At 48.2% G+C, this 138,850-nt stretch overlaps 4 protein-coding genes and 2 long non-coding RNA genes across 38 annotated transcripts; 3 read left to right on the top strand and 3 right to left on the bottom strand.

The window, feature by feature from the left end:
• The first annotated feature begins 4,951 nt into the window (after nucleotides 1-4,951).
• Nucleotides 4,952-49,368, top strand: LOC110358998 (uncharacterized). Of its 2 annotated transcripts, XR_010466505.1 has the most exons (10): nucleotides 4,952-5,228; nucleotides 28,192-28,279; nucleotides 29,524-29,614; nucleotides 29,812-29,993; nucleotides 30,092-31,054; nucleotides 31,213-31,295; nucleotides 31,579-32,058; nucleotides 33,038-33,159; nucleotides 38,021-38,107; nucleotides 47,381-49,368. It is a non-coding gene; the product is annotated as an uncharacterized LOC110358998 (long non-coding RNA). The 2 variants fall into 2 exon arrangements; XR_010466504.1 differs by lacking the exons at nucleotides 29,812-29,993; nucleotides 31,579-32,058 and having other exon boundaries at nucleotides 30,422-31,295.
• SLC2A10 (solute carrier family 2 member 10) lies at nucleotides 32,318-45,247 on the bottom strand. Of its 3 annotated transcripts, none has more exons than XM_065031696.1 (5): nucleotides 44,900-45,247; nucleotides 41,817-43,193; nucleotides 40,687-40,809; nucleotides 39,959-40,094; nucleotides 32,318-32,769 (listed from the first exon to the last, which is right to left on the bottom strand). In XM_065031696.1, exons 1-5 carry the CDS (start codon nucleotides 44,901-44,903, stop codon nucleotides 32,697-32,699), a joined length of 1,713 nt encoding a protein of 570 aa, XP_064887768.1. In that variant the 5' UTR covers nucleotides 44,904-45,247; the 3' UTR covers nucleotides 32,318-32,696. The 3 variants fall into 3 exon arrangements, with proteins under 3 accessions (XP_064887768.1, XP_064887766.1, XP_064887767.1); XM_065031694.1 differs by lacking the exon at nucleotides 32,318-32,769 and adding an exon at nucleotides 38,962-39,344; XM_065031695.1 differs by lacking the exon at nucleotides 32,318-32,769 and adding an exon at nucleotides 38,962-39,341.
• Nucleotides 49,369-50,411: 1,043 nt separating the features above from the next.
• TP53RK (TP53 regulating kinase) lies at nucleotides 50,412-51,940 on the top strand. Of its 2 annotated transcripts, XM_065031698.1 has the most exons (3): nucleotides 50,412-50,547; nucleotides 50,578-50,815; nucleotides 51,321-51,940. In XM_065031698.1, the coding sequence occupies exons 1-3, from the start codon at nucleotides 50,473-50,475 to the stop codon at nucleotides 51,797-51,799; spliced, it is 792 nt and encodes a 263-aa protein (XP_064887770.1). In that variant the 5' UTR covers nucleotides 50,412-50,472; the 3' UTR covers nucleotides 51,800-51,940. The 2 variants fall into 2 exon arrangements, with proteins under 2 accessions (XP_064887770.1, XP_064887769.1); XM_065031697.1 differs by having other exon boundaries at nucleotides 50,438-50,815.
• A 6,673-nt stretch (nucleotides 51,941-58,613) lies between these two features.
• On the top strand, nucleotides 58,614-118,251 carry SLC13A3 (solute carrier family 13 member 3). 21 transcript variants are annotated; one of them, XM_065031680.1, is made up of 20 exons: nucleotides 58,614-58,771; nucleotides 68,063-68,328; nucleotides 68,695-68,858; nucleotides 74,853-74,919; nucleotides 75,632-75,817; nucleotides 76,702-76,827; nucleotides 79,153-79,248; nucleotides 81,037-81,141; nucleotides 82,105-82,202; nucleotides 83,427-83,539; nucleotides 83,899-84,060; nucleotides 84,408-84,545; nucleotides 85,135-87,520; nucleotides 87,996-88,063; nucleotides 94,238-94,377; nucleotides 94,889-94,916; nucleotides 104,984-105,108; nucleotides 109,124-109,466; nucleotides 112,005-112,125; nucleotides 114,131-118,251. In XM_065031680.1, exons 1-13 carry the CDS (start codon nucleotides 58,661-58,663, stop codon nucleotides 85,318-85,320), a joined length of 1,818 nt encoding a protein of 605 aa, XP_064887752.1. In that variant the 5' UTR covers nucleotides 58,614-58,660; the 3' UTR covers nucleotides 85,321-87,520; nucleotides 87,996-88,063; nucleotides 94,238-94,377; nucleotides 94,889-94,916; nucleotides 104,984-105,108; nucleotides 109,124-109,466; nucleotides 112,005-112,125; nucleotides 114,131-118,251. The 21 variants fall into 21 exon arrangements, with proteins under 21 accessions (XP_064887752.1, XP_064887756.1, XP_064887753.1 ...); XM_065031684.1 differs by lacking the exon at nucleotides 94,889-94,916 and having other exon boundaries at nucleotides 109,168-109,466; XM_065031681.1 differs by lacking the exons at nucleotides 94,889-94,916; nucleotides 112,005-112,125 and adding an exon at nucleotides 98,097-98,259 and having other exon boundaries at nucleotides 109,168-109,466.
• On the bottom strand, nucleotides 71,670-91,722 carry LOC110358994 (uncharacterized). 8 transcript variants are annotated; one of them, XR_010466501.1, is made up of 6 exons: nucleotides 91,195-91,722; nucleotides 90,364-90,408; nucleotides 90,091-90,205; nucleotides 80,944-84,221; nucleotides 80,129-80,238; nucleotides 71,670-75,851 (listed from the first exon to the last, which is right to left on the bottom strand). It is a non-coding gene; the product is annotated as an uncharacterized LOC110358994 (long non-coding RNA). The 8 variants fall into 8 exon arrangements; XR_010466499.1 differs by lacking the exon at nucleotides 71,670-75,851 and having other exon boundaries at nucleotides 77,516-80,238; nucleotides 80,944-82,461; nucleotides 82,649-84,221; XR_010466496.1 differs by lacking the exon at nucleotides 71,670-75,851 and having other exon boundaries at nucleotides 77,516-80,238.
• On the bottom strand, nucleotides 93,371-111,257 carry LOC102085082 (protein-glutamine gamma-glutamyltransferase E). Of its 2 annotated transcripts, none has more exons than XM_065031667.1 (13): nucleotides 111,107-111,257; nucleotides 104,845-105,012; nucleotides 104,292-104,534; nucleotides 103,621-103,739; nucleotides 102,984-103,112; nucleotides 101,337-101,514; nucleotides 101,037-101,172; nucleotides 100,057-100,160; nucleotides 99,353-99,598; nucleotides 97,794-98,099; nucleotides 95,992-96,149; nucleotides 95,649-95,782; nucleotides 93,371-93,758 (listed from the first exon to the last, which is right to left on the bottom strand). In XM_065031667.1, exons 1-13 carry the CDS (start codon nucleotides 111,111-111,113, stop codon nucleotides 93,611-93,613), a joined length of 2,076 nt encoding a protein of 691 aa, XP_064887739.1. In that variant the 5' UTR covers nucleotides 111,114-111,257; the 3' UTR covers nucleotides 93,371-93,610. The 2 variants fall into 2 exon arrangements, with proteins under 2 accessions (XP_064887739.1, XP_005502726.1); XM_005502669.4 differs by lacking the exon at nucleotides 111,107-111,257 and adding an exon at nucleotides 106,813-109,124.
• Nucleotides 118,252-138,850: the final 20,599 nt, after the last annotated feature.

Genomic DNA, 138,850 nt, shown 5'->3' with positions numbered 1-138,850 from the left:
GCTGCCGGAGCCGCACCGGTGCCAGCTGCCGGAGCAGGGCGGGGGCGAGCTGCCGGAGCCGCACCGGTGCCAGCTGCCGGAGCAGGGCGGGGGCGAGCTGCCGGAGCCGCACCGGTGCCAGCTGCCGGAGCAGCACCGAGTTTGTCACCTGTGTTGGAACAAAAATATCCCTTTTGTCTTTGCAATCAATGTTGCTCCATTTGAATGTGCTCATTCTGCTGTTCATCTTCTGGGGTAGAACAGGGGAGCCCCACACCAAGCTGGGGGAGCCTCCTGACCCTCACGTCTTCTCCAATCCTCAGGCTCATTTCTTTCCACATACTCTTAGATTCTACATAAGTAGCAAGATAGCACTGCTGGACGAGACTGCCAAACATTCAGTTTACAAGAAGTGAAAGATTCAGTAAGCCACTTGGGCCATCCTCTGAGGACGGAATGGAGCTGTTCCCTGGGTACGTTCCCTGGGTGCATTCCCTGGGTTGGTCCGTGTGCATACATACACACACATACATGGACACAAGCAGCAAGAAAAGAGAAAATGTAAGGACTGGGTCACATTTTCCACTCTTCATGAAAACCGTGTTCAGCTGGAGAAGAGGATCCAGCACTAATGTAAGTGTGCGAGTGTTACAGAATGGAGTTATTCTTCCCAGAAGAAAGATTGCAAACCTGGAGAAGTCAATACTGAAGTCAAAAAGCTTCTAAAAGTGCCTACACAGGGAACAGTACCACAATGCCAGCAAAACCACCTCTGGTTTGAAGTGATGCCATTCAAGGATTATGAATGTAGAGTCAGCTCAAAATAATATTTTTACCCAGATTAAATGGCACTGATCCCACAAGCGCATGGGGGGCTCCTGACACTGATGTCCCTGTGTCCTGAGGCTGTACAGCACGAAGCAGGATCACATGGGCCCGTCTTCCTCTGGTTCTTGTGCACAGCCTGTGCAGCTTTGCTGGGGGAGGTTGTCCGACTGTCTGGCCACACGCAGCTCTACATCAGTCGTGGTTTTGCAGTGAGGACCAGCACAAATTGTACATCAAAAGAATCAGGAAAAATGAAGAGCGGCAATAGGCCAGAGGAACACTTCCCTTCCTAAAGCCTTCCCTGTCAGAATTTCATGGGCCTTCCCACCTGGGTTAGCAACATGCAGGGACCTTGCAGAGGGGTTTATAGGGGTTTTCTCTCTCCATCTCCAGTTTCAGCGTCTTGGGGATATCGCCAGCCTCCAGCACTGGCCTCTCGCGGCAGAAACGTGAACTCCAGATCCGCTACAGGTCTCAGATAGGTAAGTCGAGTACTCGAGTCAACACTTGAAATTTATTGATGTCTTGCACAAATATTTATGGGGCCATTTCCTCCCCCAGGAAGGAGAGAGCAGGCAGAGAGCCAGCAAGCCTGCTAATTTATGGCATTGTAGTTATTGACAAATATGTACAATTATTTCACGTTCAAGGAGAAAACTGGGTGTTGTGGCATGGGGAAGGGATGTGTGAGCTCAGTGAGAGAGGGGCAGCCTGAGGGGCTTTTGCAGCAGCTTCCTAACACAGCAGAGCAGGGCACTGCGTGACGTGCCAGCGCTGGGACTTCTGGAAGCACGCAGGTGCCTGGACACGGGGCTCTGCTGTCCTTCCTCGTCGTCCTTCCTCTAGCAAACCTCATGGACTTTGAGGAGACCAAGGAACTATTTCAGGATCCAGTGGCGACCCTGTGAAACTCCGGCCCACGTGGCGTGGACGTATGCCACATGTCCTGCACCTATTGTCCAGGTTATCAGACAGATGCACCAATGTGTCCTGACAGTTGCTGTGTACTGAATTTCTCAGATTTTGTATTCCCAGCCAACATCTCTCTACATTGAAAACTGATGGCTCTCAGCTCTGGAAATACTTATTTAAAAAACAGAGGGGCTGCATACTTGTAGGCTCCAGCTCCGCAGTGATGCCAGGGGGTGGTTGTCTCCTGTTCCAGCCCACATGGCTGCCACCGGGCTCCTTCCCAGCTCAACCCAGCACAGACTCAGCATTAACTGGAGTCCCACAGACCGTCCTTGGCCTCCCCGTGGCTACATGACTGAACGAGCGAAAAATTACTGCTAGAACATTTCAGACTCTGGATATATAAACCAGAGGAAGCAAGAAGACTTCTCCAGATGGACGACACAAGCACACTGAGGTTTTCTCCCCGCTTCGGCCCCAGGGTGAGAGGGTGAACATGTGGCTGTGTTTGCTTGGCAAAGCTTCCTCAGAGCCACATCACGGGCACAGCCTGGGGAGCGGAGCAGGGCAGCGGGTGAGCCAGGAGCCTGGCTCGCTCTGCAGGGCTCCAGGAACGCAGATTTGCACCAGGAAGGCGCCAGCCCAGCATCAAGACACGGACAGAAGGATGCAAAGGTGACCAAAAGCCGCTTTAACCCGTCCCACCCTTTCCCCTTCAATGACTGCTCTCCACGAAACCTGGCACAGAGTCCAATTAAAGCGTTGCTCTTTCTCGTGTGCCTAATCACATGGAAGTGGAAAGTCACCAAAACTCTACGTCCCATAATTCTATTATAAAAAACGCAATAAAGTGAAAGCATCCTTACAATGCCACAGTTGAAGTGGATTTTTTAACTAGTTTTGTCACTGGCATGTAAAAAATAAAATAAAGCAGCACAGGCATTAATTTAAACAGAAACGATATTACAGTAACTGTGTATAGTGAGAGTTTCAATTTTAATTTTAGTTCATTATCTTTTTCCTTATTAAGAAAGGTAAATCTGTTTTGAGTTTTCATTATTTCATTAGCTCAAGAAACCTCATCAGTAACCAGGAAAGCCATCAGCGTAAATAGCATAATTTTCATATGTAAGATGGAATAATTTCCTTAACCACCTATTCAGCAGAGGCTGGAGCTAACAATTAGAGAAAGCAGCGTGATTCGAAAATAAGTTACAATTGATTGTGTTTCAGTGGAAATGAAGTTTGGAATGTGCTAATTGGATTTCACACACACATCTGAGCCACAGTAAGTTGACATGAGACTTGGAAAACCTCATGAAAGAAGACTCTTCTTAGGAAATGTACAAAAAATTGTTTAATATAATATTTAAAACCCAATTAAAGCAACATGCTAATGACACCCTCACTTTCTCAGAACTGACTGATGACTTCTTCTTCTAGGATTTACTCCCAGAAGGAAAATTTAAGAAATGCTCTGCAGGATGAGACGTCATGTGCCCTGCAAGTGTTTATGAACTGATTCACTTCAGAGTGTCTTAGGACATTAATGCTTTCAGTACTCTTTTGGCCAAAATGTCCCATCCCAGCAATGATCCTTGTGGCCTAATTAAGGATTAAAGCCAAGAGAGACAGAGTAATCTCTGATAGTCCATACAGTGAACTATACACTAGAATCAGTTAAGTCTGATTCTTGAAAGAGCCATGGAGAAAGGAAAGAAAGTTTCAAGAGGCCAGCTGGTCATTTCAGCTGCATTTTTGAGAGCCTTGAGAAAGGCAACATTTCTTTGTGGAAATGCAGAACAACGCTCCTTGGTGTTTCATTTCCCTGTCTTTTCATCACTAGTGATCCGTGTCCACAGATAGAAAAGCCTGGGCTGTATCCAGGTGTGGAGTGGATTTGGGGATGCTGAGTCCACTTGTTGGCCATGTAGCTGGGGGCACGTGAGGCTCAAGTCCTTCTCCCTAACTCCTCGTCCGCAGCTCTCCGCAGCAGGTGTGAACCTTCACGGGCAGGCAGCTCCACTTCCTCCAGAAGCCTGTCATCTGCTTGATTTTTTAAGCTTTTGCAATGTACGTTTCATTACGTTCTCTTTAATGTGTAATTATGGTCATAAAAGTGATATGGCACAGCCAGGTCCTGGATCTGGGGATGATCGTCTCTTTATGAGTCAGCCGGAGGTGACCTGTTCAAGCCATCACACTATTAGGTAGGAGCTATTAAGCAGCAGTGCTTCCCCGGGGGATTAGCAGAGCTTCAGCGCCAAACCCTTGCACTGTCTAGTGATTTTTCACGGTATACAGGTGTCCATGCTGCAGTGACATCAGAGCTGGCCTTGTAATCAAGCAGTTAACCCTGCAGATGCTGCCAGCGGTGTAGCTGGCACAACAGAGAGCTCAGCGGAGGTGAATTTACCCTGGGTGTCAGCTTACCCATCTGCCCCTGCTGAGGGCAGTGCTGGCGGCTGCCAGCCTGCTGCTGAAACTGGAGCTCGCTCGACGGGAACGGGTGTCCCTGCGCCGCCCGGCCGTCTGCTGCATAGACACGGCCTACACGTGCCCCAGACCACGTCAGCTAATCTCTCCTAGGAGTACACCTTTACATCTCCATTGCTCGCCGCCCCTTCCCTGCTCCCAGCCAGAGGAATCAAGGGCAAAAAAGTAATTGATGGTTACTGTGCTCCCAGTCATGGTGCTGGTTGTGCATCTAGCTCGCCCTGGCCAGCTGTGCGTTCCCTCAGCCTTTACTGCCTTGCTACCTCTTTTTTTCCCCTTTTTGAAGGGTGCGGTTTGGCTTTTCCCACGCATGGAGCAGGCTCTGGACTCAGGACCCCAAATTTTCATGTTCTTCTGTGACTACTGTTGCTGCTGGTGGGTCTTTCCTCTCAGAGCCTGGGACCGAGAGTCACTTAATAGCTTCTTTAAAACTGGTGCTCTCCTGTGGCTGCAGGTCTTTCCTTCCCCTGGCCTTGTCACTTAAGAGCTCCCAAATGTTTGCCAAGAGTGGCATATCCTGGGCCATACTGCTGTTTACTTTTTAGTTTCTTCAAAAATCTGTATTAAACTTAATGTAGACATATGTCACTACTCATCCCAACAGTCAGTCAGTATATGGTGTTCTTAAATTACTGGTCTGAACCTGATAGTCGTAATCATGTGAGAAGGCTTTGAGTTAGCACTTTGATTAACAAGGTGGGGAAGTCAAACTTCAGATTCCCTGCAGGTGTGGGAAACCAAGGGAACACGGTGACCCACAGTGTGTGGTTCCATGATGAAACTTCTGCAGGTGCAAATCTGCTTTAAAAGGTTTCTGACCTTCCAGACAGCTTTTTTCTCTCCCTGGTGCTTCTCTCTATCTTGTGCTTCATGCAGCTGTTCCTTGGGATACATTCCAAACCAGAAGAGCAATGTTGTTCAGGTGAAACTGCGGCTGGGAAGTTCATGTGGCGGCCTTTTTGAAAGAAACCTTAGACTGAAGAGGCTCTGCCCCGTGCCTGCCCTCAAAGCTGGTAAGTCAAGCAGGCAACATTCTACTGGCTGTGTGGGTGTCTCCATGCATCCAAGGAGAAGGGGTTTTAGCTACCTTTTCCACCCTACCCTGTTCTGGTTTGGCTTCACCTGGAAGACTTAATGCCATGAGAGAGCAGAAGGTGGATCAGTTTCTGTTTGTGATGTTATGCTGATGAATGTCTACAAGTAGCTCCATTTTGAGTGAAAATGTTGTTTGACCTCTCAGACCTGCCTAGCTAGCATTGCGCGTTCTACGCTGCAAAGATATACGAATTTCTGATCTGTAGGCAGTGACTCCCCTGTGCACTAGTTCTTCTTCATATGCGGAGGCCACTGAGACAAAAACAAGGAGGTGTTTGCTACTAATAGCTATATGTGCACTGTAGAAACCCATCTGCTTACCAGAGGACCTCCCACAGATCATTGTTTTGGACACTTAAACTGTAATTTTCTTTTATACATGTCCTTCAATACAGACTCCACCAGGATTCTGGTCTCTGGCACATACATATGCATTGCGCACACTGACAGAAACCTGATGACTTAAATGGCTCAGCCATTAAGGAAACATTTCAGAGGTTTTTAAAGGAGAAGTCCTGAATTGTTTATGGAAACCTCTTTGGATCTCCTTTCCAGGAATGCATTCTTTATTGTGCTGGTACCACAAAGGGGTAGGGAAGGCAAATACCATGAACAGGAGAGGTTAAACACTCTGTTGCGTTTGCTGTTGTAACAAAGCGCAAGGCGCTGGTCCTGGTTTTGTTCATGCTGTTATACATCATGAGCAATATGTGCCATGGACACACGTTCTCCTCTTGCTTAAGTGGTGCCGGCACAGAAGCTGGCTGCTCTTTGCTGTCTTCTTGCTGCAATTTCCCACCTTGCCAGCCCCCCACCTGTCCCAGTGCCCCACTCCTGGCAATAAGATGACCTGGTTGGGTGCTTGGGCTGCTGTTTCTTTTTGCAGCCCCCCAGTGCCTACTTTTCTCAAGATGTGCGCAGAGAAGGAAGCCAGGAGCAAGTACATGTCAAACAGGTCTATATTTTGCCAAGCCAGGAGTGGAGGTTCAATTTAAATAGGAGATGTGGGGTTCAGGCTTCCAAAACAGCTTTGGAAATCATTCTAATTTCAAAAACATGCATACAATAGGGACGTATTTGATGTGCCCACCAGTGCATGATTCTGTTGATGATCCCATCTGCGCATGCAACGACTCCAGCCAGCTTTTCCCCTTGCTCTGTCTCTGCTGTCTCGTTTCCCTGTCTTTGGTTGCAGGCAGATGAGTTTTGAATCACCGTGGTGCAGGGAGCCTGCCCTTTTTAGCCCTGTCTGCGTGTGTTCACCTCCTGGGAGGGGCAACTTGGCCTCAGGAAGGGCACGTAGTTGTAGCAGAACTGGCTTGAAGGAGGCGAGTCTTCTCAAGTCCATCCTGGATTTGCTGTGTGACCTGAGAAATGTCTCTTCACCTTTTTCTCAGAGGTGATGGCAAGATATTAGTGTTGGGCTGGTCTGTGATTATAGGTCTCTACTGCAAGCAGGGGTGTGATTTAACACATTTTTAGTCTCGTTTATTCTTTCTAAAGTTTCAGTGCAAGGTGTTTGAGTGGTGTCAAGCGCAAAGAGGGGCATTGGCAGTCTGGATGTGAAATAATGCAGTGTAATAGGAATGTTAATAGTAAATACATGAGAGAAGGACAATTCTCAGCTTTATTCTGTTTTATCTGAAATCAGTAGTGTTGTAGTATTATGTGCAATAAGACAAGGTGGGCATTTAATCCTTATTGGTAAAGGGTTCTTTAGGAGAGAGGTGGCCATTTCAGTCATAAGCTCTTTAGTATCACTGGTCTGTTAAACTGTATGTTCAGAGCAGGAACGTGCGCAAGGTGGTATCGCTCTCTCCAAACCACCCTCTGGGGGCAGAAATTGAATTTCAGCCTCAGAAACACCGTTGAGGCTATAAACTGGCCTCTTGCTTCATTTCACTGCCTTCTGGCTGCCTGGGTTATATATTGCCATTATTTCTGCATGAGATTTATATTAAGGGAACTGCAAGGAATTTCGGTAGAGGGGTTTAGGTTGTTTCTTCTGCATTTCTCATCCAGGGACAGGATTTTAGCAGAACGGACAGAAACATCGGCAATGCCTCGCGGTTTATGGGGTTGAGCTTGTAGGAAATCCTGCCGTCACTCCAGCACGCGCATTCATTAGAACTAAGGTCAGTTTTACAGATGTTGGGATGGAGGAGGTCACCTCGTAACATCTATCACAGGGCATCCTTTTTCAGTGGGTGTAGGTCTAACTTGGCAGAAGGCTGAGATTTAATTAGACTGTGACACTAGAGAGTCATGGAGATTAAAGGGCATTTGGCTTCATTTTTTTTCACATGGTGTTTTGTTTTTAAAATGTCATTACTGAGTACTTTAGGGCCTTGTTTTGTCACTACATTATTTTTATTCTATGCCAGTGTCACCTCATTGATTTCTGGATGTAAGGCTGGAGGGTTCAGCGCACCATGGAAATTCTGAGGTTGGCTTTGAAATGAAATCTGGGATTCAGCTCATTTGTCATCCTGGGCAGTTTCCAGGCTGTGGTCACACTGTGTGTGTTCGCGTATGCAGAGAATGAGAATTCTGCCAGTTCGAGGTTTCTTCCTGGACTAATGACAAATATCACTGCTGAGCCGAGGGTCCCGTGGCTCGTCTAATGTCAGGTGCCTCCAGGATTAGCCAGGCCAGATGTGGGTTGTTAGGAGAAATGACTATTTTCATTAATATTACTTTTTAAATTGTTTAGTGAAAAGAACTGCTTTTGGCAGAAAACACATCAAAATAAGAAAAATGGTTTTGAAATTATGGGTTTTGTTCTGGTTTTGGTTGGGGTTGTATCTGTTCTTTCCTGCCATCTTGTTCCTCTGCTTTCTCATGGTTTTGTACTGTGGAGGAGAGGGAAGGGTAGAGCACTCAATCATGCTCAGAGTTAAAACTATACATTGCAATTTTTAAACAAGGTTGGTTTGTTTGTTGGCTGTTTACTTGTTTGTTTTTAATTAAGGTTATCTAAAAATATTAGGAAAATGGGTTTCATAGCAAGAACAGTTTAGAAAACTTCCAGCCAGCTCAGCTTGAAATAAATGCTTGGAAAGTTGACAATACAGCATCACCAGAGTATGCTGGATTGGTGTTTCCAGTTTATCACCGAGCATGTAGAGAACCACCAGAAAGTGGAGACGGGTGCTGTGCAGAAGCTTGGGCAGGTGGGGACCATCCCCACATCATGAACAAGGCTGGGGGCGTCTCGGTTCCGTTCGGCTGCCTCCAGCCGCGGGATGGGGCAGGTTCTGTGCCCTGGGTGCGCTTTCAGGGCTGGCCCGGTCTGGCGCTGCTCGCGCTGCGCTGCCTCGCCTCCAGCCGCACCGCAAGGCATTGCGTTCTTGTTGTCCTTATGTGCCACAAAGACCTCCAGCAGCTGGAAGAGGTAGGAAAGTAAAGACAGACTTCATTATTACTATCTGCTTCGTGATGTGCACGAGAGCAGACCATGACAGCCTCCCATTTAAATCTGGATGGTGTTACTCAGTGGCTGAAATGCCTTACAGCTCAGGGTGAGGGACACTACAACCGCTGCTGGGACACTGGAAGTTCCAAGGCCAGGACCAATAAAGAGAAAAGGAAAATAAACCTGTTAGTTTCAAAGACATGTTTTGGGGGATATGAACCACGTGCCTGCCATATGTCCATGTGCTCTAAGTGAGTGTACTTATGTGCAACCCGTGTGCTTGTATTTAGCAGACGCCTGAGCACTTTTGCACAGGCTGTGAGTGCACAGGTGTTGTACACGTGCTGCTGTCCTGGGTTGGTGCAGTTGTTCATGAGGTTGTGGCGGTGTGCACTGTAACTACATGGTGTGAGTACATGGCTCTCTGTGGCTGCGGTGGGTAGATGGGAATGGCCGATCCTTATGGCTAGGAGGACATAAAAATATTTACAAAGAATTCTAATAATTCCTCACTTCAGTCTTCATTCTGGCCTCAACCTCTGAATTTGGTTTGGGAGGTTAATCTTCTTAGCGTGTAAGGAAGGAAAAGATGTAGTAGCTAATCCATATATACCCGCAGATCTTAAGCAAAGACAAAACGTTACTCCTCTTCAGTTCTCCCTGTTATTCATAGGGCATCATTCTAAAGTAGCAGAAGACCTGACATTTTTGTAAGTGATACTCTGAACTATTCCTGCGTTTCCTCTGGAAAGCCCCTGAGGAGACCCCTGCTACAGGGACACTAGTGACAGACGGTCCTATTTGTAGCTTCTACCTGTTCAAACTGCTTTTCGCATCTTTAAAGCACAGGAAGGGTTTTACACGTCTTCTGAAAATGTCTTGTTGAAAAAAAGTGCAAGCCGATGAACTGCTTCCCCCGCCCCAGATAGCGAGAACCGCTGTGCGAAGCTTTCTAATAAGCTGATTAAAGGTAAAGGTTCCAAATTCAATTTGAAGTGTCAGTATGAAACTTTGTAACAAATGAAACATTTTTCAATTACTGGTAATATGAAACAAAATAGTGGGAAATAGAAATGGCAATCTTTTTAGGTAACCTGAGGGCCATTTCCAAGAGGCACTGCGCATTAACTAAGCAGTGAAATTTTACATCACTATTTTCCCCTGTGCCCATAATAGCATAAAATAAAAAGATTTTAGATAAGATTTCATTCAGTGAATCAATTGCAAAACCACACAGAGCCTTAGTGGGCATTCAGTCCTCAATCTAATGGAAATTTTTACAAGAATATCAATGCTAAGTTGATTCCTATAGCGGAAAGCACATACAAAGGATCCAATTACAGATTGAAACCTTTTGCTTTCTAAGAGACTTTTAACCCCTAAGGCACTGAGTGTGCAAAGGGTTAGTGAAAAGTTTGTTGATGAACTGGGTGATGGTCTGATTGCTGCTCTCCTATAGCTGCTTTTTCCTTCTGTGAATAGAAAATAACACTCTGCAGTTATGGCAATTAACAGTAGCACTGAAGCATGCAGTGAATATATTGGATCCTAGAGGAAAGTCACAAGCTGGTTACATTAACCATAGGCAGCATATTCCAAACAGATTTTAATCCTAAAAAGAGATCATGCCATGAAAATGGTAAGCAAGGAAAAAGGCCTTATTAAATCTTCTGCCAGGGAGTCCTCAATGGTCAGGGAATTTGTAATGCAGGAACAGAATCAGCAGCAGCAAAAAGTCAGGGGGAGAGAGAAGGGTCGTAGCATCACCTCCCCAAACCATTGCCGAAACAGCATCGGGCTCTCGGGGTCCCCGCGACCCAGCGGCCGGTGCACTGGCGCTCCGCTCAGCATTTCCCAGCGGCTCAGCGCCAGGCTGGGAGCACCTCCCGTTCAGGTTCTCCCCTCCGTGGTACCTGAGCAGCAGAAAAGCTTTACAGTAGTTTTTAAAGCAATATGCGCGGAGTTGGAGTGTGCAGGTTTGGAGTTCTGCTATTACAAGGCCATAGGCAGCTTTTCTTACTTTATGTTAAAGTGTTTATTATTTCATTGTTGAGACAGGGGTGTTTCGTCTGGTGAAGCCTCAGATGTGGCTCTTGTCTGCTCTGAGTGATGAGCTGGTTTTTCAGTGAGCAGCTCATGAGCAAGGACATTTTGAGGTGGATGTGTGTAGGCTCGTAGCAGCGGGGTCTGCAGTGCGTGCTGCTCTGGTGCTGCTGCTGATCATTTGGCGGAAGAGGCAGATGAATTTCTACATCCACTTTTGAGCACTTTTGTTGAGACTTGGGTCTTCGTCCTGCTTAATTTCACCTCCCCTACCATTGTGCTGCCATGCTTTATTACAGGACTGTGTGCACCATGTACACATATATGAGCCACTGTCCCTAACTGTGTATTTTAACCCAGAAATGAAAAAGTGAAAAGGTATGGCTGGCTATGTGAGTAAAATTTGTTCTATTCCCACTTATGATCCTATCTAACTTAATAGCAGTAACTCCTGATTCACGGTGGAGTAAGGCAGAAAAAGCCCGTGGCAGAAGTGTTTATGAGCTGAACTCTGAACTGAAACCCTGGAGATGGAAGTCCAACCACAAGCTTCAGATCTGAATCCAGATTTCAAATGCCCCAAAATTTCAGTGGGTTGGGATCCAGGCTTTTGTTCTGGGCCCGTAAGAGTCCAGTGAAAAGTCAAGCGTGGCGTTTGTTCAACACCCGACAGCACTCTTTCTGTTCTTCTGAGACTGCAGAGATGAAGAGAAGCGCGACATGCCCTGGACAGCCCGGCCGGGCTCCAGGAGGGAGTTTCCTTCCCCTGGAAAGGATGAAAAGGGGGCCTGAGCCAGGGTGCTGGGCGAGCGTGTGTGCCCGCGGGCATGCGTGGGGCCTTCTGGCTTCTTTTCTTGAAATGAAAGGCAAGAAGAAAATAGGGTCAAAGTTCTTTTAGTCTCCACTGGTTGTGTTTAGGCTGTGCACATCTGAGACTTGTGGGAATGCCAAAAATGCCTTGTGCGAACCAAGCTTTCTCACTTATCCCTGGTGTATTTTGAAAGACTTTCATCAATGTCCCCCAAGTCCAAACTGGGTCTCAGATGATGGGTAGTGAAATCAGTTAGTGTTTATTCTTGCAGGGTAAGCTCTGTGGATAACTGTTGGTACTAAGGGATCCCTGTAGTTGCTGGACAAAGATAGACATCCTCTAGGGACAGAAGCTTTAGGTATCTACGTCACTATAGCAGGAAAGGAAGGAAGAGAGGCTACTGGAAAGGAGCACGTTGCTCAGACCCTGGTTGCCCCAGGCAATGGGATGCTGGCACAAGACACTGGGTTTTCCCTGGAGGAAGATGGATCAGTCTCCCACTGTGTTGTGACTTCCCAAACGAATAGACATCCTGAGATTTTCTCATGAATACTCTGGGGTTGACTTTGTCCCCACCACCCACTGCTCTGGGGAGGAAGGGAGGCTCTCGGGAGCTGATTCGCTTCCACGGGGAATTGTCTAGATCCTGTTTCCCACTTGTGCATCTCTTTGCCTTGTCCATCTGGACATTTCAGGCCAGCTTACGCTCCTGTGATTGAAATGTAAAACAACCTTCAGTGTAGCATGTATCTATGAATCTAGTTTTTCTCTTCAAAATGACTTGATGAGATGTTATATCAAGCTGCTTGTCCAACTTTATTTGGGCCAACTAATATGGCCCAACTTTGCTGTTTTAAGCTTAAACAGTTTAAACAGTGCTGTCTTTACTTGGGTGTACCAGCAGCATCAAAGTCTCTGTCAACACTCAATAAATAAGGCAGCACACAGGCTGTAACTTCTAATGATAAATACTGCCAGTATCCTGTGATGTGCTTTTTTTGGGGGAGTGATGAAGCATATTGCCATTGAATACAAAAAGAGAATATTCTGCAACTAAAAGCAGCTATATTTAGAAGAGGAACAACTGCAGCAGGCAATGGGGAGTGCTGAGGTGGCTGTAACTGATATCCCAAAATGGAGGTCAGTAACGTGACCTTTCTCCTTGGCAGCCAAGCAGCTGAGCCTTGTTGTTTGTCTTTTTGGACAAATTACAAGAGCAGGAGAGCTGCTGCTTGTTCACAAAAGTTCTAATCAAATTGCTATAAATTACAAAAGAACAAACAAACAAAAATGTATTTACGACAAATGTGGTAAGTTCTCACATGCTAGGCTGGCTTCGGAGCTCGTGCTGAAGGGGCAGGCACAGCCGTGGTTTTCCCTGCAACATGAAAAGGAGCACAAACATTGAAAACTTTATTGTGGGAAAACAGTAAAACTAGACATTGCTTAGCAAATCTTGTCTTTTGAATGTTCTTCAAATATTCTTTGTAATACCATGAAACAATCCATTTTAATCAGAATGTGTTTTCCGAAGTTAAACTGCTTTTGAATTTTCTGCCCAGCTTTAAATTGAGAGATTGGACGTGTTTGTTAGAATTAGCTTTCCACTTGAAACAACAGTAGTTTTGGGGGTAACACTAATAATTAGTACTAGAAAACATCCTTGTAATATGGCCCAGTCCCAAAAGTTCTCTGAGTGATCGGAAGAGTCATCAGGCCCACAGCAGGCGCAAAGGGTGGCTGAGTGTCCTTAGCGGGCACCTGGCTGGGGGTACCTGCGGCTGAGCAGTGCGGGGGCGCCGGAGCCGGGCTGTGCCGGCGGAGCGAGACGGGACGACGGGCACCCAGTGCTCGCGCCCAGTATGGGTCATCGTTCATTGCGGCAGCATGGTCGTTCATTCAGGGTTCTTGCAACAGAGAGGCAGGGATATATCTGAAATAATATTATTTAGCTTTTGTATGTGTCCAGATAACTATCGTTGTGGTTTGTGCCATATAATTTTGAAAGTATTGCTGGAGACCTGTTTTTGAGGACGAGAGGTCCTTATACTCAGCTGTTCCACCTTGCACCATCCCCAGCCTTTAACTCACGTGGTTCAGATATATGGAGACAGGGAAGAAATCACTGCTTAGCCAAACATTTGAAAAATAGAGGTGACAGGTGTGCAAAACTCACACATAGATTCTCAGAAGAAACATCTTCTCTGCTTCTGTTGCATGCCTAATATGTTGACTTTTCACATAAACGCTGCTGCTGGATTTCTATCATTTGCCTTGTCTCTCCTGTGCTTTGAATGACCTTCAGCTCTAATTTCTTACAGTTCTCCTAGCGCTGCAGTTAATGCCACTTCCCTGTCATTAACTGGCTCGTTCATGAGCCCTACATGAGTGTCACTTTGTTGAGCTGCCAAGGCATGTAGGATATAACGCATCTAGCTTGTTTTCTTTTCCTACCCTCCTGGCCCTGAGCCAAAGAAATGCCATCACCTCATCACCTGCAGCTCTCCCTTCTAATATCTCTCATTTTAAATGAGCTCTCACACTTTATTCCTCAGGCATGGCAGGAATTTTACGGTGCTGGCACTTTAAAGAGGTGGCTGTGAGCACGCCAGGCCAGGACACGGCTCTCCCGATGTCAGTGGTCTCTTTTCTTCCTTTCCGCTGGCTGTGCGGGGGCAACAAGCTGACTCACCCTGGCTCATGCGGGGGCGAGTGCCGGGCTGGGACACACCGATGGGCAGCAGGGGCACACCGCTGGGCTGGGGCACACCGCGGGCAGCAGGCACACACCGCTGGGCTGGGACACACCGATGGGCAGCAGGGGCACACCGTGGGCAGCAGGGGCACACCGTGGGCAGCAGGGGCACACCGTGGGCAGCGGGGGCGAGTGCTGGGCTGGGGCACACCGATGGGCAGCAGGGGCACACCGTGGGCAGCAGGGGCACACCGTGGGCAGCGGGGGTGAGTGCTGGGCTGGGGCACACCGATGGGCAGCAGGGGCACACCGTGGGCAGCAGGGGCACACCGTGGGCAGCGGGGGCGAGTGCTGGGCTGGGACACACCGCTGGGCAGCAGGGACACACCGCTGGGCTGGGGCACACCGCGGGCTGCAGGCTGAACTGCAGCGTTTCCAGCGTGATCTGACAAGCGCTGTTTAAGGAGAACCTCAGGGCATTTTTCTGTGATTCAAGGACTGCTGTAAACCTGGGGTGGGCGGAGCAAGTGCCAGGGCTCGGCATTTCTCTCGTATGTACATGCTGGCTACTCTCTGGGCATTTTACCTTCCCTATTGAAAATCCAAAGAAAAGATCTGTGGTGGACTGAAGAGCAGACTGTTGGGGGCTGAGTCGAGTTGTTAACATTTCAATGCTGAGATCCAGGACTGGGATAGATTGAACTTGGATTTGGAAAGCTTTTCTGTACCATGCTGGGCAGATATATGTTTGGATTCTCTTCTTGTTTATGTATTTTTCTTGGCCCCCGCAACTGCGTCTGCATTGTGATTAAAAAGTATTTAATTAACATACAAAAATAAAATTAAAAAGTGTAATAGTTATTGTAAAAATAAAACTGTACCAAACCACTCAGGCAAACAGCACCCTGGGGAGCTGGTAAGCTTGGAAAATCTGGAAAAATACAACTACAACTGTAACAACTTCTCCCAAGAGCGGTACAACAGGCTAGGAAAATAAAACCCACCATCTAATGCAGCCAACAGCCTCCCCAAGGGCACCAAGGCAAGGAGAATAAAATGCACACCCAAAGCTGGAGCAAGAAAAGTACCTTTCCCCATGCTTGCTGGGTTTGTGACCAGCAAAGCCAACTGGGCTTTCCCTGGGATTGCAGCGCTGGGAGACGCAGAGGTGAGTCAGGGCCCTTTGAGCTGTGACACACCAGCCCTTTGGAGCCAGCTGCTTCTGTCAATGCTGGGCTGTCCCTGACTTGGTGTCTTGGCAGCAGCTGTTTTTTCTCAGTTCTTCTTGTTTTCAGGTCTAATGCTGCAGCAGCGAGGAGCACTTGGTGGTGACAGCCCTTTTCCCTCCAAGCAGCAAAAACATAATGCCCCAAATTCTTGCAATCTGCCAGCAAATTGTCAGCAGTGTCTGATGATATCGTAAGAGGTGTATGACACTGTGGAAGGCAGCTTAAACTGTTATGGTGTTGACCACATGCTGCAGAGAGGGGTAACATCTCCCCCAAGTACCTGAGGGCAACATGTGGAGTCAAAGTCTCGGGCTCTGGGGCCCTCTAAAGTCAGAGCTCACAGCTCTTGCAACCACCAGCTCTTTCCTTCCTGTGTTCTTGTATTTTCCCTAGATTTATTTCTAAATAGTAAATTCTTTTCTGTCCCCTTAGTAGGTAGGATTAAAATGTTTGGACAGAATTATCACGTGAATATGGGAAACAGAGAAGGGCTTAGAGTGGGAAACCCACGTCAGGGACATGGGCTTTGCAATTAGTCTTGCATGCTGTGGGGCTGGGGACTGTCATTATCTCTCAAAGACCCTGCCTTTTCTTGAGCCCTTTGAAAGCACTTTCCTTCCTCAGCTTCCCCATCCTGGGTGTTTCTGTCTGCCAAAAGCTCTTGCTTGTCCCAGGGGACCAGAACTGCACCGGGCAAGGGGCCTCTCTGATGCTGGGGGGTGGGTGGGGCAAGGGGCTGCTCAAGGGGAGCTGAGGGATCCGAGGTATCTGAGCCTCGCCACGAGGGGCCCCGAACGGTGGCACGAGGGGTGGAAGGGACGTGGTTAGATGCTTAGACAAGGATGCTTTGAACGTGGGAGATGATGAGCTGGAGTCCACCATGCAGCCGAGTCAGAGACCACTCTTGTGGGCAGGGCGAGATTCAAGGCACTCTCTGCCCAGGAACACTTCTGGCATGTCATTTCTTCTGGCTCTTTAGGCTGCCTGAGGGCTCACTAATGCACCAATGCATCTGTCTTAACTGAGGGATTTAAACCTCTCAAAGGCCTGAATACATAAACTCTTCTAAATTACTGTAGCCACATTTTTACTCCCTTTAAAAAACAAGTGTAAATTCCTCATGGCCAGCCAGTTTTTATGGATCCCTTCAGTGCTTTTGTGAATTGCAAGGTCCTTGGGCCCTAGCCATGAATATCAGGTTTGAAGCAACTGAATTATTTTCATGATTAAAGATAGTAAAGGGTTTACAGGCTGCTTTTTTTCGTAGAAATCTCTCTTGGTTACAGTTGTCCTGAGCTCTGTTGTATTTCACAGCAAATGAGATGGGAATTCACGCCAAAGCAAAAAGTTCACTTCAAAACCACAGCAGAATGGTTAATATAATGGCATAAGATTAGGCTTTGTTTTCCTGCTGGTACCTGTGGAAGCAGAGTACTTATCTTCTGCACTCAGGCTCACCTTAACACGAACAATGAGAAGACACCTCTCCTTTCTGCTGCCAAGGGAATTAAAATTAACGTGCCTTTCCACTACAAAAAGAGATGTCACCTGTCTGTGTCCAGCCTTCCTCCATCCACCATGTGTGCTGGAAATTGTGATAGTTTATAGTTTGCGTGTTCTTTCCCCACAGCCTCTGGACAGACCTAGTGTATTTTACAAACTCTTCTGCAGGATGGGATGGTATTACTGAAAGGCTCAAGGAGGCGGCTGCATGATGGCCGAGGACGCAGCAAGTGGGTGGATGAGCCTTGATGATATGAGAACCATCCTGAACTACTGACCAAGACAAGAATCAGTTGTTTGATGTGACTAAGCCATTTGGGGGTTTATGTTGTCCCTGACATTATTTATTCCTGCAGCCTCAGGCATTACCTGGTGCTGGTCCAGGCTGGAAACTGATGTACCAGGTGCTGGAAAGCTTGTCTAGAAATGGCCACATTCCTGTTGGCTCTGGGGCTTGACATCACCCTGTGGGGACAGCGCTGGTTCTGGGAAGCTCTTGAAAACCATCCTTCAGACCACCCCGCATCCTTTCCAGACAGGTGCTATATTTGGCTTTCCTACTATATGCTACTAGAAAGCAGAGATTTATGAGCCAGCTCCATGATATATAGCACTCGATCCTGGTCCTGATGGCTTGCAGGATTATGGACCTTGAATTGTTTCTGATCCCTTGGCCCAGCAATGCTGCGCTGGCCTGGCTCCAGGACGGAATTTAGCAAGTTCTGCAGCTCAGGCCAGTAAAACTTTCTAACTACTGACAAACGTGATCTTCCTTTGCTCTTTACCCTTGATTTTTCTCCATTTATTTTCCTGTCACTGAAATCCCTCATTACTCCCAGTTCAAGCTGTTCACAAACCTTGTTGAATTTCTGCAGCCATTTTTTTTTCTTCAGGCTGGAACTTTGGCCTGGCCTTATAATTACAGTATTATTAATGTATTTTTATCATTGTTAATTATTTTTACATGCTGAAATTGATTCAATATGCCTGGAGCTGCCATGCAGGAACATGCCTTGATTCTCTTCCAAGCTGGAGCCTTGTGCACCAAACGTGGAGAGTTCCAATGGTTTTAAATCACTATAAACCTCATTGAGTGATTTAAGTTATTGGAGCAGATTCAAGTTTTTATAAGCCCTTGAACGTGAACCCTGCTTGGATTCTGGGTATGTACAGTGCAGCAGGATCTAAAATTATTTGAGTGCTCAACATATTTTCTAAGCCCCCAGCTGGCTGGGGAATAATCAGCCTTGTCGGGCAGTGCACTGTGCAGGGACTTTGTATGATGGGAACCATTGCATTTTAAAGATGCTTCTAATTCCTTTAAATTGAAACATTCCTCCTTCATTTAAGGGACTTTGAGCAGAGTTTTCTGTGTGGCTTGAAGGATCAGCAGTATGGTGAAGTGAATTTCTTCCTGGGGTTGATGGATTGACTCCTGCTCAAGGTCAGGCTCGAGCGAAGCCATCACCACCCCGTCTCTGGTGACAGCCCACGGGAGCTGTAATCTGTGCCAGGACTGCAGGTGTTGGGTGGGCAAAGGGCTGAACCCTCCTTGCTGGACCTGGGATGTGATCCAGAGATCCAATGTCCATCCTGTTCCCTGTTTGGCTGCGTCCATGCACCAGCAGTCCCTTGGGCAGATTTTCTAGTCAGGAGGGCAGCAGGGGTATCAGGGGCCAGCAACGGGATGTGCCGAAATGTTTCAGCTCCCTTTTATTTCAAAAGGTCCCAGGTCAGCAAAGAGCTGTAAGAATGTAGGCCAGAGGAGGGTGGGAGGAGACGGCCAGCGGGAGAGCGAGCGCGGCAGAATTGCCCCGTCCCGCTCTGGCTCTCCTCAGTATTGCTCAGCAGTATCTATGCACCACATTAAACCTTCTCGATACCCCATAATGTGGATCAGCAAGTGCAGAGTCCGGAGACACCTGATGGACCTGGAATACCTGCCCGAACTCCGCAGGCAGCAGCTGCAGCCGCCAGCTGTGCCCAGCGCGTTTTGTGATGTCCCCGTTCGCTCGGGGACACTTGGCTGCAGTTCCAGCAGGCACAAAAGCAAGTGAGAATGTAGAAATCTTCTGAAAGCTAAAAAATGGCTTTGGAGTAGAAGTATTGCAGTACAACCGATAGCTTCGAGGTGCCGACTGCAAGGCCGGGTGGATTGCGGGCAGCAGAGAATCCCCAGTCCTGCAAAATACTTATTAATACTTGTTTCAGATCTCAGTTTTTATGGACAACTGCATAACATCTCCACTTTAATTCCTTGATCTTGAAATCAAATAGAAAGCTCTTTTTACACTCACAGGTGCAGCTGCTGAACGCGTTGCTGTAGTCTGGATTTTTGCCCTGATGAATTGTTTGGTTTGATATCATTAGGTACGTAGGTGTGTATGTGAACCTGTGCAGTAAAACATCTGAGGTTTGTGCCCAGCAGACTAATTCCTGCTGCTCCTACTCAGTAAATAACGGCAGCCTGGAGACCCGTGAGTGGTGAGGACCTTAGAAAATTCAGATGCTTTTAGTTATGTGCCTATATGGATTTAATAGTCTCAGTTTATTAAAAAGGTAGTTTTTTAATCCTAATGAACTAAATTCTGTCTTGAGTTACTACAATGTAAACCCAAAGTACCTGAATAAAGCAGAGAAAGCCTGAGGTTTTCCCACCTATCAGTGAGGGCAGAATTAGGCCCGTTATACTGCTCAAGTCACATTTTAATTGCAAGAGATAGTTTTATTAGTCATCTTAATACTAATGACAGTGCAAACCCCAGGCTACTGTACATTTAAGGAACAGGTTCTTATATTTTAAACAACATATAATTCTCCTTAAAACCTCTTTTATTAAAAAGTTTTAAGAATAACATTAAATACATAAACAGCCATGTTAATTAGATTATATAGTTAATGTACATTGGAACTATGACTTACTGCAGAGTTACCGACCCTGAAAGCACATTTTGATCGTTCCAGGCTGTAATCCCTGCTTAATCCATCCCCAGTCCGTCAGTCAGGGGAATACAATCAGGATATTCATGATCACATCAGACCAGAGATCTGGAAGAATTTAGAACTTTGCAGAGCTGGATCCAGAAAATAAGAAAGAAAAGCGGGGGGAATGTTTCCACTGGCAAAAGGAGCTGCTGCCAGGAAAAACACGATTGTTGACTTGGCCCATGTAATTGAATTTTCTACTCAGAAGTAACTTACAAACCAGCAACTAGGAGAAATTATCAATATTGGGAACTCTCATAATAACAAAGCAGAGGAGTTTTACCTGGCACAGCACTCTTAAACATAGTTTTTCTCTTTTTTTAACATAGTGCTGTGTTTTTTTCCTCTCCAAGTTTTTGCTATCATGAAATAATTCAAATTGCGAAAGCAGCAGGAAAAAACACCCCTTTCTTGGGCCCCCTGCCTCCCAACATCCACCACGGCCCCGTGACGGTGCCCGCACAAGCGGTGTCCCCGCGGACGGGGAGACCCGCGCGGGGAGGGCAGCCGGGCCCCTGCCAGCTTAGGGAAGGCTTACGGGTCTGCGCTGCCTTTAAACGCCTGATTCGTGTCCCGGTATTTCTGTAAGGATGTGCAATTTAAAGTAAAGGCACATGTCAGTAGTGAAGGTGCCGTGTATGTAAGTGACACCTCTTGTAACCAAAGAGATGTGGGGATGTTTGTCTTTTGGGGACTGCAGTGATTGTCTTACGAGTTATTTCAATACCTTCCAGACTTGAAAGTATTTTCCGTGGAAAGATATAGAGAAACAGAGACCATTAGGAAGAAAGATGTATCAGATAGAGGGGAGGAGACCCTGGGAAACTGGGTGATTAAACCAACACTGATCAGCTTGGGGTGGACGAAACCAAAAGGGCTCTACAGATAGGGTGTATGCGCACTTGCCATGCTTACTGTGAAACGCAGGGTAATCCTCCTGTATCTAGCTGTGATCCTGCCTCTCGGTGACAAGATGTAGTAAATAACTTCTGTCAATGGTGTGTTATTCTCTCACTTTCAAATGGCGAGAGAAACTGAGGAAGGAGACCATGCTATCACCTTTGTTGCAGTCTTTAATAGCTAAACATGTGGTGTGATTTTTTTCCTGTCTATTTAGACATCCAAATCTGGTATTTGGTTACTCAAATGAGCGTGTAACAGCTTGATCTGGCCATTTCTGCCTTAAGCGATGTGAGGCAGTATTATGAAGACTTTTGCCTACTGTCTGATGCACAGCTCCTGTGATTAAGCTCAATCAGCAAGTGATGTTTTCCTCTCAAGCCTGAATGAATATAAGCATGTTTCACACTTTATTGTCTGGTTGCATTTTGGTCCTTTGCCTGGATGGCAAAGGGTTCGATTCCAAAAGAAATGTTTCTTCGGTGAGCTCCAGCGCCTGGAGCTCTGCTGAGCTTGGACCAGCAGTGCTCTGGGCTTCCTGGGCTCTGGCTGACCTGTCAGAAACTCCCTCTTTTTAGGCTGGAAGGGCTGTTGGAGATCGTGCTCAAAGAATGAGCTTGCTGGGCTCTTGATGCTGGCTCCTCCAAGGCATGTTTTTCTCAGTTGCTGCATTATTGCCTCTGTCTTAGAACAATATCAATAACATTCTCAACATGAGAAGTGGACAGATATTTCTTAGGGTTTTTATTATTATTATTAAAGAGATAAAAACAAAATAGCTAACAGCAGGATAATCAATAGTCCCTGGGGTTCACTGGGATCTATCTGATACAGGCTCAATCAACACCCTTTTCCTGCTCTGATAGCAATAAAGTCCTTGGAATAGAGCATTGTCACAGCATCAGCCTTCTGCTTGTAAAAGAAATGCCTTGGCAGTTAGCAGCATGATGCCGTGATCTTGTTGACAGTGCTCTGTGTCATTGATACTGTCTCTGCAGCTTCTGTTCAACCACGATTTGTTTTCATTACGCTTTCATCCAAGCTCTCCCTTTTATAAGATATTTTCCTTCATTTTCTTACAGGTGCTACAGTGTCTCTTGATAACAGTGTAAATTAAACCTGCACTGAGGGTGTTTAATTTTATGTGGGCATTAAAAAGAAAAAAAGTAACCAGCAGCTCTGGGACCCATTGCCCGCAGTGCAACACGTCTGCTTGCTTGAGAACTTGAAATATGTCAGTGGTAGTTTGTTTCTATCAGAGTAATATGGTAGTTGTATATATGCCACTTTTCCAGGAATGTAAATGCTTCGTTAGTTCTGTCCCTGTCCTGAAAAATCTAATATGGCACAAATAAAGTGCGGTAAATGGTTTCATGGAAAGCAGATGTGAGTGCAAGCCTAGGCTCCTAGTGAAGCTTTAGGGGACTTCAAAGACTGAAAGAAAGAGCTGAACAAAATATTCAACTGTGCCAAATTTTTGCTGTTCTTGATGAAAGAGCAGAAGTGGGGGGGGGGAGGCAGAATCTGGTTCCTTGTTTTAATTTTCTACTAGCCTAGGGCAAGACTTTTAGAAGGAATAAATTACAAGCAAACAAGGAGCGAGACTGAATGGAGCAACTGCTGAATAAAGGGCATTCTTGGAAGGGTCTGGTTTTAGAGAACCTAGAAGCTGTCAGCTCGGTTATCAGGAGCTGTCCCTGCGCGGCCGTGGGGAGCAGCACCATGGGCTGTCCCTGCGCGGCCGTGGGGGGCGGCGCCGCGGGCTGTCCCTGCGCGGCCGTGGGGAGCGGCGCCGCGGGCTGTCCCTGCGCGGCCGTGGGGAGCAGCGCCGCGGGCTGTCCCTGCGCGGCCGTGGGGAGCAGCGCCGCGGGCTGTCCCTGCGCGGCCGTGGGGAGCAGCGCCGCGGGCTGTCCCTGCGCGGCCGTGGGGAGCAGCACCATGGGCTGTCCCTGCGCGGCCGTGGGGAGCAGCGCCGCGGGCTGTCCCGGCGCGGCCGTGGGGAGCGGCGCCGCGGGCTGTCCCGGCGCGGCCGTGGGGAGCGGCGCCGCGGGCTGTCCCTGCGCGGCCGTGGGGGGCGCCCTCTGCGCAGAGCTTGCGGGGCGGCCAAATGGAGGATGCTTTGAAAGTTTGGTGGCAGATGTGAGAGTGACATAAACGATTGCAACCTTTACAGTCCTTTTCCATTTGGGCTGGACTTGGAAATGATGCAGAATATAGATGGTGGTATTCAAGAGGCTAAAATATGCCAACTCTACAAACGAGGATAATTCATTCCTGTTGTTTTGGGTATCATGTACTACATAAGGATACAAAAAAAAAAGTTGCATAGAACAATCAGATTTTTTTCTTTCTTCCTCGGATACTGTGTGGGATTAAAGGTTGGGACTTAATGAGAGCTGGTTGGAAAATGGAGGAGAAATGTAAGAAAGCAACTAAGCCGTGTCACTTACGGCAGTTTCACAAAACGGTGCTTCATCTGTTCAAGATCTCTCTCGTCTCTCGCCTCTTCCCAGCTCCCTGCAGGCTGCAGCCCTGGGGGAGCTGTGGCTGGCCCGGCCTCGCTGGGGCAGCGGTGAAACCTTGGCCGTCCTCTCCGCCTGCAGACGTCTCTGTTGTGGGTGTAACTCCTGTCGGTCAGCTCTGCGTCGGCCTTGCTCCTTGTGGGAATGGGCTGATGAAGGGTCTTTATTGCCATGGCCAGGGAGGTATGGTTTGAGCTATGCTATCCGAGACAAATAAAATTCTCCACGTTTTTCCTGCTGCCTTGTACTTCCTTCTCCAGCTCCTGAAAGGGAGCTGCCTTTTAAGTAATATCAATCTACTTAGTTGCACGATTTAAAGCTTAATTCATATGTTTATTGTGACTGCACATGACAATGAGCTAATGGTTTGCAGAAATCATCCTGTAGATGGACACGTAGCTGCAAATTAGTTGTGAGACCTCAAGGCACGTTTACCAAATACAATTGTGTTGCTACATCTGAAAATAATTACACTTGCCTGAGTTTGGGCCAGTCTGCGTAAAGATTCTCCACACTGGGAAGAGCTGTTGGTGACTTGGCCTGTGGTTTAGGTGTAACTGTGGGGAGTTTTTAATTTTGATGGCATTTTTTTGTCGTGGTCACGTAGCACAGGAAAATAAAACAAAGAAAGGATTAAAAAAAATAAAATAGGTCAGCTGAAGTGGATGGGCAGCGATAAAGCTGAAGAAAAACCTGGTACTTACCACTCATTTTTCTGCAGTAGCCTGAACACCAGGCTGCATTCGCCAGTCGCTGCCTGCTGAAGCCTTCGACCTCTGCCTGCCCTTCGCTCCCTCGGTGCTGACAGCAAGTGAAGAAATGCTAAATTCATTCATCTGCCCGAGACCCCTTTGAAGTTCACCACTAAAAGCTCTATTGTTTTATTAGCTGTTAATGTGGCACGGGGGAATTCAGCTGCGCACAGCAGAGCTGGGGTGCGGGGGGAGCCCTTCCTGGTGATTTGTCACTCTTCAGCAGTATGACACACTCTGCTCTGCAAACACACTGGCAAGTCGGAGTGCTTGGGGCTGAGGCTGGAGCTGCTTGGAGCAGGGAGCTCCCACCACCATCAGCGCGAGTCCTGCGGATGGAGTGGCTGAGGGGTTAGGACAGGCTGAGGTCACATACCTTGATCTTCTCTGCTGGACGTTATGCAGGCCAAGGTCAATGCTAAATTAAAGATTGTGGGCTTTTGCAAATAGCCAACTATGCTGGCTACGCCTGGATATGGACTGTGAGGAGCTTGCTTGGCAGAGCAGGCGAAGTGGGGGCAGGTTCTCAGAGCCATGGCTGCAGATGCTCAGATCAGGGGTATGTTGCCTCTTCTCTTCCCTGGATTAAGACGGTTTGGGAACAAATGCTTAACCGCAGTTAATCTAAATCCCTTTTCTGCTCTTTCTGTGACACATGGCTTTTGTAGTGTTACCGGCCTCCTGGAGACTCTTCCAGCGCCAGCAGTGCTCAGTGCTGGCATTGTGGGACAGGGAGAGTGACGCAGTGTCTGAACATCACTACCGCTTCCTAATGAAACGCAAGCACATGCTGGGAATGCTGCTAAGCTGCAAAACGAGGCTTTTCTTTCTTCACATGCACCCTGCACAGACAAACGGTCAGTGACCCACAGCACCCATTGCTTCCTCCTTTTGGCTTTCAGCTCTTTGTACCTCACCTGCCTCCCGAGATGGAGAGAGCTGCAGGAACGTGCTGGACACAGGCACACTGGGCAGCTGCAGGCTGGCTCCTGTGCGTGATCTGAAAGCCGGGCACAGCACGCTTATGTGTTAGGGAAATGAAGCGGGTGTTGCCTCAGGCTGTTCATTGCTCGGCCCTGTTGGCAGGTACAAAAGAGGTCTCCCCAGAAACCACCCATCACTGCAGCTGCTGCTCCCTGCAAGCACAATGCAGCTGATGGCAGGAGCCGTGCCCTGGTGAACACGAACAGGAAGGCAAGCGCAGCCCAGCTCTGTCTGCCGGCACGCAGCTGCCTCGTTTGCTTTGCTCTGATTGCTTCTCACTGACTCAGCTTGGTCAGTCTATCACCAGAGCCCTTCCTCCCCTTCGTTCTTCCCAGTGCCTTCTGTGGCACTAAAGCTAACTCAATAGAAATGCAAAACTTCTGTCTCGCTTCTTCAGTCTGATGAATCTTGAGAACTTTGCTGAGGTGGCTTGGTGGTTTGCATAACTGCTTGGCTACACTCAAAGTGTAGCTTCTGTGACGAAGCATGCTCATTAAGAGAAAGTTTTCTTGTGATGCAGCATGCTCATTAATGTAACATTTTCCTGCGATGTAAACCCACTGCTGTTTGTTCCTGCAAACAGGGAGAAATGAGCCTCCCAACGTTTTCCCACGGCAGAAAGCGGAGGGGTCAGGAGGAGCTTGTTCACTAACATCCACAGCATGGGAGCGTGCAATCGATTTGATCTGCTCTGCCCTCCCCTCTGGGCTCGGGTGCAGGCAGGCAGGGCAGAACCAGAGCAGAGGGGCCAGGAGCTCGCCAGTGGCGGGATCGGCGTTCATTTTGGGTAGGGTCATCTAAAATTCCTGCATGTGTTCTGCATAAAACACATCCCTTGCTGCCCAGGAGCCATTAGGTTTGAAATGTATATCTGTGCTGAAGACTTTTTAAGGTTCATCATTACTGATCACAGTTTTGTTGAGAGGTAACCTTGCAAGGTGGTTATTATAGAACTAAACTCAATGCACAGCACACATTAAGCTGCTTTTAAGTAGTTTAAAAAACAGTGGCCTTTACAGGCTTTCTCCTAATATTGCTAGCGGATTTACATTCTTAGCAAAACCTTTGCAAGCACTTTGGTCCAATGTAAGTACTTGTAGACAGCAAAAACTACAATAATAGTGAAACAGCTATTCAGCTCTTTATAATGCTATAGAGGTTGGTGGGTTTTTTCTCTTGTATAAAATGGTGGTACCAATTAATCAATGAGGTACATGTGTAACTGCGTTACCAACTTTTGCATGTGGTCGCAGCTGCTGCGTGTGCAGCCTGGGCAGCTGGCGCAGGCAGGGAAAGCGCCGACGCGCAGCTGCAGCTGCTGCGGCCCCTGCTGCAAACCCAGCCCCTCTGGAGCAGGTAACCACACGCTGACCGTGAGGGAGACTCATCACTGTTGCTCATTTAGTAATTAATGGCTTCTGAGCTGCTGTGGGGCACCACACGCTGTTTCAGTGCACTTCTGGGTTTGTAAAGCAAGCCTGGGATATGCTGTTTTACACCAGGAGGAAAGTGTGCCCTCTGCCGATCAAATCTGCTGTACTCTCAAACACCACTCCTTGGCCTGATGGTTAGATGGGAATTGGGGGTGCAGCATGCTCCCATGATCCACAATTGCTGAATTAGGGAAGCTTTAGGATGACAACTTCCCCCTTGGAGGCAAGAGGTGTGGGTCAGCTTTGGGAAGACGTTATTCCGGGACAAACCCGTATGCAGCGTGGGACACTGTCCGGGTGGCCACACTGCGCTTCAGGGCTCCGCTGCAGCAGGGCAATGGATTGCTTCCTCGGCAACCGCTTTCCAGAAGCTTGAGAGAGATTTGAACCTTATCCCAAATTTCTCAGCTATAGCACTTGGAAAACACATTCAGAGGAGGCATTTACTCAAAATGCTGCTCTATAGAAATGGTTCTTTCATCGTGTTCCCATTAACCTTTGAATGCTTTTAAGAACTTTCTGCTCCGTGGGAATGAAACTGGGGAATATTTCCAGCTACTCAACTTTTTATTTCAACTCATGGAAATTGTTCAAACCCAAGTTATCAAACATTGTCCAAACCTGACTGGCTTTTTGTCTTCTGAAAACGCCCTCTGCCCCATTGTTGTGTCTCTGCTGTTGGAGCACTATTTCTGAATGTAAAGTAGGGGTTTGTGAAGCTCACCAGCACTCCCAGCGCCATTGCGGTGCACAGTGTCTCCCTGCTGCTTTGCAAAGGTAAGCTTGTGCTTACCACATTACTTCAAAACATGATAAGACAGACATTCTTAGCAAGTGGTTTGATACTTCATGGATCTGGCTTCCAGTGGAAAAATGATGTAAAGTCCTGGGTGATTTTTATGCCTCCATAGCCAGGTAAATGCCACGTAAGGTCCTGGCTTTCTCTTAGAAAACAACCAGTGTGTGTGCTGGGTTTTTCTCTTTCTCTCTCTCTATTTTTTTTCTTTCCCCTCCTCTATCTGTCTTTAATCTCGCAGGTACCGTTTAGGGGTTCTGAAGTGAGTTGAAGGTGGGACCGAAGGGAAGGTTGGGTGTTTTCTGTGTGTAGCTCAAGCTGTAATCGCATCAGAAAGTTCCCTGTCCAGTTTCTCTGCAGACCTCAGCGTCAGTCTGCATGTTAAAGCAGAAGGTGGAGGCTGGAACCGATTCCAGAGTCCCTGTTTTCTTGCAAAGAATTTGCAGCAAATCAAAGCGTAATGTCAAAAGTGGCATGTGGCTGTATGGGATATGAAGAGGCAGATTTTTGAGAGGTAAAAGCCCGATGCACAAGGCTGGTATTTACACATGCTTCTCCTAAGTTAATGGAGATAAGCAGCAAGGAAGTTCATGTTATCAAGTGCTGGCATCCAGCTGCACTGCCTGGTGAAGGGCCCACGCTGCCCCTGTTGTCACCCACGAGAGCAGCTCCTTGCACCGGCGCTTCGCTGTGCTGCTGGGAGCCACCTGGCTCCATAGGGGACGGACGGCCAGGACCCGTGAGCAGCCTGTCAGGGTCGAGTCCCAGGGCTTTGCCAGGGGATTGTACCCACAAAATTCTTCTCTGTTTCAGTGGGAGGTTTGATAAATTCAAGTCGAGTGGAGACTTTTCCATCCTTCAGCCGTGAAGCTGTCGCAGATGCAGCCAGATGTATTTCCAGGTGGGTAAAATTCCAGAGAAACGATGATGGATTTGACACATCTCACATGATGACAGCAGAGGTGCTGACTCCCCCTTCAATTCCTTCCCTTAACAGACAAGGTCTCTGGACCTAGCCCACTTCACCAACATGTACAGCATTTGTTTCTCTTTCTCTGCATGTCTGGTTGGCTTTACCTTCCTCCTGACTCGCAACTCCCAGCTCCTTTCCTGCGGGAAAGATTAGGAAGGATAGGAAGTCGTCTGTGCAAAAAGCATCCCTGGCCAAAGTAAATACGGGTCACAGGATTAGGCTTCATCAGAACTTTAAGTCTGGCCCAAGCTAAACAAATGAGCTGTCATGCTTTGGTAAAAGCTTCAGGATGAGTGAACTGGCATGACTGCAAAAACGGTAAAGCAGCTAATAGGTTTTGCAATATGGAAGCGCTCCTGACAGTCAAGGCTTGCACGGAACTTCAAATGCAGTTAGTTTTGTGTGCTGGCCTCGCTTGCTACCACGCAAACACGCCTCCCAAAGCACAGATAGCAGCACGGCTGCCCGCGGGCTGGTCTGCCCCAGGGCCCCTCGGCGCAGGGGAACAGCGCGGGATGTGAGGAACACCCTGTCTCTGTTGAACCCCACGTTTCCAGGCTGTTGGCACTCGGAATCTTTGAGCGAATTACAGATCTGCTTTGGAAAAAACCTCTGGCTGTTCAAAGATCTGATTTTTTTAATGTCCAAATATTTCCATAAATGATGTACACCATAGTGTGTGGTGATCGGGTAGTTGTTCACAAAAAAGTTTAATTGAAGTAGTAAATGGGTGTAATCTCGCAAGTTTCCCTTTAAAAGTACGAAGGTAATTTGTACTGAGAAGCCCGGAGGTGGGGATCACAGCAATGGAGCCGCCACGGTGCTGGGACAGCGGTGACGCTGCAAAGCACACAGAGCTGCGGAGATCTGCAGCGCTCTGTGCTCAGTAATTACTGGTCATAATGGTTATAAGGAGAGGAAAAAAAGAGGGCATTAAAATTCTTTCTGGAACAAAAGCCTGGCTTTTAATATTGTTTTAATGTACTTCACAAAGCTTTAGTTTAGAGCTAAGGCCAGCCTCTAAGTGTGCAAGGGCTGAGACCATTTAAAAAACAAAGTATTTCTCCCAGTAGAGACCTTGCAGCTTATCAAGTAACTGCAGGCTGCATTTTGGCCATTTTTAACTGGGCATTAAAAGTCTCTTTGACACTTGCTTTATTCCCCTACAATAGACCCTAACAGCCCCTCCGAGGCCTTCTTCAGCCTGACGTGTAAAATGTAATGGGGATTGGTTTGAAGAGTGGAATTTGACCTGAGAGAGATGTGAGTATTAGGGGACTACTTAGTCCTCAGTAGCACTTGGGGGCTTTTTGTTTTGTGGGGCACTTTATTACTCATTAGTGCTTGGGGATGCTGTGCTGTACTCATTAGTGTGCTGTCCGACGACTTTCTCTGTTTAAGCACTGCTGTGTTGTGGCAAAGCACATTACTCTTCCTCCTACTCTTGGTCTTCCTGCCAGGTCTGGGGCTGCTCAGGAAGATCAGGGTGTCCCCAAGGGTGTTTGTCAGTAGAAAAGGGCTGGGGAGTCCTGTTGGCCACAAATGCGACACCCGTGAGTGTGGGGGAGATGCTTGTGTTAACATGACCATAAATATACGGACGAGAGACCAAAGCAGACTCACAGGAAAGCTGTTCATGCTGGTGAGTCTTGCATAATTCCAGTTCAAAGACACTTAACAATGCAAGCAAGAGAGGAATTAATTTCAGCCTTGTCCTTCTGCTTCTCCTCATTTTTGCAGGAAAACCAGGAGCCAAGAGCAAGGTGGCCACCCAAGCCAAGCTCCTCTGCTGCCAAGAAACCCCAGCCCTGCAGCAGGCACCCCAAGAGCAGGAGGGGGTGCTGTGGGACTGGCAGGCTCTGTCACTTTCTGTTTCTGTGGAACAGCCGAGAATCCTGCCCTGCCCTGCCCTGCGCTGCCGTCTGCCTGCTTTGCGGTGTTGGCTGGTGGAGATGTGGCTGTTCATCGTGCTTGACCTCGGCCAGCCTCCCGGGCAGGGCCACGTGCTGAAGGGAACGAGGTGGACTCAGGGATGGTGCCGGTCTTTCACACTTTTGTTTTTCCCTTTAGCTTAAATTATTCCCAGACGTGTGAACTCAGCAAACAAGGATGAAGTTTTCTCCGCAAGGCGAGGTTTACTGCAGGCCTGGAATAGTGCCTGAGCTTCCCAGCGGTCAGGAAAAAGCTTGCAGGGAGCAGATAAGTGATTCCTTTTGTATTTTCCATCCATCAGAAAAAGCTGCATCTGAAAAAATAATAGCTGAACTGGAAAATAAAATTAGACAAGTCTGAACAAATATGGAAACCATCCCTGACCTGGTATTGGAAAAGAGTCTCAAATGTTAGAAAGGAGAGAAGCAGTGAGAGGGAATGGATGAGTTTTGGCCTCTGTTGAGTATACGGAAGGAATTATTTCATTCTCTATTTGTTCTCTATATGGCACTCTGTCTTTGTCATAAATATACGTAATAGAAAGAAGTTTTTTCAGAGGTCCCAACCAAACCATCTGTGTTGCATCTGTGGCTTTGAATATGTAAATATTGTTATTAGTAGTAGCAAAAGCAATCATAATGGCAGCAGGAATAGAAACACTATTACCAGTTGCAGGACTGACGTTTTTATTTGTATTGCTGCAGGAGGTCGCAACACGCACTGAGAGTTTGAGTAAGAAGGAAAGGGTGGCTGTTACCCCCGGGGCAGTCGGTGAGTGCAGGCACTGCCGTGGCTATGGAGCTGGGATGGCTGCGCTGGGACCGTGCTGCCCAGCACCATGGTGTCCTCAGGCCCTCGCAGAGGACCTTTCCAAGGGGAAGCAGCTCCTGGCAGCTGCCGGCTCCTTGCAGCTCCTGGCATCACAACAGGGAGAAAATTATTCCCAGTGGGGTGACCTCAGCTCAGTGGCCCGAAAGCACCTGGAGACAGCTGGAAAAACTCCCCAGAAAAGGTAATGATGCAATTCCTCCTTATCCAGAGGCTGAATTTGTCCCAGTAGGCCCAGGGACAGAGCGGTGTTTTCTGCATTGCCCAGTGCTGCACCTGAGGTCTCACTCCCAGCCCATCCCAAAGTATCTTGTCTCCATGCAGCCTTTTCTAGGGGAATGACCTGTCAGGGCAACTCATTGTGCCAGCCATCAGTGTCCTGGTATTTGGGGGACCTAACTTTTCTGTCCCTGCTTTACTCCTATGATTAAAAGTGACAGCAACTCTCCTCCTGCTACTTTATTAAGCAGAGGGAAGACCTCGGGGCTGGGAGAGCAGAGGCCAGAAGCAGTCGCAAGAAGACCAGGTAGAACAGGAAGAAACATAGAATAATTTTCGTTGGAAAAGACCTTTAAGATCATCAAGTCCAACTGCTAACCTAACACAGCCAAGTCCACCCCTAATCCATGTCCCTGAGAAGCTCATCTACGTGTCTTTCAAACCCCTACGGGGATGGTGATCCACCACTTCCCTGGGCAGCCTGTTCTGATGCTTGACAATCGTTCCAGTGAAGAAATTCTTCCCAATATCCAATCTAAACCTCCCAGGTCAGACACCACGTGTGGGGATTTGGAGGTGCCCATGCGGGAAGCAGCACTTCAGAGAGGACAGGAGACATGCAGTGAGAGGGAACTCTCCACCACACAATGGTCTTGGATCTGATCCACGCGATGTCTGGAGACACACAGGCTAGCGAAACACATCTCAACACATCCTTCTCACTCCAGGTTCTCTCCGGGTCAAGATGGAATTTTTGTTCCTATACGAGGACTGTTTTTTTGTTTGGTTTTGGTTGTTTTGCTGGATCTGTACTGCGTGTCGAGGGTTAAGATTGCGGGGTGACAATAAAACCCTGGCAGATGTATTGTTAACCCCCTCTCCCCCCACCACTTCCCCCTCCCTCTCCCCCCTTTTCACTAAGGAGAGGCGATTGGGAGGAAAAGAAGCACAGAGTGAAGAGAGCTGGAAAAAATTAAAGATGTTTTACTAATGCTACTAATAAGAATAGAGAAAATAATACAAAATATACAAAACCAATCTTGAAAGTCTCAGCAACTGCAGAGCCGGCACCCGAAGTCCTGGATTAGACTCTGCAGCCAACCGGAGCTGGATTCAGTCTCTCAGTAGGCCTCAGTTCGCAGGGACGACTAGCAAGGTCCTCTCCTAATGTCGGCCATAAGCAGAAGGGAAAAGGGAAAAGCAAAAAGCACACGAGATCCTCGTGATCTCCCACTTTTATATGAAGTATTCACGTGAATGGAATGTTATACACAGTTGGTCAGTTTCTTGGTCTCTTGTTTCTCGTCGCCCCTCTTGCGAGATGTCCATCTGTGCTTATCAATAAGTTTGCATTCCATTGCTAGGTTTACCAAAACATGTGTCTGGTTCTCCAGGAAAATGCAGTTAATATGAAGGCTTTAGCTGACAGGAAAAAATCACTGAAAGAGAAACTTGTTTTTAGCAAAACCAGGACATAAATAGCCCATCTTCTGGTTTGTGTTTCTTCCAGTTATCGTATTTCGTGTATCCTGTCTTCTTTCATCCAGCCCTATATCCCCCCGAGCAGAGACTAAGTAGGATCAGCCCTTGAGCTTGCTGCCTTCACGTACACAGGGACAGTGTGGACCCCCTGTCCCCTTGTTTCACTGCTGAGTTGTGGGGGCATTTGCAGCAGGGACTGATGCTTCCTTTCTGTCTGTCACCTAGATCACGTTACCACGGCTGGAGCTTGAGGACTCATTGATAGTACATGGTGCCCCTCAAACTTCACACTGCCTGTGTACAAGTTGGTTTCTGAAGCCAGTCTGGACAAGCAACAACAAGCCAAGGTTTGTACATTTTTCTTACATCATTCAGATTTTGACTGCGGCTCACTACAGGAACACATGTAAGTGTTGAGGGGTGCTTGTTGGTGTTTTTTAAGAGTCTGCTCTTTGTCGGTGCTCCATAACTTCACTTAACAACTCCTGCAATCTGGTGCTACAGCAGTGTGAGTGCCCCGACCCTGCCACCTCCCAGCCTGTCCCAGGGAGGGTCTGCAGGCCCTGGGAGATAAAAGTGCCTCTCTTAGAAATCTAAGTAGACAGATATTTAAAATAAAAGAAAAAATATAATAATGTATGTTATATCATATCTTAAATATAATCCTATAACGCCCCCAATATCCTCCCTGCCCTCTGACCAAAAGAAGAATTGGAAAGGAGAGATAACAGGACAAGGATCATCTATGTAATTGAGTTGTGCATTGCCCCACTTGCTAGATCGCAGTTTTCGTGCCAGTGGCAAAGTCTTCCCTGGGCACGAAGGAGGAAATGCAAGCTTTGAACCCCTCCAGGATTAGCATTTTGATGCATCCCAGGCGCCTTCAGGTCTGGCAGCTGCTCAAAAATGTCATTCTTCCTCTGTTGACAATGCCCGAAGAGCAGGTTTCCATTTGAGCAGGTTGATTTACATGGTCCCCAGCCCCAAGGCCTGTTGCACGATTTCATGCGAGTCACCAAAAGCAATGGTCTTCACACCCACCGTACGACCCTGGCTGCGTGTGCCGAGGCAGGAGGCGCAGCCCGGAACAGCTCTGCTCAACCCCGAGCGATCCACCCTGTCCTGCCCATGCCCCTCCTACCCACAACCTCCCCTGGGACAGCGGGCTTTGCAGTGTCCTTGTGCTCAGCCCAAACCCTCCTGAAGACTCTTCCCCTCCATTCCCCAGAGGTGCTGCGCTGACCCTGCCCACTTAGGGGAGCCAGTGGTGTCTGCCGGTGGGCTGGGGCTGGCAGAGCTCTCCCAGCCGGCAGCGATTATCCAGCAGCAACCCGAGGAGGGGCAGGGAAGCCACTGCCCGGTCCAGCCCCGGGCTGGAGGGGTGCCCGCAACACTTCGGCGTGGCTCGGCGCGCTCGCACAACACGCCCGCGCTGCAGCACAGCCCGTCTGCTCAGACAGCTCGTGGTGCAGGCATCGGCCACCGAAACCCGCCTGCTTGAAGGGCTGTCTGCACAACTGAGGGGAAAAAGGCATGACAGCACAATTAGTGAGAGCAAATGAAAGACTGTTTGAAGAGGAGGAGGGAGGAAAGGGGAGAGCTGCATAAATCCCTGGTCGGGTTTTGGGCTTGACATCAAAACCCCTTAACAGTGTATTACTTCAGCCCCCAATGTGGACAGATGTTGAGCTGTGGCTCAAAGGAAGTCAGAAATCTTTCCTTAGAAAAAAAATTGGCTAGGAAACTAAAGAAAATATTGTGAAAGAAAAGGAAATAAAAGCCCACTAAAGAAGATTTATCACTGCCTCAAGCATTTCTGTATCCTCTAGTCTTATGAGGTCTCAGCCTCAGGGGAGAGAAAAAGAGAAACAGCCTGTTGCTATGTTAATGGCTCACAAATTCGGAGCAGGGACACGATAGTCCAGTTAGACGATGATGGAGGGAGCAAGTTCATCTGGCCAAGGGCTCCTCCAGTCCTTGCTAACCCCGATGGCTTTCAGAGCCCTCTGGCACCAGCCGGCGGCTTTCCCTGGCACATCCATCTCAGCTGCCCTTTTTGTCCTCTCACTTGTGCAAGGTTCTTCTGGAGCCCTTTGTCAGTGGTAAAACATCTTCTTTCCCCAAAGAGCTGAGCATCATCCACAAACCTGGAGATTTTTCCCTTCCCAAAGCCACAAATGAAGGTGTCGAATAAAACCAGATCCAGTAGAGATTCTTGGGCAACCCCACTGCTGAATTCCACTTGTCCTCAAGAACTGTTAAACCCTGCTCTTTGCTCCCTGCAAGACAGGACTATCTCTGAACTAGGTTTCAATCCATAAAAGGACCTTTGGTTCAACCTCATGGCAATGTAAATTTTTAAAAATAATTTTGCCAAAATCTTTTTGAAAATGTCCATCTGCTCTGCCTGTTGGGTTCTGCGGTTCTCCCTATCCACGCGCACGCCGATGCTCTTCTAGGTGCGCCGCACACGGGCAAGGCGGGCTTTCCCGTCGGCAGCCGAGCCTGCTGTCTCTTCCCACCTCCCTGTCTGTGTGCTCACTGCTGGTGCAGACCCCGCCACCCCAGCGGGATGGAGCTGACGCTGTCCTCTAGCTCCCACCATCCCCTTCTGGAGTTTGTTTTGTAGGTGGTAGCTACTTCAGCAACCTGCCAGTCTTCTGGAAGAGCAGCTGCTCATGAAGTTACGTTGATCTGATTCCTCTAACTTACGAGCTACAACCTGGGTATGAGGATCTCCCAAATACCTGCAGTAATGAAGATACAGAGTCATGCCTTACCCTCCCTGGTGCCCTGTAACACCTTTGTATTGAGAAATGGCTACCTAGCCAGCTGCTTAATTCTGGTATATTTAAAGAAACTTTAGGAAAAAAAAAAATCTTTGCAAGGAATCTTTCAAATAAAGCTTCGTGCTCTTTTCTACCTCTTCTAATTTTCTGTCTACACTTTACTCGCTAAGTTTTATGGGTTTTCCTTTTCTCCTCATGTGGGAAACCTTTCTACTTTCAAAGTGCTGACCTTCTCCCTGTGATACCTCCTTAAGTTTAGCAGTGAGTCAGGCAGGGTGTTTTTTAGGACCTCTTAGTTCTTTTTTGAGTTGTGGCACATGTTTTACTTGGGCTTTAATAGAGCATTTTTTAATCACCTCCAGACTGCTTGCAGGCTCCTTTCTTTGTCTGTTCCTTTTCATTTTGTTGTTATTGACTAATCACCTTATTTTTTCATAGTTCCCTTTCTTGAAATTGCAGAGCCACACGCTGGATTTATTTGGTGTGCTCTCTCCCACTACACATTAAATTGGTTGTTCTGCGGTCGCTGGCAGAGAGCGGCTCTGCCACCAGCACCGTGTGAAGCAGGTCCTGTGCGCCGCTCCCACCGGCGCCGAGCAGCCGCCCCCTCGCTGCTGCCAGTGCTGCCTGGCCCGGGACACTCGCTGTTCTCTCCAGGCTGTTTTCCTCTCTCCCTGGTGGCTCACTGCACCGACCAGCTTCTCTAATCTCACTTTAGATTTGCTGACAGTTACCTTTATTGTGATGGGGTCAAGCAACATAGTCCCGACTCCGTTTTTCCTCTTGGAATCTGGAATCTCCCATCCAAGAAATCTCTGCTGGTACTGGGGTTGTCATACGGAGAGATCAGTGTTATCTTACTTTTTTTTAAGCTTCTGGTATAGGGATAGCACCTTTAAGTTTTGCCCTAGTTTGGTTGTTCCTGTGGGTCTGTTAGTACTCTACACAATCAAACTCACCTTATTTATTGCAGCTGTGCCATTTATTTCCCTGCTGCTCCTTCATTGTGTACTGGCCACATCCTCCTCACAAGGGGTGCAGGTCTGAATTTCTATACCCTCTGACTTTCTTCCAGCTTCTAATTTGAACAATTCTCTATGGCCTTTCACTTTTTTGGTCCCACCAGCCCAGCTCTGCTGCGATGGGGGTGCAGGACCCTGTGCTATCAGCTGGCAGGTTCAGAGGGGTATCCCCAGCAGGAAGCGCTTCCCTGGTGCGTACACCCCCTCATCGCCAGGGCTGCAAGAGTGGAGGTGGGACTCTGCTCTGCAGCACCCCCAGCCTCCTCCAGCACCTCCTCTTGTTCCCAGGCACTCTGTGCAAACCCAGACACCCAAACACGCCACGCTCAGTGTGATGAACCGCACAGCCCCTTGCAAACTCCCCCTGCTTCAGGGGCTGAAGCTGTTTGGTTTGGAAAGTTGCATCATGCTTTCCTGAAGAGAATACAGACAGCCCACTTACCTGGGCTTGTTAAGCCCCTTACCACAAGCTAACAGCTTTGTTTTGTCACCCACAGACCCTGGCAATGTCAGTGGCCCTGCTCACTGCCCCCACAGCTAACCTGCCCCCATCAACCCCACCAGCCCTGTTTGCTGCCACAGCAGCCAGTCCCTGACCTGCACCCATCCAGCCTCTCATGAGGCCTGAGGGTCCCCATTCCTTCCCCTTGTCCCCCAGAGCAGCCTCAGCTGCCTGCTCACTCCTATGCGCGGGTGCCCCTAAATTCCCATTCCTTTTTCCCCCCTTTCTGGGGTCCATCAGGGCCGGGGGCACAGCACGGGGGGGCAACGGCGTCGGGGGTCCCTCTGGCTCAGACGCTGTTTCAGAGGGGTGAGGTGGGCTGAGACTTTGGTCCCGGGGGGTGTGTCTGTCCGTGTGTCCTCACGGTGGCACACGGGTGTCACCGCGGCGCAGCCCGGGCCGAGCTCCCCGCCGCGGGCCGGGGAAGCGCCGCTGCCGCGGTACCGGAGTGTCCCCTCGCGGCAGAGCCGCCGCGCTGCGCCCTCGGCCGGGCCCGATCCCGGGGGCCGGATCCCGCAGCGCCGCTGGGGCAGGCGGTGAATGGTCACAGCCCGGCAAGACAAACTGCTCTTGAGCTCTTCGGCCCCTTCGCCCTACCCCCTCCAACCACATATATATATATATGTATACACACACGTGTACTTATATATATATATGCACACACAGGAGTGCAGGCATCCTGTTGTCCCCATCCCTCGTGGCCGGGAATCCCCTGGTGAACACACAATCCTGTTCCTAATAGTCATAGTCTGTAGCCATAAGGTGGATGATGACTTTAACTCCTAAGACAGCACTAGTAGTTTTTTATCCCCAGAAAATCAGAGTTACCCCAATACACAGGGTATTCACAGGGGTTTTTCTGGCAGGAAGAAAACAGCTGTTTTTTGCTTTGCAGGTGTGCTTGTGTGCCTTGAGGTGACAGTGTCAGCAGAGCATGAGTGCCAAATTCCAGCTGCAGCAGAGGTGGAGCGGGGAGGCTGAGGTAGGTGAAGAAGGTCATGGGTGACCCCTATTGCTCAGTAGGAGGAGAAAAGCACTTTCATGGCAGACACCTGACAGCCATGGGCTGAATTACACTTTCCTGTTTTTCTTGCTTCTCTTTGCCATAGAGTTTGAGTGATGTGGCCCCATCTTTTGTGTTTGTCCCTATGGTGCCAACCAGGTGGTTCAGTTTAGCGGTCACTGGTGACCAAGGAGCTGCATTTTCAGTGGAAAACCCCAAGCTTTGGGGCTTATTTCCTTCAGAGGTTCAAAGGAGGCAAGGCTGGCTGTTCAGCAGGACACCAGCTCCCTCTCTCTCACAAGGTTTGGGGGGGTGAGCGTGGTGTTTGTCAGGTGGGTTTTTGTAACTCATATGTGTCAGCAGGAGGGGTGAATTAATCAAAGAACGTACAACTGTAAGAGGTGGAAAACATGTAGAAGGTACCAGAATATAGCATGCATTTTTGTACATGCAGACCCTGTTTATGCATGCAAAGCAGCCCTGGCGTGCAAAAGAAGGCAGCCAAACGCACACATGAGATGTAGTTCTACAGGTGTTTAGCACGGGCCTTGGGTGAGGTAGGTGAGATATTGGGTCTTGACACAGAGAAATAGCAGCCTGTGAGCCAGCACTCCCTCTGTCTCCTCTGACACAGGGTGTTTATCTGCATGAGCTTCCACCTCAGACTTCAGGCTCCTACGTAGACACTACAAAGGGTGGCAATATTAATGTATGTTGCTGAGTGCTTGACACATTTCTCCTGTACTACTGTCCCCTCTGTAAAACATCAAGTATTTCAAAGAACTAGAAAACCATACACTTTGCTGATAAATGAAGTGCACAGATGGAAAGCATTGTCAGCAAAAGTTGTGCTTTAATTCCTGTGCACAAAACCATTAATCTCTTTAAATGATAGGAGATACAAACTGTGAAAAATATCAAAGGACACGTTCCCTGCCTGGGACCTACAATCCTCCGAGGACCCAAATGACAGCTACTGGTGTGTCCCACGATCAAAGGCACTGGTGAGAACAGTCTCTGAACAGGGGGCACCAGTTAAAGGCCACAGAAAGGCACCGTTCCCATGGCACAGCCTGCTCCTCTTCTCAGGGTGATGCTGCAGGCACGTCACCGGTTTCATGCGCTGCCTGTGCGCCCCACTCTCTGGTACTGGGTATGCGTGCAGCTCATTTCTCTTCCACGTCTCTGCTTAAACGTGTTTCTTTCCCACAGCCTGCTGGGCAGTCGGGAAGGTCAGCTGCCGCGGGGGTTTACAGCCGCTACCCTTCCCGGCCCCCCATGGGGCGCGTGCTCTGGCGCTTGTCTTGTGCGGCTGCACAACCTCTCTCTGCTGCAGCAATGCTTGCCCTGCCACCCCCTCCACAATCGGAACCGGACAAACCTCCTGATCTTCCCTTGCCCAGCCAGAATTACCGGCCTTGCATGGAAATCACCAGGTGAGAGCCCATGGCCTGTGCTACTCCAGGAGATGTCTCTGCCCCAGAGGAGAAGGATCAGCCCAGGATTACTCTAAGGACCTCACGCCTGCTCCGTGCTCTTGTCCTGCTCTCCTCTTCTCAACGACGAGCCCTGCTTTTCAGCTTCGTTCTTTGCAAACGTCACTCGTGCCCTCCAGCAGCACGTCCGCAAGGCTCAGCGCAGTGACCGGCTGCTGAACCGCACCGCAGCTCTCACACCCCACCCCACAGCCCTGCTGCAAGCTTGAGGTTTTCTCACCAACACTGACCAGACTTTGCAACAGCCCTGAGCTGCCCAATGTCACAGACCTCGGGGACTGCTGGTGGGAAGCACCCAAAGCCAGCACTCACGCTGGTACGACAGCATACGTACCTTTTCCTGGAGAACTGCTGGTCTATCTCCTCTAAGGATTGTCCTTTTGTTTCTGGCACAAAAATGTAAATGAATATAACAGCCAACACTCCCATCAGTCCATAGAGAAGAAACATCCAGGAGAAACCAATGGCATCTGCAGAGAGATTCAAGTATGTGAAGGGTCTGTTGGAGGCAGGTCACATCATGGGTTACAAAGGCAGATGGTTGCTTACTGCAAGGTGGTCATTGGTGCCTGCCTGGGGCATCTGAGTTCAAGAAGAAGCCCTAAAAATGGCAGGGCAGCTCCTTATCTGCAAGGCCTGGACTGGGAATCCACACGAGAAGAAGGATGGTTCACATCAGGCTTTGCCAGCAGCACCACAGGGAAGGAGAAGGCAGCTGAGCTCCAGGGCCCCGGGACCTGCTGAGAGCCTCAGCCCAGAGCCCTGCTAGGAATACATGTCCTAAAGCTCCTGGCATGCAAGCTGCCAGCTCCATGGTTTCCTGATACTGCAGCACTACGGTACAGCCCAGTGGGCAATGGATCATTTTTACAAAACAGGTGCTGGAGGGGCTCAGACCAGTGTTGCTGGTGCCTGCTTTTCTGTTTTCAGAGGCACCAAGGTCACACCTATTCTGGTGTAAAGTCCCCAGGGTTCAAAATGTCACCTTGTCTCCAAAGTGCTTGTGGTAGCCACATTCTCTAACCAGCTGTGGGAGATGGAGGAATGGGGACGGCCACTTACCAAGGAGGTCCAGGAAGGAGAGGCTCATCAGTAAATTAGCAGCCCAGTTAAAGCTGTTACAGAAGGCAAAGGCTCTTCCTCTGATCCCAGCAGGATAGATCTCGCTGAGGACCAGCCAGGTCACTGCATGGATTAGAGAGATCAGAAAGACAGTTGTAGGAGTTCAGCAATTTGTTTGAGAAATGGGCACGGAAGATTTCAGCAGGGGTTTTAAACTCTGGCTTCACCAGCACCCACTGCTGGTGGCGTCAAACATTCATCCAGCTCAGAGTCCGATCACAGCAGCACACTTCCAAACTACAATGTTCAGTGCTCCACAAAGGAATGAAATACCAGTGAACAAGCCCGGGGAGCAAAGGAGAAAGCAGGGGGTTGGTCATTCCGTTCACAGGAGATGGAAAAGATCTGGCACATCTGCTATCAGGACATGCTCTTTGTAAAGAAATGAGAAAGGGGTAGGATTAGGGAGACGATGCTGTGTTTGGGCTAAAGCAATACGTATCTTAAAGCCATCTTTCCTATCCCAGGGTTATTTTACTTGAAATAATTTACAGGGTCACTGTCAAACCCATCATATTTGCTTTGCACTTCTGTTTTCCTTAAGTTAGGTGGAGTTTTCTCCCATCAGAGCATTTAAAGCAATAAATACCAGAAATCAGCAGAGCTCACATGGAAGCACAAACTAATCTCTGTTCTCATCTGATGAATAAATAGCAATTTCAGAAAAAGACCAGTTGATATTGAGAAACTTTGAAGGAGTTTCCACGTCTGCCTCTAGTTTTCTTCATCGCGCAGCAGAAGCCCCTCAGCCGTCAGCCCCCTATCTTCCTCCTCACCAGGGTGCTATGGAGATTAGGTAGAGCTTGTGTGATGCTCTGATTTTGCAATGAGTGTGACATAAAAGAAAAACGCTACAAGGGTAGTGATAGCATGGAAGAGGAATTATTCTAACGCTGTACCAGCCTTACAGCTGATAGAGCTGCAATGCTAAAAAACTATTCGGTGGGCTGAAAATGATATATTTCCAGTTTGCAGACACTGAGCTGCTTGGTAAAGCAGATACATGATGAACATTTCAAGCAGGCTAGTTTCATTCTCGTAGTGCAAGGGTATATAAACACCATACTTACTTGGTCCAAATCCAATTGAGAAGGCACTCACGAAAGTCATCATGCTCAGTAGCGTAATCCAATTTAAACCCATATGTTCCGTCCAGGGAGCACCACTGAAAGGAGGGCCGGTGCTTCTCGCTGTCTCTTTTTTGGACTGACCTACCAAGTCTCTTTTCTGAGTGAGAGAAGAATCGGAAACAATCTCTCTGCTTTGACTAATGGCAAAAACTTTTGTAAGGCTCCTCACGGCAACAAAACCAGGGCCTGCCTGACTTTTTACAGCATCTAATGCTGGGGGGATGGGTGACACAACAGGCTGGGAGGATAGGGGTGTCAGGGGGTGCTGGATGAGGCTGTGGGACGCATTGGGGATCGTGGCTGCCCTGCAGTCCCTGGACACGGCCAGCGGAGCAATGCGGCTGGTGAGGCCAATGGTGGTGACAGAGATGGCCATCACCACACAGCCAGCCATGAGGAGCACCCTCCTGCCAGCCTTGTCTGCAAAGGCCATCGCGACAAGTGTGGCCACCACCTTTATTGCCCCCAGCCCAACAGAGGCCAGGATTGCTGAGGAGTTGCTCTGGAACCCCACCGAGTGGAAGATTTTGGAAGCATAGCCCAACACGTTGGGCTGCCCAGTGAACTGCTGGAAGAGCACCAGTCCCAGGCCCACCAGAGTCCGCCTTCTCATGCTGTCTTTGGCCCTGAAAAGGTCAAGAAATGAGTAATGCTTCTCTTTATAGGGCTCCTGCTTTGCCTTCTCTCTGTCCTCAGTGTTCTGCAATTGAATGAGGCCCTTCTGGCAGTCAGAGTCCCACGAGCCTAATTTAACAGGGTTCACAGGGAGAAAGAGGATGCTGAGGAACTGCATGGCCGCGGGCACAATGGCCAGTCCAAACATGTACCTCCATCCCTCATCGGCGTCCGCAAAGGTGTAATTCAGCGCATAGGACAGGAGGATGCCTACGGTGATGCCCGCTTCGTAGAGAGACACCAGCAACCCTCGCCGATGAGCAGCCACCATTTCCGAGACATAGATGCAGCAGGCCATGGATGAGACAGAGATGGCAAAGCCCACGGTCATGCGCCCAATGACCAGCCCAATAAATGACCTTGCCAATGTGAGAATAAGGTTGCCAACCAACAGGACCAAGTTGCTGACCAGTATTGCTCTCCTCCGTCCATAGAGGTCAATGAGGATCCCCCCAACCAGAGAGGCGAGGAGAGCTCCGATAAGGAGGGCGCTCACGAGAATTTCTTGCTTGAAGCAGCTGAGGTGAAAGTCTGTCTGTAACTGCAGCAGTGCACCAGAGATAATCCCTAGCTCGTATCCAAATATCAGCCCACCTAGGAGAGAGACTGTTGCAGACAAGAGGAGGACTAGCAATGCTCGACCTGCAAAACAAGCAAGCAATGCTAGGTTCAAGCTTCTGATACTAGCAGGCAATCTATCAGCATGCACGAGCTGGAAAAAGCTCTCCCAGGATACCCAAAGTTTTCCATCTATAAAGCCGTGATGCTGAATTTCCCCACAGGTCCCTAGGTCATGTGTAGAGAGGCACATGCAGGCAGTCCCACAACCCACTAGGCCTGCGCACGCTTCCACTAGCGGCAGTGCCGTTCACTGGTGGGGCAGAACTGTGAAAACAGGACTTTGTTTGAAAAGTTAAAACTCGTACTTCAGTGATTAAATGCAACAGTGATTTGTACTGCCTGGAGTTGTACGGGGGATCCTCTGTGGTCTATTCTCAATTCAAATTACAAAACCTGTTCTGGGCAGCAAATGCAGCTGCTGCTTTCTGGATCTGCATTGTTCGGCATTATCATCCTCATGTTTCAGTGCATGTGGCATCCATAAGTGCATTAGTTTAGAGGTCTGTGCTGGTTTCTCACATTGGCTTTGTTTAACTAGAAATACTCACGGTTTCAGTAGACTATATGTGGAAAGAATGTGGACACAACCACCAGACCATGGAAAGCTTTCCTCACCTTGCCTATGGGCTTTTTTCCCCTCACAAGTTGTCTTTAATAGGAAGTGTCTCTATTCAGCCTTTAATCATAGCTAGGAATAAAGGTTATTTCTCAGTGATGGCTATATTTATATTTATTCTGTAACCTCTGTGCTTCATTTGTGTTACTTATGCCATCCCAGTTACAGGCCAGTCCCTCCCGCCATGCTCTGTGACTACCTGCACTGCTTTTATTGCTCCTTGTACACGTTATGCAAATAATTAAAAAAAATATTTGCTCACTGAGAACAAAAGGCTTTGCATAAAGTGGACATGACATTAGTTTCAAGCCACAAACTCAATTAGACACAGCCAACTGTGCTGTAAATACCACAGCTGATTCCATCAGATTTTGCTGTATTTCTTGTTAACTTGATGAGGTGTAATAGTTTAAGAACTTTGATTGAAATCCAGCTTTGTGTATAGTCTGTTCTGATTTAGTTGGGGAACTTGAAGGCTCTTCAGATCCTTACATGAATACAGAAAGTCTGGTGAGTCTCGCGAGGAACTGCGCCAGGCGATTCCCTGCCGCGGCAAAACCCGGTCTGCCTGCCAGGACTGAGCAGTGACCAGTGCTGCTGACCTGGCCGAGGCTGGGCTGACTTTTGGACTGCTGAGGTCCCTGCTTGTCTACACCCATGCGAACAGGCAGTGCAACAGGCGCTGCTGCCGGCGGCACAGCTGTCGCTCCCCGGGGCTCTGCTCCCCGGGGCTCTGCTCCCCGGGGCTCTGCTCCCCGGGGCTCTGCTCCCCGGGGCTCTGCTCCCCGGGGCTCTGCTCCCCGGGGCTCTGCTCCCCGGGGCAGCCCCTTCCCCGCCGGTGCTCCTGGGACGGCCCCAGGGGCTCTGCCGCAGGAAACTACTTCTCTCTGTTTGCTGTGTTTGCTGCTGGGAGTGCTAAAAAAAACAGACAGGGGGCTGGTGAGGGTGGAGAATTGCAGTCCCAGCCTTTAGGAAAAGTTAAAAACTTTTTTTTTTTGGAAACTTTTTCCTGGGGCAGGACGCGCCCCTTCCTAACCCGGCTGTCCCGTCCCGAAAGGGGCTCGCTGCCCCCCTTCCGCCATCCCCGCCCCCCCGCCCGGCCGGCACTCACCCATGCTGGGGCTGAGCCTCGGCGCTCCGCGGCGGCGGGCGCGGGTGCGGGCGGAGCGGGGTCCGGCGGCGGGAGCGGGGCCGCGCAGCGCCACGTCGCTCTCGCCCTGCCTCCCGGCCGGGCTGCCTGGGGCGTGTAGTCGCCCTGCCCGCCCGTGCGGGAGCCGGGGGTGTCCCGGCAGGGTCGCCCTCGCCGGGCTGTGCTGCTCGGGCGGGCACCGCCCCGGGGAGCTGATGCAAAGGGCCGGGAAGACGGAGCGGAAGACCCGGGTGATGAGTGAGTCTGGCTCCGCCGCACCGTGACCCGGGGCTGGGCGTGTGAGCGCTCCGTGCAGTCCGGGTTTGGCCGCGCAGAGTGGCTGGGGACATTTTAGCAGGGGTATGTTGCTAATTGGTCTGGAAACGAGGACATGGCAGGATATGGCTTTGGTTGCTGGAATGACAGCTCTGTCCCCAGTGTCTAGCTCAGGGAAGGAATCTCTGCTCACTGACTGCAGACCCTCTCCCATGCAGAGCTTCACTCCTCTACACGAGAAAGCTTCTAGAAAGCCCCCAAGAGACTGACAGTTTGTTATAGTTCAGGTAGCTCGGCTGGAAAGCCACGGAAGCCAGCTGGGAAAGCAGTGGCCATTTCAAAGCTAAAAGAAAGAAAAAAGCAGCCTGAGTTTGCATTCTTAACTTTCTCTTGTGTGGAAAAGAAAGGATCAGTCTCTGGAGCTCATCCCCTTCCCCCAACATAGCGCTCTGCTAGGCAGAGCATTTCAGCATCCAGCTTCCCTTGCAATTCACATTCTTTTTCTGCTCAGTGGAACAGAATCCTTCCTGCTGCCTACTGCACAAAAGACACTGGGACTTGCACTTGGATGCAAGATATGTTTCCGAGTTTGAAACTAAACTCATGTATCTCAAAGTCCAGTTTGTAAAACAAAGATTTTACAAAGCTTGATATGCCTAGAAGTGCTTTCAAAACTCTTTAACACAATGCAAACATTCTGCCTCCGTTCTGTTCATGCAAACTGCAGTTACTGGGTGGGTTGCAGTGTGGTGAAGTACATGCGCTGTCCCGAAGCCTGCTGTATCACAGCTGGTATGCAGACAGGCGTAGGGAAGATGTGCTGCACCAGGCCTGGGGCTGAGCTTGCACGGCCTTCCCAGGGCCATGCCACAGGCTCTGCCACAGAAGGGCAGGTGCAAATGACCATAAACCTGCATTGTGAGCTGGTGCAAGACTGCAGGTAATGTTTTATCTAACCGCACAGTTATATCCATACAAGCTCCAGACCAGTGCCCTGTGGAGCCCATGCCGGTAGAGCATCTTGCTGCAGTACAGGACCAGGTTGGGGAAGGCATGCACCAGTGACCATCGTGCCTGTGGTGCGGGCACAGCCCTCTGACACAGGCAAAAGTAAACAGGTTGGATGAAGAATGAGGAACACTTGATATTTCTCTGAAAGAGCTTTTTCAGTCATTAATTCAATGGGACATTGAAATATTTAAAGAATCATGATTCTTCTATGCAGGGGAATATCCATCACATCTCTGCTCTGGAGAGAAGTGGTGCCAACTCTTTTTTTTGATGGAACTCATAGTCTTAGGATGCTTGAGATGGACAATACCGGATCATGCATATAATTTCAGCCTTAGTCTGTTGGATACCTGGCCTGCAACACAGGCAGCAGTTGATAAAAGGTTTTGCTTTTGTTTCTTCTCAAAGACATAGTGAATATTAAAAGTGTTTCAATAATCTGCCTGGTTTATAGATTAAATTAATGCCTCCTATTCATATGCCCTAGTTTCAGTGGAAATACAGTATTTGAAAATAACTTTTCTAAACCCTTGTGTCTGATATCAACACAGCTGTATAGGGATCACCCGCTCAGCGAAGAACAGCTTCAAACACAAACACCAGCCAACAGAAATGGATGGTGTTCATGGAAGGAACTTTTCAATATGATTTGTAATTAATGTTTAAGTAGTTTAAACAGCTCCGAAATCACAACTAGCTGCCATGACACTCCCAGGGAGAAGATGTGACCCACGCGTGGTTCCCCACCAGCCCAGCCGCAGAGCCAGAGGGGACCTACCATGCTGGGCAAATCCACTCCCGTTTACGTGATCTGCCGTTTGCCTGAGCAATTCTGCCTTCTCAAGTGATTTCAGAGGGAGAAGGAAGAAATTGTATTTTTCTCCATAGTCACTCAGCATTCATTTATCTGCCATCCTGACATTTTCTGGAGGTTTCCTGTTCTCTGGCAGGGTAATAAACATTATTAGCACAGACGGCGAGGTCCTGGGGAGTATAGGCAGAGCTTTATGGTATGTTTACGAAAGGTGGCCAAAAAGATTACATCAGTACACATAGAAACGCAGCTGCTTGTGCCTGGGGGTTATGGTCCTCTGAAAATAATGCAAAAACCTGCTATGATGCACAGCAGAGATAATGCTTCCTTTGTGTGTTTTGGGTTCTTTTTTTCCTTTGCAGGAAAACATCTTCATTGCAGTTTTTAAAGTACATCTCTCTTATCATGCCATTTGTAATTAACGGACATTCTGGGCCTGCTGAAGTCAGTAGCTTTGGTCCTTAAACTCCACATGAGAAGGTCTGGAGGGGTTGGATCCACCAGGATGTGGTTGGCTGTGTGTTCCCAGCCTCGCTCTCTCCTGCGATGCTTTCCTCCTCCCGTTGAGACTGTGTGTCTTGGCAGTGCCGTTTCCCCATCTGATCCTTATCTCGGTTTTGGCTGCTGGACACGCAGGGCGCCGGGGCACGTTCCTGTTTGCAGCTGAACAGCACATCTCCAGGGCTGAGCCGCAGGAATGCGCTTCCTGAGGAGCTCGGCATCTGAAACGGCAGCCTGCCTTTGGCAACGCAGCCCAGCTGGGACTACAGAAAATGTTCCTGGGTACCTCAGGGCTGGGGGAAGCTAAAAGAGGCTCTCAAAATCACAAAGGGAGAGAGAAGTCCGCCCTGGAAAAAGGAAGACATGGTGTTCAGCAACGCTCACCACACACTCCAGGACATTTTCTCTAATTACAGTTGACACTTAGGAGGAGATTCAGGGGACCAAACTGACCAACCTCAATTCAGTTATTGATTAAAATTCTAATCCAAGAGCAGGCACCAGTGTTACCGCTGGCTGGGATGGAGCCAGCTCGCCAGGCACCTGCACTTGTTTTGTGTTTGTTTACAGCCCAGAGAGCTTTCTCCTTGTGACGCCAGGCTGCACCCATTTTCTTTTGTGTTACCCTAATCCCGGGGAGTTTATATGCAATGCTGGCAGCACTGGTGGTCACCCTGTGGCTCCAGTTTTCTGCACGTTTTAGGGTGACCTGGGGCTCCTGCAGCCCTCCTCCCACTGCCCGCCCTGCCCGTAGCATCCTCTCGATGGGGGGGTTGGCCAAGATCTGTAATTCTGAGCTGTGACAGGTGTCAGCACTGTGAATTCACACACAGGAGGGTTTATCCCTGTGCCCACACTTTGCAGGTGGAGGACACAACCCCAGAACCAACAAGCACCTTATCTGGGCACGAGGAGCCACCTGAGCCCTGATGTAACCCAAATTTGACCCTTTTCTAGTCTGTTGGGCTCAGAGGACAGCAGCCTCCATCCTTAAATAAGCCAGGGTGAGGCAGCTTGCCCAGTGCCAGGGGATCAGGAGGACAGCAGGGAGGAGCCCTTGGGATTGGCCTTGGTTTCCATTAGCTTGGTTTGCTGCCCTGCGATTTTTAACTCATTTACATTGTCTGTGAAAGGAGAGTTTATAAATGCTTGTCACCAGGAGAACAAAGTTACATAATTAAACAATTAACCAGAGAGTCTGCGGCTTCAGTGCAATTCTCTGGGGTGATTCGATATTCCGGTAAAAATACTGGCTGATACCATAAATATTGTAAATGGCTCTAGATGGTTTCCAAGGGCTGTGTAAACTGTTTATTGCTTTCAAAGAGAAATGAATAAGTGAAATCACAGGGGAGACAAATTTAAATAAATAAAATAATGGGGAAAATAAAGCAAAAATATTTTCTTTTGTATTTTGAAAACTCTGGAGGATGTTTTTGGCCAGCATGAAAGAAGGCCGTCATATTTACCAGAATAACAAACCAAGGTAATCTGTGTGCACTTGCTTATAGGTTATATATATATATGTGTGTGTGAGGGCTGTGCATGGGTGCTTAGATAAAATCTGCCCTCAACACGGGGAAAACCTCTTTCTTTATCTGATTGATTGTGGTATTTGCAAATTCCAGCCATGGAGCCCAAGAATGCATCTCTTTCCCTGGCCAAGCCGTGGGGCTTTGGCAGCCCCGCTGCGGCAAGGGCGGCTGAAGGAGGATGCCGCGAGTGGGCAGAATTGTGGGATGGATTACTCGTGCCATTGAAAACTTGGGAAGGTTGTTTAAAAGTTGTTACTGAAGCAAGATAAATATTTGCCAGGCATGATCCCACCATGCAACAACAAGTAAGCTGTATGGAATGTGTTAATAAAACATAAATATTCTGAAAAGGAAACAAATGTTGTGGATGAGAAAACAAGGACAAAATGAACTAGTGGCACCTCCAAAGGCAACAATTGAAAACGTATTTACATGGACTGGCCTGAGTCCCTTGTATCTTCTGAGGAATGTAAATTGCAGGATGTGCAGATCACTCAGTAGAGTAGTGGGTTTTTCAGTGCGCCATGAAAACCCAGATACTGCTCCCAAGATAATGAGGTTTCTCCATCTCTTACTAAGGTGATGTGGGGCTTGGCTGCTGGAGGAACTGGGGACACCTGAATCACCACATGAGCAGCCTATGGGCAGGGGCAGAAGCTGTAGTGCTGTCCAGCTTGGGGATCTGGTGTGACAACAGGCCCTGTTGCAGCCTGATGATCCCCTGCAAACCCCTTCTGCTCCCCAACCATGAACGGGACAGCTGCAGAGGATCTGCTCAGGCTCCAGCCAAGGCTTTTGGCACACAGAGCACCAAGAGCCGGCGCTGAAGCATCTTAGTGGTGATGTCCTGGTGGTGGAGTCCCCATGGTGACGCCCCAGTGCTGGAGCATCCTGGTGGTGCTGTCCCAGGGGTGGTGTCCCAGCGGTGGTGTCCCAGCGGTGGTGCCCTGGCAGGCAGCTCCGAGGTGGTGCTGGGAGCACCTCGGGGGGACCACAAGATCCCTCGGGAAGGTGCACATCCAACACCCTGCTTGCAGGCCCTGGGGCGGCTGCGGGTTTCACTTTTGCACTGGCAGAACATGGGAAAGCACCCTGGCTGCCCAAGGCTCAGGCACAAGTCCCACCATCCTGCAGCTACCCAGTGTCCCCTAGCACGCCAGAGAGAGTCAGTGGGCAGCAGAAGTTATGAGGGGGACGCACAAAAAGGATTTTTAGCAGAAGCGGCAGCAGGAAGACCGAGGCGATGTGAGGACAGGACACACCGCAGCGAGGTCCCGACGAGCGGCACAGGCGGGGAAGGGGCGGGGCTTGGGGAGTTCGGCCGTTTCCGGCGAGGGCTGCCGAAGATCGACGAAAATTACCGCAGATTGCCGAGCGGGGCATGACGCGCATGCGCTCTGTGGCGGCGGGCTCCTGTGATGGCGGCGGCCAAAGCTGACGCGGGCAGCGTGCGCTCTGGCATGGCGGGGACTGTGTGCCCTGCGGTGGACGAGGCGGGGGCCGCGGGCCCTGCGATGGAAGAGGCGGGGGCCGCGGGCCCTGTGGAGCCCGAGCCCGAGGTGCCGCCGCCGCCGCTGCCGGGGCTGCAGCTGGTGCGGCAGGGCGCCGAGGCCCACGTGTACCGGGGGCTGTTCCTCGGGCGGGCGGCGGTGGCCAAGCTCCGCGTTCCGAAGCGGTACCGCCACCCGGCGCTGGAGGAGCGGCTGAGCCGGCGGCGGACGGCGCAGGAGGCCCGGTCGCTGCTGCGGTGCCGGAGGGCAGGTGGGCGCGGGGGTGGCGGGCCGGGCCGGGGACAGGCGCGCTGCTCTGACAGGACGGACAGCCCCGCGTGCTGCTGTCTCCCTGCTCACCCGCACCCGCCTGCCCCTCAGAGGGCCGCTCGGAGCAAGTAACGGATGCTCTCCCCGTTATCCTGAAGGGTGCAGGTGGTTTCTCCTCATCCCAGGGAGACCTGCGCTGCCTGTAAAACGCAGCCTGCCCTGAGCCAGAAAGCCCCAGTGCGTGTTCTGCTGGGGAGTCTCACCCTGGGAGGGGCCGATCCTGTTACTAAGCTTGAGCTGCCTACTGGTTTTAGGGCAGGAGGCTAGTGCAGCATGGGTTTGGAACCAAGGGTTGGGGGTGGCATTCCTAAATGTGGGTTATCATGGCTGGGCATGATGTCAAACGGCATTTGTGCTTGAGGCTTGTGTCAGTTGTGTTTTGTTGTTAAAGTTTCAAAATCCTCTAAAGTAACTGCTAGCATTTCATTTTTTCTTCTTTTAAATAGGGATTTCGGCTCCAGCGGTCTACTTCGTGGATTCTGTCACCAACTCCATATATCTTGAAGATATTGTAGACTCAGTTACTGTTCAGGATCATATCAATTCTGTACAACGGAGTGGTAATTGTACCAGTAGCCTCGTTCCCTTAGCAGAGAAGATGGGTGAGCTGCTGGCAAGAATGCACGATGAAGATCTTATACACGGGGACCTTACAACTTGCAATATACTTCTCCGGCCCCCCACAGAGAAGCTGGACTTGGTGCTGATAGACTTTGGACTCAGTTTTATTTCAGGTCTTCCAGAGGATAAAGGGGTTGATCTGTATGTTCTGGAAAAAGCCTTCCTTAGCACTCATCCAGATACTGAAGCTCTGTTTCAAGCTCTGCTAAAGACCTATGCAGCTGCATCTAAAAAATCTGGCCCTGTGATCAAAAGGCTGGATGAAGTACGACTAAGGGGAAGGAAGCGATCCATGATTGGGTAGAAGAGAGAGGACTTAGGGATGGAGAAATAGCACTACTTACGTCCTGCAAATGTGGTTGTTTATGCTTCCTGTTGGTTTTATTTAACAGATCACTATTTCCATAACTTTGTCTCCAAATAAATAAATTTGAGTTAGTTTTAAGTGTCATAAAGTAACCAAAGTAATTGTAGATGAGAGCACAGAAACAAAAGAAACAACCAAAGGTCACCTCTTTCCTAAATGTTAAATAGTTATTCAAAAAAGTAGTTTACAGTGTCATTCCACTCGTTTACTTCTTTGTGTGGTTGGAATCATACCCAGTGTTCTTTCTGAACCTGTAGACCGTGGATTTGTGGGTGGTAAGAGGGACGTGAGGATACCAGAGCGTCTACAAAAGGTAATTGAGAAAAGCAAATGTGTTACTTTTCTCAGATGATTTACTACAAAACATTTAAATTCATTATAAGTGACTCTACACATCCTGAACATTTTTGGGAGGACTGAATTCCAGGACATGGGCAATGTTGAATAGACCGCTAACCATAAGGCAAGTTCATTTTCTTCCAAAAGTCGTTTTGGCTCCTTTGAACTTTCAGTTGATAGTATTTCCTTCAGCAAATATACAAATGGTTAATCAAGAATGGTTTTCTGTTGAGAAACTTCCACTTCAAGCAAGACATCTGAACACTTTCATTTTTGGAGCTTAATAAGAGGGCCTGCTTGTATTGTGATTGGCAGAGGTAGGCAGTAACACTGCTTTTTTTGGTAACATTTTCTCTCTGTTACTAGATTTTCTGGATTGCTGTGTCTGATAGTGTCAATGTCAGGTGGCCCAGAGGAAAAACTTTTAAAACCCCACAGCAGATGAGTGGGAAATAACCAGTCCTCTGTGTTGTAAGCAGAATGGGATGTGATTTGTGTGTTGAGTGAGCATCTGAACTTTGTCGTTACTTCAGATAATGATTTAAAGAAACGAGGAGCTTCTCCCTGAGCGATTTGCTGTGTTGTGCAGCCTCTGTCTGTTGGGGAAGATCCTGTGTTCTGTCACTGGTGCTCCCTCTGAACATGCTTGTGCAAAAGAGGGAGCAAATGCCGCAGGACCCCCCCGCCCTGTGCACGGCTGCGTTCTGCACCACAGCCACGGATGTGTCCTTTCCAGACAGCTCTTTCCATCCAGAGGGGAAAAACAGCAGTGGAAAGCAGCGTGGGGGTGCAGCTGCCCTCAGCCTGGCAGGGGAGATAATCGAATCGTTTTGGTTGGAAAAGACCTCAAAACCAACAAGTCCAGTCGTTAACCTTGACACAGCCAAGTCCAATTAATGAACTGGAAACTACCTACCAACTGCAACCGTTGGAAAGTTTTCAAAGGTAAAACATTTGCATACTGAGACCTCCAGGGACGACTCTTGTCACAGCCATCTTTTGCTCCCCCTCAGTGACAACAGCGTAGCAGTATTACTCAGGTTTTGATGGAGTGTATTTGATGGAGATGGGGAGGAGCGTGCCTTCCTCCTGGCTTGAAGCAAAGCAACCTGGGCAAAGCTCTGCCTGGGGAGGGGCAGGCGGGAGACCCCCCCGCGGGGCAGCGGGGCCCCTGCCAGCGGTGGGCACCGGCAGCGCCGCGCAGGGCCGGGAGCTCCGCACCGGGCTGCGGCTGCGTGGGTGCGGCGGCGCCGCGAACCGCCGGGCGCTGCGGCTGCCGGTGTCTCGCTCTGTGCGGTGGCGCCGCTGCAGCGCCCCCGCTTTCCGTGAGGAAGGTCCCCGGTTCGAGGGCTGCGCAAGTGTCCTAGCGCGGCGGGCTGCCCGTGCCTGGCGCGCATTCACCTCTTGCCAGAGGAGCCGCCTGGGCGAGTGCCCGGACCCGACGTGGGCCCCGGGTTCCACCGTCCAGCCACAGCTTTGGCTTGCGGTCCCCAAGGAACCTGCCTTTTGCTGAACCGGTGCCCCTTATGGAGGCATGCTCTTTATTGCTTGGGGGTCCCAGCCGTGCCCACACTGCGTCAAGAATGCTGCAGCCCAGGCTGGGGGCGAGAAGAAAGAGCCGTGTGTCCATGCCCGGAGCAGCAGGGTTTTAGGAGCTGCTGCTGTGTGCAAATGCAACAGCCTATGCAGCACACGGTCACTTCATACGGTGCTGGAGCAAGGCCTCTTGGCATGGTGGGAGCAGGTGGATATGAGCTAATGAGTCCCCACATGAGGCCTCATCTGGGCCCCAAATCTCAGACCTGCTGAGGGGAGGCAGCACGCCTGACACCCCTGCCTGCCATCCCCCATCTGTCTCCTACTGACACCAGCATTGAGTTATGTTTGTAAGGCCCTTCAAAGACGTCTGTTCCTAACTATCATTATGTTTCTTAAAATACAGCTCTCTCTGCGGGACCGTGGAGTAGAAATAAAGCTGATCAACTGCAAGTTTTCAAGGCCAGCGTGGGGCTCTGAGATGAAGCCCCACAGCAGAGCTGGGGTCAGCAGCCTGTGGCCAGCAAAGCTCTCCCAGGGTGCTGGTGCCTGGGACTACCTTCCAGCAGAGACTCCTGAATTGGCCTCTGCTGCAATCTGCTCTGTGATGGTGCATCAGAACAAAGCAGAACACTACTGGGGATGAAAAACAAAATGTTTTGCTTTTTCACTGCATGATAAAACTCCTCGTTATTTAAGTGTTATTTTTTGCACATCTGTGTTCCAGCTTGTTGATATTTCCTCTTGATCACCCCCATGTGTCTCTGGATTGTTATGGTGAATGCTGAGCTGTTGCTGTTTGAGGGTGGGCAAGTCACAGCAGGTGCATGTCCAGCAGAGGGGACACCTTGAACATGCACGGTATCCACCCTGCATCGTCCTGCAGCCTCAGCTGTATTGCTGGAGTTTAAAAGGACAATCAATTAAAAAAAAGTACTCTCTTAAGTGAAATCAAAACCATTATCTTTGGGAAGAGGTAAATAATCTCTTTGGCTAAAAACCCAAACTTCTTTTAAACTCGGAGTGATTGTCTTTCTTGTTTTGTATTTCCAGTGCTGGCCAAAGCACCAAGCGGGCAGTCCAGCCCTCTTCAGAACGCAGGGTTGAGCACAGTCACAGGTCCCTGTGACACTGGCACCAGCAGTGATGTCCTGCCCTGTCTTACCCAGAGGGGCTGTTCTCACCAGCCCCAAAGCCTGTGTTGGCCTTTAGCCCACAAAACCCTCCCATGGGGCACTGAGAGGTGGTGGGGACGTCCAGAGGCATCACTGCTGTTGCACACAGCCACTGGAGGTCTCTCTGCCACCATCGCTAGCACCAGAAAAATCTTTGCGTTTGGGAAAAATGTTATTTCAATAGAAAACATTTATAACTGTGTGCCGTTGATCACTCTGCGTCTTTCTACGGCTCATATCTTCCTGCTTTTAAGAAGGAAATTTTGTGTTAAGGGACCAACTCCAAGCCTGCCAGGAACAGCCTCATTTCCAGGGGCTTTCCGACACCTGCTCATTCTTGCAACACACCTGGGTATCACCCAAAGTGCCACGGACACAGGGAATGTGCAAATCAGTGGTGGAAAGAGGGAACAACTAATGAAACGGGAAGAGAGGAGTTTCATCAGCAGAATTTGCAGCATTAGGGTTTCAGAGGGAATCTCTAGTTATTGGTGGAGTTGCCTTTTTTGTTTATTTCAGTGTCTGACCAGCCTCAGTGTTTTCTCGTGGGGAAGTTGGGCACCAGGTTGTGAGCTCAGGGTTACCAGCCTGACTTTAGTTCACAGTAATAACAATACGTTCTGTTTTGTCCACTGATGCCATAAGTGCAGAACTGAAATAAGGTTTTTGGAGATAGATGTGAGTTGTAGAGCTAAAGGAGCACTAAGAGTTAAAACAGACGTGAAAGAAAACACATACTAGTATGGCAAGGAACAGGAATGAAAATGCAGTTGTATAATCTGAGTGTGCTGTTACTGTGACTTTTGGACAGTGGCTGCTCTGTGCTGGCAGTTACTGTGTGCATATGTAAAAACTGTGCACACAAGCTATATAGTGTAGCTTTTTCAAGTGAACTTTCCTTAGTCTAGGCCTTGATGTCTGCAGGAAATTGATCTTCTCCAGTTTTGCAAGATGCAAAACACCGATAACCTTTTGCAACCCTCCTCTCCCATCAGTGCTGATAGGAAACCATGTTAGTGCAATAAAAGCATAAAAGCTCACTTGTAACCCAGAGTTCACTCTGTGAGGGTCACTATGGATGAATAAAGCCTCTGCCTGGCCCAGGCACAAGCTGTGTCCCACAGCGGTTCCTCCGGGCACTACAGCACCTCTTTCTTTTGCACTAAGCTAAACTTACTCTGCAAGTAACGGAGAGTGACGGCGCAGGAGCAGAGCGAGGTCTGATCCCAGGGATGGCCATGGAGCACAGGGAGGGCACAGCCAGGGCAGCCGCAGCGGCTGCTGCCACTGCGAGTGGGGCTGCTAGTGATGGAGTTTACAAGGAAACAAGTTAGTTACATGTTAATTCCCAGCTGAAGTCCTGGAAGGCCCTGTGAACCAGTATGTAGCCCCTGCACAATAAGCACTGAAGGCTGAGCCCAGCATCCACCCAAGCCAAGCTGGATGGGATCAGAGAAGGGGCTGCCCAGTCGGGGACGTGACTCAGAGGAGGAACATGCTCCCGTTCCCCTTGCCCTCCTTGGTGGCAGAAGTCTGTATCTTCACAGGAGAAAGAACAGACTGTGGTATTGATGGCTTATTATTCTTTTGAAGCTTTTTTTAACTCACAAGGTTGACTTAGAGAGAAAAAGCTTTGTGGAGCTCCTTTGGTCCAGCACATGGCACAGACTGATACACATGCACCCGTTCTCTGCCTGATGGGTCTGTTGGGCAAGCTGGACCTGTTTGAAACAGTTGTGTTGTTTTGATGTCCTGAATTTTGCTTTCAGGTCCTCAGCCGTCCATCTACCCATCCTCTTCATCATGCACCACTACACCAGTGATAAAAACAGCTTATGCTACTATAGCGCACCATGGTGGCATTAATGTGGCACAGGAATCTCCTACTTGTTTGGTTGTTTTGGTATTTTTATCATGATAACTTTTTGTTCATGTTGTCTAGCAGGTATAAATCCCAGTGTCTTCCTCCCATCCAGCTCTGTGCTTTCCTCGGGGCCGCAGGACACGGTCACTTGCCGGGGGGCTGGGCAGCCGTGGGGCCGGGCCCAGGCGGCGCCGCACCGTCGCTTTGCCAGCAGCCCCCGGCCGCGCCTGCAAAAGCCTTTGTGTCCTTTCTGCTATTTGAAGAGACGCAGTGGTGATGCCATCACCCTGTTGCCCGAGATGGTGTGGGGATTAACTGATTAGTTACTATTTGAGCAAAATTATACATATGCTATTAAGGAGAGAAGTTGGACCTGGAACTCGAGCAGAGTCCATTCAGAAGGGGTACAGTCTTGTCCCCAATGCTGATTCTGTCACCACACTCCTCCTCTCTAATTTCTTGTTTCCTCTGTGCCACTGATTCATGTTTTTTATAAGTTGGAGAGAGCTTTATTCAGTGGGCTCTGCTTTTTTATCTGATGTATTTGGGTCCAAATTTGTTGATGCTCTAGCAGTGACCTGCCTGAGTGTAGCAATTATCCAGGGAGCTGACTAATTGCAAAAAGGAAGGGTTTATCTGTTGAACATGACTTTTACACATCTTTCAAATATATGAGGCCAGCTCACCCAGGTTTTGAATGTGTTTTAAAGCACTTGAAAGATGCAGGTGAAGTACTAAGGTGGTTATTTTGCTTCCCCTTTTTTCTGCTTGCTACTCAGCTTCATTTAGCTTCCGATTCTGAGAATCCAGGCGATGCAAAAAGCAGAGAGAAAATCCAGCTCCCTTGACTTTGATCTCTTGCTCATCCTGACAGCGCCTCAGCTCGGTCTCCTGTGATGTGTACCTCTCCCTTGGGCTTCCTGCACTCAGAGACCGGCAACCTCTGCAGCAGTCGCTGAGCTTTACCCTGGTCCAGGGGAGGGGATCCCGTCCTGCCCCGTGTGCCCCTATTTTCTTTATGATGTTCCTGGTGCGGGACAGAGCTGGCAGGGAAATCTGCCTTCAGAATTAGAACTGCTTTTCTGTTTTCTTTTTGCCTCGTGACAGAAGCAACCGTAACTCTATGGCTCTGGCGTGATGATGTTGAGGGCAGCCAGGGCACAGTCATATGCTGCTCCCTCACACTTGTGTGAGCCAAGACTTCGCCTCCTGCTTCTCCGGTATTTCCTGAGGCTCCATCCTGCCCCACACCACTGGCCTTTTGTTTGATTGTGTTCACTTGTTTTTGACAACAACAACAAAGAAGTGTTTCACATGGCATTGCAAACAACTTGTCAAACCTCTGAATCACTGGTTAAATTGAATTGTCAAATGAAACCACAGCTCCCTGTTTCTCTTGTGCTTTTGAGTTTTTAGTGATGTGCATTTACAGACTGTTTTTGTCCATGGAGGGGAAATGTTTAAGAACTAAACCACATATTTAAACTGTTACACTTGTGTGTGGTTTTTTTTTCCTAGCAATTACTTGTACTATTTCTTTATATTTAGCCAGTGTTATTAGCCCAACCAGACACTATTTTACAGCCTGTGCTATGCAGATCAAACCAACCGAGCTCCAGTGCTGCCAGAGTTTTTCAACCAGTTTCCAAACATTGCCGCCAACGAACCCCTCCGAGTGGGACAGGTGCGCGGCCGGCGGGAAGACGGTGAGATGGGGAGGGACGTACATGGTACCAGGGGCCGGTACAGGGGTCAGGGCGGTGTACAGCGGGCGGGATGGAGGGGCGGGGCGGCCGGGCCCCTCCCCGCGGGCGGGGCGGCCGCTCTCCGCTCCCGCGGGATAAAGGGGGTCGCGGCGGCGGGCGCGGCGGTGCGGGGCGCGGGATGGCGGCGCTGGGGGCGCTGGTGAAGAAGCTGTGGAGCGTCCGGCGGTTCGTGGTGCTGCTGGGCGCGCCGCTGGCGCTGGTGCCGGTGCTGCTCAGCCTGCCCCCCAAGGTACCCGCACCTGGTGGGGGGACGCTGGTGGAGGGCACGGAACAGACGTGTGAACGGAGCCCAGAGGCCGTGGAGTGTGGGCAGGTGCAGCAGCTGGGGCTGCTGCCCAGGGCTGCAGACTGGGGACACCTGTGCGGGGGCACTGAGCAGGGGCGCGTGTAGAGGGGCTGCGGCCAGGGATGCAGATTGGGGTGTGCCAACTAGGGCACGCTAACTGGGTGACGCCAACTGGGGCTGTTGACCAGGAAGCACGAACTGGGGACGCTGACTCGGGGTGTGGACCAAGTGTATGGATCAGTGTCTGGGGACTGGCTGGACTGGGAGCAGAGCCTTGGTGCCGTATCCCACTTTGCTCTTCATCTCTTGCCTCACCCCTGGCAGTATTTGGCCCTTATTAGGGTCACCCTGCTACCTGCCAGGGTTTCCCCATGGAGGGAGGGGATCGTTGAAGCCTGTAGTCTGCCACAGCTTCTCACCCTTCTGCAGCCACCTCAGAGTGCAAATGGAGAGGGCATCCTGGGTTATCTTAAATCTTTAGGAGGAAGAAGAGACAGACAGCATGAAATATATTTCTGCTGTTTGTACAGACATTGGGAGGCACAAAGAATGGTTCAAAATCAGCTCGAAGTAAGTAGCACTAACTAGTACTTCTTGCCAATATTGTAGCTTTTGCTGATCGTTGCCTTACTGTAGTTTTTATCAGTAGCTCTCAAAGGAGAGCCAGAGAAACTGAGGCAAAGCAGGTCCGCGGCCAGCATCACACAGCAAGCTGTTGGTAGAGCTGGGATGGAAGGCAAATGCCCGGGGCTCTGAGGCTGCCTGGCATTGCTGTCCCATCCTGCTATGGGAATGACACCGGGCAGCGGTGTGGGATGCTGCACAGCTGGACGCGGCCGTGCAGCGGGGCTTGTGGTGCAGGGCTAGAAAGTGCGGGGGAGCCATGAGTGCTACCTGCATTGCTGCAGGTGATTCTTATGGGAAACCTTTGGTGCTTTGTGTTAAAAGGCTTTGTGAGCAAGATATTTATGTTGTTCTGCAGATGCGGAAAACTAGTCTTCTGGTAAGGTTTGGGTTTGGCACATGTGGTAGGCTGTACATTAAGCAATGTGTGGCAAAGTTTTGGAGGCTGGAGGATTTTTGCAGCTGTCCCATGTGTGCAGGTCCAAGCCTCTGGTGGAAGTCCATGGGACAGTGAAGTCACTGGGAAATCTGGTGCCATTGACTTCAGTGTGGGCAGGATTTCACTCTTACATTCTGACTCAGATCCATTTGAGAATGACTCTGTTTACATCAGAAGATAAGTGATGCTCATACTTGGTGATTAGAGAATGATTCAGATACTCTAAGGACATGAAGGTGCCATTTACTGTATAGCCTGTATAATGCTTTTCAGGTGAAACCTTTATGTTCAAGATAGCAAATAAATCTCCTAAATAATAATGATAATAATAAAATAGAATGACAATTGCTTTATTTAATGGCACAATATGTGAAAATTATTTGGATTTAATATCCTTTTTTTCTGTTTTGTGTTATTGCTCAAGTTCTTAATAAGAAGATACTAAATGTCTGCCTCAAAGAGTAGAAAGCATACTGCACAACAGTCAATTTATTTGCAGATTCATAATTAGATAATTATGTTTGTACATTAATTTATGGTAGTGGAACAAGTGACTTCAATTATATGTAACAGTATCTTGTTTGGCACTTGTAAAATCTTTGTATGGTTAGAGGGTGAGATGTACTGTATGCTCAGCGCGAGTTTGTGCCTGAACTGCACAGCGGTTAAACGTGACAATAAATCAGAGGAACGCGGCGCTGCGCGGCAGGAGAGTCCTCGCTCCGGGTGCGCTGTGTACTGGTGGAAGTGTACAGCGTTACGCAGGCCGTGTAAAGGTTTGGGCATTCAGGAAAGGGATTTTTCCATATGCACAGAAAACAAAGTCTCTGCTGGTGTAACGGTGCTGTTCACACCTGCTCCGTTCTTGTGGAGTGGTGTGCTGTGCTCCCGGGTGCAGCTCACAGAGCACCTCATGCACAGTCCACTGTGATCAACGCTGTCTTATTAATGGAAAACTAGTGATGGCAAAGTGGAAGCATTTGCTGCTGAGAGGGTGGAGGCAGGGGGGAGAGAGAGCCTGGGAGCACTGGCTGGCGTGCTCATGTTAGCGATTTGTTCTTCATCTTCCATGGGTGCTAAACGCATTACGGTTGGTAGCAGGGAGACTGACTGGTACCTGCACTGGTCACTGTCAAAGCTCTGCTCGTGGGGCTGTCAATCAGTGCAGCATTGCAAGCAAGCCTAGCTGCAACTGCACCAAGTTCTCCCCAGTTTGGCATGGGGTGAACCCGGAACTGTGAGCTACCATAGAAAATCGTATCCGTTCATGTTCATGGGTCAGTGGTTCATCTGCTGTTTCAAAACAAAGTTGTCTGAGTCTCACTTCTTCAGCAAGAAAGGAAATTTGCTGTTGCATCAACAAGGGATTAAGTTCTGACGTCTGGAGCTTGCTTGAACTGCCCTCACAGCCTGAGCCACGGGGTTGCAGGAGCTGGAGGGAGAAGGTTAGGGTTTTAACCATGGTGTAAAAACACCAAGGGGGGAACAGACAAGGGCTCAGTGGGTGAGGGATCTGGTGTCGGCGTGATGGAAAACGTGTGTGCTCAGCAGCACTGCTCGGGTCAGATGGTTTCTCCTAGCATGGGACTCGAGTCCAGCCTCGTGCTCTCCTGTGCAACCAGGTCACAAGAGCTGCCTCGAGTGTTCAGCAAGCTCCATCTCAGAGGGAATTCAACTGATTGGGATGCTGCTAGAGTTACTGGGAGGCTGTCCCAGGCACGGCACCCATGGAAAGCAGTCTGGGGCAGGAGAAGCTACTGGGTGTATTGCTGTCTTTGTGGCAACGTTGATGCTACTAAGTACTCATACATCTGGAGCATGGAAGAGTTAGATGGGCTGGAGAACCCCACGTTCCTGCTGGAATGGTTGGTATGCTGCCGCACAGGGTATTCTGTTATAGAAACTGGTAGATGAGCAGCAGCGAGGCTCAGCCCTTGCTAGTCTCAGGATGAGGTTTCCCTTGTGAGAAGGTGTCTTACAGGCACCTCTGCAGTGCTTTCCTGCTCTTGGGGTTGCTAAAGTCTGTCCACGCATTATGTCACCATTTACTTTGGCTGCACTGGGATGCTCAGCAACTTTAATCTCCCAAGGGACTGGAGCCATAAGAAGTCACCTGAGCTTTGGCTTGAAGGGAAGCATTTTGCTTGGGTCTGGAGACCAAGAAATAATGACCTGCAGTTGATATAACAGAGAAGCACAAATAAGATGTGGCTTCTTGGATTGGTGTGTATTTCTGAGTGACACCCTGTGGTCTGGGTGTAATGGTGAAAGCTGAACCTTGGTGACATCTCCCTGGAGAGAGAATCCTTTGAGAAAAATCATCCATCAAGTCTGGCCTTGCTTCTTGCTGCTCAACCCCAGCGTCTGTCCCTGAAAGCTGCTATTAAGGCTCTCGTCAGCTCTCACCCTGTGGCTGTTGTTCTCCAGAGCTCTGTCTTAAGTCCCACCATAGAGGAAGAATGTCAGGGCTGGCACTGGCGCTCACATTACATTGATAACCCTTGGTTTTATTTGATGCCCTTTGTAGATTGCAGTCATGGAGAGGGAGACTTGAATAAGTGGTTATGTCTGCAATCCCATTTCTCTTAAAAAGAGAAATTAAATTTCTGCTTTGTGGGTGGGTTTGCTGAAACCTCAGAGTGTGGTCCCCAAGCTGGAGCTGAAATGGTGACTTGTGTGCATCGCATAACACAGCAGGAGGAGATGCTCAGTGTGGAACCAATTCCCAGGAACCAGTTCTCTGCACAAGGGTCTCTGTGTCACCTCCCGCTCCGGCTGCTGCTGAAACGGCTGAATATTTGCCCCGTGAGCAGATGGGCCTGTGACACCCTGCTCAGGGGGCTGTGAATGATTGCAAAGGGCTCAGGCAGGGCAGGAGGGGCTGGAGGAACTGTTCTGCTAGAAGGGGCATGGGGGGTACTTTTAATGAGCTGTGCAAAGAGCTTGTTCCAACAGCTGCTAATGAACTCAACATGTACAGTTCCTTGGCTTGGTAACAGCTGAGGCAGCCAAATCTGCTAAAAGGAGCTCTGAGCAGGCAAATAGGGCCCAGTGCCTTCAGAAAATAGACTTGACTTCTTCAGTGGCCATAGAGCAATTTAAAATTAACTTGGATGTAATGAGCCCTCCCGATTAGAACAAGGAGACTTTAAAAACCTCCAGAAGGAGAATGACATTGCTTGCACCTGAAAGCAAAGAAGAACAGTCTCCAAACAAAGGTGTTGTGGGGGAAAGGTGCGATGCCAGCGCCGGGGAGCGGGGCGCTGGGCTGGGAGCTTGGCAGTTCAGCAAAGAGGTGCCGGTCAGGGGAGCAGCCGGCAGGTGAAGTGCGTGATTGTAGCCTGATGATATATTTCGTGCACAAAGTCCATCTCTACTATGTTTATGCTTGGTGATTTAGAAAGTCCAGTTCCACAAGGCTAGAAGCAATGGTCAGTTAAAAGAGATGAAAGAACTTCAGTGAGGAAGGAGGGGTGATAACTGGAAACAGGGTGACCATATTTTATCACGTGCACTGTGAGCTTCAGCCTGGAGAAAGGGCAAGCCTGGTGAAGACAAGACTGGCACAGAGACGAAGCTAAAGCAGCAATACTTGGGGAAAAGGGAAGTTGACAAGAGTCAACTGGAAGCTAAGAAGCACAGAACACATGAAAAGGTATGTGAAAGAACTGAGGGAGAAATCCCTGGGCAGGGTGTTGAGACCAAGGAGCGGTGTTTCAAGTGCGTGGCACAAAAGGAATCTGACCCATGGTATTCTGTTGCCAGATGGACAATGCAGAAAAAGCCATATTTAATGAAACATTTTTGTTCTGTACTCAGGAAAGTGCTCATTGTGTAAAGTCAGGTTGATCTGCTGTCCCTCCTAGGAAGCAGATTCTAAAAAAAAGGGTTTGAGATGTCAGTTAGTTGAACAAGGCTACCAAACTGACTGCCCTTCGCCAAGAGGGTTAATGTGATATCTGTGCATATGGGAGATGTCTCAGAATGAGTAAAGGACTGGAAAACAGGCCATGTGATGAAAGGCTGTGGGAGCTTGGTATTTTTTTCAAAGAATAAAAAGGCAAGGAATAGCCTGGTTGCTACTTTGAAGGCACATCCATCGTGAGCAGAGTTTGGATAAGGGTGGCCCAGGCTAAGAGGAGCGCATAGGAAGATGCAGAGGATTGAGGCTGGCAGATTCAGATATCACAACATAATTTTAACAGTGAGATTAATTAATCATACGAACTGCTTACTAAACTTGTGGGGGGTTCACCATCACAGAAGATGTTTCTTCTAATCAAATGTGTTGGATCTATCTTAACAACAAAACTAAACTGTGATGCTGGAATGCGCACTCAAAAGGGGAGCCCTGTTACCTGGCACAGGGCGTCACATTGTCACGCTCTGCTGTTTTTGTTTCATAGTCCATGAACGTTTGAAGCTGTAGGAGGTATCACTGCTCTGAGAGAAGGCGTGAGCCTCGGCCACTGGCCCAGGGAAGATTTTCTCTAAGATGCTCATTTCTTTTTTGTAATTAGTTTCCTACATGGTTTGGGTCAATTTGCCCATGTTCTCTGAGCTTCAGCTGTCCTGTTTGTAAAATAGAGAAAACGATTCTGTTTTTCTGCCAACAACTAAACAGTTCAAGAAGTTTCAATAAAAGTGTTTGATAAGCTTTATGTCTTTTTAACATAGCTCCAGAGCAAAATATCTTCCCTGTGGCTCTTTCATCTTGTGCCTCTGTGTTACTGGCCCTTCTCTCACCACTCTGCAAATACCCAGAGGGAGCAAAACAACTCTGGTAAACAGGGCTTGGTTTACATCCAGATTACATAATGTTTGCAGGAGCTGGGTTTAGTAGAAATCAGATTCACACATCCATCCCGTTGGTGAGCAGGCAGTGGGAGTGAGACGGCCAGTAGCACAGTGACGGCTGCAGTGTGAAGACAGTTTGTGAGCAAGATGGTAAAAGCCACTGGTACTTCTTGTACTGAGTAGTTCCGAATATCGCAGGTAGGATGTTCTTTTGATGACAGTGTGATAAAAGGGCTTGGAAAGCTCCAGTTCCAGCCAAAGTGTCTTGGTATTGGGACTGAGTCCTGGAGGAGCCCTGTCAGCTCCCTGGCACTTGTTTGCCTGGTCATAGGGTGGAGAGGTGATGGGGGATGAGCAGCTGCCAGCACCTCCTTTCTCTGGGCGCCTCATCCGCCCTTCCAGGAGACCTCGTGCTCCCTCAGGCTCCCCTGCCCGCGGGGACCGTCCCGTGGCTTGGCGTGCTCTGCTCTAGCTCAGCAGGTTCCCTGGCGTGGAAAATCCCCGGTGCTGTCAGTGCAGCAGAGGCAGGATCTGCGTCTGGAGGGGCAGAGGTTGTTCCCAAGGCTCTTGAGCAACAGACAGGAGAGCTGCTGCAGTTCAGAGCCACTGATTCCCTGGAAATCGTTAAATGGGTATAAAATTAACCCAATCACAAGACCCATTCTGAAGTTCGTATGTGCCACCATTTCCCCCCCTGAACTTTGATAGACTTTTTTTGAAAAAAAATAAAAACAAAGCTGCAGGGAGGCGAGAGGAGTAGGAGGGAGTGAGTCTGATGGCGAGAGGAGTCTGATGGCGACAGAGCAGAGGGGTGGAAGGATAAAGCTCGTGTGAGGGTGATGGTGCTGCACACAATGGTGTGGGCGGTGGTGACCATCTCCCTGAAAAGCCATTCTTCTGCCATTTGTTAGCAGTTGCTGTTGGCATACTAGTCAAACTTGCTGGGTACTGGGAGCATTAATTAATTCACGTGTGCAAGATGTATTGAAACCAAAAACCTTTCAATTTTATATAGACTTTAGTTCAATTTCATTAACAGTTTTAATTTTTTTTTAATATTCTGTGGAATGCTTGTTGCAAATCTAAGTTATTCTGACGTGGTCTTGTTTGTTTTTTTTTGTTCAAAGTTTTTCCTATCTTACCTGAAGAACTTGTTTCATATAGGTGCAATTTGGTCTCTCTCGGGGTAGAATACCACACTTTTCTTTTTGAAGTAATTTGCTGTTGATCCATACAGGTTTCAAAATTTTGGGAAAACCATCCACAGAGTAGTTTTTTTGCCCTATTCCAATTTTGCCCCTCGGCTTTTGATCTTGCACTGACAATCAGTTATTAGAAAAATGCTGTTTCATTGCAATGCTTTCCAGAATATTTTCCGTACACCAGAAAATAAATTTCCCTTGGTTTATAATTAGCTTTTTAAAATCACACTTCTAGTTCATCAAGTGAATTAAAGCCTTCACTGATACACTCTTATATCAAGGTGTTGCTAAATATTTTCAGTTGCCTGACCCCTATATGAGGCAAAGTGGGTTTATTTGAAGTTCACTTTGCTGCAGCTTTCCTGAGAAAACAAAAGAATATTTTGCCAGTGGGAGAAAAAAATTATTTATGTGGCCTTTAGAGATTAAAAAGAACAGGGTTTAGTGAGAGCAAAGCTATTTCTTTGGTGTATAAAAAGAATCAGAGTAAAGAGAAATTATCAGTTGCCATGGAAAAGAAATCACTAATCCATTGTACAAACATTTTAAACCACAATTCTTTGTTTTTGCAAAATTCAGCATGGCCAGGTTGGTTGCTCTGGTCCTGCTGGTTTGGAGGAGGCGAAGCCGTGGGGAACTCATGGGAACCGCCAGGCTCCAGGCTGGCATCCGGATGTGAAGGCTTCACTTCAGTGTCTTGTGTGTCGTTTCATTGGTATCTGAAATGAGGACTGCAAGTGGTCTGTAAATCCAGACCTTGGGAACGTCACAAGAAGTGCTTGCTCTGCTGCAACGAAAGTATTAGAAAAATCAGGGCAAATTAATCTCAGTTCTGTGGTATTCACATTTCCATGTGCACTGAAGCTTTACTGGAATTGCTTGTGAAATGCGAAGCTTGAATGCTAGAAGCAAATCAGAAGTTCTGTCATTTTTGCTAATTTTCAGGCACACACTACAGATGTATTAAATGATGAATCTGTATTGGTTTCAATCCACTTGGCTTTATGTATCCAGAAGGATACTGGTAGAGTCTACTCTTTGGCTTTCACAATGACCATGGTTGTTTTTTATCCACTTTGTGGGTACGTTGCTGAGCAAAAGCTCCAGCACGCCCAGCCCTGGGTGCAGGGGAGGAGGGTCCAAGCAGAGGGACAAAGGTGCCTTTGAGTAACAATCCAACCTGTTCAACAAGCTGGAAGAGACTGGTCAAATAAATAGCTCTGTGGCTTCCAAATGGCTCCCAGCTGTTATTTACAGCATTGCAGGCACTCTGCCCTGTGTTCGCTGTCAGTATCCCCGTTCGGCCCTGCTGTGATGAGCCCAGCTCGGCACTGGGCTCCACTTGTCCCCTGGGGCTCTCCTGTCCTGGCTTGGAGCTGCTCTCCTGACTTCTTTCTGTCACTCGTTATTTTGGCTGTGGCTGTCATGACAAATGGCTTTGGTCTAGTTTGTGCCTCCTGGGCAGGTGAATGGATTCACGCCGTGGTGCGGGGGCACGGGGTTCCTGCCAGCCCTGGCTGGGGTGATGCTGGGCATGGGCAAGCTCCATGCCCTCAGGAAGTGGCGTGACACCAGGGTGCTTGATTTACTGATGCCCATAGGGACTGGAGTGGGTTGCCGTGGAGTGGTTTCTCACAGACCTCTTTGGAGACTCTGATCCAAGAAAAGCAATCTTCCTCTGTGTCTCCTATTGCAAATGTGAGGACTCAATACATCCCTCTTTTGAAGCTGTTTTTTCCATAGTCATGCAAAGCACAGTCTGTGGAAGTTGGAGAGCGAGTGCAAACTTTAAGTGTAGCAGGGTCATATGCTGGGACACCCAAGGGTGTCAGCAGCAGTGCCTGCTGAGGATTAGCACCCTGGTTCAACATATTGGGACAGTTCCTCCTCTCCAGAGCTTCCTTGGCTGATGCCTCACTGCCCTGCCAGCCTGTAGCCCATGGGAAGCTCAGGCAGTTGGAGAGGATTTGGGTTTTGCCGTGGTCTCAGAGGATCGGTTTAAGTTCTGAACAGAATGTAAGGGGGAAGATGTTGCACTTGATGGAAGTTATTTGGGAGAAATACTGTATCCTTGAAGAAGTAATAGGTGCACTTTGTTTGTTCAAGTATCTCCAAGTAAAAAGACATCTCTGTAATGCCACGTCTTACTTTTCCCCTCTCCTCCTTTTGCAGGAAGGAAGATGTCTCTATGTTATCCTGCTGATGGCCCTGTATTGGTGCACGGAGGCGCTGCCCTTGGCCGTGACGGCTCTGCTGCCCATCGTCCTCTTTCCCTTCCTGGGGATTCTACCATCTAACAAAGTTTGCTCCCAATATTTTTTAGACACCAATTTCCTCTTCCTCAGTGGTTTAATCATGGCCTCAGCCATTGAGGAGTGGAATTTACACCGCAGAATCGCGCTCCGGGTCCTCATGTTGGTGGGAGTCCAGCCAGCCAGGTGACTGCGGTGGCAGGGGGATCTCCATGGGGGATGTGAATTGCATGTGCTTGCAAAGCAGCTCTGCTGTGGTGGGCTGTGATGCCACTGTCTCCCATACCAGGGGGCTGTCCACACCACCTTTTTCCAGCTTGTTGGGTTTATTCAGCTGTTTGCCTTTGCTCAGCGGCCAGTGGAACACAGGAAGAATCATTTGGTTCAGCCCCATAGTTGTGCCCCATCCAGTTACAGGGTAGTCACAGAAGTCCTTTTTCCTATTAGTTTTGTTTATCCCTGCCTGTGAGCTTTTCTTCCTATAGCTACAATATATCAGACAGCTTGCCAAACTGAAGCAATTCAGCTTTTCCTTTTTTCTCTCTCTTCCAGACTAATTCTAGGGATGATGTTGACAACGTCTTTCCTGTCCATGTGGTTAAGTAATACTGCCTCCACTGCTATGATGCTTCCAATTGCAAATGCAATTTTAAAAAGCCTCTTTGGGGAGAAAGACACATCTAAGGATATGAACAGGGAAAATGAAGAAAACCAAGGTAATTGAGACAGGGCAGTAGTACAAGCCAGCTGAGATCTGCCCTGCCACCATCAAATGTGTCCCATTTTATTGACTTCACTGGCACAAGTACCAGGTTTCTTAGTTGCAACTTGATCTCAGTGCTAGTCCTGTTTTGATATATGCATGGTTACCATGGTGGAAGAGTATTGGCATAAAGCTTCCTTTTATCCTGCCCCTTCCGCATGTCATGCAGGAGGCAAAGCTTTGAGTTGTCTGGGAAAACCAAGACATGGTGATGCTCAGCCAACCTGCTCCAGAAACCTGCTGCTGGCATCAGCTGAAGCCCAGCCCTGTGGCACAGTGGTGGTGGGGTTCGTACGGATGTCTCCCTGCGGGGAAAGCCAGAGCCAGGGCTGTAGATAGTGATACCTGGGCAGATAAGTGCTACCTAACGGTGTGTTACTGCAGGGACAGGCAAGGGGCCACCCAGGCGGTGAGAGCAGGACACAGGTGAGGACAATGGCCCCTCCATGGCAGCACACAGGGCTGCTGTGTGTCCGTGGACAGCTGGGTTCTCCTCTCATTTTCCTGTTTGTTCCCCCATGAAACTGGAGCCTGAGCTGGAATAGAAATGGAGGACGGAAGGGAAGGCTGTCAGGTTAAATACCTCTTTATAAAGTGCTTTGTGATTTCCCAGCTTGATGCTACTGCTGGTGTTGTTCCCAAGCAGGTTGTGGACAGGCTGGACCAGGGTGCAGGGGTGTGCAGTCAGATTAGCTCTTCTTCCAGCCCTCTCTTCACAAGTCATTTATCAGGAGTTTGGGCTTCTGGCAGACAGTGATGAGAAATAGCAAAACAGAAATGAAGTCATGAAGTCCCCTTTGCAGTTATTACTGATAGCTGGATCAGTAGTCACAGCTTCTCTTTCTTGTACTAATTAGTCATTCTTCTGCTCTTGCGATTTAAAAGCAATGGCTTTTTGGTTCCCACTGGCTCCACTAAGGCAGAAAAATGAGTCCCCATAAGATGACTCAAACATACGTATACTCTAATAAAGATATAATTAAGTGTTCTTCACTAATGTCTAGCAATCATGAGATATTTGCACTCCAGGTTGCTTTATCTCCTTTCCTTTATGAATTTTTGACCAGTCACGTCTGTCAAAATCAACCCCACTGACCTTCTTGCTATAGTTTTGTGTCTGTAGAAGCACTGTGTTTTGTCAGTCTGCTTTGAACCTTCTTGACCCTATCTTCTGAAATTATTTGTCTGTATAGTTGTGACTAGATATAGTAGAGTTTGGGAACATATAAAGTCAAAACCCCTGTTGTCCTCAACATTGGCAAGCACAAAATTAATTACTTCTCCTTGGTGCCATCTCAAAGCATATCAAGGATAAGAGGGTCATTAGGGGCAGTCAGCATGGCTTCACCAAGGGGAAGTCACGCTTGACCAACCTCAGACTTTTATGAGAGCATAACCAGGTGGCTGGATGGTGACAAAGCAGTGGTCTGTCTTGACTTCAGTAAAGCATTTGACACAGTCTCCACAGCATCCTCATTGCTAATTTGAGGAAGTGTGGACTGGATGAGCGGGTAGCAAGGTGACTGTGAACTGGCTGAGGGAAGAAGCCAGAGAGTCGTGGTCAATGGGCAGAGTCCAGCTGAGGCCTGTACCCAGTGCAGTGCCTCAGGGGGCAGTGCTGGGGCCAGTGTTATTCAATATATTCATCAGTGATTTGGACGAGGGAACAGAGTGACTGTCAGCAAGTTTGCTGATGACACCAGGCTAGGAGAAGTGGTGACACTGGAAGCTGTGCTGCCATCAGAGACCTGGACAGGCTGGAGAGCTGGGGGGGCGGGGGGTGGAATTTAATGAAATAGAACAAGGGCAAGTGTAGAGTCTTGAATCTGGGCAGGAACAACCCCAGGTTCAGTGTAAGTTGGGGAATGACCTATTAGAGAGCAGTGTAGGGGAAAGGGAGCTGGGGGTCCTGGGGACAGCAGGGTGACCATGAGCCAGCACTGGGCCCTTGTGGCCAGGAAGGCCAATGGTACCTGGGGTGGGTTAGAAGGGGGTGGTCAGTAGGTCAGAGAGGTTCTCCTGCCCCTCTGCTCTGCCCTGGGGAGACCACACCTGGAATATTGTGTCCAGTTGTGGCCCCTCAGTTCCAGCAGGACAGGGAACTGCTGCAGAGAGTCCAGCGCAGCCACCAAGATGCTGGAGGGAGTGGAGCATCTCCCGTGTGAGGAAAGGCTGAGGGAGCTGGGGCTCTGGAGCTGGACAAGAGGAGACTGAGGGGGGACTCATTCCTGGGGATCAATATGGAAAGGGGGAGTGTCAGGAGGATGGAGCCAGGCTCTTCTCGGTGACAACCAGTGACAGGACAAGGGGTAATGGGTTCAAACTGGAACACAAAAGGTTCCACTTAAGTATGAGAAGAAACTTGTTCCTGGTGAGGGTGGCAGAGCCTGGCCCAGGCTGCCCAGGGGGTTGTGGAGTCTCCTTCTCTGCAGACATTCCAACCCGCCTGGACACCTTCCTGTGTAACCTCATCTGGGTGTTCCTGCTCCATGGGGGGATTGCACTGCATGAGCTTTCCAGGGCCCTTCCAGTCCCTGACACCCTGGGGTTCTGTGATTAATGTCCTTGGCTCACAATGCTTATAGTGGTGAGAGAAACCAGAAAAGACAAAGAGAGAGGCATGCAAATAGAAGAATGAATAAAGTGATGCTTTGCAAATATCATGTGATGACGTGATGATGTATGTTTCTCTTGAGGTAGAGACTTATGAAAGTAATAAGTAGAAGTGAAGGAGTCCTCATCTGTAAAATGTACAACACCAAAATGCAGGTTTTCTCATAGACTTTTAATCTGGACTTGAGTCTCCCAAAGTAGACCCGTCCTTTTCTGTAATCTTTCTGAATGGATGAGGAAAAGCTGACTTCCTTGAAGGAAGCCCTAAAGCTGAAGTCAGTCAAGAGTGCCGGATCCAGCGTTACACCCTGGAGCGGGGCAGCGAAGGCGAGCTTTCTGGCTGTGGGGTGTCAGCGGCAGCCAGGGCTGGCTGCACATCTCCAGTGGGGTTATTTCTGTGAGTGTTTTCACAGACCTGGTGAAACCTGACTGAATGTAAGGAACACGTTTGAGAAAAAGGTATAGTCCGTTTTATAATCTGAATTGTAATCTGTGTGTCAGAAAAGACAGGCAGATTCATTTGTGGACCGCATGTGGAAGCCAACTTTCACAATGGCATATGGTAAGGTCAGTTTGCAAATTTGCTTGGATATACTTTAATGACACTGTAATAGGGCCAAGCAGGCTAAAAAATATTTAACTGTCTAAAATAAAATTTATTTAAAAATGTATTAAAGAATATGTAGCATGTAAAGACATTTGATTTTCTGAGGAACTCTCAACAAGTGTATGAAATCAGCTTTGTGAAGGGCTTTGCTTACACACACATGCCAGGATTAAAGGGATGTGTCTGATCAGCTGGTCACAGTTTTTTGCTGATGAGAGAACCTCAAGGTTGCAATCACTTGTGTCTACGTTCCACTGTGTGGACAGCATGTTATAGGTCAAAAGCTTTTTCTGACTTCCAGAATTTTTGTTTTGGAGCTGGGTTACAGATTCCTACAATTCTGTCTGACATCTCCAGCCCTAAACACAAACAGTGTAATAGGCGCGTGGCAAAGGGGAAACTGCTGTGCTAGTGAGCCTGGCCATCTCTCCTGTTCTCTGCCCACTGGCCCACCGTTGGCGATGTTTCATTTCTCTGAGCAGCTTAAATATCTACAGGTAAAAATTACAGGAAAATATTTCCACCCTTTTTTTTCCAGTATCATCTTCAAATTCATGATAAACTGCAGGCAGTGCTTGAGGTGTCTTGGTGGGTCATGGACCTGGAAGTGATGTCTCCAAAGGGGCAGGTGGGAAATAAGCGTTTTTGGACATTGCTGCCTGGTTTGGCGGCCAGTGGCCCGTGCTGGCACAACGTGGCCCCAGCGCCGCTGCCTGTGCCTCGCTGGCTCAGCACAGTTCTTCTCAGGCCTTTTCAGTTTTTTAGAAACAATTAAAAGGCGATTAAAGCCAAACTTTTCTAGGACAAGCCTCTGAGATATGAGTTATTTCTGTGAAATGGCCACTGAATCCTTCTTATATGGCTCTGTGGGAGGTGTGTACAGCCAGGTCCTACCTCAGTGGTCTGTGGCCTGTTCTGACTTATGGACCTGTAAGAATTTTCAAATCCTTTTTACAAGTTTCACAGGAAAAGTTTGCTCTGCAGAAACTCTGGCTTTCCTTTGCACGGTTACCACGAGCAGGCTCTGCAAAGGGAACTCAGATGGTCCTGGCAAATGGGATGGGAGCTTGGGCCAAGCAGGGAAAAAAATGAAAAATGTTAAGAGGTGGAATGAAATCCATCTCTTTGCAGAGCCAGCACTAAGGCTGAATGGGACATCAGTGCTAAGAGGCCTTGGGCTAAATGCTTTGGGGGATCAACAGTCGGCCATCGGTTAATGTCTGTCCTTCTAATTACATCCTTCAGCCATGGCATGGTGGGGATGAAAGCTCAGCATGTGTGCATCCAAACCAATTAACTGCAATTTGGTAAATTAGCAATGTGTAAAACATGACTTTGCAAAATTCCTTGGTTCACTGAGCTGGAATGAGCTTGGTGTCTCTGGTGTACATGTGAGCAAGTCCAGAGACTTTGACCGCTGGCCCTTCCCCATCAACGGCTTTTGGTCTTCAGTGCATATATGGGTAAAAGAGGACGGTGTTTCAGCCTGAGGAGGGGGGGCAAGAAAAACTTGGGGAATGCTGGGGTGGCAGTGGCAGGAAATGGGGTCTACATGCAAAACCTGGGGAGGTGCAGGGACCCAAAACCAGACAAAGAGCCCTAGGAAAGGCAGCAGAGCCAGTGGTGATGGGGAAGGGCCACCTGGCCTGAAGGTGGATAAAGCTCACAAGTTACTCAGTTCTGAGGAGGAAGGTTGAAAGCTGGGTTTAACGGCACTTGTCTACTCCCAGCCTCACGAGGTCAAACCATGAGCCAGACTGCAAATGTCACAAGCCTTAGTGTGAGATCTTGTAAAAAAACGGTGATTGTATTGCATTTCTGTCTTTTGATTTTTGGATTTCTCCTATATATGTGTGTGGTAGAGTGGTGTGCACCTCCCAGTTTACTGCCAAAGAAAACATTGGTTGTTCTGGTCAAAATGAACCCTTTCCCCAAGTGCTCCTGAGTCCTGCCTGTGTTCCCTGTGGTTGGTGATAAGGACAGTGAGGCCGAGCCCATGTGAGATATGCAGGATGGTCCCTGGAGATGGGGTGTGCAACAGAATCCCTGGGGTGGTCCTAAGCTTGTGCTGGGGACTGGTTGCACAACCTGCAGGCTCTGTCATTTACAGAGGGGATGCTGGGCTTGCGAACAGCCCATGCTGTTGGGGTGGATTTCAGAGGGCCTGGTTTGAAGCCTATTCCCCAAATGTGTCCCAATCTTGTCTTTAAAGAGTCAGTTACAGTTTTATGGTGACTTTGCGCTAGCTGTCTGCAAGGAGTAGAATTCTCATCCCCTGGGAATGGAGCTCGGTAGCAGGGAGCGTTCCTGCTGTACCTTGGGGAACGTGCCTCACAGATACATCAGACCAAACAATTTTGCTTCCCAAGAATAAGCTTAGGCTAAACCTCCCTTAAAAAGCCCACCCCAGACCTGTGACTTGATAAGGGACACCCTGGAACTCCTGGTCACATTAGAAGACCCCAGAGTCCAACCAGTGGCGGCAGTGAAAGGACCGAGTGTCTGGGTATTGGAGAAGCTGGGTGCTGCAGTGGGACCGGAGCGGTGGCAAGAAGAGACGGGCTTATTCACCCCTGCCAGGCGCTCCTGGCCCCGCGGCCCGAGCCTGCACTTCCATTGCGCGGCCCCTCGTCTGTAAACAGCAGTTTCCTCCGTTCCTCTGTTTGGTTCAAGGAGAATTTTCTAGATGCTTTGAACTGTTTTAAAGTCCTCATCTTTCTTTTTCAGCATCTTTACAGCAGAATAAACTTTACACTGTACCAACTGAGATGCAGTTTCTGGCAAGTACTGAGGAGTAAGTTAACTATAAAGTTTGTATTAGAGAGTTGAGAGAGAATTATCCCCTGAGCTAGACTAAGTTTTAGGAATTTGAAATTCAATAATTGAAATGTTTTGATTATACCAAACATTCCAATCACTAAGCAGCCTGATGATAGAAATCCTCCTCTGTGTGTCTAGCATCCCTCTGCATGTTCAAATTACTGCAGAGATTTGCCAGCCACTCTGAAATGGTAGCCAGAGGTGTCTCCTGCTGCGGAATTCTGCCTTGGTTTTTCTCAGGAACATCAAGTGTGTGAAGCTGGTGATGTAGAAGCCACCAGGATTTACACACCGGTGATGGTCCTGTTTTGATAACAATGGTGGGAAAGAAGCATCTTTTCAGGAACAGATGTTTCTCTCCTCTCAGTGCTATATATATATATATGTACTCTTTTTTCCTTTTAGCGGTCCTGTGGACCTCATGCCGAGTGTTACAGTTGCTGAGGGGCTGGGCAAGGCACGTGTGCCCTCAGCTCCCGCGGACGGGTGCCGATGGTGCTCTGCCCTGTGCAGGGCGGCCGGTCCCAAGTGGCAGCTCCCCGAGCAGGCCCCTCAGCCGCACGGCTGCTCAGGGTTAGCTTGGATTTCTAAAAAACTGGGAAATTTCCTTCTGTCAAGGCTCTGAAGTGGTTGCACTGTATTTAAACCAGGGTTTTCACTGGATTCTCTTTTGGACTATTTTAAAGCAAAGATCTGACCGAGGAGAAGGAGGTTACCAGTGATACGCTCTCAGATTTAAAGAAAGAGGAGGAATACAAAACAAATATATGGAAAGGTTTCCTCATCTCAATCCCGTATGCAGCCAGCATCGGAGGTACAGCAACGCTGACGGGAACTGCGCCAAACCTCATCCTCCTGGGACAGCTGAAGAGGTAGGAGAAGCCGTCCCGGAGAGCCCTGTAAACCCTGGAAAAGAGAGAGACGTGTTCGCCATCCCTGTAGGAAATGCCCTTCTGTGCTTAGGGCTAGTTTGTAAAATTTAGACCCTTCTAGAGCATTTTGTGAAACTTTGTGAGCAGATGAAAGCAGAGACAGCCTTAGCTGTAATAAGCAGGTTTCCAGTGCACCCAGTTAGGCTGTCAGCCAAGCCAGTGCATATGTGCTTCACCTTCCTGATGCTCTTAATCCCATCGAATTTAATGGAACTTGACTACACACAATTAATCTGGTAACTGTTTTGATGAAACAGCCTGTGTAGTGTTTTGTGAGCAATTACATCTACCACTGAATGGTAGGAAGAAAAATAAGGAACTCGGAGCTTCTGGCCTGTTTTCATAGTCAGAAAAAATGTCTCCTATGTGCATAGGAGCAGAGATTTGTGCCAAGTGGCTGTGGGTATTTGTTAACTTTGGCCTCTGCAAGCAGAACGTTCGCTCTCTCCTAGGCGGGTACAGCGTCCCCAGGAGGACCATGTGCAGGCTCTCCAGCAGCTATTATAGCAGGGTTTGATCCTGGCTGTTCAGGATTATGATCGTATGAAAACACCAGCGCACCTGGAGAGAGGTTTCCAGACCTTCCCGGTGGGCTTGCACAGCGGGGCTTGGTGAGAGGGGGTGGCCGGGGGGGTGTCCCAACACAACACTCCCCACGGCTTCTAGTACCTGGGTAACAGCTAATGCACAGAGAGGAACAGCTTGTAAGTGCACAGTGCTGAGTTTGTGGGATGTTTTGCTGCTGATTTCAGATGTTTGTTTGCCCTTAAATTGAAGGATTGTTTTCCCTTCTTGCGTTAACTTGATTTTCCCCATTTGCTTAGTTATTTTCCAGAATGTGATGTAGTGAACTTTGGTTCCTGGTTTATGTTTGCATTTCCTTTAATGCTGATTTTTCTTCTCCTGGGATGGCTATGGATCTCCGTTCTGTATGGAGGAATTAACCTAAGGTATGTCTATATTATCTCTATATATACATCATCTGGTTGTGCCAGCATCGTAAAATACATGTTCATCATGGTTCTCATGCTAAATCTACTGATTCTGCCCAAGATCATCTAATGGATGGTGGGGGGTTTCATCACTAACTTCAGGATGCTCATGCTATAGCAAGTCATCTTTCTTTAAGCATTCCTGTTGCATAACAGCTTCTTAAAGATCTCTCATAGTGTCATATACTTTATCTAACTCAGATATGTTCGTGTACAGGATATGTATTAGATATTCCTTCAGTTAAACATGCATTTTTTTAAGGTTGCCTGACCCGAGCCTGTAGCAAATTTCATTGACAGAATAGAAAGCAGGATCAAACTTTGAAGACCAGTTTGAAATCTTGGTTCCCCTGGAATTAGTAAAAATCTCCTAGAACAGAAAAGAGCTAGGATTTGTTCCTGGGGCAGAAACTTGCTTTTGGAACAGCTTGCTTCATAACAGGGCTTAATTTTACAACAACATGTTAGTTAGTCTGTAACTAAGAGTAACATATTTTTCCGGTAAATCTTTGCTGGATACACGCAGCCCCTAGTGTATGCTATTTAAACAGTTGCGCTTTGCCATTCTTGTTCGTTCAGAGCCCCTTCTCCCTCTGCGCGCTCTCACAACTCATAGTAACAAACTCACGGTCCTGCATCCTCCAGGGACCATACAGAATTTCTAGTCTTTACTAAAGTCTTTGTTATTTTGAGTTAAAAATACAAGTAGAGGGGGTAGAGTGTTGGGGAAGAGAACAGGTGTCCAAATATTTACATTGTCTCAGAGACGGGAAAAAATCAATGGGAAAGTTTAAATCCAGAAAATGCCAAACACCGATCCTTGAAGCGCTCCTGGGGCTCTGCGGGAGGAGCTGTGTGCTGCCGTGGGACGCTCCGCGGGGTCACAGCCACTTAGACCTGTGTGGCTTTGCATTGCTTGCCCAGGGCTTGGGTGTTGTGGAGCCTGAATTAATTCCTGTGTCCTACGGTGATGGTTGGGGCATGACCCTGATGTCCTGCCCCTGAAGCCCTGGCTGTGCTGGCCAAAGCCCCTGGTGAAATGCAAAGTTGGTCTTGTGCTCAGAGAACGTGATGCTTCTTGTTTTGTTTGGCTCGTCTATGTCAGCACAAAGCCCAGCTTTATTGGGATAGCTGGGCCAGCGCAGATACCAGAATTCCCCAGTGGCCAAGTGCCTCGGTAGAGTCATTGCAAAGCTGGACAAGTGCAACCGGGTGTCTGCAGGAGTTTGTTGGGCTGCTCTGGCTGCAATGACTCGGGATCGTGACTGGGCTTTCTATGTGGACAAGTCCTCGGTGTCTGCAGCACAGCCCAGGCAGATGGACATGGCTGCAATAGCGGGTTTTCTTTGTTTGAATCCAAAAGGAAGTAAAAGGCTTAGGTACTGGCTGGCTGAGCTGAGCTGAAGCTGCTGTTTAATAACACCCTGCAAAAAATCAGAAGTTGAAGGGCTAGGCATATCTGTTTGAGGTTCAGGACCTTCTGAATGATCAACCATTCATCCACATAGAAGGTTCAGCCAGGATGTCCCTTTGAAAGCGACGCGTTAGGGAAGTGCAGGCGCCCTGGGGCTGGGTGGGTGTGCCTGGCGCGGGAAGCTGGGGTTTGCTGCTTTAATAAGGTCACAGTCAGGGTTAGAAACAAGGTTCAGTGGTATGGGATGTGAGATATGAAGGTATCATTTGTATGCACATACTGCAATCAGTGTGTGCCATCAGCTTACAGCTAAGAGGCTTAGCCAAGAGCACATTAACATTCCCGGCCAGTTAAAAATTCCTCACATTTTTGTTGATCCTCAGCAGCGTCCTGGGATCACTCAGGAAATTGCAAGTGACTTGAGAAGTGAAGAGACGTTAATTTTCCGTGTCCCCCTCTTCCTAGTTCTTCTGCCCAAGTAGGTATCTCCTAGAGATGAGGAAATCCTTCAGTGCTGGGACATTCTTTTGGCAATCACAGCCCATGTTGGAGGAATTGGTTTAGAATATAAATGAAAGGAAACTTCCTAACCTCTGCAGGTCTCCTTTGTATGAATGTAATGAGAAAGAATATATAAAATAGGGCCTTGTGGCCTGTGTCTACAGCAGAGACCTTCATCACCAGTGTTCACGATTTGAAAGTAATGCGAACTGAGCCGCCAGAGGTGTGCGGCTCTCTGAACCTTGCGGAACAGACGGACACTGGAGAAATATGCAGAGTTGTGTGTGTACTGCATTAGAAAATACAGCATTTACTGTTGTGTCACTTATGTTAGAGGTGTGTAAGCATATAATTCTGTTTCTTGTCAGGGGCTGGAGAACAAAAAAGTCCAATGTAAGAGTGGATGCAGAAGCCCGAGCCAGAGAAGTGATAAAGGAGGACTATCAGAAACTGGGTCCAACAAAGTGAGTGATAAAGATGGAACTGAAATGAAAACGAAATCAAGTGGGTCGGAAATGTCCTGTCTTAAGAGTGGAGACCTAGGGGAAACCAAGTTTTTTTCAGAAGAAAGTGAAATAGATGTTTCCACTCAGTGTTGGTAACCTGCTGCAGTTTGCTTTTTGCATGCTTCAGCCTCTCCACCTTCACCTGCAGGAATAATTGCAAATAGCAGCTTGTACTCCAGCCTTCTCAAGAATGACATTCGTATTATAGAGTGAATTCACGCTGGGTTGTTTAATTGCTGTTTGTAATTTTTTTACTCCAGGGACAAAAGCAATCTTGTGTGTGTTGCGTACTGACCAACACAGTCTGAATGGTGAAGGTTTGTGCATATCTGTTGTGCAAAGCTGGAAGTATTTGTTAAGAGGGCTGATGAATCCTTTGATAGACATGAATCATATGGATTGTGAATATGCTTTAAGAACACTAATTAGCTGCTCAAAGAAAGTATATGGAAAGAAGTCAGATCCATGTCACGGAATACATTATTTTTTTCTGAATAACTTCTTCAGCTGTATTAGGTGAAGAAAGAACAAGACACTTGTAGCTTCTTATTGTAGTTTCTTGAAGGTCTCATCTTCTGGAAACAGCTCGGTGTGAGTTGCAGTAATGGGGATCACATTTTGGAGAAGGAACCAGCAGAAAGAAACATGAGTTTCAGACTTACGAGAAATGCCAAAAAAAGGGGGAACAGAAGCTGCGTGTCTCCAAGAATCAAACCCTCGGTGTGTCCGGCCACCGATATTCTGGGCAATCAGGGCTAGTGAAGGATTTTGAAAGTCTAAGTCTTAGCCTTAAGTGGTCTGTGTGTCTCCATCTGTAAAATAATATTTTCATACTCACAGCGATGCTGTGAAGATTCAGTGATGTTTGTGTCTTGCTATCAACATTGTAATTATTGCTGTTGAGTGGAAAATGGAGTGGTTCTTCAAAGACAATTGTCTGTACCTGTGCTGTAAATGAAAGAAATTGGTTTACTTGTTCCATTCAGTACATTATCAAGCAGCCTGCAAAATGTCTCTGAAAGAATCAAAGTCCCACTTTGAGGTCTAGGAGTGAGAAAGTCCATTAAGCTGTGCTCTACCAATTTGATTAGCAAACCCATAACTTAAAATCAGTGCGAGTGGCCTCTTCCCAGTAGCTTAACTGCCCTTCCTTGTGCTCGGGGAGATTTTAAACAGTGTTTTGAGTTGTTGCTTTGGTTAAATCTTGACTGACTGGAGTCAAGCCTGATACTAAGTGAATGATATTGCCATTTCCCCTGCTGTTTGTCATGTACCTAAGAGATACTGTTTAGGTTTTGACCTTGAAGTTTGTTCCTGCTGTCCCCTATGAATTGAACCCCAGCCAATCCTTTCACGTTTCTTGAACTCGAGTGGAGTCCCTGGCTGGCCGTGCCCTGGGCGCATCCCGGGGGGCAGTGCCCAGAGGGGCGGCCGTGAGGAGCCGCTTGGCCCTTCCTCTGCTGTACCCAGAGGGTCAGCCTTGCGTGCGCGTTGTGACATCTGGTCTGTGCATTCCTGATGCCTGCCTTGCCTCTTCTTAATGCCTTCCAATAAGAGATAATTGCTGGCTAGTATCAATATTTGCAAAGAGATTTACAAGCTATTCCAATATTTCACTGTAGTTATTTTAAGAAAACCAGCCTAACTTCTCACCTAATCTGCTGCAGCCTCAGCTCCATACTTGTCCTAGGTTGGATCGACCCCTTTAGCACAGCAGCACTTTAACTGCATTTCTTTCCATTTTAGGTTTGCAGAACAGGCAATTTTCTTCTTTTTCTGCATCTTTGCAATCATGCTCTTCTCCAGGGATCCCAAATTCATTCCAGGTTGGGCAAGCTTGTTTGCACCAGGGTAAGACTTTATTTTCATTGCACTGTCGTATTTTTCAATAGGCTTTCCAAGTCATTGAGATTCTGGGGTTTCTCTTTGTATCGCTTAACACTATTGCTCAGGTTTCCTGGAATAAATTAAGCTGAGCTTTGAGAAGCAGAGCCAGCTTTATTGTTTCTTTCTCTTGGAGGAGGTACATGAAACCCAGTGGGAAGTTGTCACGTGTGTATCTGAGACCACCCCTAGGGTTTTAATGTTGAGAATGGTGCTTATAGGTACATTTGCAGTGAAATACTGAACTCTTTATCCACTGGAGGTCTGGAGGCTGAAGGTGGATGGCAAGAGCTCATCCCTTCTGCTATCCTGTCTGTTTGATGAGTTTGTCTCCCTTGTGGCATCCATACCTTGGGAGGATGAATGGATATAGCAGTCGGTGTGAAAGAGGGTGGTATTATTTCTTAATGGAAGAGACCTTCATTTTATTTTTCAATAAAACCTAGCTTAATAAATGATTCCTTAATACAGCAAAGTAATTATAGACTTTTTCCTCATCAGTTAATAGTTCCTTACAATCAAAAACATGCTTAAGCTCTTTACTGTATGGAGCTTGCCTTTCACCGTACAGTCTGATCATTTTGCGAAGAGGTCTGGGCTCTGCATCCCTTCTTCCTTGCAATGAGCTGGGGAAATTTGTCCTCGCAACCCGTCATGGACTGACCACAATTCCACGAGCAGAACAGCCAGAGCATCAGTGCGGTGGGGATTAGATCTCGGTGTTTACGTTTGCAGAGCAGTTTTCTAGGGGTTTCAAAGCCCATCTTAGAAATGCAGCTCGACAGGGAATTAAAAAGAACAGAACTGTGAACAATGAACCTTGTTCAAACCTGATGGAAACTTGTAATCTTCTTTTGTAAATCCCTGTTCTCATGAACTTTGTTGTTTTACAGGCTTTTTCTTACCAGTGTTTCTGCTGTTTTTGGACAGGTTTATCTCAGATGCGGTTACTGGAATCACCATTGTGATTATTTTGTTCTTCTTCCCTTCGCAAAAACCTTCCTTCAGGTGGTGGTTTGACCTGAAAGGTGAGTAGGGGACCGCTCGGGGCGGGACTCTGCCCTCACCTGCGCGCTGGCAGGGCCGGCACCAAGCAGGAGACAACATGCCCCTCCTTGGGCCGTGCGCGCCCGCCCCGCCGGCTGGCCGCAGCACCGTGGTTCGGCGGCGCGGTTGCAGAGTGTCTGTTCCTGAAGTGCCAGGAGAGGTTCAGCAGTCGCCGCCTGCTGCGGGCTGCAGGGGTGACTCAGGCGCTCACGCAGCTGTCAGAGATAACCCTTGGGTGGGCTGAAGAAAACTGAAATCAGTGTTGCAGAGGTTTGGTTGCTGACTCCCAAACAGCTCCTGTCCCTCAGGTGGGAGCAGGAACCTCCCAGAGGGCAGGGCTGGGCGAGTTGTCCATATTCAGTAATAATGGCCCTTCCTCAGTCCCTAAGAATGACTCAGAATTTAAACTCCTAAAGCCCAAACTCACCAGCAGGTTCTGGTACCGGGAGTCTTCTTTTGTGGTCTTGAGTTTCTCTTTTCAAGTAGCGATGAGATAAAAATTTTAATTCATAAGCCACTTGGTGTTAATGTGGAGATGCAGCTGACGATCCCTTCATGGATGGTGCAGCACTGCCCAGGGTCTGTGGGAACAAAATACCAGTTACTGCTGTTGCTCTGATTCATGCACACTTGTCGTGTTGTTCATGTGCAGGAAGATGTTGAATCAGCTCCTCTGGGTAAAAGAGGTGTGCCCTTGTTCAGCAGAAAATTGCAGTCCCATTGGTGCGTCCTTCATGTGACAGGGCTCACTTCACCATGAATTGAGAGGTGGCCTTTAGGGAAGATGAGCTCTTTGCCATAAAACTTGCTGGCTATTGAACAGCAAGTGGAGAATTAATAATATCTTCATAATTGAAATGTTAGAAAATGTCCTCCTTCCACAGACTACCATCTGTTGAAGATAATGTTTATGTCTGTTACAGAGAAAAAATTAACCTGATATTAAATGTTCCCTCAAGAAAGCCTCAAAGAAATCTTGAAGTTCTAGAATTTATTTATTTTTTTTTTTTTTTAAGATTTGATGTTAACTTAAATGGTCTCTTGATTGTCTGCCTTAAGAGCTTCCATATGTATATTTTATGAGCAACTCATGTTTAGTAAGCTCCAGCCCTGGTGTCAGGTCCATGAGCTCGTTGTATCAGATGATGACTGACGTGGTCCTCTTTGGATGGGTGTTTGACGTGAGGGTTGTTTTCTTCGTTTAGCACCAAACACGGAGATGCAGCCCTTGCTGACTTGGAGGAAGGCCCAAGAGACGGTGCCCTGGAACATCATCTTGCTGCTCGGAGGAGGCTTTGCCATGGCCAAGGGCTGTGAGGTGAGACCTGCTGCAGACACCACGCTGCAGTCATCCTGTCCGACGGAGCTGGATCTTATCAGGGTGTCACTTGGTTTCTTGTTTGGCTCTGGGAGATTTGCATCTGCAGGGTCACAGCTCCTGAAGGTAGTGTTTTGCAGCTCCAAGTCATGATGATATGGAGCAGATAACTAAGGAGGTTAAGACATCTTGCAGCTCCTTTCAAACTGCTGGTTGTTACACACCCTGAGGACACTTCCCACCGGTGCTTGTGTGGGTCAGTGAAGGTCGTGTGTAACTTGCAGTTCTAGGAGGGATCCATTTATGTTCAGGGAGGCCAGAGCTCTGCTCTCCAGCGTGTTTGTTTTCCCTTTCTGCAGGAGTCTGGTTTGTCTGTCTGGATAGGAGGCCGCCTGCACCCCTTGGAGGGAGTACCGCCGCCTGTGGCTGTCATCCTCATCACAATTGTCATCGCCTTGTTCACGGAGTTTGCCAGCAACACGGCCACCATTATCATCTTTCTGCCTGTTTTGGCAGAGCTGGTAAGGTAGTCCCCTGGCAAGAGCTGTTCCTCTGCTCTGTCCTTGCCCTGCTCCTTTCATGGGCAGGTTTTGTTGTGTCTGTGCTGGGACAAGTGCCATATGGTTCTCCTGTTCCTGGGCTTCAGGCACTTTGAAATTCTGGAGAGCAGCAAAGCAAGTACCTGTAGCATAACATGAACACAGAAGGATAATAATCCTTCAGATGTTGTTGGAGAGATATGTGATTATTTATCGCAGAGTGTGGGGTAGGGCTTTGCATAGTGTAGGAGCTGTTTGCATTCCTTTATATATCTGCCTATGACTCCAAATCTGCAAGGTACATTTTCTGTTCCCTTTTGTTTTTCAAGGCCATTCGTCTGAAAGTAAATCCCCTCTATTTAATGATACCAGGAACTATAGGATGCTCCTATGCATTCATGCTGCCAGTCTCAACACCTCCTAACTCAATTGCGTTTTCTTCTGGACACTTGATGGTCAAGGATATGGTAAGTTCTTTTAGATACAGAAAATGCTGAAAACAATCAGCCTGAGTGTTAAAAATGGTAATTTTCAGAAGTGTTACCAGTTCAACTTGTGCTGAAGTGAAAAGGCTGAAGTCTAATGCCGTTCTCGGCAGTATTTGAAGGCACAGGTATGCAGAAAGAGCCTGTATAAAGTCTGGCCCTTTGAAATTTGGAGCCGCTGTGGCTCCAAATGGTGACAGAGCTGGTCCTGAATGTGCTCAGATCTCCCAGACCCTGCTCCTGTTCCGGCCAGTGGCAGCAGCTCAGCTATCACAGGCTTTGAGATGCAGGAAAAGTTCCCCAGCGCAGAGAAATCTTACGAGTAAAATTAGGCTCAGTCCCAGGTCCTGCTCACATTCCTGAGGCTAAACAGATGGTAATGTTTTTGATGGATCAAAGCTTGGTAAGCATCTGCAGAATGGCCTTTGGCTTAAGAAAGCCCACTTAAAATGTTGCTAAAATTAGCGGCAATTAAGCCTTCAGTTTTTAAAATGTTTATATTCAAATGCCTTCAAGCTTCATGGCCTGTAGATGTCCAGTCTAAACAGTTGTCTTTGTGTTTCTTTTGTAGGCAAGAACTGGGTTGCTCATGAATCTTATGGGAGTTCTGCTGCTTAGCTTGGCTATGAACACATGGGCCAAGAGCATCTTCCAGCTGGGGACCTTCCCTGTATGGGCCAATATCCATGCACAAAATGACACCTCACTCTCGACAGCTGTAGAAAATGTCACTTTAAGTGCGCTAAATAAAATATGAACAAAGCCATCCCTGGGGAAGGACTCGCTCACTTAGGATTCGGGCACTGGAATCACCAGAGTATGCACAGGAGGAAAGCCATGTGGCTGCTCACACTGTATGGGACCCCGGGTTTCATTTTATTTTTAGAAATACTGGTCAGCGTCACGACATCCGTTTGCTATTTTCTCTGAAGATCTTTCTCCACCTTCCACAGGTACCAATCAGACTCTCCCAGAGTCGATCTGCCCTGGGTGGTTGTTAACTGGACAGCCCTGTAAGTGTCAGGCACCTTTGGGTAGGTGCCTCTGCCCCATGAGAGCTAGTGAGCTTTGCTGCTCTAGCTTCTGATACCCTGCCTCATTTTGGAGGGGGGAGACAACTGGATTCGTTATGTGCAACCCGGTGTGAGTGAGCGTGTCGGAACCCGGCCGGGCAGCGCGGTCGGGTGCTTCTGGCAGGATGTGGAGATTGGGGTCTCCTTACCATCTCATGAGTAATTTTCTCATGAAGGGATGGTTCAGGAGATGTGTTGGTAGGACTCAGTGCATTACTCCATGCTTGGGAAACAGGAAGGCAACAGTTTGTTTCCAAACTCGTTCCATGTTTTGAAAACCTGGGACAGTAATTGCTACCTGGTTCTTTGAGCTGAGTACACAGACGGGTGTTTGAGACCATATTGATTTCTGCTGTAACTTTGGACGTGGCCAGTGTTTCACCGTTGGTGAATGAGGCCAGTCAGGTTTGTGAGATTGACTCACTTGTGAGTCACAGGTCAGTGGACAACTTGCCTTGGAATATCATTGACATTTCCGAAAAACAGGCTTTGATTCTTAACATATTTCAAAATCACATTGCTTGGGTACTTTCAATGAAAGCATTGCACATAGACTGCGATTTTAATCACCACTTTATCTGATTTATATTATTTCCTGTAAGAATCTAAAATATTTAATTTAAAACATCAGTCATTTGAAATAGATTGATTGAATGATAAAGGGTCTGATTCTTGGTTTAGGGAAGGTGTATGACTGGATCCCTGTGCTGGGAGAGATTTCTCTGACAATGTAAACCGACGGACCTGGCAAGACAGACTGGCCCGGGGCAGGGCCCCCGCACATCTCCCACGGGCCGGCTGGGAGAGCGGGCGGGGTGGCGCTCACCGGCCGCAGACGCTGCTGCGGGGATCGCCCTCGGGCTGCGCGGGCGGTGGAGACTCGCGGCGTTTGAACTGAAACCACCAAAACCAATGGAATGTGGAACTTCTATCAGTCAAGTTTAAAAAATAAAACAAAATCCTAATGTTCAACAAAATCCTCAACGATTGTGGAAAACATACAATAAAGCACAGTTGTTAGCATGTCACATCGTCCTGTTTGCGCTGTAGGGTGAGAGGAGAAAAGCAAAGCCCAAGCCTCGCCCGCCCTTAGCTTCACCCCCTGATGTGGGCAGTGGTTCCCCGGGAGGAGCGGGGCGGCAGCGGGGTCTCCCTCCCCGTCTGAGCCAAAACGGAGCCTTGTTAAGCAGAGGAGTAACAACACTGGAAAGGCTCCCAGCCCAGTGTCTCAGGGCTGCTGTGCTAAAGGTGCGGCCCCGGCAGCTGGCTTTGCTGAGGACGCCCCGTCTCGCTCCGGCCGCACTCGGCTCACCGCCCTGCCTCGTTTTTTTCCGGCCGGGCTCGGTTCTCTCCGGCCGCGCTCGGCTCTCTCCGGCCGGCCTCGTTTTTTTCCGGCCCGGCTCGGTTCTCTTCGGCCGGCCTCGGTTCTCTCCGGCCGCGCTCGGCTCGCTCCGGTCTGCCTCGTTTTTTTCCGTCCAGGCTCGGTTCGCTCCGGACCCGCTCGGCTCACTCCGGCCTACCTCGTTGTTTTCCGGCCGGTCTCGGCTCTCTCCGGCCGGGCTCGGCTCACTCCGGCCTACCTCGTTTTTTTCCGGCCGCGCTCGGTTCTCTCCGTCCGGCCTCGTTTTTTTCCGGCCGCGCTCGGTTCTCTCCGTCCGGCCTCGTTTTTTTCCGACCGGGCTCGGTTCGCTCCGGCCCCGCTCGGTTCTCTCCGGCCGGCCTCGTTTTTTTCCGGCCGCGCTCGGTTCTCTCCGTCCGGCCTCGTTTTTTTCCGACCGGGCTCGGTTCGCTCCGGCCCCGCTCGGCTCACTCCGGCCGGCCTCGTTTTTTTCCGGCCGGGCTCGGCCGATCGGTTATTTCCCGTCCTCCCGGGGGAGTAGCCGGGTGAGTAGCCGGGCGGACGCGGGTGCGCGCCGGTCCTGCGCGGCGGAGGCTGCGTGCGAATCTCTCGCTTTGCGTTTCTTCTTTTTCTTTCTCTTTCTGCTGTTGCGTTGAACTGCTCTGATCCCAACAGGCAACTCTTGCCTTTTGTTTCTTGATTCCGCTCTCCCGCGGGGCCCGCTGGTGGGTTTGGTTGCCGGTTGTGGGGTTGGGGCAAAACTACGACACCCGGAGAAATACTGCATTTGGCTTGCTAAATTAAAATTTTTGTCTTGTCCAAAAGGCTTTTCGTGTGTTCACTTATCCTAGTAACTCTACACTGAACCTGTTCTAATTCATAATTCCTGCTCAGGAAAGATAAACTGAAAGAAAATTCCAGATGAGATCTCGTCATTTGGACAATGTACAATGGCAGTAAGATTTAAATTTGAGTAACTCTTGCACTTTCACAGTTTAAGATTGCATTTCCCTTTTTCAGGGCCATTACCCTTTGTTCCTCATTCTTTGATTAACAAGTATTGGCACGTTCTTCATGATTTCCAGCTGGTAAGTTTGCCACTGAAATTACTGTTGCTTCTCCCTAAACATGTGGTCTTGTATTATTATATCTTATCCTTTCTCTGGTCTCTGAGATGAGCCAGTTATTTCTGTGCGGTATCCCAGCACATCTGCGTATGGACGACGCTGCTGCCTGTCAGCATGTCCAAGTCAGTAATGAACCATTTGATCAGAGTGTTTTTTTCAAGTGACTCTTAAGGCTCCACGAGTGGATTTTCTGCAGCTCAGTGCTTTTCCTTTTATCTCTAGTCAACTGTTCCTTTGTAAGTAGTTCTTTACTGATATTACAGTTTGTGGATTAATTCCAGTCTTTTGTAGCTTAATGAGTAGGGTCCCATGTGGAGCTGCATCTACAGACCAGATCTGCCGTTTAGCCTTTGCTGAGAAAATAATTTTTCTGTTTTCCTTCTGCTCTGACACTTAGTGTAGCAGTAACCAGCCCTCCGATTTAACCTGTTCCTGTTTGTCAGCATCAGGGAGCTATTCCGCTCTGCTTCCTTTTGCCTGGCAGTGGCCATTGCATCGTCTGATAAATCTGGAGGGCTCTTTTGCAAAGTCATTATTTTTTTTGAAAGTGACAACTGGACCACTGTGATTCCTGTTCTAGTGGGCACTGCCCTCATGTCCTACAAGAATTCTGATGACTGACAGTGTGCTTGGCGTTATCTGATGTCAAGTGACCTCCTGCACACATACTGTTGTTATGGTCTGAGGTTTGAAACCTGTGAAGTGGCTCTTGCCACCTTAAATGCTAAACTACCTTTTTAGCAAGCAAATGTGTATGTGACCTTTGCAAGATTGTTTTTCCGTTCTATAGTTTGTGTTTATCACCACACTGGAACCTGAGCAATTACGCTGTCTTTGGGAGCTCTGAGAGGCCCCGTCCTGTGCGGTTGTAATTGCCGAGGAGACTCCACAGAGAACACCCTGGGCGTCACAGCCCAAGTTTTGGCAAATGCTCAGGGCAAGTATGTTGGTGAAGATTCTTCCAAGTCACTTTCATTAATGCTGGTATCATACATACAGTGAGACTGGGGGAAGTGTGGGACAGGGTTGGGGGATGTGACCACCACCATTAATGGTAATTTGAAAGAAAACAACAACAACAACAAAGAGTGGGATGGAAAAGGTGGACGAAGGCCTATGACACCATGCACTGTTATAGAATGGATCTCCAGACAAGCTGCCGTATAGCATAGCAATAAAATACTGTCAGATCTGAAACAGTACAGCATATTAAACTATTATTTACATATACCCTTTGGAGAAGAAACAAAAGTAAAATATAACTTACACAAAAAGGTGCCATAATCAAATTCCAGGAAGAAGGAATAGTTTGATTGTAGTTTAAGACCACAAAGAAGTAATGTAAGCAAGCATTGATGGGCTGGATGAAAGAGAATCTTTAGCATGACTACGGGACAGCAGTGAACCGCAGTAGGCTGCTGCTTTCCCTGCAGAGCAACATTTTAAGAACTGATTTGAAAGTGTTTGTTTTGTCACTAAATGAGAGAGAACCCTGCTTTGCAATTTCCCACTTCAATAATCATCTGAATTTTAAACTTCAAAATGCAGAGATATTGCCATTACTGTTTTCCTTTGGTAGGGTTTTAATGCGTCTTTGAATTCCCATCTATAGGCTCCGTGCTCACAGCTCCATTAGGATGGATTACATTAATTTTGTTAATGCAAAGCAGAACACGTCTGAAATAGCGTTTTAAAAGTTTTTAACAAGGGTTCGGGTGGACTTGTGCATGGTGCCTTTTGAAGCCATGGGAGTTTTGCTTTTTCTCTCTCCCCTGCCTCCACGTGTCCTCTGCTGTGCTCAGAAGTTAATCTCAAACAGGTCTTAATGGCAACAATAACTCTTCAAAAATGAAGTGCAGGAACAAACTACAATATAAACTTTCCTTCAGATAAGAAATCTGAGCAGATAACTACAGGGCACATATCTTAAGGCAACAGTGCTGAATACAGTGCCTGCCGAAGGGAAGCAAATGACACGCAGAGCTCACCTGCCATTCCCTCAGCTTGTAAGAACTGCGTACACCTCCTGCTTTGCTCTTCAGGGTTGTCCAGGTCACATTAATCACCAAAAGAAAAAACCCAGTGACCTTTTTGTGCTGTCAGCTGAAATTTGAAAGAAGGGAGAGGTAGTTAGCAGTTGTTATTAATACCCATAGACTTGTCAAATGAATTAACTAGTTCCTATAATGTATGTATGTCTAATGCCAATGTTCCTACTCGATGTGGGTGTAATTATGGGAGGAGATACCAAAATTACTTACTCAGAGGAAATGGGTTCTCTTGAATCCCAGGAGAACAAGAACTTCCTACAAAGGAAAACAGGTGTGCCATGGATAATTTATCTTTAAGTATGAGGAAGTGGGGAGTGTGGCAGGATGTAAAATCCTTATGAAGGAAAAAGGAGCATTTGCTGATTGCTTAGCTTCCAGACTGGTCAATGTCACTTCAGGTTTTGTTTAACAACTGTGAGTTGGTTTTATCTCCAATGTCCCCAACTTATGTGAAACTATAAACTCCCACCAGAAGCAAGTACCCGTTTACCTGTTCTGTCAGCAGCTCCATACTCCTATTTCAGCAAAAGTTTTATTTAAAAAGAACCCAACCAAACTGTTAACCATGAGTAGTTTTTATCAGGGCAAACTCCAAGCCAGTCTACCACTGATCATGTTTTAACACTCAGTAAAGACTTAAGAAAAAATTAGTCTGAATTTTAAGTTACAAATTAAAAAAAAACTGAAAAAGGAGAAATTACACTCCAACAGCCGTTTCTAAGGTAGATGCCCCATCCCTGGAGACGTCCCAGGCCAGGCTGGACGGGGCTCTGAGCAACCTGAGCTGGTGAAGATGTCCCTGCCCATGGCAGGGGCTGGGATGGATGGCTTTTAAAGGTCCCTTCAACCCACACTGTTCCATGGTTTTACAAAAAAACCCAAACCAACGCTTCTTGCACCATTTTTAGAAACTTTGTTTTGATACCACAAGGACTAAGAGAGTGCTTACATGACATTCATGCTAGCCCTGTCCTGAAAGAGAAACACTAGAACTTTTCATGCTTGGCAGCAGTATATCTGGTATGGTATATCTCCACTTACATTGTGATTCAAAGGTCCTTCCTCCTCTTGGCAGTTTCCGGGATATTCAGGCTGTCAAAACTTGTTCTGGGAATCGCCTCAAATGGATTTAGTTGCTGTTCAGAGCTGCTTTAGTTGGTCTTTTTCTCTTTTCCTTAAATCATATTCCTTGGAAACCATAAGAGCCACAAGCCTCTGATGTTACCTGATCTTCACACACAACCCTAGTGACAAACCGCATCAACCAGTTCTCAAGTTCAGGCATTCAGTACTTACAGTGATTGCTTCAGGTGTTACACGTTGCTCCCTCTGGACCATAACTATTTCTTTTCTTCTTCCTTGCTACTCATGTAAGTAATTAAATCTCAGAACATTCTTCTGTGTCGGCTGCAGTCACCTCCCTTACCTGTGTGTATCACATCCACGGTGGTGCTCACCAGGACCTCTCAGACTGGCCTACGTCCTGAGCTGGCACCCGCCAGTCCGCACCTTCACCACGGCCAGGCGTCAGCAGCTGCTTTTGTAACCCCTTTGGAATGAAGCAGTTGTGGTTCCTAAGTGACTAATGACTTCATGTTGTCGTGGCTGTTTTTCCTAGCTCAGCTCTACCCACTCATTGTCCAAAATGATTCCAAATATTTTGTTCCTCCTTTTCCCTTGCTTCAGAGACTTGTAGTGGTGGTTGCTAACTTTCAGAGGAAAACATAACTTTTATTTCATTCATCTGCTTAATAATTTTGCCTGTTGTTCAAGTATTGCACTGTCCTATCCTCAGGGTAACCCTGTTGCACTTTGCTGCTGCTCTTTACTAGAAAGAGATCAGTGTAACTTCCACAAAAAATGTTGCAGAATTCCTTTTGTGAGTCTGTTTCCAAGTAGGGACACATTTAGTTAGACACCCTAACTTCCTGCGCTGTGAAGTGTTGCAGGGGAAGGGGGTTGCGGTCCTTTTAGTTCCCCTAGAGGTGCAATTGACAAGCTTCTCTCATTTCTGTTCCTGCAATTCGCTTGACTTTAGTGTAGTCTTGCTTGTTTTCACGCATACATGAGATGTAAAAGCGAGTCATTAAGGGCATATCCACATTCTAAATCCAAGGCTATGCTTGAGCTTCTGTTGTTTGGTCTCCGTGATAAGAGCTTTTGGCTTTTGTGACCCTTGAGGAATATCAGAAGAAAAGGAGAGGGTTCCACTGTGGGCTGCTTGCGTGGCCTGTCTGTAGCTCATCTCATTGTACGTCCAGTGTGGTCTCGTACTGCGACACCATGTGACTGGCAGTGGAAAACTAGGTGGCTGCGAGCGCCCTCCTCAAGTGATTTTGCACACTATAAAGACAAAAGGAGTTTATAGCCCCTGAGCTTGGGCTGCTTGTGTGATGGTGAGGAGTCCCTGGGGCAAGTCACAGGTACCCTGTGCTGGCAGCGGGGGCACAGGCTGGACTCCGGGCGCTTGTTAAGATTTTAATGTCTTCCTGGCCCAGCAGTCCAAAGTTCAGTAGATCAGTAGCTGACTTTCCATTCACTTCATCTACACTGATCATTTTCAGTCAGAGATTGACCTACTGCTGTACAAGTATTGGCCATAAACCAAGTCACTCACTGGACTACACCTAGTTCACTTGTTCCTGGAACTCAGCTTTTGGCCTGTACCTATCCCCCTGTAAAGGGTTTAAGTAAGATTTACTGAATTTGAACTCTGAAAGATGATTTCTGACATAAAATCTATAGTGAGGAATTCCTAACTCTTCTCAAGTTAAAATACCCTTAGAGTTGAGATTACCCTCACTTCGATTCCCAAAGACGACTTTCAGCAAGTGCAAAGTACCAGCATGGAAAAATACAGTATCTGTTGAGCTGGGCAGTTATCTTAACGCATTTGTCAAATGGCTCTCAAACTGGACACTACTAACATTCCTTTTGGAAGTTTTGTATGTCTCATTTGCTCACTGTGATTTACTAAAAGAGAAAAATGTCAGGACAGACTTTGCAGCAAAAAAGACAAAGTTAAATTCTATAAATCATGCAACTCATCCTGGCAGCTTTCTAGTATATATGGTTGTGTAACAAGAAACACCGCTTTGAAAGTCTGCTGTATAAGGCTTCGAATGTGTAAAAATCAGTTCATGAATGTTTGTGTAGAGACATCTGGAGCCAGAAAGAAAGATTTCCAAAGAAAACCAGACGAAAGTCAGTCTCTGAATAGAAGGTAAGATGCTCTTTTTAATGACATGGACATGCACAACAGTAAATGAAGGATCAACTATTCCTCAGTTTGTTTAAAATTACAACGTAAAACGTTAGTGATATGATGTTGATAACCCCTTATTACAGTAAGTGAGGATTTTGTTTTGCTGATTTTCTCATTGTCTTCTATACGAGATTTCTTACGACGATTTGTTCAATTTATACATGCACAGAACAGTAATTGTGTATCTTCCTGTTAGTCAATCACGTTTACCATCTTAAAGGCCTTGATATCTGCAAATTTATCACAGGAGAAATTAACAAGTAGATGTTTGGGACCCGTCTCAAAAGGGATGAGTTTAAACTTCATACTGGATTTCTCACGGGCTTTCAGCGGTGGCACACTAAAAATAGGAAACAAAAGGAAAAACACAAGCTGAAAACAGGTTTATGCATCATGCTTGAGTTTCACTAACCATCTCCCATCTTAAGGAAGAATTCTTACCAGCTCAGTGTAGGATGACCATGAAAAGACCATCCAGGACTTGGCTGTCTGCTAGGTATTTACTCAGACCCATGCGTTGAGATCCCTTATAAATACATTGTGCAGTGATGCAGATAAGCACACAAAATGGGACACACCAGTGTCATACAAGGTAAGACTTCGTGCAGAACAAATGGTGTAAAACACATCACTGAATTATTAAAAAAGAATAATCTGAGACCATGAAGAACGTTAATACCTACTCCTGAATTACAATAGATTATAGCACCATTAAAACCAATGTTTACACAGCAGGAAATACCAAATGGAAATGAAAATATTTTATATCAGTATATTTTGTAATTCTTGGAAACTCATATTTATGGTTTTCCCAAACAGCCTTACCCTGTCATATTGTCTTGTCTTGCCTGAGGATAAAGTTGTAAGCAATAGACAGCACGGGGTTGCTGAATTCTCTCAGGAGGACCTATGAGTTATGGCGCAGATCATTCCTAGTTGCTCAAGTGCAAACGGCAATGGTGAGTTGCTGTGTATGTTTCTCTGTGTGTATGCGTTCAGTTAAAGAGCACACTCCCATATCCAGAAATAATGGCATATGTTGAAATTCGTGTGCAATTTTGTATATGTACAAAGTAGGGGACAGCCTGAAAATATAAGCTTTCTGTTTCACTTGTGAAATGCTGAAGGAAAAACAGCAAGACAAGATACAATATTATCAAAGCATAAAAATAGGAACCTGGGATCTGTAGTGAAAGGAACCTACTTTATTCCAGTCTTCCCATTCACCAGCTCAATACCTTCTAATACTTTTTTGACTCTGTTTATTAATCTCGTAATTATTTTGTAGACTTCTGAAAGTAGAGCTTGCAAATCAGTGGGCTTGTAGGTTGGTTTTTTTGTTTTTTTTTTTTTTTTTTTTTTTTTTTTTTGGTTTTTGTTTTTTTTTTTAATTAAAAAACTCAAACCAAACTTTGACTGTAATAGTCACCATTTTTCCTGTTCTCTTCCTGCCTGCCTCATGGATTTCAGCTCTGTTCAAGTTCCAGGCGTTAGTAAGGTAAATTCAGTCATCTTTTAGTCTGTTCTTTAGAAGCTATCCTCCTTAGTCGTGCTTTACTGTGTCTGGAGTAGCTATGCATGGAGCATACTTGGGATTGTACTTCTCGGAGGTACCACCCTTTGAGATCACAACCTGTGTCTAAACGATCTGTGTTCATTTTGGTTCCCAAAGCTGGGACACTGGTACATCTTCTTTTTACATTTATCTCTGTCCGTTTGATGTAAACACAAATTGTTTAGAAAGCTGAACATCCAGATTGGTACCCGCAGTCCACTGAATAAAGTGAAAAAAAAATCCCAGTTAATATATGCTATAATTCGGGAATAGTATGGACAGAAACAGTCATGTATCCTATTGTTAGCCCTGTGATTAGAACAAGAAGGTTCAACCCATCTGGCAGCATAGACAGTCTCAGCAAAATTTACTGCATGGGTAAGCATATGTTTTTTGCTGGAACTGTGGGCTCCTGCTAGATAGGCAGGAAAACAGGTTCTGTCCAATTACAACAGCAACTATTTGCCCTCCCAAACTATGGAGCCAAAGCCTAGGTTAGATGAAAAGCTGTTTCAAAGCTGTGTGCTTCATTGTGAGATGTTACATTGACTGGCTTCCCAAGCTACAGCAAGAAGAAAATGCTCTCTTATGCCGCTCTTTGGTTCCGGGTCATCCATACCTACATTCTTGCTCATGTATCTTTAATAGCAGGAAGGAGACATTTCTTGTACTTACCCTATCTCAAGGATTCCTCTGAGCAAGTCATTGCCTTCTACCTGCAGCACACAGTTCGTCACTTCCGTTTCAATAGGATTGGTAAATATCACTTCTACATCTACTTCTTCATTCACCTTTGCTTCACCAGGTACCTGTGCAAAGAAAATGCCTGAAAGGTCAGGTTCTTCGTATTCTTTTCTGTCCAAGCCTTCTCAGTAATCAGAACAGGAGATTTTATGAGATGCTATGATGGATCATGGCAGGATATGAACAGAACATCTTTCAGGGAAGAAAGTTCTTATAAGAGCTCATTTTCCTCTTTCTCTGCCACTGCAGTTAGAGCAAAGAGACAGCAATTTACCTTTATATCAATGGCAGGGTTGTCCAGGGTGATGTCTCTTTGTACTAGCACTTGAATTCCACCTTCTACGTGACATAACGCTGTTACCTGGATCGTGTTGTCTGTAGTTAACTGCTGTTGATATTCAGTATATGGTATCTTAATAGGAAATTGTTTCTCTGTAGAAAAAAAAAGGGAATTGATACATGCTTGTATAAGCTCACTGAGTTTCGTACCTAACATTAGTATTTTCCTTTTATGCTGTGTCTGGGACTAGGGACGTCTTCAACCGTTACTCCCAAACTCAATTCATGCAAATCTCTCAGATTGCTATAGAAAGTGCTTACTTCTGTGTTAGCCCTTTACTACTCCCTACTACTGTATTGCCTGGCATGTTTTCTTCCCCATTGCTCTGAAAGATGAGACAGCTGGAGTCTAAGGAGTTTACCAGTGCCACTCCATTTGTTGTGGGACATGCTCTGATAGGCCTCGTCACTCCTGTTTGCTCATGATCTGCTGGAGGAGCTGAATGGCTTCTTTACATTTCTTTTATCTTTCTTGTCCTGTCTGTTTTCTGTTACCGTGTGCTTTTACAGTGGTTTCCATGCTGTAATGCAAATCTGGATGGGAAGGGATCTCATCTGTCTCTGAATCCAGGCAATTCCACATTTGTGGCCATTTGTACAATAAACATGAAGTTCAGAAGAACTGTAGAGTAGTTATGCTGTGTGAAACACTGTAAGCCATAAAGTACTTTCCAGCATTATACAGCAGATGGAAAACCCAAGAAAAGATGACGAGTCACCAGTGCAAAGTCCCACAAAAGTAAGCAAGAAAATAGGGGCAAAGTGAATTTCCTGGATTCCTTCAGTAGCAATAGATTTGTTAACTACAAATCCTAGCAAATCGAGCATGCAAATCAAGAAGAGGGCAAAAATCTCTTCCCATGGTCCCTGCCATCCAACGTGGCGAGGAACCTCCGTGCTGACTGTAAATTGAGGCAGTGGTTTAACACAGCCTGCGTGAGCCTGGCGCGCCGCGGAGTGCTGTGACTGCGGTGCCATTCGGCAGGGAAGCTTCTTCTCTGAGAGCCCAGTTCCTAACGCTTTAGAGGAAGCTGCGAGATCCCAACTCCAGAAGTCAAATTACAGATTAAACAAATGAAACGTTATTTGTGCTTCTCACTAGTGACTCAAAGCCTAAGTTTAATACAATATAGTATCAGCTGTGAATCAGTGATCTTTCTGTTCACTTTAGAGATGCTGATATATCTGTTATCCCAAGCTCCTGACAATAACTTAGTTTCATCTTTCCAACAACATTCAGATTTAGGTAGAGAATTTCTTCCATAAGGCTATCAAACTCCATCTGAAAAAAAAATTTAGCAAATCATAGATCCTTGCTCCTCAGCTGTTCTTCAATACACACTTTCTTTTCTGTGGAGCTTAGCAGGCTGTTTCAACTGTTTCCATTCTTCACACTTTAATTCCATCCTAATGTGCTGATGGATTAGATTTCTTGTTTTCTGCTGTTAGCCATGTCCTGTTACCTTTCAGGAAGGCCCCTTGTAATTGACCAGAATACATTTAGTTGGAGTTGATTTCTATGCTTGGATGTTGTCCTTTTTTAAATGCAAATTTTGTTAAATGAAACTTCATGTTTACTCACCATCCTCTTTTCAATCTTGAGATACATTTTCCAAAATGTGAATGGTACTTAAGGAAATGATGGTATTAAGCATGCCTTTTAAATACCAGCTTCCAGTGCCCGTTTACTGATAATAGAGTTGTACAATTATTATTAAAACTTATCTGAAAAATTACCTTCCTTAGGAGACAGAGTGACAGATATCGAGTCCTTCCAGATCTCATGAATTGGTCTTCTAGTGTACACAGTGCTCCAAGCAGTCATATTTACATTAACAGCCTTAGCATCAGACTGTAAGTTTGCAAGAATCAGAATTAGATTGAGATCTTTGCCAACTTCTAAAAGGCCATCCACCTTGAACTTCCCTGAGATATCAGGCTTTTGATCAGTTTCCTGAGGTGTTGGTGCTGTAGGATCAAATTTGTCCTCAAGTCCCAGCTTCTTACGGGCTTTTTTAAAAATATCTCTTTCTTTTTTAGAGCCTGTCAGAGAGAACCATGAAAATTATCCTCAGCAGTTAACATGCATCTCTTATTGTACGTGACTGCCAGAGACAAGCCAGCAGAACACAGTGACTCTGCTTATAGATGAACAGAGCCTCGGTTTTCCACAGCCACGCCTGATTTTCTGCATCTGCACTCAGTAATGTCACTGCCCTTCTATGGCATTTTTTCTAACACAAAAATCATAAGTCCAAAGTTTCTCACTCTTCTTATTCCTATCCCTTTTTGTGGTTGTAATATTTAGAAATACAAATTCTAACTAATACAGATAAGGCCTCTAATATAAGGGACGGCTGACAGCACCACGTGGTAGCGTGCCTCTGGCTAGCAGCCAAGCAGCCCCCCAGCCTCTCGCTCCCAGTTCCTGCAGGATGGTGGAAAACAGAAGGAAGGTGAGAAGGCTCATGGGTCGGGGTAATAATGGCAGTTCAACAAGGTAAGGAAAGCCTGTGCACGAGCAACACAAAAAGAGACATCATTCACATCGGCCGGTAGATGTCTGGCCGCTTCCTGGAAGGCGGGCCCTCAACACGTGTAGCGGTTGCTTGGGAATACATACGCCAAAACCAGGAACGTCCCTCGCCCCTTCCCCTGCCTTTTGCTGAGCTTTTGTTGCTGAGCACAAAGTCACAGAATCATAGAATCATTTTGGATGGAAAAGACCTTTAAGATCAAGTCCCACCATGAAGCTGACATTGCCAAGTCCACCCAACACTGCCATGGTGTGCAATATCCATTTGGTCAGTTTATAATTTTTGGTCAGATTGTAATTTTTTTTCCTGCATTATCAGACTCAAAAGTCTGATGAGTTTACATGCTGTTTGACTGCTTGAAAGAGTAGCTTTTCTTGGGCCTAAGTGTTGATTTAGCTTATGCGTCTGTAATAGGCCTTTTGTGCGACTGTCGAGTAGCCAGGCTGTGAGTCCCAAAGCAGCGGCAGGCAGTGTACATTAGCAGTAGGCCGGCAGAATGGCGAATGCTTTTCTCGGAGACACTTGGACTTTCCTTATTTAGGTCCCACAAAGCGGGTCCGTATTAGAAAGGGCAAGGCAGTATATTTTACTCTTTGCGTTCTCTTCCCTCTTCTGTTAGAGCCGAATAAACCAAGTATAAGTTTTACTCCTACCTTGTAGATGCCCAAAGTTGCCTACTAGGAGACTCATATTCTGAAGTTTATATGTCTTTTGGAATGAAGCAGCTAAGTAACCAGGAGAACCAGTGTTTTTATTTACCTTCTTCATATTTATAATCATTGGTGATATCCACACGATCATCTCTACCAACTGCCTTTGTGCTGATGAATTGGCCAATTGTGGTAGACTTAGAGAATATCAATGTTTTCTTTCCAGTTGTGAGGTCATAATTCCAGTACATACAGTCAGCATTCACTTCTGCAAATACGAATGGACAGTCGTAGTCCAGATCTACATCTCCTTCTTTGATGGCGTTCCGTGAGGCAGGACCACACTGATAAATTCCTACGGCATCAAGAAAAAATAATTTAGACCTCATCAGCTCTTTGACGTTAAGCAGATCTTTATCAATGACTCCCAAATTGCCTAGTGCTCTTGTCCCATTCTAGCCCTTTTTTCCACACAGCCCTTCATACCAGGCCAATTGGCAATGTATCTTGTGCATTTTCTGAAGGTACACTTTATTTATTTTACACTATCCCTTGATTTTCAATAGCTCTGGATACCTACACTGGAAATAAAAGAATTGTCGCAAAAGACTGCTCCTGGAATTCTAGTTTTGTTTCTTGGCATCTGCAGCTTATCTGAGGCTTTTCTAATACGATGAAGTATTTTCTTCTGCCACTCTATTTCTGAGCAGGATGAAAAAGTACTTTTACAATAGTTTTACTTTTTTCCCCTCTCTCTGAAAATGGCTGACTTTATAATTTTTCAACATTATTCCTGAAATAAAATCTGTGTACCTCCACTTTCTTCTTGGGGAGTCGCATCCAGAACTTGCCATCCACCATATGAGGGGCCCAAGTCACTGCGGGAAAACCAGCTTTCATTCCAGACATGGAAATTCCTGCATGCAGGAGTGAACAAAGTGAGCTACTATTGTGTGTTTCTAAATTCCTTATATCCAGTGATCAGCCATGTTAGTTAAATGCATTAAACGCCTCAATTTGAATAGGTTCTTACCTGAGACCGACCATTTTTGCTCTGATACTGACTATATTATCTAGGTGGGAGCTGAGGTTTGCATTGTGGAACAGACATAAATGCTCAAGGACAGAAAGCAAATGTGTAAAATAATATTTTCCTGGTTTTCTCCAGAAGTTCTGAGTGCGTGCACTTCCTTAGTTTTAGCTGTTTACCTTACAGCACAATGCTACAGTTATCGCTTGTATTTAGAATGGGTCCAGAACAAGCAGGGGAGTAAAGAAGGCAACAAGTGGAGCACTGCATCTATTCTTTGCTGAATGCAGACTTGTCTGAATTGCGTTTGATGCTTAATAGTGGCAACAGTTGAACTATTTTGACTGCAAATGATGTCTCTGCAAAAAATGAGAAAAGGCAGGGAACCTGGTTCTCTTGAACTTTTACAGTTTAACGTGATCTGGTTTTGAAGAATCATTCCAAATTAAGTCAAGTCTCACTGTTTGATATTTCCAGTGTAATATCACAATTTTTCGGTCATCTGTGGCATCGTAACTGTAACTTTGCCTGCCCTGGCTTCAATTTGCTGTTGTAACTCACATCATCATTCTCTGTGAGAAAGAGCCTAATTACTGACTTTTGTAGTATTCTGCAGTATTTTTTAATTGCTCCTGTGTGTGTAGTTGTTTTTAAGGCATTTTTTAAGAAGGTAACAAAGCATTTGTCATTAGAATCTATACTGTGCACCTGAAAACTCTCTAGGCATCGGTAGGTCCCACTGTTCAATATCGTAGAGCCTTACCATATGCTGTCAGCCGCCCTGTCCAAGTGATTTCCAGAAGCATCATAAAACTCATCCACACGCAGATTTCCGTCTGCATCGTGGGCAGAGCTGAAGTTCGTAATTGTACGAGTGGGAATTCCCAGACATCTAAGCACTGAAGAGCAAATAGAGAACCATAGTTAGGAAGCAGTATTTCTGGAATATGAAATTTCATATAAGATACTAATATCTTGATAGACTTTCCTGTAGGAAGTAGTATTCGTACTTCTTTTAACAGAATCTGCACAGTGTCAGTTATGTGCATGACATAAAACATACCTGTAGTCAATACAGCTGCAAAAACCCAGCATTGTCCATATCTAACTGGTTTGAATCCTGATTTCTTCCAGTTTTGCAGGATTTCACCACTTCCGGTCCAGCTGCTCGGACTTTTCCCACCCTCATAATTTCCACTCCAGTTTCCTAGGAGCACCCCTTGATCGTCATTGGCGTTGACCTGTAAAAATATTAACTACATTTACGAGGAGATAAATTAACAGTTTACAGCAGATGTAGTAGTGGCAGGGGTTTGGGCAGGAGACAATCCTTGAATGACATTCTAGTGGATGAAAGTCACTGCTTCATGCAGGTGGCCTTCAGGAAGAAGCCTTAGCTTTTCAGGGAAGTGAAAGATGAGTCCTCTTAATAAATGGAGAACATTTAAACACTGTTTCTCCCACCCAAGCACAGTAGCACCAGGCAAGAAGGGAAATGCCAGTTTTCAGTGAACCTTCTTGACATGAGGTGGCGACTTCACCGCTCTGTGATTGAATGGCACCATGAAAGCGTATAATGCGGCTGAACTTTCAGAATGTGCCCGCATCATGATGTAGCGAGCCCTCACCAATTTTACATTGAATTAGGGAAAGTGGCTAACACATAAAATGGGGCACAGTCACCCTGAAAATCTTGCGTACTGTGTCAACAGAAACCTCATAAAGTTCAGGAGGAAAAGGTGTAGTTTTCAGAACCTGGGACAGAATAACCCTGTGCGTTGGAGCAGGCTGGGAAGCAGCTGGCTGAGCGGCAGCTTGTCTGAAAGGGGAGTTACAGCAAATGCCAGATTGAATTTGAGCCAGCTGTGCGCTCTCATCATAAAGGAAGAACCCATGCTAGGCTGCATTGGGAAAAGTGTGATCAGGAGGTTGAGGGAAGCTGTTAACCCTCTTTAATTGTCCCTAGCAAGGCTGTGCCAGGAATCCTGTCTCTGGTTTCAAGTCCCTCAGTTCAAGAGGATGTTGGGACACTGAAGAGGGCCCAGGAGGGACCACCAAGATGGTCAGGGGCCCTGGAGCTCAGAGTCTACAAGCAGAAGTTGAGAGTGCCCAGCTAGTTCAGTCTGGTTAAGAAGTGGATAAGTGGAATGTAGTAGCAGCTTACAACTACTTGAATGGAATATACTAACTTGTCAGAGTCCAACTTTGTTCTGACAGGTTATATAATGATGCAACAGCAGAAACTTGTAGCTTGGGAAAATCGTATTTGGCATAAGAGAAAAATTCCTCACTAAGAGGGTAGTGCAGATCTGGACTCGTCACCCAGAGAGCCCGCGAAGCCTCCATCCGTGGAGATTTTCAAGGCAGTCTGACAAATCCATGGCAGAGCTGACCTAGTGCCACCATAGTTCCACTTCGAATGGGAGGTTGGGCTAAAGACCTCCAAGGAACTGGTCCTCAGCATGCCACCCCATGTTCCGTACTTTCAGTTTGACTACTGGATATCAAAGTAGTAAGTATCAGAAATACCACAGATGAGATAAATCTAGCAAGCTCAAATCAGATGGCCACCTAGGTGTTTCTCTGGCCCATGTTTCTGGTGCATACGAGCAGTGGCCTAAAATTTTCAGAGAAGTGTCTTCGTGCTTACTATCAATAACAACTTTAAAAGAACAGTTAGTAGTTTGGACTTTTTGAACGTGATGCTTACCATTGCACTGAGAACGCGGCCCAGATATTTGGGGTCATTGCGGTGAGATACATCTGTGGCAGGATCCTGACGATAGTTTAAGCTTCGATCCAGCATGGAAAGGCAAATATTGAGAATATCTCCTTGAAACTGTGTTACAGAAATAAGTTAGTGTTTGGAAACACAGATTACCAAAAATCAGTAGGGCCATGTTAGGTGTTGTTTTGTTTGTTTGTTTGTTTGTTGTTTGAATCACCAAACTAAGCGCTGCAGCTCAACCAGGAATTACCATATAAAAATGCAGTGTCAACAAACTGAAGATTAGAACTCAAAACGCTTTTCAAAGCTTGGGATCTGTGGACTTAAGGCCAGGACTTTGCCTCTGAGCATCGCTACAGTACTTCACTACCCAGCAGACACTACCGTTTCTGGTGGCTGCACCTCGGAGTCCTGGGTCATATCACTGACTAGCCAATTACAAATCCTCGTATTAATCAGTATAACAGGCTTGGCACAAGTTGTGATTTCAGTATCAGACTCATGCTCTACAGAGGTATATGACTGCGATGAGCTGGAAAAAGCAAACAAGCCCTAGTCATCCAGTTCATATGAAAGCCAGAGCACAAAACACTGTGTGGTGTTTCAGTGCCGCATTTACCTGGCCAAAATTCCATCCAAAGCTGCTGATACGATTTTTATTGCCCGCAAAAATGATGCCAAATTCTTCTAGCACATATTCTTCACACTCAGCCTTGTTATGCATGAACACGTCATCACCTGAAAAGTCAAAGCAGGTATGTACAACCACAGCAGGCAAAATAAAACCAAACCTCAGGAGTCTTGGTCTCCATCAGTAAGAATGCTTCCAGATATCCACCCTTTGCTGTTCTTGCTGCTATAAACAGATCCTGAAACTTGGGATTTCCTATAATTAGAGAAAGGTGGGGAGTGTCTAAGTGAAGACAGAGGTATGACACTGTCAGATCTGGGAAAAGAGGGCAGCTGGTAGATATGTGTCTTTCCTTGGTTCTACAGAGACCAGACACTTACTTCTAAACTCGTGCAGAAGTAGGGAAGCTTTGGCAAAAGCAAATCTTAATCTGTTTAAGCAGAACTTAATCTTTTAGGGCAAGGAACTGTCCAGAAAGTACATGATACAGAACTGATTTTATGCACCAGAAGGTCCTAAGAAAGTTAAACCCTTTTCTGACTGTTACATTATTTGGTGAATGTTCAGCCCCTATGTTAAAGAAGTACAGATCAAATGGAGAAGCTGCAAATGCTAATGAAGCTACAAGCAACTTAGTTCTTTCAGAACTAATTTCATACCTGAAGACCAAGGGTTAAAGAGCAAAACAAAAGTGCCAAGGCTTGCTGGAGAGGAGGTACCACTCAGAGTACTTTGAACACTCAGCTTGTAACGTCCAATGACAGCATCAGGTGGGCTGGAAATGGAGATGCTCACGGAGCTGGAACTGGTGGACTGTAGAACTGCACTCCAGCTGTCCTTGCTCACTGTGCTGGAGATACCAAATGTAGCCTGGGTCTTAGACAGCTTTGAGGGTTTTGGACCTTTTAAGGAAAATAAACAACAATTTTTTCCCAAGCTTGCTGAAATACAGATTTATTTGTCAACAAACGCAGCAGAGATGTAATCCTCCCCTCAGATGGATTTGTGCCATATGTTGGAAACTGACCGAAGCTATCATTGCTAGCGAAGACGGGAGCAGTACAATAAACGCATCAAACGGTTCCATGGCTATGTGAACCAGCATGTTGGCTCTGAGGTATTATCTTGCTGCCCTGACATCAATGCATATCAGGCCAAAAGAATGCCACACGGCAGCATTACTCTTTCTGTGAAAGAAGTTGGGACCCATACCTGTTTCTGCGATGAATATTAAGTTTTGCTCAGGCTGTTCTGTTCCATTGAAGGAGATAATGAAGGCCTGTCCTCTCCTCACAATCAACTCTTTGCTAGAAAATTTACTTGTGTGGTGATCTCTTGCATTTTCTTTCAGGTGCCAGTTGATACTTGACCGCGTTGCAGCTATGAAGAAGTGAAAAGAGCAAGAAAACTTGAGGGTCTGTCCAAGGAGGAAGGATCGCAGGCGCACTCTCAAGATCTGTGTGTTACTTTCTACAGGTAACTAGTACCCATATGAGGTTTCCACCAAATCTAGAAATAATTTATTTGAGAGCTTTGTTTTGTTTTGTTTTTTTTTTTGAGAGATTCCACCTTGCATAGACTGTTAATAGATTACCTGCATAATTAGATATAGAAGGATTAGTATACCTGGTACTAAAGAAAAATCAGAAAGGCATCAAAGAGGAGGGAACCCTGAGCAAATTGAATCTTTGTGAGTTCCTTGGGTAAAGAATCTGGCTGGACTCCGTTAATTCTTTCAGAGTGTCATCCATTCCAAGAGATGGTGTTATACTAAGAGAAGCAGAGCCTCACTGCTTCTGGATAAGAAATAAAGAAACCTGACTGAGCTGAGAAACACTTCTGCATTTTAAACCATGACATGTGATCTCTACCCCCATTTACATGTCTGATATAACTGAAAGGTGCTATCTTTTGGGGGCACCTAAGAAAAATATGTTGATGGACACAGCTATCACTTGGCATTGGGAGACATGGCAGAATTGGAGAGACAACATTACTAAAATCATATATGTGAAATAATATATTGCAGAAAGCTCTTGCATGTGAACTATGGCTTCAGAGGCCAAAGAATAAGCATCTGATATTGGTTTGGCTCTGGCATCAGAGCCTATGGAGTGTTCTCTAGTAGAAGACAGCTTGGTGGTTTAAATTAAGTGCAGAAGTAAGAGAGGTTGTTTTGGATATTTTTCCCTAAGGACACTGTGTGCTTTTAAAGATATTTTTATTATTCTCTATTGCCCACTCCCCGAAGAGGGAGAATAGGAAAGAGTAAGAGTGTAGTCCTTAGTAGTGGAACACAGCTACCAAAAAATCACTATTCCATGGTCAAACAGATTTATTTAAGATTTTTTTGCAGCATTTTTGCAGCTTATCAAGCTTAGGTAAGGCTTGAAATAACTACATTAAGAGTCTTAGCAATGTGCCAATCAGGAGAATGTTTTATTATGGTATTGAGATGAGCAGCAAGTACTTTGATTTTTCAAGAACATACTTTAAAAAACATCTTCTGAAACTTAGCAATGAAGCACATCTATTGTAGGACAAGCTGAGGGGTGGGGGAGATTTGTCTTCAGAAAGGTAGGCTGTAAGGTTGGAAGAAGCAGCATGGGACTGTTTATAATAATTATTAAACTGGTCAGTTTGCATATGTATAAATATTAGCAAGTAAGCAAAAGATACCGCACTGCAACATACAAACTGCAAAAAAAATCCCCTAATTTTTTGTACCCTCTCTGCCTTAACTTCAGGTTTCAACCTTCTCTGCTTATTGTAGCCTCCCTCGGTCTTTGCAATGATACCAAGTTCTGCTTTGCTTCTTTCTCTTACGTCAGATTTGCCAGTCTCTCATTTGCACCTGTCTGACAACTTCAGATAGCTGCAGATGTTCCCCTTCTTCCCATTTGCGAAATACATTTTTACATCAGATAATATATGTGTTCTCCCAGATCTCATTCAGATAAGCTTGCTTCTTGTGTGCGCACCGTAAGTGGAAAAAATGCAATTCCTGGGAAAATCCTTCTCCTAACTCTTGATGGAATAATTTTCTCTTCCTTTTTTTTCTTGGATCAAAACTCCTTAGAGAAGTAGTGATCTTTCAGTGTCCATTACAGATCTGAAGAGAAGGTACGGATGTAAGAAAATAACAGACAGCACCACAGAAGGGGCTTCCCCCTCGCTCACCTTGGCCCATATCCGCTCAGTACGTCCTGTATAAGCAGCTGCTGGAGCTTTCCTCTGAACGGCCTTCTCTGCTCCAGCGGACTCACGAAAGGGCCGGTGCCTGTCACTTCTCTTTAAAAGTCTAGATGCAAAGTTGCCTATTTGAAATCTTTCCTGTTGGGGCGGAGCTTGAATGGCCTTTGCTCCCAGGCTTCGTCTCACCAATGGAGCTTGGGAATTCATTTGATTCACTTTTTTCTCTCTTAGTCTCCACATCCCAATCTCATTTCCTTGGAACTTAACTTCTGAAGATTGTACAATATTTATCTCTAATAGTCAGGCCACTTTTTAAGAGTTTCTTCATGTACTTACATCTATAAGAATCTCAGCATTTGGTTGCTTTTCTTTATGTTATAAAGATGAAATTATAGGAATAGCATAGTGCCTTCTTGCACCACACTTTTTAATTTTGAATACTTCATGAGCAACGGTTACAGTGACTTTTTCTTTAAATTAATTCACCGAATCCATTATTTTCCTGGAGCTGACTTTTTTTTTTTCCTGCTGCATTGTAGTAATTGCAAAACAATGAGCAAGGTGTTTCCTCTGCCCCACATTCCATCAGGCCAAATTTAAAGAACCAATTTTTCATTTTTCACGTCATTACTGTTTGACAACATTAAATAGACAAAGACTTCGTGCTATGTTTGCATGACATGCTATAGACATGATAGTACATTTGTGACTTGTGATAAAGTAGCGATAATTGTTTTCAGCTGGTACACTAGTGGTTTTTTATAGGGTATCTCTGAACATGCAGCTGGCAATGCCAGTTTGTGCGCAAAAATCCTTCACTTAATTTCAAGGAGAGTTATCTTTGCTTACGTTTTGCAGATGGCTCCACTTTCTGATACTTTCATGAAACGACCTGTGAAATGTGATGGGCTCGGTGCGCAGTCTCAAGCGCCCTTCTGCCCAATGCCCCGTATGCTGGACTGGCCGCAGCCAGTTGCCTTCCCAAATGACGTTTCAATTTGCTGGGCTCAGTGGTCAGCAGCCCAAATTGTTCTGCTTGGATCATGTTTGGAAATTCTAGAATTGGAACTTGCTCAACCCATTTCACATACAGACATATTTTATTCATATTTCCTATCGAAAGGTGTTACTAGAAGAAACAGTTTTTATCTGGGTGTAATTCAGATGGCTGCTTTGAATCTCTGTTCATTAGTAATATTTAACTTAGGACGGACCATAGTTTTATTCCATGCAAAGTCCAATCGTGTTTTTTAAATTATAAGACCTTAATTCTTACATTTAAAATTTCTTAGAATTTTATTTTAAAATGTTAATCCAGACTTTAGAGGCTTCAGATGTTAAGCCATGCTCTCCTGCCAATACTTTTAAATTCTTTTAAATGACATCTTGAATTTTCAGAATAAATTTGCTTTAAGATTTCAGCCTGTCCTTGGATACATAGCAAACCATTTATCTTTGATAGAAAGATTAGTTACTGGTGGAAGAAAATAAAAAGTCAGTGATTATTCACCACATAGCTGCTAATGATTATTTGGTCACGCGTTTCACTTTTTTTGTGTGACAGAAATAGTGTGCCGGATGGAATAATTGGTTTTGGTATTTGGGGATATGATAGTACGTTCCAAAAGAAAGGTACAGTCCGTTTATTCTGAAAGGCAGTACGGCAGGGAGAAAAAGTTGCGTCTGTTGCATCAGCTTCGGGCGTTTATTCCCAGCTCCGGCTGAGCTGCCTTGCAGGCCCCCGCGTGCTTTGTTTGTATAGCAGGTGAATGATACATACCAGACCTTTGGATTAAAGATTATGGGCGAAGCTTGAGAATGAGGGTTGAATTAATGAGAAATATGAACACTAGTCAGAATACCAGTCAAGCAGAATGCTTCTGACCCAGGCAGCTTCCTGTAAGCTAAGTCATATTTGCAGAGGCTGTATGGTGGTTGTACGTGTAAGGATGAAAGCTCTGAGCCATCTTAGTATTTTGTTTCATGTACCCAGAATAAGCAATATCAGAATCATTTTTTGCAAACCAGTTCAGTCATATAACTCATGACATCCTTTTCCAGCGATACCCAGATTTCTTTGCTCATTCCAGTATCTGTGTTAAAGAAGTGAATATATAGGAGGCAGACTTCAGCACTGAACAGTGAAGGACATCTTTTGTAATAGACTAATTACCCGTAGTATTATTTCTCTCTTTCTTTGTGTTGTGGTTCTCTTCCCTACCAACTCTGTATTAGTTTGCAGTGACACTTGAATTCTGTTACATGTCACCTATTATTAATTGTGCCTCTGTTTCAGGATGGGAAATAGCCTATGTGCTCCTTTATTCTTTCTGAGCGTAGGTCTTCCTTACGTACCCCCAAAGCACCGTGCTGTGACCGTGTGGCCGTGACTCACTGGAGACCACCTCAGTACCCTCAGAAGTTGGGGCCATTCTGTCTCCCCTCCTGTTCCCTCTCTGGACAGCTGAGCAAGGAATTCCGTGAGCAAAACCCACTCCTGCTATTCTCAGTACAGGAAGTCAGGCGGTTTTCTACAGCAATACTGTATTTGTGAACCACGTCGGAGAGAGACCTGGGCCCCCGAAGCAGTGGTACAGACTGACTCGCATCAACACTCCTCAGGACTGGAACTCCCTGAGGTAGGTTAGTCAAGTCCATATGGAAAAGCACCTGGCTGAGATCTCTTCTGGGCCCTAGAGGCTGTCCAAGACATATTTTCTGTGTGCCTCTTCCGTTCACGTGCCCCAAATAGCAGGGACGTTTTGAATGCAAGCCTGCAGCCTGAAGCATTCCTGAAGTTCCTCAACAGCCAGACTTTGAGGTAGCCAAACTTGGCACCCACTTGGGCCCTGGGATTTCACAAGCAAGTACTGACTATGATCAGCGAATACCAGTTTGTCCGTTAAATATTGCTATTGCTTCTTGCAGTGAGAAAATTGTGGTTAAGAAGGATAGACTAGTGTATGACACTTGAAGAGGAAGTTTTTAGGGATCACCTTGCTAAAATGTCTTGGCTAAGTTCTTGGCAAATTGTTGCTTAAGAGGAAGTGTTACAATACAGAAACAATTGCTTTGTGGTTTTTATCCCCATTGCCGTAGATGAAGGTTTTTACTGTCCACTTTACCGCATTGTTCTTTTGTTACAAAAGAAGGATTTTTCTACTGAGTCCAATCTTTCAGCTTGACCTATCAAATTGTGTTTTGCCATTTATTTAAACTCCACTTGGCGAAGGAGATTTGTGAGGGAATCAACAGCTTTATGGCCACGGTATGCCCCTTATTCCCTTCCAGCCTGTGTTTGGCTCTTAAACAGGTAAACGTTTAGATGGTATTGCACTTAGCAGGTGTATTGACACAGTCATTAACTGAGCACCATCAGGCCAAGCAAACGGCAGACGCTGTTGAGGGATGCTAGCACAAGTAGATCAGGTCATTAACATGAGTTATTTCAGATGAAAGTACATGGATGAATGCTTGTGTCCTAAGAGTTTGTGCAGTGAGTTCTCCTAAAACTGTGAGAGTGGGATAACCGTGCCTCTTTTAACCTTCCCGAGGGGAAAATGATGCCTGTCGTTTCTGCACTCAAGCCTCTCGTTTTTTATTAATTTCCTGAGTTTTTCAAGCCTGTGTCACATGAAACCAGCACAGCAGCAGCTCTGTGCCTGGAAGAGGTAAAGTGGCCTCATCTGCACCCAGGCCTCATTATACATTTTTACAGAGGTCCCAGCAAGTCAGGTCTAAGCGAGAACATGGCCAACCTTGCTAAAATGTATTGACTCAATATCTTTCCTCCTAAGCCCTCACTGCTGGACATCTGCTTGCTTTGTCTGCATTTTGAAGTGCCTTTGCCTTTCAGACTAATTTTAACAAACGCTTAAAATGGCATTGTAGTTTGCTGACTCAGAATTTACAGGAAGGTAGATATCTAGCCCAGAGACTATTCTTGGCAAAATATTCCCATTAACACAAGATTCATTTGTATCTGAACTGCTCTCCAATTCATCAAGTTTCATACTAAAAGATAGTTTGCAGTTTGCCATAACTACTTCTTCTCCATTCACAATTTTATAATATTCAGCTCCAGTATGGTAATAGATATATTATCTTCTTTTCCTGTTTGTGTCTTTGGAAAATTCAGGAAAGAAAACTGATGAAACAATCTATTAATAATCTCAAATTGTAGTGTACTCCAACAGTTCAGAGTCCTTTACAAAACATTAACATTAACAGCTAACATTAGTCAGTTGCCTGTTCCTTATGCACAGACTTTTTTACTTACCAGCCATGCGTCCTTGTTCGTCTTTGCCTTGGACTTTGTATTTCTGTGAGCAACTGTAGGCCCATACAATAAGGTTTCAAGTTCTGGTTGTGTGGCAGCATTTATAGAGAAAACTTAAGGCCTCTCCTTATGTCCAAACCAATTATAATTCACATCAGGTGGGTGAGGCAGGTAAGTCATACCAGTGGTCATGTAAACTTCCTAGTGACCATATATTAGCTCATGGGTTTTAACACATTGCACTTATGCAATTCAGGCTATTTATCCAGAGGGCTGACTGAGATGCTTAGAAAAGTTGAGCATTTAATTGCATACGTGGAATCCAGAATTTCACATACAATTAATTATGTGTCACTTGGGAAGGGATATTTTTTGAGTCAGTATGAATATATTTTTGCTGTATGATCCACAGATGAGTATTCATGTAATAAAAGTATATATTAATAATAAAATTGGTAGGGTCCCCCCTCTGTACTCATAAGCCTGAAGAAAACCCCAAGCTTTTCATTTACCTCATCAGTCCTTTTTTGGGGATCACCACAGTAATGCCTTTGTGTCAGCTTCTCCTTGGACTTTATGTCAATATAGTAATGGTATCGATGCTGTAAATGTAATGTAAGCTACTATTAACTTGAAAAGCACTGAATGCTTAATAGCTCTGAGGAGTGGATCTCAAGCGGTAACTCTCCCTTCATCCTCATAAAATAAAACACTCATTTTGTAGGAGGTACAAATTACAACTCTAATTTTCGCTTCTATCGTGGTTACTCATCTAGTTTCTGACTATAAAGGAAGAACAATAAATGTTAAAATACTTTGATCTGCACATATGTGACATTTTATGGATACAAAGGAAATGAATTTGTTAGCATGATCTCACAAGATTTCTTTTTTCCAGGCTAGTTCTCCGTTTTTCCTGTCAGCTCTCTAGCAGCGCGAGCACGGATCTCCCTCCCTCTGTCTGCCCTCCTCGCCATGCAGGAGTTCTATTTCCTTACACTTACACAGATGTGAATAAGGTGTTTTGTCTCATTTTATTATTACTTGATTTCACTTATCTACAGTGAGAAGAAGAGGCTGAAGCAATCTCAGGAATGTTGGTACTTATCTTGAAGAACTTGAGGGATGGAAATTTTATAAGATCAGAAATAGGCAAGCAGAATATCTATGTATAAAATTGAGTAACAGGCACGAGAAAGAGCTGAGAAAATATAGTTGACAACAACTAGTTTGATGTCAATTTCTGGAAAATGCTGAAATACATAAACCTGTTAGCATCTACAAGATGATTAACAGCTAGCATGCAGTTGCCAAGAAGTCAGTCAACCCCATCTTATTGTATTTCCTTGTCAGATCAGTACATCAGAGGACAAGTAAAAAGCAGCAGCTATCATACACACTGACTTTAATTTGCAACAGGATCCACATGGTATTTTCATAAGTACACTTTTGAAACACTGATTATACAAGATTTCTATTAGTAACTGCATAACTTGTAAAAACCACGCGCTGCATTCTTTCAGTGGATCACTGTCAAACGGGAACGGCACAGTGACTGAAGCACCACTAAAAGCTGCCTTAGATCTTTGGTGTTTGTTAAATACGCTCTTTCTGCTGTTGGTAAGACTGCAGCTGAAGTACTGTGCTAGTCCTGGGCTAACCGCAGCTGGGTAATGTCAAGAATACAGAGAATGGAAATCTTAAAAAAGTTAGAAGGATCACTTTGTATCAGTGTAAAACAGGCAACTGCAGAGATATGATTATGACTTTTTAAAAAGGTGAAGAGTGATTATAGAAAGAGGAGGCCAGTTGACTAAAGATGCTGAAGTGAAGCATAAAGTAAAAATGTTGGCAGTGAAGAAAAGTACCCAGCTAGACCCTCTGGGTGTGTTGTAAAAATGTTAATATTTTTTTCCATGGAGATTAAAAATGAAGCAAATGCACGTTTGCCAGAGATAATAGATACGTGTGTAGTTGAGCTGTCCTTGAGGAATGTATTTTGATGTCAAAGATGTGACGGTGACATTTTTTCCCCCTGTTGTGTACTCTTGATGCTTGGTGCTGACCTGTATGATGTAGAGAGGCCTTAGCAGGGAAACCGAGTATTCTCGTTCCAGGGCTGATTGAAGCTCGCTTGCCTTGCTGTTGCTTTGTGGCAGTGACTGACTTGCCCATAGTCTATAGCCTTCACATCGCGTCCTATGGTGACGGGTTACCAAGTTCCTGACTAATACAGCGCACAAGCCTGCAGACTTCTTGCATGTCACGTTCATCTTAAGAACTGCTTATTTCAAAGAAATAATAGAATGTTTTGCATGGAAGCAGAGGAATGTTAACGCTGTATCTGGCTAGTATTGCATCAGTTCAGGTTCCTGTTTGTGCCAGTACAAGCCAGTTCACAAGAATCACCAGCAAGCCCCACAGCAGCCTTTCCTGAGCATCTGGTGTAGGGAAAGTCTGTTCTACCGTCAGTCACTGGAGTACTCCCTCCCCGAAAGAAGGACTCTACGTAGGTGACCTGAAAATAATAATGTATTTTTCTTGTGCAAAGAAAAGCTGCCTACTTTTCAGAAGACATTATTTTTTTTCCCGGTACCTTAGAGTGATTAGTTTCACACGCTGATTGTGAGTTGTGTAAATAATGTGCTAAACATTTCCTTTCCTCATTTAAGATCCACTAGTTCTTACATTGTGGGTTAAAAAGTACCCATGCTTCTGCTTCACTTTATTTTTTGGTGCTTTGTATTCCTCTATAATATCGTGTCTTACGATACGATTTTGTAATACTCCAAATTTTAAAATGTCAGACCTTTCAGTCTCTTTGCATGCTGATATCTAGTTTGAATATGTCATGCATTTCTGAAACTAATTCAATTTATTCTGTATACTTTTTGATATAAAGGAAAAAGAACCAAACATGGTGCAGCAGGGAGAATGACATCAACAAAATGGTGACAATGGTTTTTCGTATTTCCTGATCTGTTTTTTATTAACGCAATTTTTGTTTGCTTTTTTGTTTGTTAGATAAACATCTGCTTAGCTCATCCCACGAGACTGCATTTGTTCATCCTGTGCAAAGGAACAGCGTCATAAAGAGATACAAAATAACAGGACCCTGGAAAACATCTTTATCTGTGTAGATGGATAAAAACGGGCATATTGGAAATGTTGCAAAGAGAAGCTGCAGAACAATCTGATGAGTGGAATCCGTAAGAAGAAAGAATAGGACTGGAATGTATGAAATGAACTTGCAAGGGCCTTGTAAACAGCATGCTCAGTGAGCTGATAACCACAAGGAAAATGCTGCAACAGATGTAAAGGCAAGCAGAATCAGTAATTTGAGATGGAAGAGAATATTATTATTAGAAAGAAACCAACAAGCGTGGAAGACTAAGAAGCAGAATTAAGGAGACTGGGTATTGTGATGGAGCACAGTGGGAAGTGGATAGCAATATGAAAAATTAATTTATCTGAGACAAAAGAGAATAGAGGAATTAAAGATGGAAAGTTAGGCAGAAGTACAGCTAAGGGGAAGAGGAAAACCACACCTTCTGATATTTTTTTCATGGAAGAAATATTCCCCTACAAGAGGAAAAAAATGTGACAGAAATGAAGGAAACAAGAGCTGAGCCAAAGATGGAGAAAACTCAACCGGAATGATGGTCAGGTATTCATTAAAGTGCAAGAAGAGTAGAACTGAGGAAGGGGGGAGGATGAAGTTTGAGGAAAAACCATCAAGTGACAGCAGGAGGAGGTATTGGGGGCATCGCTAGCCTGGGGACCATTGGCAGGGGTAGAGTAAGAGCGAGAGAAAAGATCTGGGACAAAGGAAATGGGAGTTTTAAGAGAATCAAAGACCAAAGACCCTCTTCTCCTGTGCGCTCCCCGCAGCTCTGCCGCGCGTCCCTTTCCTTAGTCTGTTTTCTCAGGGCAGAGGCAGACAGGCGCTTAGAAGGACTGCAGCTAGATGGGAGTTCACTGTCTATTCCGTAGTGGATGACTGTGTCTGACGCTGTCTCTGAAAGAATTCTTTGGAATCTGTGAGTGCCAAGGAGCAGGTCCTGCCCACAGTATAACGTGCTACAAACACTGTATCATGGTTTTGAGAAGCTTTTTCTCTCCAGTCACTGGCGTAGCATTACCCTAAACCAACCAAATCTGTTCTGCAGAACCTAGCGCTGTACGCAGGTGTAGTTCATCTTTACTCACAGCCACACAACTTTTCTCGGTTTCAAATCAGACTGAAGAAATTTCTGGCCACCAATATGGCATCTTTGCTTTGAGGCCATCTTGTGCTTCTTTGGAGTTCCTCCAGCAATAAAGCATCCAGTCAGTTGGGAATGTATGACTATTAGTAAAACAGAGCATATAATCCATTCATTTCCCAAATGACTTAATCTAGGAGTCTGACTGGCGTCAAGAGAGCGAACAAGATTTGGGGAGAGACTGGCGAGCAAGGAACACAACCATCAAATCAAGGGGCTTTCTCAGGTTTACTTCCAAGGCACTAGATCAGCCTGTATTTGCATTTTAGAGAGTTAAGCGAGTCTCACTGCAGATTTAAAGAAGCCTTAAAACATGAAAGAAGCTGCCTTGTTTGTTTCTTTTTATAGATGAGGCAAATGAAACTTCTCTAGCTGTGTGAGAGGGCAGGTGCTTTCCGCTCTGAGAGGGTGGTAGCTGCTGTCATTTGTAACCCAAAGTGGTTCAACAGTATGAACTTACTGTTTTGGACAGGATTTACTTTCGAAAATCTGAAGCCACTTTTAACTCTTTCAAGGCGAAGGGACGTAGGTGTAACATGTTCTTATTTGCAGACATTATGGCTTTGATACTGTGCATTTTGTGTCCCTGGAAACATAATAATTTAGTAGCAAGGACGTCCATAACACCATCGACTTCCCTTGAACACGTTAAAAAAAATATTCTTTTGAAGCAGTATCAGTAGTGAACAGTGATACGCCAAGTCTGACCCAGCGCATACTGTCAGCCCTTTGTCCTATTTAATAACGTCTTTTATGACAGAAATATTGGAATAATATTTCCCTTTGGAAATTGTTTCAAGCAAATAACCTCCTAATAAATTGCTGTGGCAATTTATCCTTTGTGTTTAGCAGAATAACCATTGGCATGACTCAGTGGCTACACAGGGAAAGAACGGGTCACTATTACAAAATATCCAACAATTTTTAAACTACCGCTGTTGGTATTAACAATACCAACCCTGAGTATTGCAAATGATTCTGCAATTGATTCTGGCTTTTTTCTTCCCATTCAGTTTAAAATATCCAGTAGTATTCTGAGAAGCCGTGAAATCCGCAGGTCTTTTTAAACTGCAGTTAATGTTTCGCATCTGAAAACTGTTTTCTAAGCCTTGACATATCCAGGTAAACAGAAATGTACATTTTACTGGCCCTGCCTCTGTTTGGGTTGCTCATATTAGCACAGTTGTGCATGTGTCACTGTACAAAAATGTTTAGGACATTTCCTAACTTCTTGTAACAGTTATTTCTTCTTTCTGAACTGTGAAATAGGAAGTTATTGGTGTAATAGCAGAAACTGGAAGTGTGTCAAGTCTCTTCCTTTGGGCAAAAGGGTGAAAAAAGTGTTGCCTCAAAAAGGCAAGCTATTTCAAGCTTGCTGTGTCCTCACTTCTCTTAATAGCTCACTCTCCTTTACATCCTTCTGTAACCACACTCTATCAGGTTTTATTTAATTTTTTAAATAATCAGTTGGGAGCAGCTACTGATGTAAAATGAATACAGCAAAGGTAAATGTGAGACTGTGTAGAAGGGGAAGGTGATTTTATTTTAAACAAAACTGAGTTAAGTTGCTCATGCTCATTCTCCTATAGACCTTTCCTTTCAGAGAAACAAAACAGAAAAAAACCCACCACCACAGTGCGTACATTTCCCAGCATCTCGGATGAAATGATGCAAAGTTTAGTTGTTTTAGAGATGGAGCCAATGACATTAAGTGCTAAAAGGTAACAGGCAGAGTATCTCAATGGGTTTAGCAGACTGCTGACATCTTCCTACAGAAGGAAGCATCCCAGCCTGGTTAACTAAGGTAACTATTGATAACAATTGTTCATTATTTCTGGCTCCCACTTGCACCCTGTTGCTATTGTTAACTGCATCTTGCTTAGCTTTGCTTCACGTGGTTCTGCTTGTTATCTTATGTGAATATGTTAAAACAGATGCCATGCTAAGTTTTCAGATTGTCATGGCTGAAGTTGAAGACACCAGACAAATATACACAAACTAAAGTAATAAAATCAAACAGATCCACTTGCAAGCTACCTCCATCTCCAAATAAGAGATTCTAAGTTTCTCCGGGTGATTAGGAGAATAGCTTACCAACTTGTACTGCAAAATCCGTATATGTTAACACAAAGTATGATACAGACACATGTATTTGTGTGTGATCTTTTGAAAGCTGCAAGGCACCAAGTTTTGTTTTCCTGGGTAGATGGTTGTCAAGTGACCGAGGCTACGGAAGAGGAAGTGGGAGAACTATCTAAATTATAAAGTTGAGAGATCAATTTCAGTAAGGCTCAATTAGTGCTAACCCAAAAATTGTAGTTGGGGAAATGGGAAGACAGATGGAAGACAGATTAAAACTTTACGTGTGATAAAAATCTTCTCAACTCCAATTTAAAGCTTTAGGAGAAGTTCATGTTTTGCAGCAGTGCAAGGTAACTCTGCCGGTATTAGCAGACCACAGTGAAGACACCTGGAAAGGACGGGAATGGAGCTGTAACAAGAACCATGTTGCTGCTTTCGCTGAATTTAAATAAGCAGTTGTAAAAAGCTCCCACCTTAAACTTCCCGGGACAAGGACAGCCTTTCACAGCAAGGATTTTCACATTCGCTGCTACCATGAGAGTGGCAACAAAGCTCAGAAACAAACAGAGTCAAAACATTAGTGGGAATCTCTAAATAGTGGCTGTTTATAAATGGAGGTACTAAAAAGTTCCCAGGCAGTAGTGATTCCCAACAGAACATTACGAGATTTAGATGTAAAATAAAATTCGAAAACAGTGAGTGATGACTGTCTAAATTTAACCACGGCTTTTTTGGGGTTGTGCAAGTGCATGACCGGTATTAATTACCTCTGAGTTAAAATAAAAAGACAGCAAACTACATGTGATTAACAGTTAATTTTAATTTTTCAGAATGATAGCCAGTCTGATTTTTCCCTCCAAGGGCGTGGCCTGGGAAAGCCACACCCCCAGCTCCACCCCGCCCAAGCCAGTCTGTGCCCTCCAGGGGCGTGTCCCACACAGGCCGCTCCGCTTTCACCGCGCCCGCCCCCCAGCACCATGACGCGCTGTGGCCACGCCCCATCGGAGCATGTGCTGTACAGAACCCGCCCCTCCCTTGCTAAGCCACGCCCCCTTCCGGCGTGTCCCATACTGACCTCACCCTCTTCCTACCCCAAGAGGGTCCTCCCATGGGGCGTGACACGCGCAGGCCCCACCCCTGCCTCCTTTCCCCGGGCGGGCCTCTCCTCCCAGTCCCCGCCCCTCAGCACTGGCCCCACCCCATGCAGGCGGGGCCACACTCAGCCGCAGTGGCTGCTGGGCTCCACCCTGCATGGAATCCAAGATGGCCGGGGGGATGGGGCTGGGGGCGGGGCTGGCAGCCATGCTGCCGCTGCCGGAGGGGCGGTTGCTCTGGGCCGTGCTCTGGCGGCAGCTCTGGCGGTATTGGCTGCTCCCATTGGCTGCCCCTGTGGCTCCGCACCCTGCCCTGTGCCCTTGCTGCCCAAGGGAACAAGATGGGCAGGGCCGCCTCGGCTGCTGCGTCTCTGCTGGTGGGCGGGGCCATCGCTGTCCTGGTCACCAAGCCTGGGCTGGGAGGTGGGGCTGAGGTGGGCGGGATCTGTCTAGGGTGGCCATTTTTGGGTGGGGCCCAAGGTGGGTACTGGGACCTGTGACTCAGTTTACCCCTGACGGCCATCTTGGAAAAGGGCAGGGCTGTGTCACTGCCATTCTGACTTCTCTGCACCAGGGCACTTTTGGGGGATTCTTAAGCTGGTTTTGGGGGAATTTAACCTGGTTTTGGAGCCAATTCTCACACAGCAAAATTAAATAACCACCCAATAAAATTAAACAGGGTTAGGGTTAGGGGGTTAGGGTCTGGGCTTAGGGTTAGGGTCATTAGGGTAAGGGTTGGGTTAGGGTTAGGTTAGGATTCGGGTGGGGTTAGCGTTAGGGGATAGGGTTAGGGTTGGGTTAGGGTTAGAGTTAGGGGTTAGGGTTGGGTAAGGGTTAGGATTAGGGTTAGTGTTAGGTGTAGGTTAGGGTTAGTGTGAGGTTTACTGTTAAGGTTAAACTTAGGTTAGGGTCAGGGTTATGATTAGGGTTGGTTTAGGGTTAGGGTTACGGTTAGGGTTAGGATTAGGGTTGGTTTAGGGTTAGAGTTACGGTTAGTGTTATAATTAGAATAGGGTTAGGGTGAGGTTTAGGGTTATTGTTAACCTTAGGTTAGGGTTATGGTCAGCATTATGGTCAGGGTCAGGTTACGGTTAGGGTTAGGATTAGGGTTGGATTAGGGTTAGAGTTAGGGTTAGTGTTACGATTAGGTTAGGGTTAGGGTGTGGTTAAGGGTTCTTGTTAAACTTATGTTAGGGTTAAGGTGAGCGCTATGGTCAGGGTCAGGTTAGGGTCAGGGTTAGGGTTAGGATTACGGTTAGGATTATGGTTCGGGTTAGGATTAGGGTTGGTTTAGGGTTAGACTTAGGGATAGGGTTAGGCTTAGGTTATGGTGAGGTTTAGGGTTATGGTTAAACATATGTTAGGGTTATGGTCAGCGTTATGGTCAGGGTCGGGTTAGGGTTAGGGTTAGGATTCAGGTTGTTTTAGGGTTAGACTTAGCATTAGGATTAGGCCTAGGTTAGGGTTAGGTTGAGATTTAGGGTTATGGTTAAATTTAAGTTAGGTTTAGGGTTAGGGCTAGGGTTAGGGTTAGGATTATGGTTAGGGTTAGGGCTAGGGTTAGGGTTAGGATTATGGTTAGGGTTAGGATTAGGGTTGGTTTAGGGTTAGATTTAGCGTTAGAGTTAGGCATAGGTTACGGTTATGGTGAGGTTTAGGATTATGGTTAAACATATGTTAGGGTTATGGTCAGCGTTAGGGTTAGGATTCGGGTTCTTTTAAGGTTAGATTTAGCATTAGGATTAGGCCTACCTTAGGGTTAGGTTTGAGGTTTAGGGTGATGGCTAAACTTAAGTTAGGTGTAGAGTCAAGGTTATGGTCAGGGTCAGGGTTAGGGTTAGGATTAGGGGTACGGTTAGGATTTGGATTCGGGTTGTTTTACGGTTAGACTTGGCATTAGATTAGGCCTAGGTTAGGGTTAGGTTGAGGTTTAGGGTTATGGTTAATTTAAGTTAGGGTTAGGGTCAGGGTTATGGTCAGGGTCAGGGTTAGGTTAGGGTTAGGGTTAGGATTACGGTTAGGGTTAGGATTAGGGTTGGTTGAGGGTTAGAGGTAGGGTTAGAGTTCTGATTAGGTTAGGGTTAGGGTGAGGTATACAGTTACTGTTACCCTTAGGGTTAGGGTCAGCGTTATGGTCAGGGTTAGGTTACGGTTAGGGTTAGGATTCGGGTTGTTTTAGGGTTAGATGCAGTGTTAGGGTTAGGCTTAGGTTACGGTAATGCTGAGGTTTAGGGTTATGGTTAAACATAATTTAGGTTTAGGGTCAGGGTAACGGTCAGAGTCAGGGCTAGGTTAGGGTTAGGGTTAGGATTACGGTTAGGGTTAGGTTTAGGTTTTGTTTAGGGTTAGACGTAGCGTTAGGGTTAGGCTTAGGTTACGGGTATGCTGAGGTTTAGGGTTATGGTTAAACTTAAGTTAGGTTTAGGGTCAGGGTTACGGTCAGGGTCAGGGCTAGGTTAGGGTTAGGGATAGGGTCAGGGTCAGGATTACGGTTAGGATTAGGATTAAGGTTGGTTTAGGTTTAGACTTAGCGTTAGGGTTAGGCTTAGGTTATGGTTATGGTGAGGTTTATGGTTATGGTTAAATTTAAGTTAGGTTTAGGGTCAGGGTTACAGTCAGGGTCAGGGCTAGGTTAGGGTTAGGGTTATGGTTAGGGTTAGGGTTACGATCATGGTTAGGGTTAGGATTACGGTTAGGGTTAGGTTTAGGTTTGGTTTAGGGTTAGATGTAGCGTTAGGGTTAGGCTTAGGTTACGGGTATGCTGGGGTTAGGGTTATGGTTAAACTCTATGTTAGGTTTTGGGTCAAGGTTACGGTCAGGGTCAGGGCTAGGTTAGGGTTAGGATTATGGTTAGGGTTAGGATTAAGGTTGGTTTAGGTTTAGACTTAGCGTTAGGGTTAGGCTTAGGTTACGGTTATGGTGAGCTTTAGGGTTATGGTTAAACATATGTTAGGGATATGGTGAGTGTTATGGTCAGGGTCAGGTTAGGGTTAGATCATGTTTAGGGTTAGGATTAGGGTTTGTTTATGGTTAGTAGTAGCGTTAGGGTTAGGCTTAGGTTACGGTTATGCTGAGGTTTATGGTTATGGTTAAACTTAATTAGGTTTAGGGTCAGGGTTATGGTCAGGGCTAGGTTAGGGTTAGGAGTACGGTTAGGGATAGGTTTAGGTTTGGTTTAGGGTTAGATATAGCATTAGGGTTAGGCTTAGGTTACGGGTATGCTGTGGTTTAGGGATATGGTTAAACTTAAGTTAGGTTTTGTGTCATGGTAACGTTCAGGGTCAGGGCTAGGTTAGGGTTAGGGGTAGGGTCAGGATTACGGTTAGGTTTAGGATTAAGGTTGGTTTATGATTAGACTTAGCGTTAGGGTTAGTCTTAGTTTATGGTTATGGTTATGGTGAGGTTTATGGTTATGGTTATGGTGAGGTTTATGGTTATGGTTAAACTTAAGTTAGGTTTAGGGTCAGGGTTAGGGTCAGGGTAAGGGCTAGGTTAGGGTACAGGGTACAGACAAGAGCAGCCGGACGAGGGAAACGTACCAGGACGACGCTGGCAAAGGGAGTTCTCCGAGCTGCCTGGAAAAGGGGGGTGTCGATACCGGCCGGCACGAACGGCTCCCTTCTCGGGTCGGCCGGAAGCGTTGCCGTGCCGGGGGGCGGCTGCCGGCCTGCGGGCCGGGGCTGCGGCTGTTTGGGGCGCTGCCCCCGCTTTGTTTTCCTCGGGGAGCCCCCCCACGCTCGGGGGCTTGTGGGACGTGCACGTGCGAATGACACGGTGTTCCCAGCTGCTCTGTTCTCTGCCTTGTTTTTTCAGACGCCTGTCCCTGTTTTCTCTTCCCGCTTTTGAAGAGAAGCTGCCGAGTCAGCGTACGCTGCGGTGAAGTTCTACAAGATGCGGCCCTCAGGAACCGGTTGCTGTGGGGTTGCTCGTGCGGCCAGCTTTTGGTGTCGGTTGTTCCGGCGCTCCGTCGCGGTGTAGAGCCGGCCCCGTACGTAGCGGTGAGGCGTACCGCAGTTCGGTTTGATTCTCGGATAGGCCTCGGCTCTGACTGTGCACTCGAACGCCAAAACCTACAGCGGAAGCTGCAGTGGCTTTAGCGTGCAAGGGGCGCGAGCGCCGTGAAGCCGCCCGTGTGGCCGAGCGTCCCGATCGCGGCGCTGAGCGTTAGACGGACTTGAGCCGCGTGCCGGAATTGTTTTGTTTTGGAGAGGGCGGGATAAACGTGGAGCACAACTTGTGAGGGCGGTACGTCGTGGGCAGGTTTTAGTATTGCCTGTGGAGTGCCGCTAGAAGCGTTCGTAGTTCTTGCTTGTCTCTGTTACAAGATGAGCCGTGTCGTCCTGCGTGACGCGTAACGGGAGGACGGCGCGGTAGCGGTGCTCTGCACAAGAGCCCGTTAGGGGTATTTTAGCTCGCGGGAAAGGGATTGGGGAACCACCTGGTGGTAATGCGAGGAGAGCAGCCCTGGCGGAATCTGAGGAGCCGAGGCCGTTGTATAAATTGGACAAGGAAGGAAAGGCTGCGGGCAAAGCGCGGTGCTGCACCCGGCCGCCCCAGTGCGGTGCCGCGGCGCGCCTCGGTGCTGCCGCCCTGTGGCGAAACTCGGGTACTGCAGCGCACGGCAAGGGGGGGGGCAGAGACGCCGATCGAGCCGCGGGGGTTCGCGGTCGGGTCTGTGCGTGCCGGTGTCCGTCCCCCCGACGGGGGCCAGGTCCCCATTGGTGTGCAAACGACACCCCTCCCTCGATGGCTCCTTAGGAGGGTTAATCCCAGTCCTCGTTCTTTTGGCAGCGGCGGGTCTGCGACCTCGCGGGAAGCCCAGGCTGCTGCACAGAGCTCGTCGGGAGCGGGAGCCGTGGAGGCGGGGGGCCTCGACGAGCCAGAGCTGCGGCAGACGGAGGGGGCGCGCGCGCTGCCCGGGGGCCGCGTCAGGCGGAGCCGAAGTGACCTGCGGCGGCAACGAGCGGGAGCCGCTCGGAGCTGGAGCGGCCGTTGGCCGCGCCTTCCCTGGGGAGGTGAGCGCGGGGAGCCCGGCCTCTCTCTCCCTCGGGGATTAAACCCGCGCCCTTCCCGGGGGAGGCGGCGAGGCGGGGTCCCCCGGCTCTCCCGGGGCGGCCCCGCTGCCGGGGGGCGCGGGCGAGGTGGCGGCAGCGCCTCCTCGGTGCCGGGGGGCGGAGGGGAGAGAGACCTGCCGGCCGGAGCCGCGGGGCGCGCGGCCCCTCGGGCAGGGTGCTCCCGGTCTCTGGGCCGCAGGCCGGGGGCGGCAGACGGGTTCAGGTGCTCTGGCCTGCTTTTTAGCCAGCGTGGCCTTCTCCGCGCCGTGAAGAAAATCCCGCGCGGTCGATTCCGCTCGCCGCTCGGGAGATGCCGCGTCTCTGGGGCCGTGGACTGGGGAAGAACGTTTGCGAGTTGGAGGGCGCTACAAGATATTCCGCGGGGAAGCCGGAGAAGAGGCAAATTGGCTGCCAGTGGAGTTGCGTTCCTTCGGTTTAGGACGTTCGGCTTGTCCTTCCAGAGAAGGAGCAGTCGTGGGTAGGGCCGAGAGAGGCTTTTAGGCGCGTGATCGGAATTGGAGCCAAATGGCACTTGACGTTGCCGCCGTGGGTCTTGGCTTTCAGTGGTTTCCCCGCGGCTGCCTGGTGTTTGGGAGCTCGGAGCGGGCATTTTTTTCCCCCAAGGAGAGGCTGTGCTTGAAACAGAACTTGCTTGAAGAAGACAGACGAGGCGGGTGAGGATGCAGAGCGGGCCAATCAGATCGCTCGGGAGGGCTGGAGGGGCGGAGCGCCGATAGGCGGGGAGAATGGCAATTGATGTGCGTAGGCAGCCAATGAGATTGCCGGGGGGGCGGGCGTTGCGGTCTCCGTACTGCGCATGCCGAACTTGCGCAGTCCTCAGTCAGGTCCGACGCTGAGGCGGGCACCTGGGGGCGGAGCGCGGGAAGGAGCATCCAATAGGAGGACGGCGCGGCGGGGTGGAAAGCAGCCAATCAGAGCGCGCCGTCTCAATCCCGTTTGAACAGCTGCCTCCCTGGCAAACGCGTCCGTGGGGTCCCGGGGCGGGTAGCGGGAGTTAACGGGGAAACGGGGGTCGGGGCGAGGGAGGGGAGGCTGTGGAGCGCTCATTTTGGCCTCTCCGTCCCTTTTGCCTCTCTCTCCCTCTCTCTGTGTCTCCTTGTCTTGCTCCCTGTCCCTGTCTTTCTCTGGTAAGCTGACCTGCTCTTTGCCCTTCTTTTTTTGTGGAATCACAGGCTCCTTCTGCTTGGAAAAGACACGTGCAGTTTTAAATTTGGGTTTGAATTCTAGGGTTTTTTTTCCCCCCTTAGCGTAAGTGGACGGCACGTTGTCCTGTGGCTCAATCCCCGTTCTGTTCCGTGGAGCCTTCAGTTTAGGATGTTCAGGTAAGACAGTTTGTCCTTCCAGAGAAGGAGCAGTCACCGGTAGGACCGAGAGAGGCTTTTAAGCGCGTGATCAGAACTGAAGCCAAATGGCACTTGACGTTGCCGCTGTGGGTCTTGGCTTTCACTGGTTTCCCCGCGGCTCCCTGGTGTTGGGGAGCTCGGAGCGGGCACGTTTTTTTCCCCGAGGGGAGGCTGTGCTTAAAAAAGAACGTGTTTCCTCAGAGAAGTGCAAGTCCGTGTGCGTAAGACAGACAAAAACCCCAGCCAGCCTAGTCAAGTTCTGAGCGTGCGTCTGTCAGGCGGCTGCTTTACGTTGACGAGCGCACGGCCGTGCAATGGTAAGGGCGAAGGGCAAGGCAAGACAGAAGGGTTTTTCCTGCTGCGGGTGACCAGCCGCCCCCCTTTTCCGCGTGAAGCAGAGGAGCGGGGTTCGTTGTCGCCTTTTGAACGCGGCGGCGGCGGCGGCAAGCCGCGCGGCCGGAGGGCGCGGGGTGGGGGGGGGGGGCGGTCCCGGCAGGGCGGCGAGCCGGCGGGTGAGGATGCAGAGCGGGCCAATCAGATGGCGCGGGAGGGCTGGAGGGCTGGAGGAGCGGAGCGCTGGTTGGCTGCCTAGGCACGTCAGTTGCCTTTCTGTCTGCCAATCAGATTGCCGGGGGGGCGGGCGTCGAGGGCTGGGTACTGCGCATGCCCCAAAGAGCGAGCGCTGATAGGCGGAGAGATGCTGATTGGCGTGCCGCCCGCAGCCAATGATGTTGCCGAAGGGGCGGGCGTTGGGGCGTCCCTACTGCGCATGCCCCAGCCGCGATCGCTGATAGGCGGCGAGAGAGGTGATTGACGTGTCCCGGGGAGCCAACCGGAATGCGGCAAGGGGCGGGAGCTGCGGTCTCCCTAGTGCGCATGCCCAAACCGCGAGCGCTGATAGGCGGCGAGAGAGGTGATTGACGTGTCCCGGGGAGCCAACCGGGATGCGGCAAGGGGCGGGAGCTGCGGTCTCCCTACTGCGCATGCCCCATTCGCGAGCTCTGATAGGCGGCGAGAGGGGTGATTGACGTGTCCCGGGGAGCCAACCGGGATGCGGCAAGGGGCGGGTGCTGCGGTCTCCCTACTGCGCATGCCCTAGCCGCGATCGCTGATAGGCGGCGAGAGGGGTGATTGACGTGTCCCGGGGAGCCAACCGGGATGCGGCAAGGGGCGGGAGCTGCGGTCTCCCTACTGCGCATGCCCCAGCCGCGATCGCTGATAGGCGGCGAGAGGGGTGATTGACGTGTCCCGGGGAGCCAACCGGGATGCGGCAAGGGGCGGGTGCTGCGGTCTCCCTACTGCGCATGCCCAAACCGAGAGCGCTGATAGGTCCGCAGTGTCTCGGTGCCGCGCCGTGGGGGGAGACCGGGAGCGAACGGGAACGGGGGTCGGGGCGGCTGCGGAGCGCTCGCTGCGGCCGGCGCCCGGGCATCGGGAGGCGGGCGACTCAGGACCGCCCTTCGTGAGGTTTCCCGGAGGCGGCAGAAGGGCGGGGGGGAAGGAGGGGACAGCCGGGACAGCGGCAGGTGAGTGCGGCAGCGGCGAGGGTGACCGTGCCGTTGGAACGGGGGGAGCGGGAGGGGGTGGCGCGGCGCGGCGCGGAGGCGTTCGGTTCCGGTTCCCCCCCCCGCCCCCCCCCGCCCTTACGGCCGCGCTGGCGAAGCTGCTGGGACGCGTGCGGTCCGGAGCCGCGTCTCCCTCCGGCGCAGCGCCCGTGCCCGGTGCGGCAGCCCCTCCGGGAGCGGCGCAGCCCCCGTCGGTCGCGGGGACGGTTACAAGCAGAGCTAAGGCGCGGTTGCGGGCGGGCTGGGTGGCGTGGCGAGCGGGGCGCCGCTTCGGCGGGAGCTCGGGGCGAGCCCCGGCGGGTTCCGTGTCCTGCGGGCGCGGCTTTCGCGCCGCGGCTCTCTCTGTGCGCTTTTTTGTTTGGTCGCGTTTGTTTTTTGGGTTTTTTTTGGCGGGATTCCCGCGAAACGCGGCACGACCGCTCGCCCGGGGCTGCCGCGGCGGGTCTCAGTGGCGCCGTCCTGTGGGCAAAGCGCGGTACTGCACCCGGCCGCCCCAACGCGGTGCCGCGGCGCGCCTCGGTGCTGCCGCCCTGTGGCGAAACCCGGGTACTGCAGCGCCCGGCAAGGGGGGGGGCAGAGACGCCGATCGAGCCGCGGGGGTTCGCGGTCGGGTCTGTGCGTGCCGGTGTCCGTCCCCCCCGACGGGGGTCAGGTCCCCATTTGTGTGAAAACAACATTCCTCCCTCGGTGCCTCCTTAAACGTTTAATGACGTAAATATTGCTCCTGCTAACGTTGTCGGCGCGGCTTCTTTCCTCAGTGGATCCGTCCGGCAGTCGGTGGCCCACGGTTGCTCGGCAACAGCAGAAGCGGATTGAAGGGACCGGCCGCTGGAGGATGCCGAAGCCTCCCGGGTCAGCGATGGGAGCAGCTTTGCGTAAAGCGAGGGGTACGTGAAGCCGGGCGTGCGGTGCCGACCGCCCAGCAGGTAAGGGAAGCTAAAGCTTTACCTCCAGGGACTTCTGCCCAGAAAGCTGAAGCAATTGCTCTCGCGTGAGCTGTAGAGTTACGCAAAGAGAAGAAGATTAGTAGCTGCACTGATTCTAAGCAGGTTTCTTGAACGGTGCGGGCCCTTGAAGCCGTTTGAAAAGAATAAAGTGTATTAACGGCACAAGGGAGGCAGATTAAACGTGATGCTCCGGTTGCTGGAAGCTGTGCTGTTGCTAGGAGAGTTGCCGTCACGCGTTGCAACGGGCCTCAGAAGGGAAACGCTGCTCAGGAAACTGGCCATAAATTGGCAGGCGCCGCTGTCAAACCAGCCACCGAGAGGACAGAGACCGGTACGGAAGCCGCGTCTCTGAGCCCAGGTGGCCGTGTCCTCCAGCCAACGTCAGGAAACTGTAACAAAGAGGATAAGCAATTAATAGGAGATTTATAGCCCGATCAGAATTAGGGTCCAAAGGAGCCGTCACCGGCGACGGGAGAGCAGCGGCGCCTCGCGGCGCGAGGAGCTGACGCGCTCTGTCGAGATCGGACGAACAGGTAAGAGCGAATTTAGAAGCTCTGTGCGAACGAGGCAATGGGAAACGTGCCTAGAAAACCATCTTGATGGTGCACACGGGGTACAGACAAGAGCAGCCGGACGAGGGAAACGTACCAGGACGACGCTGGCAAAGGGAGTTCTCCGAGCTGCCTGGAAAAGGGGGGTGTCGATACCGGCCGGCACGAACGGCTCCCTTCTCGGGTCGGCCGGAAGCGTTGCCGTGCCGGGGGGCGGCTGCCGGCCTGCGGGCCGGGGCTGCGGCTGTTTGGGGCGCTGCCCCCGCTTTGTTTTCCTCGGGGAGCCCCCCCACGTTCGGGGGCTTGTGGGACGTGCACGTGCGAATGACACGGTGTTCCCAGCTGCTCTGTTCTCTGCCTTGTTTTTTCAGACGCCTGTCCCTGTTTTCTCTTCCCGCTTTTGAAGAGAAGCTGCCGAGTCAGCGTACGCTGCGGTGAAGTTCTACAAGATGCGGCCCTCAGGAACCGGTTGACGTGAGGGAAATGCTTTCTGACCGCCTGCGCGGTGAGGGGACGTTTTTCACCTTTTAGCTCCTTCTGCACGACAAGAGGGAGACGGAAGGTTAAGTAACACGTTGTTTAGGAGCTGAGAGCTTAGTTTGTATTTAACTAATAATTAAGAGACGTGTTGCCAGCGAGAAACTAAACGATTACAACTAACCTCATCAAATGAAGTAAAGACAGGCCAGCCAGGCGTGGTGGTGGAGTTGCTCTCTATGTGAGAGAGCAGCTACAGTGTACTAAATTCTGCCCAGGAGCGGATGAGGAGCGAGTTGAGAGTGTATGGGTCAGGATCAAGGGGCAGGCTGGCAGGGGTGACACTGCTGTGGGCGTCTGTTGCAGGCCACCAGATCAGGCTGAGGAAGTTGATGAGGCCTTCTATGGGCAGCTGAGAGCGGCCTCACGGTCACAGGCCCTGGTTGTTGTGGGGGATTTTAAGTTCCCTGGTGTTTGCTGGAAGGACCGTTCAGCCAGCCAGCCACAGTCCAGGAGGTTCCTGCCGTGCATCGGTGAGAACCGCCTCATGCAGGTGGTGGAGGAGCCGACTGGGAGAGGTGCACTGCTGGATCTCATCCTCGCTAGCAAGGAGGGTCTGGTCGAAGCAGGAAAGGTTGAGGGCTGCCTGGGCTGCAGTGACCACGAGAAGGTGGAGTTCAGCATCTTGTGTGGCAGGAACAGAACAGCAAGTAGAATTGCAACCCTGGACTTTAGCAGGGCTAACTTTGGCCTTTTCAAGCAATTGCTGGGGGAAATCCCACGGGCAAGACTGCTTGAAGGAAAAGGGGCCCAAGATAGCTGGGTTGCATTCAGAGATTGCTTCTTCCACGCTCAGGATCAGAGCATCCCCACACGAAGGGAGTCAAGGAAGGGAGCCAGGAGGCCTGCGTGGTTGAACAGGGACCTGTTGGGTATGCTCAAGCAGAAGAGGAGAGTTTGCAGGTCATGGAGGCAGGGGCTGGCCACTTGGGAGGAATATAAGGCTGCTGTTAGAGGATGTAGGAAGGCAGCTAGGATAGCCAAGGCCCCCTAGAATTACAGCTGGCGAGAGGGGTCAAGGACAGCAAAAAGAACTTTTTCAAATACATAGCAGATAAAACTAACACCAGAGGCAATGTAGGCCCACTGATGAACGGGGTGGGTGCCCTGGTGGCAGAAGATACAGAGGAGGCAGAATTCCTGAATGCCTTCTTTGTCTCTGTCTACTCTGCCGGAGGCCGTCCTGGGGAGCCCTGTACCCCTGAGACCCCGGATGAAGCCAGGTCAGTGGAGGAGTTTGCTTTAGTCGATGAGGACTGGGTTAGGGAGCAATTAAATAGTCTGGACATCCATAAATCCACGGGTCCGGACGGGATGCACCCGCGGGTGCTGAGGGAGCCGGCTGAAGTCACTGCTGGACCGCTCTCCGTCATCTTTGCCAAGTCTTGGGAAACGGGGGAGGTGCCCGAGGACTGGAGGAAAGCAAATGTCACTGCAGTCTTCAAAAAGGGCAAGAAGGAGGACCCGGGTAATTACAGACCGGTCAGCCTCACCTCTGTCCCTGGGAAAGTAATGGAACAGCTTCGTCTAGACAATAGAGCAGTGAGGTGGGTTGCAAACTGGCTTAAGGAGAGAAGCCAGAGAGCGGTAGTCAATGGTGCGGAGTCCAGCTGGAGTCCAGTATCCAGTGCAGTGCCTCAGGGGTCAGCGCTGGGGCCAATGTTATTCAATATATTCATTAACGATTTGGACGAGGGAATAGAGTGCACTATCGGCAAGTTTGCTGATGACACCAAGCTGGGAGGGGTGGCTGACACGCCAGAAGGCTGTGCTGCCATCAGAGACCTGGACAGGCTGGAGAGCTGGGCGGGGAGTAACCTGATGAAATTTGACAAGGGCAAGTGTAGAGTCCTGCACCTGGGCAGGAACAACCCCAGGTTCCAGTATAGGTTGGGAAATTACATATTAGAGAGCAGTGTAGGGGAAAGGGACCTGGGGGTCCTGGTGGACAGCAGGGTGACCATGAGCCAGCCCTGGGCCCTTGTGGCCAGGAAGGCCAATGGTACCTGGGGTGGGTTAGAAGGGGGGTGGTTAGTAGGTGGAGAGAGGTTCTCCTTCCCTTCTGCTCCGCCCTGGTGAGACCACATCTGGAATATTGTGTCCAGTTGTGGCCCCTCAGTTCCAGCAGGACAGGGAACTGCTGGAGAGGGTCCAGCGTAGGGCAACGAAGATGATTAAGGGAGTGGAGCATCTCCCGTGTGAGGAAAGGCTGAGGGAGCTGGGGCTCTTTAGTTTGGAGAAGAGGAGACTAAGGGGGGACCTTATCAATGTTTATAAATATATAAAGGGTGAGTGCCATGAGGACGGAGCCAGGCTCTTCTCGGTGGCAAACAACGATAGGACAAGGGGTAATGGGATCAAGCTGGAACACAAGAGGTTCCGCTTAAATTTGAGAAGAAACTTCTTCTCAGTGAGGGTGGCAGAGCCTGGCCCAGGCTGCCCAGGGAGGTTGCGGAGCCTCCTTCTCTGGAGACATTCAAAACCCGCCTGGACATGCTCCTGTGCGACCTCACCTGGGCGTTCCTGCTCCATGGGGGGATTGGACTGGATGAGGTTTTGAGGTCCCTTCCCGTCCCAAACATACAGTGATACTGTGAAGAATGCGGCTTAGCAGCGCTGCTGACTCTGCCGTCCCGTTCCCTTCCCCGTTTCAGCCGGCGAGGCGGCCGGAGGACCCGCTCTGTGCGGCCGCGGGGCCCGCGGAGTCGAGGGCTCTGTCGGCGCGCCCCGGGGGTTTCTCTGGAGAGACTCCTCGTCTCGGTCGCGTCGCGGCGGGGACGGACGAGGACCTCTGGCGAGGGGTCTTTCTGCGCTGGGAGCCGGGACCGGGCACGCGCTCGCGGGGCGTCCGTAAGTCGCGGTACGGAATTTAGGCAGGATAGCGCGCACGGGCTTGCGAGCGCCTTACAGGCGTGCGGTGGTTGCTCGTGCGGCCAGCTTTTGGTGTCGGTTGTTCCGGCGCTCCGTCGCGGTGTAGAGCCGGCCCCGTACGTAGCGGTGAGGCGTACCGCAGTTCGGTTTGATTCTCGGATAGGCCTCGGCTCTGACTGTGCACTCGAACGCCAAAACCTACAGCGGAAGCTGCGGTGGCTTTAGCGTGCAAGGGGCGCGAGCGCCGTGAAGCCGCCCGTGTTGCCGAGCGTCCCGATCGCGGCGCTGAGCGTTAGACGGACTTGAGCCGCGTGCCGGAATTGTTTTGTTTTGGAGAGGGCGGGATAAACCTGGAGCACAACTTGTGAGGGCGGTACGTCGTGGGCAGGTTTTAGTATTGCCTGTGGAGTGCCGCTAGAAGCGTTCGTAGTTCTTGCTTGTCTCTGTTACAAGATGAGCCGTGTCGTCCTGCGTGACGCGTAACGGGAGGACGGCGCGGTAGCGGTGCTCTGCAAAAGAGCCCGTTGGGGAGTATTTTAGCTCGCGGGAAAGGGATTGGGGAACCACCTGGTGGGAATGCGAGGAGAGCAGCCCTGGCGGAATCTGAGGAGCCGAGGCCGTTGTATAAATTGGACAAGGAAGGAAAGGCTGCGGGCACAGCGCGGTGCTGCACCCGGCCGCCCCAACGCGGAACTCTAATGTGGAATTCCTGTGTTTCAGAGGGGGAGCTGTGACCGCCCCGTGCTCAGCAGACCCCCCAGCCCGGGTGGGGGGAGCAGCGCCGGAGCGGGAGACGCGGCTCCGTCCTCCGTCCCCAGCGTGCCGGGGGGCGGCTGCCGGCCTGTGGGACGTGGCTGCGGCTGTTCGGGGCGCTGCCCCCCCATGTTTGGGCGCTCTGGTATGTACATAGGTAAATGGCGTTTTAAAGTAATGTGCTGCCCGCTGGGGCTGTTTTCCTTTTCTACCTTTTTTTTTTGAGTGAATAAATGGGGGGACTCGGGGGGTGACGATGACGTTACTGGAGGAGCAGGCCAGTGAGAGATGGGGGCTTTCAGCCCCAAAATGCCTGAACAATCATGGGTGGGGTGTTTAGTGGTACTGTGGGGAGGAGAAATGTCTCCCTGTCCGTTGCAGAGAAAACAGAACAATCCCACATCAAAGCTGTCCTAGAGAAGTACTTGCTGTTTGTCATTCCGGTTCTAGAGCAGCCCCATGTGCTGTTAAAGGTTGTGGTGGTGCGGGTCAGGGATCCCCAGGCTGTGCCGAGACCGCAGGACGGCTGCTGGTGGAACAAAGCCAAGGACAGCTTCTCAGAGTAAGAACCTCTCTATTTGTTCTCCTCGGGACACATCCCTTTGCCTCTGGACCCCTCACAAGCTCACTCGCCACCTTGTTCCCTCAGAAACCCGTTTCCTCCCAGTTCCTCTGCGATTACCCTGCCTGCCTTTGGGTCCCTGCAGACTCGTTGGTGGCATCACGGTGCCTGTTTGACCTTTTGCCCCGTTAAATTCCCCTCTTTTCTCTCTTCCCCTCAAAACTTCCCCAGTTGCTCTTGTCACATCCCAGAGGCCTCGTTTTCCCCTCTTGTCTCCTCTCAGGACCCCCCATCTGTTGGCCCCTGTCGAGGGTTTAGATTGCGGGGTGACAGTAAAACCCTGGCAGATGTATTGTTAACCCCGTCTCCCCCCCACTTCCCCCTTTTGCCCCTCCCTCTCCCCCCTTCCCACTCAGGACAGGCGATCCGGAGGGAAAGAAGGACAGAGAGAAGAGAGTTGGAAAAACTGACAATGTTTTACTAATGCTATATTAAGAGTAGAGAAAATAATACAAAACCAATCCTGAAAGTCTCAGCAACTGCAGAGCCAGCACCTGAAGTCCTGGACTGGACTCTGCAGCCAACCGGAGCTGGATTCAGGCTCTCAGTAGGCCTCAGTTTGCAGGGACGACTAGCAAGGTCCTCTCCTAATGTCACCATAAGCAGAAGGGACGAAAAGGGGCAAAGAGGACAAGATCCTCATGATCTGCCACTTCTATATGAAGTATTCATGTGAAGGGGATGTTATACACGGTTGGTCAGTTTGTTGGTCACCTGTTTCTTGTTGCTCCTCTTGCAAGATGTGAATCTGTCCTTATCAACAAGTAAGCATTCCATTGCAATGTTTATCAAAACATGTATGTATCTGGTTCTCCAGGAAAAGGCAGCTAATATGAAGCTTTAGCTGACAGGCAAATTCACTGAAAGAGAAACTTGTTTTTTAATGAAACCAGGACAGCCCCCACCCCAATCCCCTCAGGACTCCTCTGATTCCCATCTGCTCCTCTCAGGACAGCTGAGCTTGTCTTTTGGGGCCCCTGAGAGCCCCCATTTACCTTCTTTTACCTACCTTTGTTGTTGTTCCCAGCCTATCCTGGTGTTTTCCATCCTTCAGGACTTACTTATTACTGTTGTGAGAGTCCGAGAGAAAAGGAGGAGTGTCTGTGACTTACAACTGTCGTTGTTGATCTACAGTGTTTTAGAGACGGATTCTTGCAGGATCTATTTCTGGTTCGTCCTTCACTCCTCCCCAGACCGCAGCGCTGGTCCGAGTTCCCCAGCACACGTGTGTGTGTCCAGCCGGGTACGCTGGGGGAGCGCGTCAGGGCGGGCAGACGGCTGAATGGACGCGCTGTCAGCGACTGCGGAACGAGCTGGGGCTGCTTTGACCGTGTCCAGCCTTGTGCGTGTGGTTTGTTTTCACTTGCAGGCTGAAACAGCAGTTTCCTTAATTAAAAACACCCCAACATGTCCCCCGGCCCCCAACAAAAATAACGCCAAAAATGCCACTGAAAGAAACACAGGGAGTTTTTAAAAAATTTCCTTTAGCTTTCTCCCCCCTCCACCCCTACCCTGCTGCGTTCAGTGCAGTGAATGACCGTGAGGAGATGGCTGTGGATCTGGCTGTTGAAGGGTGTGTGAAGGAGAAGGAGGTGTGTGTAGAGCAGGATTGGTGGTGGAGGTGAGTGCAGCTGGTTCGGGTGTGGGGCTGTAAATTCTTTTTGGAGGCTTCCTAGTTTCTGGTGTCACCTGCGGGGTGAAGTGTGACTCTGTGCAGGTTTGAAAGGTGCAACGTGCAGAGCTCCCTCATTTGCCACCAGATCTCCCAATCACAGAGACAGCGTCGCTGTGCAGCTGCTAAGGACAGCGCGTCTCGTGCAGAAGAGCATCCTTTGTGCTCCGTGTGCGTGTTCCTCCTTTGAAATGAAGTTGGGCCGCCCGGTGTTCCACGTTACGTGTGGCACCTGCTGGGCTGAGTCTCCTCCCCGCGCTCCGGTCGGTTCCGTCGCGCTGCCGCAGCCCCGGCAGCACCGCGGCGTTCGCTGGACGCGTTGTTGGCGGAGCCGGCACCGACAATCTTGACACGTCGAGGCGCTGCGGTGGGTTTGCCTGGAAATTCCAAGGTAATTCCAAGGCAGACAGTAATAATCCCCAATTTATGTAGTAAAATTTAAAAGAGTGGAATATAAATACTGGAGCGCTAATTGGAAGTAATACCTGTAGAGAAAAAAACCTCCAGTTTGTATCTACAATAAAAAATAATGTGTGCTAGTTAATCCGCCTGGTAGTAATGTAATGATAAAAATGTTAAAGTGTAAATAGATGAAATTATATAGGCATGAGCAAGAAGTAAATTTAATTTCAGCTATTACTTGGTGAAGTAGGCAGCAGTTGTTCCCAATCTGAATGCTAGTTTAAAAAACACATTGTTTGGAATTCCTTTTAAATGATAAAGGCAGAAAACTAATGTGGAGTCATTGGTAGCTTCATTTGAACAACCGTTATGAAATAAACCGCAGACACGAATGACTGCATAGGAAACAAAGTGAGGAAGCTTTAGATTTTAAACAGCATTGGAAAGTGATCGGGAGTGTTTAGTATTTAAATTATAACAGAGCCACGAGATGGGAGGCAACAAAGCTCAGAACCAAACAGAGTCAAAACGTTACATTTCTTTTTTTAAAGAGAAGTATAATGGAACCACGAAGTAGTGGCTGTTTATAAACAGAGGTATTAAAAAGTTCCCAGGCAGTAATGATTCCCAACAGAACACTAAAAGATATTTAGATGTAAAATAATATTAGAAAACAGTTATGACAGTCTGAATTTAACCACAGCTTTTTTGGGGTTGTGCAAAAACATGACCGCTATTAATTACCTCTGAGTTAAAATAAAAAGACATCAAACTAGATGTGATTAACAACAGCTAATTTTAATTTTTCAGTGTGCTATCCAGTCCGGCTTCTCCCTCCAAGGGCGTGGTCTGAGAAAGCCACACCCCCAACTCCCCCCCGTCCAAGCTCCGCCCCTGCCAGTCTGTGCCCTCCCCGAGGCGCGTGTTCCTTACAGACCCCTCCCAGCAGCATAATGCATCGAAGCCCCGCCCGCGGCTCCACCCCTAAACTCAGCCCCTGCTAAACCACGCCCCCTCAGAGCACGTGCTGTACAGAGCCCACCCTACTCTCGGCTCCACCCCTCCCTTCCTAAGCTACGCCCTCTTTGGGCGTGTCCTTCTCCATACCCCAAGCGGCTCCTCCTATGGGGGTGTGACACACGGAGGCCCCACCCCCTGCCCAGTTCCCCCAGGTGGGCCTCCCAATGGGCGTGTCCTCCCAGTCCACGCCCCTCAGCACGGATCCCACCCCCGTGGGTGGGGCTACACCCAGCTGCGCGCGCGGCCCCCCCACCCATACGTGACCCTAAGTAACCCATGGCAGCCCTATGGCTGCCCCACAGGTATCGCTACAGCAGCCCTGCTCCTGCCCCGCAAGAGCTCCAGACACGCCTCTGCAGAGCCCCCACAGCAGCCACTTCAGTGCCCCACAGCTATCACCGCAGCCGCCCCATCGCGCCCCACGGCCGCCGCTGCGGGACCCCTGGAGCCCCCGGCCCCACACCCGCCCCGCAGCCCCACAGCGCGCGGTCTCGCGGCCGCGGTGCCGGTGAAGCCACGTGCCGGCCGCGGCCGGAGGAGCCGCCGGTTTTCCCCCCCCACACCCCGATCGCTGCTGCCGCGGCCGGAGGAGCCGCCGGTTTCCCCCCCTCACACCCCCCGATCGCTGCTGCTGCCGCGGCCGGAGGAGCCACCGGTTTTGCCCCAACATCCCCCGATCGCTGCTGCTGCCGCGGCCGGAGGAGCCGCCGGTTTCCCCCCCACATCCCCCGATCGCTGCTGCTGCCGCGGCCGGAGGAGCCGCCGGTTTTCCGCCCAGCCCCGACTCTCCTCCTTCCTCCTCAATCGCCGCTGCATGCCGCCACGATGTCTTCTCTTCCGCCATCTTGTTTCCCCCTTCTGCGCTCATTCGCTATTTTATACCGAGGGAGGGAGGAGGCGCTCGCTGATTGGCTGACAGTGTCAGCCTCGGAAGTCGTCCATTGGCTCATCCCCACGAGGGGTTCTCCGAGGGGGTGGGAGAAAGGCGCTGATTGGTCACCGTGTCGCTGAGGGGAGGAAGGCACTGATTGGTCACTTTCCGCCGAAGTTCGCCCTCCCAGTAACAGGCGCTGATTCGCTAGCGCCCCTGAGGTAGAAAAGGCGCTGATTGGTCGGCGTTTTCTCGCCGACGTTAGCCCACAGCAACGAAGCGCTGATTGGGCAGCGCGGCTGACGGGGCGGCTCGGCCATTGGCAGGAGGGCGGGCGGGGGGCGGGACCGGGCGGGACAACGAGGTAATAAATGGGGCGGCGCAGAACGCGCGCAGGACCAGAAAGGCGGAGGCGGCAGCGGCAGCGTGAGCTCGTCGGCCCCCCCCCCCCCCGCCCCCCCGCGGCGGGAAACCCGAGAACGGCAGGAACGGCGGCCGGAATCAGTTAACGGGGCGGGTCAGGGCGGTAATTATCGTGCGGGTGTTAATTGGGGCTCAGCGGGCTAATGAGTGACCGGCGGGCTGGGGTGTATCTGGGGGTTTTGATCGGAACTGGGGTTTTAAAGCCGCGGGTTTGGGGGGGGGGGGGGGGGGGGGCGGGGGCGATTAAGGCTCCCGGAGCCGCTTTAGCGGCTTAAATCTTTGTGTTGAACGCGGGAGGAGCCGGTTCGGGGCTTTTCTCAGCAATCGGGGCTGGTTTGGGTCCAATTCGGCTTTTAAAAGATGTTTTTACGTAATTTTTGGGTGCCGATTTGTGCCAGAAGGCGCCTTTGAAATCTGTTTATTGAGGGTTTATCAGGAGAATTAAAGTTTAAAGCTCGGGGAGATTTGGGGCTTTTCCCCGGGATTTTGAGTCCAAATCGTTTTTTTTAGAGCCCTTATTTATTTAAATTGTTATGTTTAAAGGGTTTATTTGAGGTTTTATTTGGAACATTTTGGGCGGGTTTGAGGCTCCTAAGATTTAATTGTTGGTTTATTATTTGATTTATTATTTCACTGCGGTTCGGGGCTCCTGAAGACGCTGAGTTGTTTCAATTATTTAGCGCTGTGAGGAGCCGTTTTGGGGCCGTTGGGGTCTAAATCGGCTTTTTAAAAGGTTTATTTAACGCGTTTAAAGTTTGAGGGGCCGATTTGCGACTTTAAAGCTTTTTGAATCTACTTATTGATAAGAATTTATACAATAGATTAATATTTAAAGCCCGGGGGGAGATTTGGGGCTGTTTCCCAGGATTGCGAGTCCAAATGCGTTTTTTTCTGTTAACCGCTTATTAATTTAAATTATTATATTTAAACGGGGCTTTTTGAGGTTTTATGAGGGTTTTTTTGAGCATTTTGGGCGGTTCTGAGGCTCCTAAAGCCGCTTAATTGTTTAAATTATTAATTGTTAAAATAATGTAAGTAGTTGTTGAAATAAGTGTGTAAGTTATTGTATTTAAAGCCGGGAGGGGCATTTCGTTGCTTTTTGGGGGGTTTTAGGGCTGAATTCACTTCATTGAACGTGTCTAGAGCTGGGGGTCCCAGATCTGGTGCTGATTTGGCCCCAAAAAAAGCTTTAAAAATCTATTCATTTATATAATTTACTGAATTAATATTTAAGCGGGAACATGTTCGGCTTTTTTAACCCGCCGCCATTTTGTCTCCCCCGTCCCGCTCTCCCTCACGCTGAGGGGGCCGAGGAGACGCTCGCTGATTGGCCGGTGCCGTCTGGCGGGAAAGCCTCCCCCGGCTCAGCCCCGCTCGGCTGTCTCCGAGGGAGAGAAAGGCGCTGATTGGTCGCTGCCTCTGAGGAGAGAAAGGCGCTGATTGGTCGCAGCCTCCCTAAACCCACGTAATTGTTTACATTCCATTTTAAAATTTATTTCTATATTTTAATTTAATTTAACTTATTTTTAATTTAATTTAAATTTAAATTATTAAAGTTAATTTTAATTTAATAGTAAATATATAGACTAAATCAGTATAGCAATATGCTACTATAAACGATATAATATGATGAATAGTAGAAATATATAAT

Source organism: Columba livia, chromosome 16, assembly GCF_036013475.1.
Source record: "Columba livia isolate bColLiv1 breed racing homer chromosome 16, bColLiv1.pat.W.v2, whole genome shotgun sequence".
In the NCBI taxonomy this organism is placed as follows: Eukaryota; Metazoa; Chordata; class Aves; order Columbiformes; family Columbidae; genus Columba; species Columba livia.
The sequence above is the reverse complement of the archived record's forward strand: the minus strand, read 5'-3'. Positions and strand labels throughout refer to the sequence as shown.

Coding starts and splice junctions, on each gene's coding strand:
- LOC102085082 (XM_005502669.4), bottom strand. Junction 98,100..99,352: donor TGATTATAAATATGAAGAAG/GTAAATAAAAAC, acceptor TCTCTCTGACAG/GCTCTAAAAAAGAAAGAGAT. Junction 93,759..95,648: donor AGAGGAATCCTTGAGATAGG/GTAAGTACAAGA, acceptor TCCTATTTTTAG/TGTGCCACCGCTGAAAGCCC.
- SLC13A3 (XM_065031683.1), top strand. CDS start 58,661: ATGGCGGCGCTGGGGGCGCTGGTGAAGAAGCTGTGGAGCGTCCGGCGG. Junction 68,859..74,852: donor GGAAAATGAAGAAAACCAAG/GTAATTGAGACA, acceptor TTTCTTTTTCAG/CATCTTTACAGCAGAATAAA. Junction 81,142..82,104: donor GCAAGCTTGTTTGCACCAGG/GTAAGACTTTAT, acceptor GTTTTTGGACAG/GTTTATCTCAGATGCGGTTA.
- SLC2A10 (XM_065031694.1), bottom strand. Junction 40,810..41,816: donor CTCAATTGGATTTGGACCAA/GTAAGTATGGTG, acceptor TAATCCATGCAG/TGACCTGGCTGGTCCTCAGC. Junction 40,095..40,686: donor CTCCTTCCTGGACCTCCTTG/GTAAGTGGCCGT, acceptor ATCTCTCTGCAG/ATGCCATTGGTTTCTCCTGG.
- TP53RK (XM_065031697.1), top strand. CDS start 50,473: ATGGCGGCGGCCAAAGCTGACGCGGGCAGCGTGCGCTCTGGCATGGCG. Junction 50,816..51,320: donor GCTGCGGTGCCGGAGGGCAG/GTGGGCGCGGGG, acceptor TCTTTTAAATAG/GGATTTCGGCTCCAGCGGTC.